Source organism: Tyto alba, unplaced genomic scaffold (genome assembly GCF_018691265.1).
Source record: "Tyto alba isolate M040663 unplaced genomic scaffold, T.alba_DEE_v4.0 Super-Scaffold_200000146, whole genome shotgun sequence".
NCBI lineage: Eukaryota > Metazoa > Chordata > Aves > Strigiformes > Tytonidae > Tyto > Tyto alba.
In genome coordinates, this window is record NW_024881288.1 from 345,233 (window position 1) to 487,942 (window position 142,710).

The 142,710-nt window shown below is 52.8% G+C and overlaps 4 protein-coding genes across 4 annotated transcripts; 1 reads left to right on the top strand and 3 right to left on the bottom strand.

The window, feature by feature from the left end:
* Nucleotides 1-8,413: 8,413 nt before the first annotated feature.
* LOC122153572 (antigen WC1.1-like) lies at nt 8,414-13,556 on the bottom strand. The gene is given in 10 exon segments (XM_042793984.1): nt 8,414-8,688; nt 9,395-9,532; nt 10,232-10,400; nt 10,402-10,544; nt 11,160-11,474; nt 11,828-12,142; nt 12,228-12,320; nt 12,355-12,549; nt 13,129-13,312; nt 13,314-13,556. Coding segments are annotated over 10 exon segments (2,070 nt in total).
* Nucleotides 13,557-46,815: 33,259 nt separating this feature from the next.
* On the bottom strand, nt 46,816-72,607 carry LOC122153573 (the record flags this gene model as incomplete). Its single annotated transcript, XM_042793985.1, has 2 exons — nt 46,816-47,817; nt 71,735-72,607. Coding segments are annotated over 2 exons (1,875 nt in total), but the record flags the coding sequence as incomplete, so codon positions are not given.
* A 27,271-nt stretch (nt 72,608-99,878) lies between these two features.
* Nucleotides 99,879-100,436, top strand: LOC122153574 (olfactory receptor 14J1-like; the record flags this gene model as incomplete). Its single annotated transcript, XM_042793986.1, has 1 exon — nt 99,879-100,436. A coding segment is annotated over one exon (558 nt), but the record flags the coding sequence as incomplete, so codon positions are not given.
* A 15,988-nt stretch (nt 100,437-116,424) lies between these two features.
* On the bottom strand, nt 116,425-126,478 carry LOC122153575 (antigen WC1.1-like). The gene is given in 12 exon segments (XM_042793987.1): nt 116,425-116,699; nt 117,406-117,543; nt 118,244-118,558; nt 118,635-118,697; nt 119,170-119,484; nt 119,839-120,153; nt 120,239-120,428; nt 120,430-120,560; nt 121,141-121,411; nt 121,413-121,456; nt 123,651-123,678; nt 126,419-126,478. Coding segments are annotated over 12 exon segments (2,145 nt in total).
* Between the last annotated feature and the right edge of the window lie 16,232 nt (nt 126,479-142,710).

Sequence of the window (142,710 nt, forward strand, 5' to 3'; positions counted from 1 at the left end):
TTCCCCTTCTTGGGGATGACCACTTGGCATGATAAAATATATCAAGTTTTACTCAGCATCAGCTCACCTTGCACAGTGCCATTGCCTACCTGTACTCACAGCCTCCAATTTTCTTCTCTAACTAATCCATGGGGACACCTGGTCTGTAATGGGCCTCAGAGGGGCCAATTAACACTCCAAGACACTTTGGATTTTGCTTCTGACTTTAACCCCTTCAGAGGTTGGTTCAGCTCCTCTCAGTATCTGTGGTTCAAGCACCAAATACACCCCCGGTCTCATCAAAGTGCAGAAAACCCAAAGGAGCCACATCTCTTCCATCAATTATTTCAGGACTTCCAGGCTTGCACAGCTAATGGGAGAGGCTTCAGGAGTCTAATTAAAGTGGAAGATTTTAATGACAACTTCATAAAAATACTTTTTTTTTTTTTCATTTTGAAGGGGTTTTAATCCTTTTTTAATTTTACAGAAGTGATAGAAGCTTTCTCCAATTCAGAGGGTCTTCTAAGGAGGACAGGAAATGTAGCAACAGCGGTCTCCTCATGGTACCCCACTGTATGGGCAACTTTCCTCCCCACCTCCCCTGCCCCACCATTTCCCTCAGGGGCTGCCTGGGACTTGCATTCTTCTACATCAGGCTTCCTCACTGATGTTCACAGCTGAATGTTACAGCTCCTTTGCACCAATTCCCACCTGATTTACCCTGAGACTTGACTGTAAATAGTCACAGGAATCTTATTAATTTGAAGAAAGAGAAGTAAAACATGATACAAATTATTAAAAAAAAAAATCAACAATAAACTCCTCAACTGTATGCCAAGTCCAAGCCTCCACTAAGGTCTATCTTCCTCAAGCGATGACCATAAAAGGAATACTCTAGACAAATAGATAGGAAATTATAAATATACACACAATTAGCAAGTTGACTAAAAAAAGAGTTTGGCAGTTTAAATCAACTTTTCCACCTTTTTGGCCAAATTTCAAGCCCAGAGCCTTCTCACCAACTCACGCCTCTAGTGATCTCCCTGCCCATCTTCCTGTGCCTCCTTAGCCCATGCCCACCTCTATCAAGTGAAGTTGGGGTGTTGTGGGGAACTTCTTACAGCCAACTGAAAAATCATTTGTCAATGTTCAAAGCATTTCTGAGGTATAGCTGAGAAAGAAATTAACTTGTGTTACATCATGTGCTTGTTAACATCATTATATTTAGCAAAACCCATCCTCGAAGACAGTCTGTTCTAAAAGCCCCCCTGCAACCGGACAGAAATTAAGATGCAAGAATAAACTAATTAGAGTTGCTGCACTCTAACAAGCTCCCAGGGGAAAGTTACTGAGTCTGGAGAGCTATGGGAGGAATAAAGAGTCTTTGGGGTTTAGTGGGGCATGCTGAGGGGTTTGGGTGAGGAAGCTCCCTCAGGAGATTGACGTGAGCCTCTCTGGGGGCTGATTAGAGCAGAAGAACAGAGGCAAGTGACTTCAGGGTGACAAAGAAAGGAGACAGAGACATCCTGTGTCATGTAGCCCCTTGGATGTGCCCTGCCAAGGGGCTCAGTGCTAATTCCCAGCCCATTTGAATGGTGATTCCTTTGGTCATCAGCAGCTGAGGTTTTCCCCCGGTCACTCTGAGGACAAATACAGGCAGAGTGCCACATCCTTGCCCCTCAGGCCTGGCACTGCCCAGCTCACCCTAAACCTTTGCCTATACCCTAACACCTAACCCTGAAAGGTGAGCTCTCATCCTTAGCCCTGCCCTGATCACTGAAGCTGAAACCCTCACCAGATGCCTGAAATCTAAGCCCTACCTACCTCCCTAATCCTTTCCCTCAACACCCCTCATCTTCAACCAAGTCCTTCCCTGGGCTGGCCTAACCCTGGGCAACAGCCCTGGGTGGGGTGCAGCTCAGCAGAAAAGGCCCTGGGGTTCATGGTGGCCAACAAGCTGCACATGAGTCAGCAGTGACGGCTGGCAACCCAGAAGGCCAACAGCATCCTGGCTGGCTGAAGAGGAGCATGGCCAGGAGATGAGGGGGAGGGATTCTCCCCTTCCATTCAGTGCTTGCTAGACCACATGCCCAGTACTGCACTGAGTTTGGGGCCTCCTGCCCCCAGTACAGGAAGGACATCAATCAACTGGAGCAAACTCAGTGAAGAGGCACCAATTCAGTTGGGCATGTGTAGACGTGCAGGGGGCTGGAGAGCTTCCCACCTGAGGAAAGGCTGAGGGAACACTCTCAAGTATGGAGACGAGAAGGCTTCGGGAAACCTTGTAGGAGCATTTCAGTACCTGTCAGGCAGTTAAAATAGAGCCAGGCTCTTCAGCGTGGTGCATGGTGGGAAAAGGAGAGGCAAGGGACAAAAATGGAAAGAACATTCAGGCAGGAGATGAGGACCATGAGGTCATAACCATGAGGTCACTTACACACTGGAAGAGGTTATCTTGAGAGGCTCTGCAACCCAGACCCTTGGAGGTTTCCAAGCCTCCTTTCCCCCTACATGTGGTCTCCCAACATTGAACAAAAAGCTCTGGCTCAGGCAAGAATGAAGCAAAAGCCTATGGCACCAGCACAAGCTCTTCCTCCCCTGGGCCTTCTCTTCCCTGTGAGAGGGGTCTGCCACTAACCCCACACTTCTTTCTCCCTCAGCCTTTGCAGCTGCATGTGCCTGGCCTTCTCACTTGACTTTGCAACCATGACCTTTGTTTTCAAGGCCCAACACATATCTTGTCACTCCTGCTGTAAACTGGCACCCACCCCGCAACTGGAGCCCACCTGACCACAGGGGCAGGGAGAGGCCAGGCCCACTCTGCTTGCACTGGGAACAGCTTTTTCCTGGGAACGTCCCCAAGGAGCTCTCCTCACGTGTGTCAGGCTGTGGCCTGGCACAGGTGGCACAGGGACAAGGGCTGCTGGGGCAGGGCTGAAATAGCTCAGCTGGGAGAGCGTTAGACTGAAGATCTAAAGGTCCCTGGCTCAACCCCAGGTTTCAGTAATGTTTTTCTCCCTTAGGGTCTTGCAGATCCCGTCTGCCTTTGTCCATCCTGCCCTGTCCCTCCTTGCTCCTTCCCCTCTTGCCAGAGCACTGCCCGTGCGCTGTAGCTGCACATCTACAGGTTAGAAGGATCCTTCCTCTTGCGCCACAAGCCCCCAGGCTTCCCCTGGGCAGGACTCTCCACTCAGTGTGTCTTTGGGGTGTTCTCCAGCTGGGTCTCCTTCCCTGCTCCACAGGGATCGGGATCTCTCCACTCAGGGGTCTCTGCAAAGACTCTGTCTCTCTCCTCATGGTCATTCTCACTGGTGCACAGACTGCTCCCCTCCTCACACACATCCTTCACCTCAACCTCAGTTCCCAGACCAGGGCACACTGCCCACAGGGAGGCCACTGTCCCCCCACTCCCAGGGAGAGGCACTCATTGCAGCTGAGCAGCACAATTGCCCCATGTTTACCACCACGAAGACACCACCCCTGCATGTGGTCAGGCTTTCAGCCTTGGAGTTAACAGCTGCCCGTGCTCAGCCACCCTGCCACAGAGACCCCAGCCAGGGCTGTCCCAGGGCACTGCTTTGCTGTCAGGACAGGCCTCAGCACTGGAGGAGTGGGGAGGTCCCTGAGCCCACCCCACACCCGCAGCCCCAGGGAGATGGAAGCCTGCTGTCCACCTCACCTCCTGGGATGCTGCTGGGAGGAGTGGTGCAGGGCAAGTCCCAGTGACTGGAGGAGGGGTTATAGGATTTCTGCCCCTGTGTGCCCCCCACACACACACCCTGGGGTGCCATCAGAGCCTGGGGGGCACCTCACCCCAGGGAGGGAATTTCCCTCACCCTGTTGCACTGCTCCTGCTGTGGAGTTGGGGACAGACGTGGCAGAATGGGGTGCTGTCCTGGAGGGCAGAGGAGGCTCAGGGGTTTTCTCTTCTCCATCGACCTAGCTCAGAATGGGCCAGAGCATGGGAGAAGAGCCTGCAGCAAGAGCCTCCTCCTGCCCCATTTCCCTGCAGAGACGGTAAAGGGGCAGCACTCTGCAGTGCAGCCCTAGGGCAGGATCAGGCCCCAGTGGAGAGCCAGTCCTGACTTCCCCCATCTCAGGAGGCTTCAGGTTCTGTTTTCTGCAGAGGGTCCCAGGGCACCTGGGGGACAACGGCACTGTGATTGGCACAGACACATCATGGGAGGAGAGTGTCTCTCTTGCTGGCAGGTCTCAGGGGGCTGTAGCTCAGTGGCTGAGCAGCTGCTTTGCATGGGGGAGATCCTGGGTTCCATCCCCTGCACCTCCAGGGGTGCTGCTGCCCTGACTCCCCAGCCACAGGCAGGTGTGGGCTGGAGTTTAGGCTCTGGTCATCTCCAGGCCCTGTGGGCCTGTCCTGCCCAGCCAGGGTTTGGCTTTGAGGGCAGGAGGGCGGTGGCAGGGCTGGGTGTGCTGCCTCAGGGAGGGCACAGATTTCAGCAGCACGCTCGGAATCGTTTCTGGCTGCACTGAGGGATGTGCTGTGAGAGTGCTGGTCCAGCGCAGGTGTCCTTTGGGACCAGGGCCACACTGCCCTAGTGGCTTTCCCGAGGCAAGGCTCTAAGATTGTCCTTTCTCCAGGGGGAGATCCCAAACCACATGGGAAGCACTCCTCTGTGCCAGCAGGTAGGGGTGTCTGAGCTGGATGAGCCTGGACAGGGCTGTGGGACTCCCAGCCGGAGGAATGACATTTCCTACCCTGACCCTGTCTCCAGGTGTTTCTCCTTCCACTGGCACCACTGACTGGAGCAGAGCCCCAGTTCAGGGAACGCGGAGCTGCTGAGGTCAGGCACAGCTCGGCAGAGGTGCGACTGGTGGGGCCGGTGCCCACCTCTTATTCATGGGGTGTCTGGTGTCTCCGTGCACCCTGTGCTGGTGGGATCGGGGAGTCACAAGCCTGTCCACACATATGCCCAGGCAGCGAGGGCCAGGACATGGTGCCTCGGCTGCTCCCCCAGCAAAAAAACTGGCAACCAAAATGGGGGGAGAGACACGGACTTTCACCGCAGGGTGCCCAGCCCTTGGCAACAGGGAGCCCAAACTCAGAGAAATAAGGCTGCTCTCCCATGGGCTTTCCACATCCGAGCTCTTCCCAGTGTGGGGCAGCGGTGCTGAGGGTTGGGGTGTCACTGCGACCCCCCTCAGGTAGATCCTCAGGAGCTGCAGGAGCAGCCACAGATCTGGGGCACAGTGGCAATCCTGCTTTGCTGCAGAGGAGGGACCCAGCTGGCAGGGCCAACCTGTTAAGTCCCAAAATGCATGAAACAGGTTCTTTCTGCTCAGGTTGCTGCCCCTTCAAGCACACCCACGCCTGGGGCTTATTTCCACAAGGAGGAAGAGGCAAACCTCTAGCAGGTGCCAGATTATGGGAGAAATATTACACCTGCGGGAGGGCAGAGCTGGTGGGGCAGTCACACCAGACAGGCACTGGGCTCTTTTCCCCAGTTCCCACTTGGGGCACCTTGAGTGTGCAGATCAGTGTCCATACTGCCCAGAGGCCCCCACCATCCCGTGTTCAGAAGATAACACTCCCCTCTTCTTCACTTCATTTGTACACCTTATTTCTCTAGGATGCAGGGCTGGAGCTTATCCCAGTGGGAGTTGTCCAGGCTGTGTTTGCAATGCCCATGGATGTCACGCATCATTGTGGGGGTCTTGCCCTGGGAACACTGCTCTCCCATGGGGGCTGCCAGCAGGAAGGCTCTCAGGTGTGGGGCAGAGGGATGTGTGAACCTCGGCTCCCCCCAGGTGCCCCCAGGGTCAGCCAAGGGGTGGAGGAGCTCCCAGCAGGGAATGGGGCAACACTGCTATAGCAGAAGATGTTGGCAACGTCTGCCTCCTCTCCACTTCTGCTCCAGGGCCAGATCCTGCTGTTTGCAGCACTATGGAGCTGCAGCTACTCCCCACAGGCAATCCTGCCACAGACACCCAACACACCTTCCAGCCTGCAGCAGAGAAGCCCATTGGTGAAGAGCCGGTGGAGTGCGGAGACCCACCAGCGGGAACAGGGAGGGCAGTTGGGCAGTTTGGGCGCCAGGTCCTGCCCAGGTGCCAAACTCTTCTCCCAGCCTGGCTTCTGCACAAGGTTTCTGTGCCGTGGGTGCTGGGGCAGGTGAAACCCCAGCTGAGGGAGAGGGACCGGGACCCTGGCTCAGCTCCCAGCAGCACCTGTTTTAGTGGAGGGACACAAAATCTCCACTGCCATGGAAATGTGCCCACATGAGCATCCTCCCAGATGGGTCCTTCTCCAGGCCAGGGGCTGGACCACGGCTTTTGGCTGCCGCACGCGTCTTGTGGGGAAGCTTTCTCCAACCCCCTGGCCCTCTAACAGCGCTGAGGGAACGGTGCCCTCATCCTCGGTGCTCCCAGCCCTCACGTACCTGCCCACAAGTACTGCCCCGCACACAACCCAAACTGACATACCTGGCAAGGCAGCAGGGGGGCAGGGGTGGGAGCTGCAGGGGAGCAGGAGGAGGGTTTCCCAGGGCTGCTCTGGGTCTGCAAGGCAGGAGGAACAGCCCATGGAGACTGGGGTCCTGGCAGAGCATGAGGAGAGAGAATCCCAGCCACGTGTTTCCCAGGAGGTGGCTCTGCACCCTGTCCCACGGCAGTGGGGAGCAGAGCTGCCTCCCAAGCATTGTGGGAAGTAATCCGCGGGCCATGATCCCACCTGGGGCTGGCTGGGGTTTTCAGGGACCTGCGGTCACCTTAGTGCTCGCTTCTGTGAGACAAAAGCCCAGGGCTCACCCTGACATGGCAGCTCTGTCGTGGCCTCTGCATGGTGGGATCAGTGTGGCCCAGGCAGGGCCTGTGGGAAAGAGCAGCTGGAACCCTTGGGGGAAGAAATGGGTGCTCCCACTGGGGTGCATCATGGGACCTATCAGAGAGTCACTTTGATTAGAAACTGCCTGTGGGCAGCAGGATGGATGTCTCTCTCACCAAGATTATTCCCCAGGGACCATGGCCTCACGCAGCCCCACAGGCTGACCCTGAGCCTGCTGTCCCTGAGACGTGTCCCTTCCTTGCCATGGTGTCTCTGTTCTCTGCTCCCCCTGACCAGCCTCAGGGAGATGCCCTGACACCTGGTAGGGAAGCACCAGCTCTGGGTCAAAGCCCCCAGAGGCTTTTAATAAGCAAATATAAGAATGCACAGCATAAAAATGGGAATAAAAACGGAGGAAACTCCCAGCAGTTTCTGCTGCCCATGGCTCAAGGGAGACAGTCCCCTGGTGCTCGCGGCTCTCCCAGCTGCACAGACCTCTCCTCCCTCCCGGCTGCACCCAGCTGTGCAGCAGGGATGGGCTCTCCTGGCCTGGGGCTCAGGGACTGCTGTGCACCAAGCTCGGGTGTCACAGCCTTTGCGTCCTCACAGGGAAGTGCCACAGGCACCTCTTCAGCATCATCATAGCCCATGCTCCCCGGGGACAGGGACAAGGTGTCTCCTTCAGCTCCAGGGACGTCGGCACTTCTCCAGGAGCGCAGGCTGCCCCCTGCAAGCAGCAAGGTCGGACGTTTCAGTTCACCCCATGGGGTCTGTACACCACCACCCTCCCTGGTCCTCACCACATTCAGCTCCTTCTCCCACCCCCGGGCCTTTCAAAGAAAACTCCCATGCCAGGTTTCCTCTTCCCTGCAGGTTTGGGTGTCAGTAGGGTAGTGACTTGAGGGGCACCAGGGATGGCACCCTAGGAACAGGCAGCGCTCTCTTTCCCTCTCACCTCCAGGTGCAGCCCTGGGCCCTGCTCCCTCCTCTGGCATCCTGGGCATTTCCCACTCTCCCTGCCCAGGCACAGCATCCTCCCCCGCATCAGGAACCTCCCTGGCATCATCGTAGCCATCTGCTGGGTCACCTCCGGGCAGGACAAGGACGTCTGAAAGGAGAGGGGAGTTGGTGACAGTGAGAAGATCCGTCCTGCAGAGCAGAGGATGGGAGGATGTGCAGGGACACAGAGCGCAGACACTGGGCTTGGCAGAACCACAAGAGATGCCCATGTCTTCCCCTTCTCCGATGGTGACACTCAGGGACACCTCTGTCCACCCCATGTCTGCAGGGAGATCAACCCCTTCCTGCCTCCGTTACCTGGTGCTGATCCCAGACCTTTCTCCTCCTCACTGACCCCAGGGTGGGGCTGCAGCTGGGTCAGGGACTCCTCTGAATAGGAGCCTGGAGAGATGCACAGCGGGTGTTATGGAGCAAGCCCCACTGACGTGGTTCACGGTCAGCGCTGCTGGGGAAGGGGGACCCACAGAGCTGGGGCTATGTGGGGAGGAGGTCTGGGAATTCACCCTGCTCCCCCGGGACAAACCCTGTCTCAAAGGAGCTTCCAGAGCTGGCCCAGGACAGTCCCTTCCCTCGCTCCTCGGGTGTCTCATGGGGTGCAGGGGCAGGAAGAGAGGGGCTGTCCAGCTGGGACAGTCAAAGCTGACTGGGAGAAAGCTTCTCTCCTGGGATCAGGACCTGGATGCTCTCCCCACAGCTCCCACAGCCCCAGCGCCACAGGGACCACAGGCTGGGGGTCTTCAGGGGGTCAGCTCTCGGTTGGGGCCAGAGGAAAGGGTCCTGCGGATGTGCCTCCAGGGAAGACCCACACCCACCTGAGCGATCAAACTTGGCCCGTTTCTCCCACGCTGGGCTGTACCCGATCTCCTCGTACACAGCCTCGGGGAAGGGCTCCTGGGCTCTGCTGGAGCCTGTGGACAGAGACAGGGCTGGCACAGGGACAGGCAGAGGGGCAAAGGGACCCCACTGTGCTCCCCCAAAACGGTTCCATGTGCCACCTCAGGACTGGTCCAACAGCACAGCCCCACTGCACTGTCCAGGCACAGCTGCCACATCCCCAGTGAGGGCAGCATTGGTGTGAAGATTATCTGGGGCAGCATCACCCTCACATCATCCCTTTGGAGACAGCGCTCATGCCCCTCTGGCCTGTGCACAATGTCCCCCTTGTCTCACCCTGGATATGTTCCCACATTTCCTCGTCACCTGGAGCTTGCCCCTACCTGCCCCTGTCCCACCAGGGGGTGGGCAGGGCTGGGCAGGGGGACAGCCTGGGGGCCTGACACCACGGTGATGGACCCTGCTGCCCCACACTCCTCCTAGCACCTCTCTTGCCCCAGAGCCCCCTCCAGCACTACCGAGAGCACTGCCAGCCTTGGCCATCCCCTCTCTGCCATTTCTCTCCTCACCCCATGGCTAACTGCCCCCACCTCAGGGCTCTCTCCACCCCTTGCTTCTGGTGCCCCACAGCCAGGCACTGAACGGGGAAGCACATGAGGCAGGTAGCAGCACACAGTCTCACCCTCCCGCTCTGCCTGTGCCCCTTGCTGACACCCCCTGCAGCACCCCACAGCCCTGCCAGGAGGTATCTCCCCCCAGCACCTCTGGGCAAGGACCCACCTCTGCGTCCAGCCCTGGCGCTCAGCACTTGTCCAGCCAGGAGGGCCAGGAGCAGGCAGACAAGGGTCCCCAGGATGATGCACATGATGACGGGCACTGAGACTCTCCCGCTGCTGCTCTGATGGCCTCGGGTGGGATCTGCATGGGAGACAACTTCGAAGGGGCAGCACCCAGGGGTGAGTGACAGGGAAGCTTCCACCCTCCTGGGTAAATTACAGCTCTCCCCAGCCCCCTGCCACCACTCCAGTATCTCCTCCAGGCAGTTTCACACCCCAGCTAGGAGCCCCTTCCATCCAGCTGTGGGTCACAGCCTGGCCCCGGGGGTATCCAGCCTGGGGGGAGGACAAGTTACCTGCTCGGGGTGGGGGTGTTGTCGTCCTAGGGTGTAGCTGCAGAGGAGGAAAAGGAGAGCTGGGCTTAGACACTGGGTGTGTGGGTATCAGGAAACCTCCTCCCCAACACACCGTGTGTGTGTGTGTGTGTGTGTGTGTGTGTGTGTGTGTGTCTAGATGTCCCTGACACATCCAACCCAAATTGCCCCTCCTGTAGTGCCAGAAAGGGAGGCCGGGGCAGAGCCCAGCACCTCTGCTCTGGGAGGCAGACAGGATGGCAGAGGCAGCCCAGGGGATAGCCCTGGCGCTGCAGGGCCCCACGGGCAGTGGCCAGAGCACGGCCAGTTACACCGAGGCTGCTCCCTGCCTGGCACCGGGCTCCTGCACTCCACAGGAACGTTCTTTCTCTCGGGAGGTCGGGGTCCATGCCAGGACTGTGTGGACAAAAGGCCTTCCCTAGTTCCCTGCCAATACCCGAGCAAGGGCTCCCAGCCCTGCCACTCACCTGAGCAGCGCACGGCAGCATCTTCCTTGTGCCGGCAAGCCCCGCTGTCCCCGGGCCGGGCCCAGCAGTCCTGTAGGGATGGCTCCGTCCCCCGGCACTCCACCTGCTCCAGCCAGATGGGGCCCGTCCCCATCCCAAATGCAGCCTCATGCAGGGCAGACACCACAGGGACCACAGCCCAGCTGCCTGCACGCCACCTCGGCATCCTGCATGTCCCACGAGTCGTCGCACACCGTCCCCCAGGAGCCACGGTGCCAGACCTCCACTCTGCCCGAGCACCCGTCCTTGCCTCCCCACGGCACGAATCTTCTCCCTGGCTGGAGAAGAGTAAGACCTCCCATGGCACCGGGAGAGCAGGCAGAGCCCTGCCAGACACAGAGGGGAGCTCCCTACCTGTGCAGCTCGTGGAGTTGGGGCACGGCGCCAGCGAGGTTGGAGGCATTTCTGTCTGTCCCCCTGAAGAAGGAAACACTGTGGTGAAGGGGCTGGTTTGGGGGATCATGCAGAAGAGAGCGGGGCTGAGCTCTGCTCGGGCGTCCCTGCACCATCTGGGGCACGGCAGCAACTGAACCCCAGTCATCCATGGGACACGTGCAGGACTGTGGGGGGACCCTGATTGCTCAGCCCCAGAAGGTCCCTGGCTCACAGAGCAGCAGTAGCTTGTCTATGGAGGGGAGGCTCTTCTGAAGCCTGTCGGGTCTCTTCTGAGACCTCACCTGGAGATGCCTCTGCTTCCCCAGGCACTGGTGGCAACCTGGGTGGCAACTGCTGCTGGATGTGTGTGGCCGCGGTCACGTTTGTGCCACTGGCAGCGGAAGGGTCTGGCATGGAAAGTAAAAGCCTCTCCAAGCTCTTTCTCTGTGTTTGGCCATGCCCCGTGGGGAGCAGGATCTGGGGTGACACTGGTGCATGGGTGCCTCAGAGTTACCATTGCAGGTGATGTGGATCTCCTCTTCCAGGTATTCACATGACTGTGGATTCCAGGGCGTGGAGGGACACTGCCAGAAAGAGCTGTTTGTCTCCCCACACTGCACGCGATCCAGCCAGGCAGGGCCAGACACCCTGCCAGAGGGCAGGCGTGTTTCCAGGGATCCTCCATCCCCGCAGCCCAGCTCCTTGCACGCCAGTGTCACCGTGTTGTCAGTGATGGAGTTAGAGCAAATGCTCCCCCATGTCCCGTTGTAGAAAACCTGCAGGCGCCCGGAGCAGCCGTCGCTGTTCTCCAGCCTCAGGGCCACGAACTCTGGGAAGAAAAGGCCCCAAAGCGGGAACAGGCTGATCTGGGGCTGTGGGAGCCAGGACACCTCTGCACCCCCCCAGGCCCTCAGCCGGCAGGGGCAAGGCCACCACATCCCCCTTGCACCCAGGGGCAGAGAGAAGTCCCGGATTTACAGCCAACCCTGCCCTTCCCGCGAACCCTTGGGGACAGCTGAGCTCCCCAGGGACCCCCCGTGGGACTGAGGGTGTCCGTGCATGGGTGGGCCTTGGGCAGGAGCTCAGAGGCAGCCAGGGGCAGCCTTGGCCATGGCCGGCTCTCCCCGCGTCCTGCCCTCCCCGGGACCAGGCTCCCACCACAGCTCCTGAGGTGGCACAGACCTGAGCAGATGACTCCCGCATCCTCTTTGTGCCCGCAGTCGTGCTGCCCCCAGGGCCCAGCCGGGCAGTCCCAGAGAGCAGCTTCGGCCCCGGAGCAGTTCACACCATCCAGCCAGATCTGCCCGGAGCCTTCCCCGAAGCGAGCGGAGCCGGCTGCCTCCACTGCCTCTCCGCAGCCCAGCTGGTGGCAAACGACGGCGGCATCAGACAGGTCCCAGCCGTCGTCGCAGACAGTCCCCCAGATGCCCTGGGAGTAGATCTCCACTCTCCCCGCGCAGCGCCCGGCCCCGTTCACCAGCCGGACCCGCCGGCTCCCTGCAGCGGGTGGAAACCCCAGTCGCTGTCAGGGCCTGCCCGCCTGCGCAGACCATCACCTGGGCGCCTGGGCAGTGCCACTCACCCCAGCAAATGACTCCCACGTCCTCCGCAAGCCCTGCTGCCAGCGCAGTGCCGGGCAGGGAGGTGTTGCAGAGGGTCAGCTTGGCCTCGTGCCCTGCAGCACCGGACCCCTCGCAGCCCCACGGGGCCCGTCCCTCGCTCAGGCTTTGGGGGGTTGTAGGCTGTCCCTGCCTCTCCGCACCGCAGCTGCCGGCACACCACGCTGGCCTCCTGCACGTCCCACTGCTCATCCAGGACTCTGCCCCACGCCCCATCCTGGAAGATCTCCACTCGTCCGTCGCACCGGCTCCCTCCGCCCACCAGCCGCAGGGATCCAAAGCCGGCTGGGCCTGGGGAGAGCAGAGATGCCACGGCCATCGGCGGCACCGGGAGCATGGCACCCTGCAGGGAGCAGGGCGAGGGGGGATTTTCAACCAAACGGGACAAGGTGGAGCCTTGTGCTGACGAGAAGCAAGGGCAAAGCCTGGGCCCTCCCTGCAGCTCACAGCCAGGTCAGCTGCTGCTGGGGGCACCAGCTCCTGCCTGGGTGGGGGGATGAGGCTCTGCAGGGCTCTCTGTGGGGACGGGATGCGGTCGGCTGCAGCCAGAGGGATGGAGCAGAGCCCTGCAGCCCTGTCCTGGGCTCGCTGCACAGTACGAGGACAGAGGAGCCCGGGCCTGGAGGTGGTGCTGGGGCCTAAGCCACTGCCCTGGGGGCAGATGCCTGCCTCCGTTCAGTCCTCAGCTCTTCCAAAGTCGAGCGGTCAGTCTGAGCAGGGAAAGCCCTCCAGACGGTTCCTGGGGAAGCCAGGGTTTCCCCAAGGAGAAATTCAGCCTGATACGGCCATGGAACCCCTACTTTTAGTGGCTATGTTGCACACAAGTGACAAATGGAGTTCATGCAGCATTTTTCCAGCACTAACCTGAGCAAATGACAGCAGCAGCGTTCCCTTGGGAGCACGGCGAGGCCCCCAGGGTGGTCACTGGGCACTGTTGCAGGAGGGCTTCAGTCCCGTCACAGTGGAATGAGTCTCTCCAGACAGGGCCAGTCTCTCTCCCAAAATGTTCTCCTCCAGGAATGGACTCAGCAAACCCGCAGTTGAGTTGACTGACAGAGAACGTGGGCATCCGAGAGATCCCAGCGGGAGGCACAGAGGGTCCCCCAGGTCCCCAGCACCTGGACCTCCACCCTCCCCGCACACACTGTGCTGCCGTTCACCAGTCTGATCCCTGTGTACTCTGGGGACAGATGTGGAGAAAAGAGAGTGGATTCGTGCTCCTGTACCCTCAGTAGCTGGTGGAGAGGCCAGAGGGACAACAGTGCCTTGTTCTCCTTCTGCAGTATTGTCATGCTGCAAACAAACCCATCAACCCCTCCTGTCCTCACACCCGGCCCAGCACGGTCCCTGCTCTGTTCCCCAACCCCTACCACAGCCCCGGTGTTCAACAGCCCACCCTGAGTCCTTACCTGTGCAGTTCACAACAGCGCTGTTTGCGTGGGTGCAGGGCTGGTCCCGAGGGGACCCCCTGGGGCAGGAGGTGAGGAGGGATTCATTCCCCACACACCGCAGCTCTCCATCCCACATGGGACCCACCCCTTCTCCAACGTGACTTCCTCCAGCGACAGGCAGGGCTGCGCCGCACTGCAACTCCCTGCAGAGCACGTCAGCAGCCTTGGGACCAAAGTGGGAATCACAGACACTTTTCCACAGGTCCCCGTCACGGATCTCCACACGTCCTGAGCAGCGGTTCTTCCCTTCCACCAGACGGAAAAATCCTGGAAATAAATCAACTGGGAGTTCCCAGATCTTGGTGGCATTCCCATGCCCACATCCCAGACCATCTCCACGCAAACTGTGACCAAAATCGCTCACTGCACATCTCAGAAGAAGCTATTTAAGGAGTGATGGTGTCACAAAGGCATCCATGTCTAAGTTACACACTTTCTCTACACCATCAGAGCACTCAGGGGGGTGTGTCTATTGCAGACCCACAGCAGACTCTGCAAACCACGTTGGCACTGTTGGGACCAAAGTGTGAGTCACACACCGCTGTCCAAAGATCCTCCTCATGGATCACTATACGTCCTCAGGAGGACCTGTGCCCTTAGAGCAGCCGAACAGATTCTGGACCAACCAATGACCCCTGAGAGTTCCCACAGCCATCTGGCAATACCATGACTACATGCCAGCTGATCTCCAAGGTGGCCACAGGCAAAAAAACTCTACGACATCCCCAGCTGCTCTCAGGGGGTGCTGGTGGCACAAACACATCAGCCAATGGTCCTGTGTCTGCTAAGGGGGACAACTGCAAAGTAGCTCCCCATCTCACGCCCTTCCACAGGACGGTGGGTGGCCACAGGAGTCACTTCTGGTGCCTCTGGCATGGGGGCAGCTGGCCCTCAGCACTGCCAGGCAGCTCCTGGGTGAACAGGAGGAGAAAGATGGCAATCAACAGACCATGCAGGGCAGGGATGGAGGCTTCATCTGCTCCAGCTCAGGGACCAGGCACGGTAAGGCACCCTTGGGCAGGTTCTCACTGGCTTTCCCCAGGCACTGGGGTCACCAGTAATGACAGTTCCAGCTCAGCAGTGTGACTGGCCACACTGGGCAATGCTCCGATGCCTGACTGTTGCTCCCTGAGGGCACAGCCAGGTTCCTTCCACAATCTGAGCCCCAGAGGTATGGAATAGGTTGTCATCTTACCTGAACACACCACTCCAGCATCATCAAAATGACCACAGTCATGTTCACCCCATCCTCCGTGTGTGCAGTCAGACAGGGCAGATTCGGTGCCATTACAGCCAACATCATCCATCCAAATGGGGCCAGATCCTGGCCCAAACTCTCCGTACTGAGGAGCTTCAACAGCAGACCCACAGTCCAGCTGTTTACAAACCACTGCTGCATTCCTTCATGCTCCAGTAGTGACCACACACGGTCCCCCACTTGCCCTGTTGTTTCACCTCCACTCTCCCAGCACAGCGCCTGCCGCCGTCCTCCAGCCTCACCTCCACAGCACCTTCAAACACTGACACAGGACCAGTCAGGACAGCGCTCAGCCCCAGCACTGCGGGTCTGGGGAAGCCCTGTGCAGGTGGAGTCAGAGGCACCAGGGTGGGAGCCCACTCCCCTCCAGGCTGTCCCCAGGGCAGTTCAGGGGTCCCTTCTCTCCTCATGGGCTGTGCAAGACTGGGGGTGCCCAGCTCCAGCCCTGCTGGGTCATTTGTGGCATCACACACTCTGACACTTCCATCCACTCCAACAGCCCCTTGCCCCTGACCTGTGCCCACCCAGGGCTCCTGCTCCTCCCCAGACAGCACCCTGAAAAGGGAACTGTCCCCACCAGGGCTCCCCCAGGCTCACACGGCTATTCCTCCCCAGAGCCCCCAGCTCCCCTAACCACAGCCTGCCCTGGGCCCCTCCCAACTCACCGTCTTCCCTCAGGACTTTACGTGTCCCCTGTGGAGCAACATGATGGTCCCAGTGAGGCCTCCCAACCCATGCTCCCTCCTTGTCCTTGGGCATCAGCCCAGACCTGACCTTGTCAGGGATCCCCGCAGGAAGCTCACCCCTTTGCGAGCCTCTGGGAACAGATACCCCAGTTCCTTTGTCTCCACAAGCACATCCCACCCCTGCTGAGGCCGGGGATCACCCTGACTCCGGGACAAGAGTGAAGAGCCCACACCCCTTCCTGGGTACCCCGGAGGCTGGCTGTGCCTCTGGGATGACAGAACAAAGAGCCACCAGTTAAGGCACCACCAGCTCACAGGGAACAGAGCTGGCAGAGCCAGGGCCCCAGGGAAGGTGCCCAAGGATGGCAAATCCACACCCGGGTACCAACGGCCAGAAACGTGGGAGCCCTGGAAGCAGAAAAGCCCTTCTGCCACGCAGAGAAGCACAGGCTCAGTGAACCTGTTCACTTTCTACCCCTTGTCACATCGACACATGGGAAGAAGCCCCGTATCCAGAGGGATCCCTGTGCTGCTCCTTGGCCCCAGGGCTTTGTGGCAGGGCAGCAGGCATTTCCCCCTGCACAACTGCACCCAGAGGAGCAGCTACAGTAACTAGGGGGACAGAGGGACTCTGTCCCCATCCAGAACCTTTCGGCAGCCGTGCACCAAATGCAGGAGGACAGAACAGATGCGAGACATTGGCTTCTGCATCTTTTCCTGCATAACTGCAGACTGCAGGAGACAACATCACCCCTCCTGTTCTCAGGCCAAGGCCAGCACAGTCCCTGCCCTCCTCCTCTGCCCCCGGCACAGCCCCGGTGTTCAACAGCCCACCCTGAGTCCTTACCTGTGCAGTTCACAGCAGCGCTGTTTGCGTGGGTGCAGGGCTGGTCCCGGGGGGACCCCCTGGGGCAGGAGGCGAGGAGGGATTCATTCCCCACACACCGCAGCTCTCCATCCCACATGGGACCCACCCCTTCTCCAACGTGACTTCCTCCAGCGACAGGCAGGGCTGCACCGCACTGCAACTCCCTGCAGAGCACGTCAGCAGCCTTGGGACCAAAGTGGGAATCACAGACACTTTTCCACACGTCCCCATCACGGATCTCCACGCGTCCTGAGCAGCGGCTCTTCCCTTCCAGTAGCCGGAAAAATTCTAGAAAAAAATCTAATCAACTGGGAGTTCCCAGAGCCTTGTGGCATTCCCATGCCCACGTCCCACACAACCTCTAAGCAATCTGTGACCACATCACCCATTGCATATCCCAGTGATAGCTTTAAGTTTCCTTGTAATATTTGCTTGAAAGGACAGATTGCGTAGAAGGTAGGTCCTTGAAACAAGCTGTTATTGTTAACAATAGGCCTATGAAGGTAGTAGTTGCTTTATTGCATAACCTTTGAAGATAGTGGTTGCTTAATTGGATAGCTTTGCACTGTAGCTACTGACCATCTAAGGTCAGCTTAGATTAAGCAGTATACGTGCTGAATGCCCAAAGATAATAACAAGAAGAGTTGCAGAAAGACCAGAATGGACTGATTTTGTCATGTGTGAACTTAATGAAAACAACGATGAGTATCAAGATAGAAAATTTTAAGAAAAGGAGAAGGTAAAGAAGATGAGCAAGGTGGAAGTAACGGCCACTGACATACTGAAATGACCACCAGGATGCACAACCACGCATGTGTAAAGGGCATTATAATATTAAAAGGAGTACCAGGGAAGTCTTGTATTTATGTATATACTCACCATAAAGCTAATGAATATGTATGACTTTTTCCTATATTGACAGGATACTAACAAGTTCAGGGGGTCAGTGCTAGGTGGAATTAAGCCTCACTGGCCCGGCATGAGTGAAGGAATGCTTCTTTCAGAAACCGTAGACCTTGGTCTCTGAGATTTTCCTTACAGACTGACTTTTACATTAACGAAAAAGGAAGCTGGTGGGGGAGTGTTAATTTCAAAAAAGCATCCAGGCTAAGTTACACATCTTCCCTACACCATCAGAGCACTCAGGGGGGTGTGTCTATTGCAGACCCACAGCAGACTCTGCAAACTACGTTGGCACTGTTGGGACCAAAGTGTGAGTCACACACCGCTGTCCAAAGATCCTCCTCATGGATCACTATACGTCCTCAGGAGGACCTGTGCCCTTAGAGCAGCCGAACAGATTCTGGACCAACCAATGACCCCTGAGAGTTCCCACAGCCATCTGGCAATACCATGACTACATGCCAGCTGATCTCCAAGGTGGCCACAGGCAAAAAAACTCTACGACATCCCCAGCTGCTCTCAGGGGGTGCTGGTGGCACAAATACATCAGCCAAGGGACCTGTGTCTGCTGAGGGGGGACAATCTAAAAGTAGATCCCCATCTCACACCCTTCCACAGGACGGTGGGTGGCCACAGGAGTCACTTTTGCCTCTGGCATGGGGGCAGCTGGCCCTCAGCACTGCCAGGACAGCTCCTGGGTGAACAGGAGGAGAAAGATGGCAATCAACAGATCATGCAGGGCAGGGATGGAGGCTTCATCTGCACCAGCTCAGGGACCAGGCATGGTAAGGCACCCTTGGGCAGGTTCCCACTGGCTTTCCCCAGGGACTGGGGACACCAGTAATGACAGTTCCAGCTCAGCAGTGTGACTGGCCACACTGGGCAATGCTCCGGTGCCTGACTGTTGCTCCCTGAGGGCACAGTCCAGTTCCTTCCACAATCTGAGCCCCAGAGGTATGGAATAAGGTTGTCATCTTACCTGAACACACCACTCCAGCATCAAGGTGATGACCACAGTTATGTTCACCCCATCCTCCAGTGTGTGCAGTCAGACAGGGCAGATTCGGTGCCATTACAGCCAACATCATCCATCCAAATGGGGCCAGATCCTGGCCCAAACTCTCCGTACTGAGGAGCTTCAACAGCAGACCCACAGTCCAGCTGTTTACAAACCACTGCTGCATCCTTCATGCTCCAGTAGTGACCACACACGGTCCCCCACTTGCCCTGTTGTTTCACCTCCACTCTCCCAGCACAGCGCCTGCCGCCGTCCTCCAGCCTCACCTCCACAGCACCTTCAAACACTGACACAGGACCAGTCAGGACAGTGCTCAGCCCCCGCACTGCGGGTCTGGGGAAGCCCTGTGCAGGTGGAGTCAGAGGCACCAGGGTGGGAGCCCACTCCCCTCCAGGCTGTCCCCAGGGCAGTTCAGGGGTCCCTTCTATCCTCATGGGCTGTGCAAGGCTGGGGGTGCCCAGCTCCAGCTCTGCTGGGTCATTTGTGGCACCACACACTTTGGCACTTCCATCCACGCCAACAGACCCTCGCCCCTTACCTGTGCCCACCCAGGGCTCCTGCTCCTCCCCAGACAGCACCCTGAAAAGGGACCTATCCCCACCAGGGCTCCCCCAGGCTCACACGGCTACTCCTCCCCAGAGCCCCCAGCTCCCTTGTACCACAGCCTGCCCTGGGCCCCTCCCAACTCACCCTCCTCCCTCAGGACTTTCCGTGTCCCCTGTGGAGCAACATGATGGTCCCAGTGAGGCCTCCCAACCCATGCCCCCTCCTTGTCCTTGGGCATCAGCCCAGACCTGACCTTGTCTGGGATCCCTCCAGGAAGGTCACCCCTTTGCGAGCCTCTGGGAACAGATTACCCCAGTTCCCTTGTCTCCACAAGCACAACCCACCCCCGGTCAGGCCGGGGATCACCCTGACTCCGGGACAAGAGTGAAGAGCCCACAACCCTTCCTGGGTACCCCGGAGGCTGGCTGTGCCTCTGGGATGACAGAACAAAGAGCCACCAGTTAAGGCACCACCAGCTCACAGGGAACAGAGCTGGCAGAGCCAGGGCCCCAGGGACGGTGCCCAAGGATGGCAAATCCACACCCGGGTACCAACGGCCAGAAACGTGGGAGCCCTGGAAGCAGAAAAGCCCTTCTGCCACGCAGAGAAGCACAGGCTCAGTGAACCTGTTCACTTTCTACCCCTTGTCACATAGACACATGGGAAGAAGCCCCATTATCCAGAGGGATCCCTGTGCTGCTCCTTGGCCCCAGGGCTTTGTGGCAGGGCAGCAGGCATTTCCCCCTGCACAACTGCACCCAGAGGAGCAGCTACAGTAACTAAGGGGACAGAGGGACTCTGTCCCCATCCTGAACCTTTCGGCAGCCGTGCACCAAATGCAGGAGGATGGAACAGAAGCGAGACATTGGCTTCTGCATCTTTTCCTGCGTAACTGCAGACTGCAGGAGACAACATCACCCCTCCTGTTCTCAGGCCAAGGCCAGCACAGTCCCTGCCCTCCTCCCCTGCCCCCGGCACAGCCCCGGTGTTCAACAGCCCACCCTGAGTCCTTACCTGTGCAGTTCACAAGCAGCGCTGTTTGCTTGGGTGCAGGGCTGGTCCCGGGGGGACCCCCTGGGGCAGGAGGCGAGGAGGGATTCATTCCCCACACACCGCAGCTCTCCATCCCACATGGGACCCACCCCTTCTCCAATGTGACTTCCTCCAGCGACAGGCAGGGCTGCACCGCACTGCAACTCCCTGCAGAGCACATCAGCAGCCTTGGGACCAAAGTGGGAATCACAGACACTTTTCCACAGGTTCCCATCATGGATCTCCACACGTCCTGAGCAGCGGTTCTTCCCTTCCACCAGACGGACAAATTCTGGAAAAAAAAAAAAGAAAATCAATAAATCAACTGGGAGTTCCCAGAGTCTTGTGGCATTCCCATTCCCACATCCCAGACCACCTCCATGCAAGCTGTGACCAAAGTCACACACTACATATCTTAGAAGAAGTTGTTGGTGGAGAGTTGGTGGCACAAGCATATCCAAGCCCCTCTGCTCCCCTTCTCTATACCATTACAAGATCCAAACGTATGTGTCTGACAGACAGCACCAGGCACTGCTCAGACAAGCTGCTGCTGCACAAGGTGCCCTGTGCTGCCTTGCATGGTCCCCCCAGCACTGCAGTGGTGTGCACATTTTGGGTCCAGAGGAAGTGGCCCAGGTGTTAATGACTGCTGCAGCCTGCTCAGTCCCTACAGAGCTTGGCACCAGGCAGGGCCATCACCTTGATGCAGCCATAAATGGCACCCGCTCCCAGGGGTGTGCCGGGGTGCTGGGAGGACCCTGTTAGCAGGGAGATGTCACAGAGCTCAGAAACGGTGCAGCTGTTACCATGGCTGGTGCCTGTCCAGACCCCTCTGATGCCTGCTGGGAGCGGGTCTCCTCAGCCAGGGACACAGTGCTCTGACCAGAGTGCACAGGTCCCAAGCTAACGGTCAGGCAAAGGGGCAGGAGACCCACATGTGGCCCTGGGCTCACGCTGGCTCTGGAGGTGACAGCAGGCACAGCTAAGAGTCAGTAAGTGCTGCCCAAGCCCCTGTTTCATGGTGCAGTGTGGGTTGCTGTGGGCAGGCGGGAGGGGCTGGGCAGCAGATCAGTGCTGTCTGCATGGGGCTGTGTCCCTGCTGGGCTGTCACAGTCCCAGGGATTTCCGAGTGCCAGCCTGTGCAGGGGTGATGCAGTCGGGAACAGCCAGAGTCCAGCAGCTGCCGAGCTCCAAGGCCTCGCAGTGCTGGACCACAAAGCGCAGCCCTGGGGACAGGCGGCCAAGGGCTGTGTGCCACCCTGCTCCTCTGCCCACGGACAGCATTGTGCTCCATGAAAAGCCGGTCTGATTCAGCTGAGGTACTCATGCCTGTGAGGGGGAATGACCCACGGGAACCAGCCACCTCATGCCATTCCTCCAAGGTGTGATGTTCTGAGAAAGTCCCGCCCTGGTTTCTCCAGCACAGGGCCCTCACCACTGTTGGCTGGGAATGGGCAGACTGGGTGGAGTCCAGTGGATACCAGTGAACACACGGGGGAAGGGACAGAGTGTTCATTTGCAGCCTAAGACACTGGCTGAAGAGGGGATGAGACACTGTGGCAGGGTTAGTTCACCCTAGGTTAAGCTCACTCTAGGCTTTCCCCAGGGACTAGGGTCACCAGCAATGACAGTCCCAGCTCGGCAGTGTGACTGGCCACACTGAGCAGTGCTCCAGTGTCCGCGCGTTGCTCCCTGAGGGCACAGCCAGATCCTTTCCACTATCCCAGCCCCAGAGGTATGGAATAGGTTGTCTCTTTACCTGAACACATCACTCCAGCATCCTCAGAATGTTCACAGTCATTTTCACCCCATCCTCTGCGTGTGCAGTCAGACAGGGCAGATTCGGTGCCATTACAGCCAACATCATCCATCCAAATGGGGCCAGATCCTGGCCCAAAGTGTCTGTACAGAGGAGCTCCAACAGCAGACCCACAGTCCAGCTGTTTACAAACCACTGCTGCATTCTTCATGCTCCAGTAGTCATCACACACGGTCCCCCACTTGCCCTGATGTTTTACCTCCACTCTCCCAGCACAGCGCCTGTCTCCGTCTGCCAGCCTCACCTCCACAGCACCTTCAAACACCAAGATGGGATGGGTCAGGGGAGCACCGAGACCCAGACTGTGGGTCTCGGGGAGCCCACTGCCAAGGTAGAGTCAGAGGCACCAGGGTGGGAGCCCACTCCTCTCCAGGCTGTCCCCAGGGCAGTTCAGGGGTCCCTTCTATCGTCATGGGCTGTGCAAGACTGGGGGTGCCCAGCTCCAGACCTGCTGGGTCATTCACCATCCCACCACACAAAGCACCTTTTCCCACCCCAATGGCCACCTGCCTCCTGCCCATGCCCACCTGTACACTGCCCAGCCCTGCACTGGGCACCTGCTCCTCCCCAGTACCCCCTGAACAGCCCCATGTACCCAGGCCTGCCGCTTCCCATGCAACTGCCTGCTGCAGAGCCAGCCAAACCCACCCCCATGCCCAGGGCTTTCTGTGTTCCCACTGAGGTGATCCAGAGGATCCCCCCACCCACTTCCCCTTCTCATCCCTGGTGTCAGCCCAGTCCCTGCACTGGGCTGGGTCCCCCAGGAAGGGTGTCTCTCTGCTGTAGATGCCCTGGTCTCCATCTCTACGTGGGGTACAAACTGTCTTCATGGGGTCAGGGCTCCCCTGGAACAAGGGGGCAGTGAACAGCACAAAATCCCTTCGGGACACCCGAGACATTAGCAGTGTCCCAGGGAGGATCTCTGGGTGCTGCCATCACCAGCGAGTCCACCACCGGCTACAGAGGCACAGTGCGAGGGGACAGGGGGTCCCAAAAGGTACCCCAGGACAGGGTGTCTATGAACCCAGCCAGGCACAGGCTGCCCTAGACACTGAAACCCTGCAAAAGGAGATACTGTCTCCCACCCAGATGAGCCCAGGGAAGGGCACAGGGTCCACGGACTTGAGCACGTTGTGTCCATCATCTCTGTAGCAACTGCAAAGAATCCCCATTCCCAGACAGATCCCGATGACCACGCTAGTACCCGCTATTCCTGGGCTGTGGGACAATGGAGCCAGCACTTACCCCTGCACAGCTGTACCCAGAGGAGCAGCCCCAGCACCTGAGGGGACAGCAGTCCCTCTGTGCCCATCCTGAGCCTCCTGCCCTGCCAGCACATCCCTGCCGTGCCACACTGCTGTCACAGCTCCTGGGGACTCTCGAGGACAATGATGACAGGAGGGCAATATAGCTCTGCAGATGCCAGGCCAGCTACGGGAGGAGCCAATCAAAGCAGCAGCACCATTTTAGACATTATCGGGAGTTATCTCCCCTCCGACACAGCCCAGCCCTCCAATGAACGTCTCCAGTGCCATTCATGACCATATATGAGGGATGGCTCTGCTGCAGGTGTCACATCACTGTGGTGGTGCGGCGTCACAGGACAGGGCTGGCTGTAGTGGGGGAAATGGGTTTTTCATGCCTTGAACCCTGCTGTGTGGGCCGGGAGCACTGAGCATCTCCTATACTGGGCACATCCAAGAGCCCAAGGTGTGAGTGCCCAGCCATCCCCATGCCACGGGAACCACGGGGCTGGGAGGGCACCGGGGGCTGTGTCAGGGGGGAAGGAAAGAGCCCCTGCCCCTGCTTCAGACCCCTCTGTGCTGGGAGCAGCAGCGGGGAAAGGGCCTCAGCCCAGGCCAGAGCCCCATCCCAGGAGCGCTGGCTCACCCGTCCCTCCCTGGAGAGCCCCATGGAAGGTCCCTTCAAACGAGCTGGGGCTGGGCCATGTCCCTGTCCTGGCAGCAGACAAGCAGCTCAGACGGATCCCTGACTCTCAGCATGTCACCGAGGGGCCGTTATTCCCCGCGGGGGGCTCGGGAGCTGCAGCCTGCAGGTGCACAAACCACAGCCCACGTGGCCTCACAGAGCTCCTCGCGCTCCCCCCCACAAGCGCCCGGGCAGGAAGTCTGTGGTTTCCTCCTGGAGCTGAGCCCGGGCACATCCCCGCGGTGCCCCCGAGCCACCCCCACCCCGACTGCTCCAGCCAGGGCCGCAGGGGCTGCTCCTTCTGACACAGAAATTCACTCAACACTTAGAATCCAGTAGAACTGCTGAGCAGGTATTCTTTATTAGCAGCGCTGGGCAGCACTGGGGATCGCTCCACCACGAGTGCTCCCACAGACAGGTACAATCACAGAGAATATGTGCTGTGAGCTTGTACATATTCAGTAGATTTCTGAGAACTAATCTACATATACATAAGATTTCCTAGAATTTATCTACATAGTCCGAGCATGTGTGATAAAATTAGGGTTAGGGTCTTTTCCCCCTCTGGTGGTCACTCATAGTCTTCCTCACAGTGTCCGGTGATTGAACTTTGGGATTCCTTTGCCCACATATGGTCATGCAGTTAGCTCATCCATTCTTGGGCCCTGGGATGCTCCAAGAAGGTCAGTTGAAACTAATTCCCAGGTGATTATCTTGACAGTGGCGTCTTAGGCCCTTGTTATCAGGGGTACTCAGGAAACTTAAGGAACCATCTCAAGGCCTACTTAAATTTCCTGAGGGAGACGTTGCATATTTCAAAACATCTTGATATTAATTCTGCCTAGCAGCTGACTAAACTATGTGAGTGAAAGGAAGAAAATAATATGAGTAGAACATGCTGACCAACAACGATTCTACCATAAACAATTTCTTTGCTCTAAACAAGAGAAATAGTTTTGGCCTTCTCTCACTTCCTTCTCAAACTTTCAGTCCTTCACTGGGCTCCATCTCCACCACTGTTCCCACATCCGTAGTCAATTCCCTGCAGGACACTAGGGACATCTCCTGCCAAGGGTGTGTGGCTCAGCTCTTTTTCGTTTTTTATGTCAGCTGAGTATTCTCCACTCACCATCATGGCCTACGACCGCTACGTTGCCATCTGCCAACCCCTGCACTACGGGACCCTCCTGGGCAGCAGAGCTTGTGTCCACATGGCAGCAGCTGCCTGGGGCGGTGGGTTTCTCTATGCTGTGCTGTACACAGCCAATACATTGTCAATACTGCTCCACTAAGGCAATGCTGTTGACCAGTTCTTCTGGGAAATCCCCCAAATCCTCAAGCTTGCCTGCTCAGACTCCTACCTCAGGGAAGTTCAGCTTATCGTGGTTAGTGTCTTTGTTGCATTTGGCTGCCTTGTTTTCATTGCACTGTGCTAGGCACAAAGCTTGAGGGCCGTGCTGAGGATACCCTCTGAGCAGGGACGGCACAAAGCCTTCTCCACATCCCTCCCTCACCTGGCCATAATCTCCCTGGTTCTCAGCACTGCCATGTTGCCTCCCTCAAGCCCCCCTCCATCTCCTCCCCAACCCTGGACCTGGTACTGTCCGTTCTGTACTCCGTGGTGCCTCCTGCAGTGAACCCCCTCACCTACACCATGAGGAACCAGCAGCTCAAGGATGCCCTATGGAAACTGACCCAAGGGATGTAGTTTCACTGACAACAACCTGTCTCAAGTCACTTCACATTTCCCAGAGTTTATCTTAGGCCAGGAGTCTGCTATTTTCCCTGTAATAATCCTACATATAGATAATTTTCTGGACTTACCCTACCTCTCTTGAGGATTTTTCCTGTTGTGTCTTACTCTTGCACCACACTGTGTCAGGTGTGACGTATCCAATAGCAGCTCTTGAATAAAATGGGATCTCCTGGGTGCAGTGCCTGAAGGCTGGGTTCTTCCTCCAAAGTGGCTGCCAATAAAATGTCTAAGGAATTGGTCTTTTAAAATTCTTTTCTCCTTATGTTCTCCCTGTATTTGGAGTTAAGATCACAATATCATTGGGTTCCACTGGACAAAAAGTTCTGCTTTTAAAGGCTCTCTTCTTGGTGTAAGATGGTGCATGAGCTCCCCACTACCTCCTCAGGCTGCTTCATATATGCCAGGACTCATGGCATATAGCTGTCTTTATGGAAAATAATTTGGTCAGGAGAGGAGTAGGGGTCACCACATGCCCTGGGGTGGGAACGAATGGACACGCATAAAGTGAAACACCCTTGAAGTTGATGTCCCCCAAAAGCAAAGCACTAAATCAAGGTATATGCAAGCAAGGACTCCGCAGTGCCCTGGGGGTCAGTGTGAACGCAGTGGGCATGGGAAAGGGAGACTGGAGAGGTGCAGGAGCTGCCTGAGGAGGCCCAGGGCCAGGACTCTTGTGCTGTGCTGGGGAGCAGGGCTGGTGGGGGAAGGGAAGGGTGTAAATGCAGGTGAGGTTAGGGACAACCTACCAGATGAATGCTGCAGAGCTAGAGACTGACTGGCTTCTGTTTCCTCCTGTCCCTTTTGGCCAGCATCAGCCCTGGTGCTTGTGGGAAGGCTGACCCCCCTGTCTGACCTCCAGGAGCTGCTGTGCCCTTCCGAGGAGCTGGAGCTGTGGTTGAGTGCCCAGAGGGCTGCAGCATCCTGTGGTGGGCACTGCCCTGGGGCCAGGGCAGGTGGGGAGAGCTGGGCTGGGGCTGGGCTGGGCTGGAAAAGTCCTGGAAGAGGAAACACCAGTGATACCCAACTTTACCACCATTATTAGTAAAAAGGAAACTGGTTTCCTACTGACACTTATGACGCACCAAGTTCCAGAGCTCTTGCCACAGCCGGTCTCTCAGCCAAGAAGCCCCATGTCAGACAGCTCCAGCTAGATCAGGTGCTCATGGGCTTGTCTTGACAAATACTGAAAATATCCATTGAGTGAGATCCCACCAACTGGCCTGGGTCCTTGCTGCAGTGTTTGGCTCTGAGGGATTTCTCAGAACCCCAGCTCTCTCAGCCACTCCTTGTCCATAATGTGCTCCAGGCCCCAACCATCCTTCTGGCCTCCGCAGGACTCGCTCCAGTCTGTCAGGATCTTTCTTGTGCTGGGGAACCCCGTACTGGACACAGCAGTCCTGATGTAGTCCTGTGGTGGGTTAACTTTGTCCAGCAGCCAGACAGCCACCCAGCTGCTCACTCACTCAGCCCACTCAACAGGACAAGAGGAAAAAATAAACCAGAGAAGCTCATGGATTGAGATGTGTGTGGGTCAAAGGAGAAACCAGAAACGATGACACTGTGGTAGGTGTTCAGTTTGGTTTACCCCAGGCAGCAGCTAAGCACCCACAGAGTCATTTGCTCACTTCCCCTTTGCCTCTTACCACCCCAGCAGGGCATGGGAGGGAATTGGAAGTGCAAAAGCAGGAAAACTCATGGGTCAAGACAAAGAGAGTTTAATAGGTGAAGCAATATCTGCGTGTGCAAGCAAAGCAAAATGGGAAATTCATGCATTACATCCAATCAGCAGGCAGATGTTTAGTCATTCCTAGGAAAACAGGGTTTGGGAAAACAAATGCCATCACCATGAATATCTCCCCTTTTTCCTTCTTCCATTGAGTTTTGTTTTGTTTTGTTGGGGGTTTTTTGTTTTGTTTTGTTTTGTTTTGTTTTGTTTTGTTTTGTTTTAATTATTTCTGAGCCTGACATCATATGGAATGGAAAATCTCTTTGGTCCTTTGGGGTCAGCTGTCCCAGCTGTGCCCCTGCCAACTTCTTGTGTACCCCCAGCCTACTTGCTGCAGGGGCAGAGTGGGAAAAATAGAAAGCCTTCATGCTCTGCAAGGACTGTTCAGCAACAGCCAAAACTCTGATGTGTTATCAGTGCTGGTTTAGTAACAAATCCAAAGCACATCACCCTATGGGCTGCTATGAAGAAAATCAACTCCATCCCAGCCGTTTACAGGTCATACAGCCAGGGTGAGGAGTCAACAATGTCTTCATTGAATGGTCGCAGGAAATCAGTGGATCACACAACCTGGCTCTTCTGGAGGACACAGTTTCCTTGGTATTCACTGCTCATGTGGGACAGCAGCATGCAAACCACCCAGGACGTTTCTTGTGGAGTTTGTGGAAATATTCTTAGCACAGATGGCAAATAGTCCTTTCAGTCTGCTCACCTGGACCTGGTATTCCCAAAAGAGCTGGTGAGGGATGTGAATACCATTGTCAGGGCGTGACCATGAAATCCTGGTCTCCCAGATCCCCAGGGACGTGGGGAAGGAGAGGAGCAGAGCACAGGCCCTGGACTTCAGGGAAGGAGAACTTGGCCTCTCGAGGGCACTGCCAGGGGGGATCCCGTGGGCGCAGTGTCAGGGCACTGAGAGCATCCATAGGCCTCCATCGGCCCTGGCCAGCCCAACCTCGGGTCTGGGCCCACACCTCTGTCCCTGGGCCCAGGAGACCATTGAAGCCCAAGCCAGAGTTTCAACACCAGCTTGATCTATGCAGTAGGTGTACTGGTTTCCAGACCAGCCACGGACACAGCCTTGCCTGTCAATGAACCCTGTGGATTTGGGCTTTCAGTCTCACTTCCCAGCTTAGTTCTTTATGGGGTGTACAATGAAATGACACTGTGGCCTCCAAGTGCCAGACCCCCGCTAATTCACAGAGGCCTAGGGCCTTTCTGCTTCCTTTCTTCCCATCACTTGGTCAGGTTTGGGGAGGAGAAGAAGGAAAAGCAGGGCAGGTTTCTGGGTACCAGTGACTGAATGTGGGGAGCAGAGCCTTCACAACTGAAATGATCAAAAAGCTATGTTAGCTCAAAACTTTCATTCTGACCTCCTTTCTCAGAGGCTTAGTGCGGAGCTGCGGACGAACAACACGCCGAGACGGGTTCAATGTGGGTGATAGAGCACCAGTCTACTTGTGTCTTTATTGGTCCAGGGTACATATATTTATACAGACAATGATAATTATTATGCCTACTAGTCACTAGCTGATTGGTTTAAGCTCTAAAGTCGTATTCACACGGTCCATCTACTTGCAGTTAGCTAACAGCACAAGCTTCTCATAACACTAAGTTTCTCATGCCACTATTTCTAATTCCTCTTGACTTGTTTTCAATACACAACAGTACCATAACACAATGTTTCTCAGACCACCGTTACCCTAACACTGGTTTTCTCAGACCACTATTCCCAATTCCTCTCAACCTGTTTTCGACACACCACGGTACACAAGGCTGAAGCATCCTTGACATTCTTCATTTATCAGCAGCTGCGAGCAGCTGCAGGCAAACCCTAGTGAGGCCCAGCATCAGCGAGGCAGCATCAGCCCTTAGAACAGGCTCTGATCGTACCATTACTCGTTGGGCTCATGACCCTTGTCTCTGAGCCATTCTCCAACAGCTTAGATCTTCAGCATCAACATGGAAGCTCTGAGATCCCTCTATCTCCCTCTCTTTTAGTAATTAAGTTGATAGTACCCAAATCAGACTTTCTTTCTTTTTTACAGCCTAGAGCACCCCCTGGTCTGGAGATGTGCCAGGAACCTTACAGAAGAATCTTCTGCAAAAGAAGGTGGATGTTCCCAGGAATCTCAGGAGGGATGGCATACTGATAGCTGTGTTCAGGGAGCTGGTCAAATGTCTCATCTTCGTTTCTGTAATGGTGGCTTAGATGCCTGGCTCATGTGTAAACTCTCTATGTGAATGTTGACATTTACTGAGCTACCTGGTCTGACCTCAGAGCTGACCCTGCTTTGAGCTGGGCATTGGACTCGAGGCTTCCTGAGCTCCCTTTTACTCCTGAATTGTCCTATGACATAGAGGCCCTCACCTCCATCTTAGTTTCTTCTTGTAGGGCATGTTGCAAGGCACAGGCTCATGGAAGGATTGGTGGGGAAGAGATTTCTAGGGGTCTCTAGTCCAGCCTCCAGGCTGGCTGCGACTTTGTAGAGCTGAAACCTGAAGTGCTCCAAAGGTGGAGATCACAGCAAGTGCTCCTCCTAGTCCATTCTATTTCTCCTGAGGCTCAGTCTAGAGCTCCCAAAAGGTAGTTTGTGACTGGTGCCCCTGTCATATCATTGGCCACTGCAGGAAGAGAGCTTGGCTCCACCATCTCTGCAGGTAGCTGTTGGCTTTTATTAGGTTGCCCTGTTGTGGGAATAGAATGGAAAATTGCCGAGGAGGATTGTAAATATGCTCAAGTGACTTGCAGCTGAGGTGCCAAAAAACACATATATCACACTAATTGTGGTTTACCTCTGTGTGCTTGACAGGTAGAATGTCTGTGCTTAGATAACAGAGGCCTGTGAGAAACACAGAGGCACCTTATTGAACATCCTTGAGCTTCCTGCCCTGCTGTGGGAAAGATCAAAGCACAATGGAAAAGTAGACCTGTGAAAATCCCAGATATATACAGGCAAAAGCAGTAGGCCAGAGATCTTTTCTTTTTTGATGTAACCATTCTCCCAATAGATACCATGTGGGGTCTAAAGAATTTTTCATGTCTATTTTCCTAATTTTTGTCAATTCATCCACTTTTTGGTTCCAGTTTGTGGCTGGTTTATTGTCACATGCATGTGCGGAGCGACGGAGGAATGACACGCCGAGACAGGACTCAATGTGGGTGATAGAGCATCATATATCTTTATTGGACCAGGGTACATATATTTATACAGACAATGATAATTATTATGCCTACTAGTCACTAGCTGATTGGCTTAAGCTCTAAAGGTCGTATTCGCACGGTCCACCTACTTAGCTAACAGCACAAGCTTCTCATAACACTAAGTTTCTCATGCCACTATTTCTAATTCCTCTTAACTTGTTTTCAATACACAACGGTACCATAACACAAAGTTTCTCAGACCACCGTTACCATAACAATAAGTTTCTCGAGGCCACTATTTCTAATTCCTCTTAACTTGTTTTTGACACACCACGGATACACAAGACCTGAAGTGTCCTTGACATTCTTCATGTATCAGCAGCTGCGAGCAGCTGCAGGCAAACCCTAGTGAGGCCCAGCATCAGCGAGGCAGCATCAGCCCTTAGAACAGGCTCTGATCGTACAACTGCTCGGTGGGCTCATGACCCTTGTCTCTGTGCCATTCTCCAATAGTTCCCTCTTTTTCTTTTTGTACGAGCAGAGCCTGCCCCAACGTTTGTTCAAAGATTTTCTTAATACATGATAAAGCACAACTTAAACATGCAAGCCCAATAATGACAAAGATCAGAATAAGAAGCAAACTTTGGAAAGGCCTTTTAACCATCCACCTAATCCCATCCAGTTAGTGAGTCCGTCTAGTCCAAAGAACCCCACATCTTGTTTTATCTTTTGGGTATGTTCTACAAGCTGTTTAAGTTCCGTATGAATTGACCTCGATTTGTCTTCCAAATCCATACAACACATACCCTCAAAATCCTCACAGCCATGACCATGCGCCAAGAGTAGGAAATCAATGGCCATTCGATTTGTAATATGGCATGCTGGAGTTCGTTCATACCCTCGGCTAGGCCTGAAAGTACAGTGCTGGTAAGATTTGCCTGTTTTACCACCCAACAAGATAATTTCTCTAACTGTCGGTGCGCTTGGGCAGCAGAAGCACCTGGGACAAAGAAAGAAGAGAATATTGCTTCCCATTTGTTCCATAAGCTGACATTGTCATCACAGGCATTAGTGAGGGTCTTTAGTGCGCATCTATATCGTCGGAACTGGATGGTTTTTATTAGGGTGATGATGGGGTAAGGCCAAACTGAGACGCCCAATGGTGCAGGGCCCTCCAGTGGGTCGGAAGGGGATCCCCTGCCATGCCCGATCACCACAAATGAGAAATAGGCCAGGAGGTAACCTCCTGGGCGTGGTAGTACCAGGGGCTGGATGCAGCCTATTTCGGCTCATTGGCTTACACCAATTTCCCCAACAGGCGCTACTGCCTTGTGAGGATACCTCAGTTCCTACTGTGACCTTGCAAGGGTACCGGTTCCCTTCACTGCAGGGGTATTTAGACGCATCTAGGAAAACACAGTAAGAGGCATTCAGTGAGTCTACTAGTTCAAGTTCCTGGGGACGTGGGCCAATGGGCAGGCGGTTAGCCCAAGAATCATATTTGTCAAACCAGCTACTCATGTTTGATGCAAAAGCCCTATACCAGTTCCTGGACTGGTTCCAGCGTTGGGCATATTCCGCAAGTGTTTGGTTTAGAGAACTCCAGTTGGCACCGTTCAGGGGGATGCCTACCAAGCATGTTAGAAAGGGTGCACTTGGGGTGGCGAGACTAGTGCAAAAGGTGGTAGTGTTTGCGGCTCAGCCTAATGTTACCCATACATTTTCTCTTGGATCGAACACGGTTCTCTTTATCCCAACCCCAATCGAATTCGCGCCCCCCAAAACCAGTAACAGAAACCACCACATTGCTTCAGTTATCCCAAGGAAATTTAACAGTCTGGAACTTCGGAGTGTCCAACGTCCAAAGCGGCCTTAGTCCACCTGGCAGGAATCCACTGGGAGCCTGAGGGAGTAAGAATGCACATATAGCTCTTACCAAGGAACTGGACCTCAGCAGGTCCCTCCCACTTCCCTGTGGATAGGTCTCTATAATAGACTTTCATGCCCTGTGGTTTGTTGTTCCCAGAGGTGTCAGAATGTTTCTTAACCGGCGCTACATCTGAATCTCCAAAAATGCAAAGGTAATTCATCACAAACAGTGCCTTAGCTACTCTCTCTTGGATATTTTTGACGTCGTGGAATTTTTGCAAATATATTTTAATTGTCTGATGTGATCTTTCAGTTATAGCCTGCCCAGTTGGAGAATGGGGAATAACTGTGTCCTGAGTGAGTGGTGGAGTCTTTTGGTGGCAGGGGAGGGGGCTATCGAGGCAGCCCCCTGTGAGAAGCTTCTCGTAGCTCCCCCAGCTCCACGTCAGCTCCACTTCTGTTTGGGAAATTGAGCCAATTGGCTGCGCCTCTGCGATAACGTATTTAAGAAGGGACGTGGTGATGTGCATTCGGACTTGTGAGGAGGAGTTGCTGCAGCTGCATGAACACCAAGGTCAGTGGAGGAACGGAGGAAGAAAGGAGGGGGGAGGTGTGCCGGAGCAGAGACCCCCCTGTATCCTGTGGTGAGATGGCAGGGCGGCCCCCCCCTGCCACCCATGAAGATCTACAGTGGAGCAGACATTGATTTATGGCCTGTTGCTCCTGCTCGGAATAATCAAGGTTCTGTGCCCGAAGAAGGCCGGGGTCTCATGGGAAAAGGTAGCCCCGCTGCTGTAATTCAGTGCTGGGAGGATTGCAGCATGCGGGGGAGTCCCACGCCAGAGCAGCTCGGGAAGGGCTGCAGCCGTGGGAGGGAATCCAGTCGGAGGAAGTTAGTGACCCATGACGGAGCAGTGTGCGGAACACTGCGGCCCGTGGGAGGAATTCAAGTCGGAGAAAGTTTGTGGAGGACTGTCTCCTGTGAGAGGGGGACCACGATGGAGCAGGGGGAACAAGTTTCAGACACTCCCCTCACCGAAGATGAAGGAAGTGGCAGCGCTGACTGCACCCCCCATTCCCTGCCCCTGCACCACTAGGGGAGGAGGTAGAGATATCGGGAGCAGAGCTGAGCCCGGGAAGAAGGGAGGGGTGGGGGGAAGGTGTTCTCAAGATGTGGCAATGCTTCTCACTGTCTTACTCTGTTATGTGTTGTTAGTGTCTGTAATAAATGTATGGGGTTTTTTTCTTCCCCTAACGAGTCTGCCTTTTGCTCGTGATCATAAAAGGGGGATTTTTCCCCATCCCAGTCCTATCTTGAACCCCAAGCCTGGCTCTCTGTCCCTTCTCATTGCCGGAGGGGAAGGGAGAGAGAGCTGCTGCATTGTGGTTGGCTGACAATCAGGCCTAAACCACGACAACCTGTCATGTGTACAACCCCCCAGCTCTGACAGAACTTTCTCATTTTTTCAGTAATATAAGCCCGACCATTGTCCGTTTTTATCTTCTGTGGAACCCCCATGACAGCGAAGCAGCTCGTCAAATGGCGTACTACGTGCAATACCTTTTCGCCTGTCTGGGGCGTGGCCCATACAAATGGGCTGTATGTGTCAATTGTGACGTGCAGATATCTTAACCGACCAAACTCTGGGACATGCGTCACATCCATCTGCCAGAGGTCACAAGGGCCCAATCCTCGGGGGTTAACTCCGACTCCCAGGCCAGGACCATGATGGCTGCACTCTGGGCAGGCTCTTACAATCCCTTTGCTTCTTCAGTGGTTATATTAAACTGTTTTTTCAGGCCTTTTGCATTCTGATGGAAAGTAGCATGAGCCTCGTGGGCCTTGACAAAGTCGCTGAGTGGCACTGTTAGGGTGACGAGTCGGTCTGCTCTTTGATTCCCTTCCCCTAGTCCTTGGGACCACATATGACTTCTTATATGAATGACTGCATACAGATTCTGGCGCTGTTGCAAAGCAGATTGAAGTCGGCAAAATAGTTCATTTAATCTGGGATTTTTTGAGTCCCTGAGTGGTGCATCTTCTATACGGTGTAGGACTCCTGCAACATATAAAGAATCAGTTACTACATTGAGACGTTGATCATGCCATCAAAGGATGACCCAAACCACTGCTGACAGTTCAAGCGTTTGCAATGAGTCCCCTGGAATAGCTGACAAAACATGGTGGTGCCATACTTTATCCTTCAACCAGGTGACGGCGGCACGCTTAGATTTTTTTCCAGCATCAGTGAAAGCAGTAATGGTGTTTGATAGAGGCGTCTCACTGCATTTGGAAGGCATGATCCAGTCGTGTTGGCTTACCCATTGCAGTACTGGCGATTTGATTGGAGTCACTGCTATATCCTGAGCTGCAGTTAGCAGGCTGGCTTACAACTCTTCCGATTGTCTGATGCACCATTCAAGCAACTCCCTCTTGATGGGTAGATGTATGCTGCCTGGTTCAGATCCCGTAATCGGTAGGATGCGAGTTCGGTCCTTTCTAATTAATTCTGCTAGGTTCTCCAGTTTTTGTTGAATGGATTTTTGAGGCTGTAGCCTTGTGTATACCCATTCCAGTACCTTGACCTTCTCCCCCTTTTTCTTTTGGTGTTGAGTTAATGCGCCGATGAGCTGGGATGGGCTGTTTAAGATGGTGGGGTCTACCAGTAGCCGGGGATCTCGGCGGTCAACTCATCACTGGGTAACGTAGTCTGCATTTCGGGACAGGGTTGATCGTTGTTCCTCTGATAAGTGCACCGGGTAAGCAGGATCAACCCCCTGGAGTAAGGGTTGGAGGACATCCAATTCATCATTGGCAATTCCTACCACAGGGCGAAGCCATTGTAGGACTCCAAGCAATTTCTGTGCGTCATGTAAGGTACAGACATCAAGCTGTATCTGTAATTTCTGTGGTTGTGTTTGTGAGTCTGTTATCAGCCACCCAAGGTATTTCCACAGTGCCGAAGATTGAACCTTTTCAGGAGCAATAACAAGGCCTTCCTTTTGAAGAGCGTGAGTCAAAAAGGAACATTGCTGGTCAGAGAAAGGGCATTCTTGAGCAATCAGAATGTCATCCATATAATGATATATAATGCAGTAGGCCAGGCAATTCTGACGGGTAGTAAGGCATTGCTTACAAACAGTTGACAGAGTGTTGGACTGTTCTTCATTCCTTGTGGCAATACTGTCCACTCGAATCGCTGAGCCGGTGCTTCACGATTAATCTATGGGAGGGTGAAGGCAAAACGCTGTGTATCCTCTGGATGCAGTTGGATGGTAAAGAAGCAGTCTTTCAGATCAACAATGAGTAGATGCCAGTGTTCAGGCAGCATAGATGGATTGGGCAGCCCGGGCTGGAGGGCTCCCATGGGCTGCATCTGCACATTTACCGCACGCAGATCATGGAGGAGGCGAAATTTCCCTGACTTTTTCCGGACAACGAATATGGGTGTATTCCACGGGCTAATGGACAATCGTAAATATCCCTGAGACAGCTGTTCCTCAATTAGTTGATGCGCTGCTGAAAGGCTTTCTTTTTTCAACGGCCACTGCTCGATCCAAACCGGGGTGTCTGATAACCACTTCAACAGGATTGGGAAAGCTCTAGAAGCAGTGACTGTCGCTAAAAAGGATCACTGGTTGTCAGGATGACACTAATCTGGTCCAGCACATCACGGCCAATTAGGCCATAAACTCCTTGAGGCAGAGGCATAACTGTTACATACGTATTCGCGACTCTCCCATCTATGATCACTCGAATATGCTCTCTGCTGCGCATCACTGATGAGTGTCCCCCCAACTCCTTTGACTCCGCGAGCCATAGGTTCCAAAGGCTAGTTGGGTGGCCAATGGTTATTGTCCACAATGGTGAGGTCGGCTCCAGTATCCAATAATACAGTAAGGCAAATCTGTGTCCCATTCGAGCAGAAGGTAACGTCAATCACCGGATGGCGATTCATTGCCATAGTTAACAGAGCCAAATCTCCTGTGGATCCAAAGCCAGCGGCTCACCTGGTAGCCGCGGAGATGGCTTCCATCTCTTTGGTCAGTTGGGGCAGAGGCACTAATTGAGCAATTTTACTGTTCACTGGAATATGAATTGGGGGAAACAAAGTCTGCACCATTATGCATATAGTCCCGGTAAAATCAGCATCAATAATTCCTGGCAGAATAAACAGTCCTTTAATGCTTCTTGATGATCGCCCAACTAGTAAAGGACCTTGTGGCTGTCCATTAATTAATATTGGGCCCTTAACCTTAGTCGCAATCCTTTGCGGCCGTTGATCGATCAGTGTAACACCTATTGCTGTCGCCAGGTCCAAGCCGAGGCTCCCTCTTGTGGCTGGCTGGAGAGCACTCGCAGGAACGGATTGTTGTTGGCGGGGGCTGGGACTTGTTGTTGAGGCAGTTTTGGGCTGTTGCCTAGCTGTGCAGGGGCCACCACTGTTGTCGTTGCACGGTGGCCCATCGCGCTCGTTCGGGCGTTTCCCGATCACCCACATGCAGCGGCACTGTGGTTGTGTGAGTGGCAGTTCTCGCACCAGACTTGTCAAACACGGCATTCTCGCCGTAAGTGTCCTTCTTGCCCGCATCGAAAACACTTGGGACGGCGCCGCGTCGGTGGTCGCTGTTGCTTCTCAGATGGACGTAATGGGGCTAGGGCTGCAAAGGCTTGGTGCTGGGCCTGGATCAGGTCCCTCCCTAACTCCCTAACTGCCTCTACCAACATAGCCTGGGGGCCTACAGGCACCCTGCTCATACACTCCAGCATCTGCTCTATCGTAGCATCCCCAGGCAGTGTTGGTATAATAGACTTTGTTTCTGGATTAGTATTTTCTAAAATGCATCGCCTGAGAAGCGCAGGTTTCATCCACTCTTGAACCTCTGCCTGTTCTATAGCTGCAGTTACCCGATCAATGAATTGCGCAAAGGTTTCATCCCGTCCCTGTTTTATTGCCATATAAGACGGAGATGAGGGGGCTGTTTTAACTGCGGCTATGGCTAGCCTTTCTGTCCGCATGGCCTCCAGGCAGACATCTGGGCCTTGCCGCATTTGAGCGTCTATGGTAATATATTGCCCAGCTCCCATAAGCTGTTCCACGGTTACCCCAAATAGTGGGTCATCCTGATGTCTGGGCTGTTGAGCTGCTATTTCACAGAATCGTTGTCAGTGGGCCTGCCATAGCAACAACTGAGATTGGGTCATAATCATTTTCATAACAACCTTAATATCTTCCTGACACAAAAGGGTGCCCCCCATATGTAATTTAATAACTGCTTCGTGGGTTCACCATGTAACCCAGACTCATTAACAGTACTACGCAACTGCGACAGCATCTTCCAATTCAATGGACTATGGCTGCCATAAACGGCTCCATCTTCAGCCGACTCGAATCGAACTGGAAATCCCAGATTCTCAGACAGGGTACCAACAACGTCATATTGCTTATCCTCTGCCGCCTGGCGCATGATCTCCTGCCAGTCAACATGGCATACCTGCCCCTGTACTTTCGTTATACCTGACTGCATTGAGCGGCCATCATCCCTCTTGGGGCGGCCATCTTCCCTCTCCCCCCCTGCCTCCGAGGTCGGAGGGAATGGGGGGGGGCATGACTGTGGGGGCACTGGGGGGGAACTGGCTTCCAGACTTCCCCTACTCATGTTAACTGGAACCGGTACTCCTGTTGATGGTACAGGAATACGATCACTGTCAAAAAGCATAGATCCGGATGTGCCACTTTCTGGGGTAACGGTGGAACTTTCCCCCCCCCAACTTTGTTGTTGCCATGGCTGCAAGGTTCTTTTCAAGCTCATACCGCTTAACATTATTCACCACCTCCCACCACAGTTTCATCAATTTCCTTGCAGCTTTATCCTCATCAATTACCATATCCCATAAAACATCGCCTAATCTTCTCCACTCCTCGACATCAAAAAGAGAATTAGGATCTTGAAAGCATCCTTTGACCCATCCTAATGCTACTAAACCCACGAGTGATTTTACACAATCTACTCCCCGCTTTTCTAAAAAGCAGCTGTAATAAATCTAGGGCTACCTCCTGTTCCATATTGCTGGCCCTGTGCCCCCTGATTCAGGCACAGTACCTGTTCCTGCCGACCCTGTTCCCCCTAATTCAGGCATCGTGTGCCCCCTAATTCAGGCACAGTACCTGTTCCTGCCAACCCTGTTCCCCCTAATTCAGGCATCAGTGTGCCCCCTAATTCAGGCACAGTACCTGTTCCTGCCGACCCTGTGCCCCCTAATTCAGGCACAGTACCTGTTCTTTTCGATGCCCCCTCATTAAGGCACGAGTTGCAGCTTTTGCCAGTAGCCCTTGCAGACGGCGAACACCTATGTTGGTTCAGGTCCTCGGAACGACACATCGGAGATCCAATGTTCGATCGTTCTTGACCCCCCGGACGCTGCTGTATCCGGTGCTTATCTGTGTCCACTGCTCTGTCCTTTTATCCTTCTATTCTGGTCCCTGTTCTGGCACCATCTTGCGAGCAGCGGAGGAACAATGCCGAGACAAACTCAATATGAGTGATAAAGCATCATTCCACTTTATTGGTCCAGGATACATATATTTATACAGACAACGATAATTATTATGCCTACTAGTCACTAGCTGATTGGCTTAAGCTCTAAAAGTCGTATTTGCATGGTCCACTTACTTGAGGTTAGCTAACAGCACAAGCTTCTCAGAACACTAAGTTTCTCAGGTCACTATTTCTAATTCCTCTTGACTTGTTTTCGATACACAGCGATACACAAGGCCGAAGTGTCCTTGAAATTCTTCATGTATCAGCAGCTGTGAGCAGCTGCAGGCAAACCCTAGTGAGGCCCAGGATCAGCCCCTAGAACAGGCTCTGATCATACAAATGCTCGGTGGACTCATGACCCTTGTCTCTGTGCCATTCTCCAACAGTTGCTAGCACCTCACTAGTATATATCTGGTCAGGAACACTTCGGTGTTCACATCTGTACTTTCTGGTCTTGATACGGGACATTGTATTTTTCGTATTCTTTAATTTGTTTCTGTGCTTCTGAATCTTGTAACTTTGTAACTCTGGTAACACGGGAAACAATGAAACACTGTTGAAATACTGTTGAGGTTTTATGCATAAATGAGTGAATGAGACGTGTAGTTATGCACGAAGCGAGTGTGGAGCTTTGATCCGCGGTTCTGTTATCCCGCGAGGGGTGCAGCTGGAGATAAGCGAAGAGAAAGAATGGAACAAAAAAAAAAGGCAAAAAAAGAAATGTATACGGTCGGTTTACTATGGCATTTAAATTTTCAAACCTGTTTAAAGAAGGGAGATCGAGTAAGAGTTCTATACCAAGAAACACTCCCTTCGGTTGGCTTTTAGCTCATTGGAAAGAGATGTATGATGAATTAAGCAAAAGTCAACTTACTGAATTTTGTAATCATGAATGTTCATTTAATAAATTAGAAGACGGAGAAATGTGGCCCCTGAATGGGACCGTAAGTTATAATACTATATTGCAATTAATGTTATTTTGTAAAAGGGAAGAAAAATGGGATGAGGTTCCATATGTAGATGTTCTTTTATCTGCGAGAAAAAACGGAGTGGCAAAAAGAATGTGGACTGATTAATCAAGTGATGTCTCTTATGGTAAAGGATAAAAAGGTTCAGGAACGTTGCCCGTCATGTACTTCCACGAAAATGTGCTTTAAACATTTGGCACTGAAGGGAAGGGGACATACAGAAACAGGTCCTGAATTAGATATTGCTCCTACTGCCCCAATAATTCTTGCAGTTCCCATATACCCCCCCCCCCCCCCATTCCACTGCCTTTCTCTGAATGTGGACCTGACTCCGGACCTAGGCATCCGACTGGGAAATCAGCCCCGGGTGCTGATTTAAGAGAAGGGCACACACTACAATTTTGCAATTGTTTTTACAGATCTCAAGAGGTCCTTTAAGGGGAGGAATACAAGGGGGAAGAGGAGGATTGACTGACAGAACCCTTCTCGGAATAAATCAGTGTGCCTTTTGTAAGAAGGAGGGGCACTGGAAAAAGGATTGTCCAAGGAAATTAAATGGTCAGCAAACAGCAGCTAATGTGATGATTCTAGGAGAGTATGCAGATTTACGGGGACAGGAGGTGAACCCAGCTGAGCCTCTGGTTACAGTTAAGCTGGGAGAGAAGGAGGTTACATTTTTGGTGGACACTGGAGCAACGTTCTCAGTTCTGAACAAACAGAAGGGGATGATAGGATCTAAAACGGTAAATATTGTGGGAGCCACAGGAAAGGAGGAAAACCAGCCATTCTTACAACCGTTGAATTTAAAATTTGGAACTAAAATCATAACACATGAATTTCTTTACGTTCCAGAATGTCCGGTACCCTTAATGGGAAGAGATTTGCTATCCAAATTAAATGCCCAGATAGTTTTTGAAAATGGAGAATTATTGTTAAAAATACCAGAATCAAAAACAGGGGAAATTTTGATGATACAGGAAAAAACAAAGATACAAGAAATCCCCCCAGAAGTGAGTTATGCAGTAGTCCCCATGGTATGGGAAACTGATGTCCCTGGAAAATCAAAATTGGCACAACCAGTGAAAATTGAATTATAGGAAGGAGCAAATCCAGTTAGGATCAAACAATACCCAATTAAACCTGAGGCAAAACAGGGAATTAAAAAGCTGATTGACAAATACTTGAAATATAAGATTTTAGAAGAATGTGAGTCAGAATATAATACCCCTATTTTACCAGTCCGAAAGCCCACAAGTGAGTACAGATTAGTACAGGATTTGAGAGCTATAAATCAAATTGTAAAAGACATTCACCCAGTAGTGGCAAATCCATATACCTTACTGACAGCTCTTAAAGAAAAATATCAGTGGTTTACAGTGCTTGATTTGAAAGATGCTTTCTTTTGCATACCCCTGGAACAGGAAAGTTGTAAGCTGTTTGCTTTTGAGTGGGAAAACCCACAAACAGGGTGCAAAGTACAGTTAACCTGGACATGACTACCCCAAGGATTTAAGAACAGCCTAACAATCTTCAGCAGCCATCTAGCCAAAGAACTAGAGGTATGGACAAATGAAAAGACAGTGACTCCGTGACCAGAACATCTACACTTACAATATGTGGATGGCATCTTAATAGGTACAGAAGAAAAGACAGGCCTGTATATAGGTAAACATTGAACTTTTAAATTTTTGGGGAGACTTAATGGGTATAAGGTGTCTAAGAAGAAAGCCCAAATAGCAAGCCAAACAGTGATATATTTAGGCTTTGAGATTTCAAAGGGGCAAAGAAGATTGGGGACTGATCGAAAGGAAGCAATCTGTGCTATTCCAGAACCTTGGACAGTACATGAATTAAGAGCTTTCTTGGGAATTGCCGGGTGGTGTCATCTTTGGATTATGGATTATGGTCTCTTGGCCAAGACATTATATGAGGCCCAAAAATCCACTCCTTTTATGTGGGGCAAACAACAACAGGAGGCCTTTTGAAAGCTTAAGCGAGCTTTAATGACAGCAGCAGCTCTAGGATTACCTGATTTAACTAAAGATTTCCAGTTGTTTCTCCATGAATGACAGCACCTTGCCCTGGGAGTCCTGACCCGGAGGATGGGAAGCTGGAAGAGACCTGTGGGGTACTTTTCTAAACAATCTGGACACGGTGAGCAAAGGATGGCCTTCCTGCTGGCGGGCAGTAGCAGCAACAGGAATACTGATACAAGAAGCCAGAAAGCTCACCTTGGGAAGAATCCTCACTTTTTGTGTTCCACATATGGCTGTTACAGTGCTGGAACAAAAAAGGGGGTATTGGCTGTCCCCTAGCAGAATGATGAAATATCAGGTAATCCTTACAGAGCAAGATGACGTGATTCTGAAAACAACTAATCTTGTAAACCCTGCAGTTTTTCCGAGTGCTTCACAGGAGGAAGAACAACCTGAACATGATTGTATAATGACTATTGAACATATATACTCTCGTTGAGAAGATTTGAAGAATGTCCCTCTCAAAGGTCCTGAATGGGAGCTGTTTACAGATGGCAGCAGCTTTGTACAGAATGGAACTCGCTACGCAGGATATGCGGTAACAACTGAAAGTACTGTGGTAGAGGCAGATGCACTGCCCAACACTGCATCAGCACAGAAAGCAGAATTAATTGCCTTAACACCAGCATTGGAATTAAGTAAGGGAAAGAAAGTGAACATCTGGACAGATTCAAAATATGCTTTTGGAGTGGTTCATGTCCATGGAGCTTTATGGAAAGAACGAGGACTATTGTCCTCCCAGGGGGAAAATAGTAAACATCAGAAGGAAATTTTACAGTTGTTATTGGCGGTTCAGGAACCAGCCCAAATAGTGATCATGCACTGTAAAGCACATCAATCTGGAAATACAAAAATAGCAGGAGGGAATAGGTTAGCAGATCAAGCTGCCAAGGAAGCAGCTCAACAACGAATGTTACAAATGGCAGTAATTCCTACTAGAACCTAAACTCTCCCAAAGGAACCACCAGAATACTGAAAGGAAGGTGAGAAATTAGCTCAATTTTTAAATGCAAAGAAAAATTTAGAAGGATGGTGGACAACCTCTGAAGGCCAGGTGGTTGTGCCCCCATTAATTATGAGGGAAATACTACAAGTAAAACATCAGGAATGCCTTTGGGGTGTAGAGGCCCTGGTGACATTCCTGAAGAGGCACATAGTATCAGTAAGGATGTCAGAGATGGCTAAATCGGTTGCTGCAGAATGCAATGCATGTTTAAAGAATAATCCTGGTGGTACAGAAGAGAGTACAAATGGGCAAACTGAAAGTAGGAGTAGAACCTGGTGACTATTGGTAAATTGATTTTACAGAATTACCCAAATGTAAAGGATATCGGTATGTTCTGGTTGGGGTTGATACCTTTTCTGGATGACCGGAAATGTTAAAATTGACTCTGAAGCATGATTAAGTATCTGAATTTTGGTATTCTGTAAATTTTATAGTCTATGATGGTAGAAACATGGATGAGGGGAAAAATAATCATTATCAGGCCTAGCAGAGGTGACCAATGGTGTTCATAGTGTTTGGTCTGACATACAATTATTTGAAACAGGAATTGACCCTTAAAGCAGAGTTTAATCAAATTATTATACAAGCAGAGGTGAAGCAACAAGATAAGTCATTAAAAGATCCACCATCATATGACAATTTGGCATTCAGTGAGACCACAATTTAAATATGTGAAAGTATTGAGTATGATTATCAATACATTCAAAGTGGGGAAATGTTGCAGTTACCTTAGTAAAACAGTTTGAATCCTAGAATATTATTTTGATTTTAGTTTAAAATTATGATTTTGATTTAACATGAAGCTACAATAGCATTGAGAATATAAAGTACACTGAGGCCCTTAGGATTAAGCAACTAGTATGGTGTGTGCCTTGAACACTATAACAATCGTTACTGACTCTGAATTAACGCAATAGGTACTGGTTATGGATCTTGACTTGAAACAATAGGTACCAGAGGAAAACTGGTTTGGTTGGGAAGATCGGCCAAGGGAGAGGTGAACATTAACCAAAGATGGAGTGAGCATGCGCAAGGATGGAGTTCAATCAGCCGACACAGTGATGAAGACTATCGATGACTGCCAGAGGACCCCCGTCCAGTATAACCACGCATGCGTTAGAGACATTTGCATATGATAATAATTCCCAGGAAATAACATGAATATGCTAATCATTGCCCTCCCCCCATTCTATTTAAATCAATCAGTAAAGATGACCAATTATTTCTCTAGTGTAGGAATATAGGTAAGGTGAGGTAACTGACAGCCAATCATTATTAAGGTCAACTTAAACTTTATGAATTTTGTTGATCTTATGTAACTATGACTCTGCTGAAAAAGTGTATAAATATGTTGTGCTTTGTACCTGTCGGGGAACACGTCTTTGGCGGAGTTATCCCCCGTGTTCCCCAGCGCTGGAATAAAGAAGTGCCTGCTTATCTGCTGTGTGTAGATAAGTTCTTTCGCAATTGCGACCGCTAGCAATACGACTGCTGCTGGTCTTGCAGCTTGTTGGATGGATGGGAGCAAGCCATGTGCGTGCTGCTGTCCCATCCTGTGCTCATGTGGAACAGACATGAGAACCCATGTCCAAGCCCTTTTCCTGGGTAGGGCCTGTGGGGTTACTTTGGCAGAGGAACTTTCCCAGCCGTGTTCCTGCTGCTGGCCTGTCACCTCCAGAGACAGAAATGACCTCATGGTCCCCTTCACAGTCATATGTTTCTTGTTGGAGTTTGAGTTTCTGAGACACAATTGACCTCATAATACCATAGTCATCCATCACCCCCCTTATGGCCCAGGACCCAACCAGATAAAAGTATGTTTGTTTTATCAAAGTTATAAAATATATTTCCTACTAATGATCTGAGTGGAGAAGCATGCTTTGCAGGAACTGCTTTATTTAAGTTGTCAGCTTTTATATCTCCTTTTCCATACCTCCTGCTTCTTTTTGTTTCTTCTTCCTCAGCCTCTTCTGTCCTCAGGGGTCTCTCCAAGGGAAAGATTCATTGAATCGTAGAGTAACTCAGATTAGAAGAGATCCCTGAACTTCATCTTGTCTGACATGCCTGCTCAAGGACCAGTGAACTAGATGAGGTTGCTTAAGGCCTGTTCCAGCTTTACATCATCCACAAATGAGCTGAAAGAGTGCTACCTCACATCATACAGGGGGATAATAAACACCTGCAACAGTGACTGGCTGCATGGAGGACTTTGTACCACTGATGACATTTGGGCCTGATTACGGGGCCAACTTCCCACCCACAGTAACACCCACCTCTTTAGCACAGAGAGCATCATTCCAGCTATAAGGACACCATGAGAGACCATATCAAGGGTCTTGCAAAATTCCATGTACACACCACGCCCTTCTTTCCCCTGCCCATTCTGGTTCAGTGATGCCTTTATTGTGTCCTTTAAGTGCCTGCAAATGGCAGCAGGAGGAAGTGTACCATGACCTTCCCAGAGATGCTGGTAAGCTGACCAGCCTGTAATTCTCCCAATACTCCTTCCTGACCTTCTTGAAAATGGGTTTGACATTTTCCTTTTCCATGGACTCCAGAACCTATCTGATTGCTCTGGCACTTTTGAGGGCACAGTCCAGAAAGACAGAGGGGTGTGACAGAGCAGACAGGAGCACTTGCAATGAGCCTGTCCAAGGCAGCTGAGGTGAATCTCACTGGGAAGGTGGGGTTGTTCCTGCAGTCACACACAGAAGTGTCAGGGCTCTGTCAGGTGCCCACAGCTGAGCTGGCCTCAGGCACTCCTCTTACACACAGGGCTGTTCAGAGACACGAGTCCTTCCCTTGCACACGCAGAGGCAGTGCCCTGCAGGAGCCATAGTGTCTCTCTGAACTCCTGCTGCCACCCCCAGAGGCTGAGAGGCACCTCAGCCCTGCGGTGCTCGCCCTGCTCTGCACCCGTGGGAGATGCCCCGAGGCACGAGGAATGGACACAGGGACCGTGGTTCAGGGAAGCACAACCCAGTGCTGCATTCAGGGGGTTTCCCAGGGGATGTGACTCTCTACATGAAGTGACCTCAAGACACAGTCAGTGTCACAGGCCTTCATGGCACCCCCTGGAATAGCTGATGGCATTTGTGCTCACCAGGGTTAATCTCATCTCACATATATGATGTCCATGCTTACATCTCCTTCCTTCAATGTAAAGATGGACTTCTGACCTACTCCTTCAGTGTCCCTCTGTGGAAGGACAAAATACCTCTCCGATCTGAGATGAGAGGCCAGTGGTGGCTGTGAGGGGCCAGTCCGTTCTGATTGCCCTGGGGCAGCTTCCCCGGGGTGCCCAGCACACATGGGCACAGCCCAGCCCCTGCTCTTCTGGGCCTTCAGGTCCCTGGCCGGAGTCCTGGCTGTGCGAGGACACTGCTGTGTGCCCACACCCTTCACACTCACACACACTTCCACTCCTCACTGGTGGTTTCTCTCCTGGGAAATTCCCTGGGAATGGTCTTGAGAGCAACTCTGGAAGAAGACCTGAGCCTTCCTGCACTGCCCTGAGGAGATCTCTTTGTCTGATGGAAATGCTGTCATGAAGGCCAGCTCTGTCACAGAAGTGCCCACTGCCTGTCCCTGCCTGCGGTCACAGGACTGTCACACCATGGGACAGTGACCAAGGCACAAAAGCACTCAGACCTTAGACCAATACAAGGGCTGACCTGGCGGGTCCAGAGAACAACTTGGAGGAAGGATCTCAAAGAAAAATGTATCTACAGTGTCCTTTCTTTTGTTTAAACATAAAGAGAGCATGGGTCCTCATTTACATAGTCTCTGGGTCAAACAAAAGCTTGATAGATAAATAATTAGAAAAGGGAAAAATAATGACACCTCGTAGCAGAGAACATCATGTAAATTACAACAAAGAAAAAAAAATCATAACCATAAAACGCAACAAAACCTACAGAGTATGACCCTGTATGTAGTGAGTTACATTTTGAGTTATTTACAGAAAGCAGATATTTTATTGTTTCTGAAAATCATCCTGTTACAAGTTTCCTCAGGGCATCCTTGATCTCCTTGTTCCTCATACTGTAGATGAGGGGGTTCACTTCTGGAGGCACCACCGAGTACAGAAATGACACCACCAGGTCCAGGGATGGGGAAGAGATGGAGGGGGGCTTCAGGTAGGCAAAGATGGCAGTGCTGATAAACAGGGAGACCACGGCCAGGTGAGGGAGGCATGTGGAGAAGGCTTTTTGCCGTCCCTGCTCAGAGGGGATCCTCAGCACAGCCCTGAAGATCTGCACATAGGAAAAAAGAATGAAAACAAAGCACCCAAATCCTAAGCAGGCACTAGCCGCAAGAACCCCAACTTCCCTCAGGTAAGAGTGTGAGCAGGAGAGCTTGAGGATCTTGGGGATTTCACAGAAGAACTGGTCTATGGAATTGCCTTGGCAGAGTGGTAGGGAAAATGTGTTGGCCATGTGCAGGAGAGAATAGAGCAGCCCAGTGCCCCAGGCAGCTGCTGCCATGTGGACACAAGCTCTGCTGCCCAGGAGGGTCCCGTAGTGCAGGGGTTGGCAGATGGCAACATAGCGGTCATAGGCCATGATGGTGAGAAGGAAGTACTCTGATGATATAAAAAATAGAAACAGAAATATTTGTGCAGCACATCCTGCATAGGAGATGTCCCTGATGTCCCAGATACAATTGCTCATGGCTTTGGGGAGAGTGGTGGAGATGGAGCCCAGGTCGAGGAGGGAGAGGTTGAGGAGGAAGAAGTACATGGGGGTGTGGAGGTGGTGGTCGCAGGCGATGGCGGTGATGATGAGGCCGTTTCCCAGGAGGGCAGCCAGGTAGATGCCCAGGAAGAGCCAGAAGTGCAGGAGCTGCAGCTCCCGTCTGTCTGCAAATGCCAGGAGGAGAAATTCAGTTACTGAGCTGCTGTTGGACATTTGCTTCATCTTTGAGTAATGAGGGCCTGCCCAAGGAGAAGAAGGCAATGAATGGTTAGCACTGCCTTCTCTGATGAAAACTTGCTTCATTTCTCACTGAACACCCACCTACTCAGATCTGTCATTCCAGAAGTGCCTTCCTGCCACTCCCTGGCTATATCTCTGCTGTTTGCTGGCTGAGGGTGCAGTGGGGACCAAGGGATTCTGCTGTGGGATCTGCAGGAGTCAGTCCTGCTGTGCCCCAACAGGCAGAGAGGAACCCGCAGTGATTTCTCCTTAAATCCCCTCATGAAATCACAGAGATTTCAGCACTGTCCCTGCCAGGGCACCCGGCTGCAGAGCAGAGTTGTGGGGCTCTGCTTTTCTTGATTTTTCACCTCTTGCCCTGTCTTACCTGAGCAGTGAGGTTTGAAGGCAGACAGCCTTGATATTTCTGCTACACTCAGGAGTTCTGTGGAGATCCCAGGGATGCAAATGGACAGAACCTCAGTGCAGAGTGAGGAGAGCCACTCTGTCCATCAGACTTGCTCTCAGCTGCCCTGGGCTTGTAACTCTTGAATCTGGAGGAGGGTCACCCCCAGCTCTGCCCTTGAAAGGAAACTCCATGCTGCTGAGAGCAGAGGAATCCACATTAAAAATCCCCTCCCCATGGAAGATCTCTGAGCTTTTAGATTGCTAGCAGATGGGGTGTTTGGCAAAATGGTCATCTTTCTCTGCAGCCCATGGAGAGCTTTTCCCCAAGAGCCTCAGGCTAGAAGGGGCTGGGGCACCTTGCTCCCCTGGACACATCTGCATGGTAGGACCTGCAGGGCCAGTGGCTGAGCTGCAGCTGAAAGCCCCATCCCCAGAGAGCCTGCAAACCAGAGCAGCAGCAGCAGGGGCAGGTGGAGAAACAAGGAGAAATGCCCCAATGCTTCTGCCAAGGAAGGCAAGGCCAGGGAGGGACAGACGGACACTCGGGGGAGTCTCCTCTGCTGCAGCTCTGGCTGCAGAGGAGGCAGCTCCTGCCCTGGAGCCCGGGGCCTGGAGGGCAGAGGCTGTGCTGGCTGGGGGAGGAGACCAGGGGGGCTTCTTAGGGAAAATCTCCTTCACTGAAGGGCTAATAGGGCAGTGCCCAAATACCATCCCTGAGCCATTGCTGACAGCCTGTTTCTGTCCCTCCCTGCCAAAGCGTCTGGTGCCTGGAGCTGTCCCTGCCTGGAGCTGATTCTGTGTCCCCTTATCTCCTCCCTGTCAGTGCTGCCAGCCCACATCCCATCCACCCTGTGTTCAGCTCTGCCCTGTGGACCCCTCCTGGCAGCAGGACACTGCCCAGGGATAGCCATGTGTTGTCAAGCTGTAAGAGGACACCACAGCAGTGATGGGGCTTTCAGTAGGCAAAGCAACAGGTGAAGGGACTTAAGCAGTTTCCTCACAGAACTTCACAGCTCTCACTCTAATGCTGTAGGAGTCTGGGTCAAACATAGCTCCACTACTATTCACACCCTCCCAAATACATCAGAAAACTGTAGGCACAGATCCTAGAAAGCCCCTTTCCTTCCACGTAGACCCTGCCTTGATGTGCTTCTTGAAAACCTGCCTCTGGCTTTGTGGTGGGGCTAATCTGCATCCCTGATCCACGCAGCAGCAGCCTCTGGAGAGCAGAAGGAGCCTGCCCTGGTGGGGGTCTCTCCTTCCCCCCACAGCTTCTCCCCACAGCGCCGTGGGGAGCTCCCCGGGCAGGCTGAGTGCTGACCCTGGCAGGCGGCAGAGTCCCTGCCCCAGCACACAGCACCTGGGGTGCAGGGACCCTGCTGGGAAGGACAGCCCTGGGCACCCCTGCCTGCACACGCGGCTGCACACCCCTGCAGCCAGCCCCGCCAGAAGGCAGCCCTCATGCCCTGGCCCTCGCAGGGGGCACCAGGGAAGCCCTGCTCGGGAGCACCTCTTCCTCCTCCTCCTCCTCCTTCTCCTCCTCCTCCTCTAGGCAGGAGGCAGATTCCTGGCGGCTCTGCCGCCTTCCCCAGATCCCTCCCCGAGCTGCAGCTGCATTGCCCTGCACCCCCAGACTTACTGTGGCCAGGGCCCTGACGCTTTCTCCTCCTCCGAGCTCTCAGCAGCCTCCCAGCCCAGGCTGCCTTGAAGCTGTGTGTGCCTCGCTGCTCTGCCCTGGGTGCCTGCAGGCAGTGCCCCCAGCCCTGCTGCGCTTTGCAGAGGAGCTGCTCCTGGGCAGAGCTGTCTCTCTGCAGCGCTGCCCACTTGCCAGGAGCTCCCTCTGGCCCAGGAGCCCGGCCCAGCTCAGCACCACAGCAACAGCCCAAGGTGCCACTTGCTGTGGCCCCTCTGGGCTCCCTCCAGCTGTCCCTGGGGCTCCAGGGAACCTGCTGTGACACAGCCTCATGCAGTCAGTGGTTTTCCTTTCGTCATCTCTGGAGAGACTCTTAGTTTCAGTACTAGCATTTCCCCTATCAGGGAAAGAGTTGGCTCGAATAATCACCTTTTCTTGACTCATCTTTAGGCTGGACAGCCAGACAGGGACAGATAGGGTTCTCCTTTACCCCTGCTGAAGGAAGGGATTCAGCTGAGTCCAGTCGAGGCATCTCTTCCTGTGTTTGTTGTCCTGAGACTCAAAGTAGACTCAGCTCACTGCCATTACTGCCACAATGATTTCAAGAGGTGGGATTCCTCTTACCTGTCTTCACATTATCATTAAACGTGCTCCTGCAGGTGAGCTCCTTGGCTCAGCTCCCATGGTAATTAATGAAGGGGGAGACCAGGAGTGAGCTGTTCAAATACAAATGCCTGGTGACAGCTGAGGTGTCAGGGGTGGCTGAAGTCATGGGCAGGAACCTGCAAACTCAGATGGAGCAGTTCACAGAGACAGCAGGGCAGCATCTGTGGGCATCCTCTTGGAGGCTGCTGGGAATTGTCTTTGGCCAACTGAAATGACAGCTGATGCCAAAAATAAGGGCAACTGAACCTGTCCCTTCTCATTAAGTTCAAGGCATTTTGCAAAGTTATTCCTCTGAGCAGCTGGAGTCATGTGTTATAGGGACAGCTCAGTCTCTCTCTTCTCCTTCTGCTGTATTTACTAGATGGCCACTGATGACGTTGGCAGTGGTTTCATGTTCATCCCCACATTGCCTTACTGAATCCAGGGAATCTACTCAATCTCATGTCCAAATCCAGGCCCACAGAGCTTCATTAGAGGTCAGGGCTGGCAGGGACAGCACAGGAACTACAGGAAAGCAATTCCCATTCAGGGTTGGTGTAAGACAGACACCCCTGACACCATCACAGAGTGATTTGAGGCATCAGCCATCAGATGCCACCAGAGAAGCAAGATCTATCTCTCCTCTACCCAACAGCTGCAGGCATTGCATGAACACAAATGCCCCCACACGAGGTCTTCACCCACTCTCTTGATGATTCAATCAAGGAACAGACCAATCATTTTCACAGTGTGCTTGGGTAAATCTTGTCATCAGGGATAACTTCACTTCCAACAAAGGCCCTCACAGGCAAAAGGGATATCACTGAAGTAAAATTATTTCTTTCCAGGGATGCACTTCTCTGGCATTGGGGACATCACGGTTTGCTCACTCTCTTGGCATCCAATTTCAGCTTTATGTTTCCATCACCACAAACTCTGGCCTGTATCTGCTCTGAAGCAAAGCCTCTGAACACATGGGGACTGGGACACTTGGTACCAGGTTTCTCTAAGACAAGTCAGAGCTTGGCCTGGTGCTACCCCTGAGGTGCTACGACCCAAATGTGCACTGATGACCTCAGCCAGGAGAAGAGGGAGCCTGTGGGTTTTGACATGAATGGAGAAACTGCCGTAATCTTTTCGAAGCACCCCAAGGAAGTCTCTGGCTGGAGAAGCCTGGGCCTCACTGGGGACTTTAATGGCCCCGGCATTTTCTGGCAGAGGAACACAGCAGCATGCAAACAGTCCGGGCGGTTTGGGGACAGCTTGTTTTCACAGCTGCCAGATGGGCCAACAAGGGCAATGCAAACCTGGAGCTGACACTGGCAAGCAAGGAAGAGCTGGTCAAGGGTGTGAAGACTGGCTGTTGGGACAGTGATAGCGGAGTCTGAGCTCCTGAGGACAGTGAGGAAGGGGAATAGAAGACTGCAGATGCCGATACTCAGTGGAGCAGATTTAGTCTAATCTGGGGAGTTTTATTGGGGATCCCACTGTCAGTAGCACTGATGGGCAGCAAAGCCAAGTGTACGTGATCTTCAAGGACAGCATCCTCCAAGCACCGCAATCTTCTGTATCAAAAAATCATCTGAAACTTGAAAGAGAATTCAAGGGCAACAAAAAAAGATTTTACAATTTTAGGAACAGTCCAAAAAGAAATAAGGGTAATATGTGGTCACAGTTGAATATAGTATGAGTAGGTGGCAATAGAGCTGAGATACTTCATGTCCTCTTTGCCTCATATTTCACCAAGAGGTTCTCCTATGGCATTGTGCCTCAAGGCAGGACTCTAGAGGAAAACAGCCAATAGTGGAGGGGAATCAAATCAGGGGCTACTTGACCAAACTCAAATGTTACCCATCAAATGGAACCAGATGTATCACTCTGTCTTTACATTGGGGGAGAGAAAGTGTCATCAGCTTGCTGATCCTTGTCCATGGCCCATGAAAAAATGTATGAGAATGTACAGAATGGTTTAAAAATTCTAAAAATGAAATCTTCTTTACACACTGATTACAACGATGACTCTTCTGCATATGTTTCAGATTTTACCAAACATCCTCATTCATGGGTTGATTCAGTTGCCCACGAAGTGGTGGCTATGGCCTCCAAGTTACACTGGGGTAGCTGAAGCCCTCACATTTGACTGGAAAATGTGACCCCGGGATGATGGGAGACTTTCCTGAGCAGGAGTTGGTTACAGACACGGTGAGCCAAAGCAACTCAGTTGAGACAAGTCATTTCTCTCACTTGAGTAGAAGAGGAGGCCTGGAAAATTGCACCCAAGGTGTCCCCTGTTGGAAGTGAATGAGAAATGAGTGGGTCTAGATGCTGCAGAGCCTACTTGCAGACCCACCTGTAGCCCAGGTATACTGGGATGGGTGCAGATTTGGAAATCCAGAAGACAGCATATTTTATCTTCTGTCTCTTTGATTCCCTCTGTGAACTGATGGAGCTCATCACTTGGGTTTGTGAGTGACTATGAATGAATATGGACTGAGTCTGGGCCAGGGCATGCCCTGGGGTTTCTTGGTATCTCTGCTTGACAGAAAATATATTTTCCATTGCTCTAAAGCCGCCTGCAGTGTGGAAAGTGGACTTCAGAAGACGTAAGGTAGAATTAATATAGAGCAAAGGACTGTATTTTGTTTTTTACTGAACCGTGCCTTCATTTGGTTTTGGTTTTTGGCAATTAAGAATCATCCTTCTGTGTCTGTGTGCACCTCGATTCCCAAGTACAGCAGGTGGGAGTTGGTGTGAATGGGCTGAAACGTGCAGCTACAGACCTGCGTGGAGAAAACTCAGATTGAAACAAAGGTGCTGTAAGTCCCATGAGAGAAATGTGGGATTGGACATAGGGACAAACACTGTCCAGAGGGTGTCTGACATACAGGGTCTAGACTTCCCTCCATATTCAGACTTAATCAGGAGATGCTCTAGAAACAGTATCAATTGCAGTTGGGTCATATCCCTTAGTGTGTAAGCAGAAAAATAAAGATTAGTGGAAAAAGAAGAGGTTTTTTTCTTATTGACATTTAGTACTGAAAAATTATCACTGTGATTACAATCCTCAAACCTCAGAAGAATTCAACCCAGAAGAATTGAGGAATTCAGTTCTGCTAAGAGACTTGACTTGTTCAGGCTTTTTGCATGTTAATGAGCCCTCTGGTGCCAAATTGCTGAACTGCAGATCCTGGAAAGGGATTGAACTGGCCTTTAGAGAAGTCGGAGTCAGCAGGAACCCTCCAAGTTCCTGAGGGTGTCAGTGATCACCACCGAGGGCCATCACTGGAGAGCCCATGGAGGGAATGAGGAGACAAGGTCCCTGTCCCTGGGGGTGGTGAAGCAGGAAGGCAGAGGCACTGCTGCCAGGCTGAAAATCAAATGTTCAGGCAACTGTGAAAGCCTTTGATGCGTTTCCTCACACAGGATGTTCAAGCCCTGACCCCCATAGCCTGGGAATGGGGGATCCTTCCCCTCAGGGGATGCTGAGGGTTCTCCCTGGGGGCAGTGAGATGTAGGGGGGTGTGATGCTGAGTGCAGGACAGAGGGAGGACTCCTCCAGGCTGTGAGGAGGGTAGAGGAGGAGGCAGAAAAGTGCTGTGGCTGTAATGAACTGGTGTGCTCTCAGGGACCTCAGTGGAAGAGACAGCAGCCATCGTCAGAAGGACAAGGCTTTCAGTTGTGTTGGGGGGTCCCAGTCACATCGGAGGGGCCATTCCCACCACAGGCTGCCCTACACTTGCCTATGCCTGTGCCTGTTTCTCTGAAGATTTTAACCCACACCCCTGCTTCCCCACCTCACTCTGATCCCATGGCATCCCAAGATTTACTGGTGACACTCTGTCCTCAGTCACTATTTGTTCAAACACAAAACTGTCGTTTTCTCTTTTATTTTGCAAATTGCTGTGAGTTCCCCATAACCTGTGGAACTTCTTCCAAAGTCCTGCTATTGCTCCTCAATTGTCAAAGTTATCCCTGAACCCAGCCTCACTTCAATCTTCTATATAGCTCCATGTCTCAGCACTGAACTGCACACCCCCCTTCTTCTGATGCCTCCAAATCAAAACTCTACCTCTTTCACTTCTCTATGATACACACCCACACCTCCCTCTGCCACACACCTCGCATCTTCCTTTCTGTTACACACACACTGCCACCCCCCCCCCCCCCCCCCACTCTCTCCCTGCACTCCCATCTGTCTCACACACCCTTCCTCTTCCCCTGCAGCGATGGGACCTCAGCCCAGGAGGTCTGTGCATCCTCCAGGCTCCTGGATGTTTCCTGAGGCCCATCCACATGTGGGGAGTGAAGGAAGGAAAGAGAGGTGTCTCAGCCTCCCCATCAGCCCCAGGGCTGAGGGCCAGCCATGGCATGAGGAGACGGAGGCCAGTGTCTCCCTGTGTCCCTTGCTCTGGTCTCCCAGGCATCCTTATTGTCCCCTGCCAGCAAGCCCCTCTGGGCCAGCCCCTCTCCCAGGAAAAGACTCCTGGCCCAGGGGCTCCTCAGGCTTCTCCCATTGCCCCAGCAATAGAGAATCTTGCTCCAATCTGGTGCATTCAGAAATAGGTCTGTCCTGAGTGGAACAGGTGAGAAGGTAAAGAAAATACAAAAAGACATCCAGAAATTGAAGTAGGGGATATTTCCCAAATTAAGTGAACTGTCTTAATCAAAACAACATAAGATCTTAGGGTCCACAGACACAGACTCTGGTTACAAATTAAATAACTGCAGCTAGATATTGGCCAACCACAAGATTTAGAAAGAGAACTAAAGATTTTTGAAAATGAGCTAGAGAAAGATGGAACAGCATCTCAGTTTCTAGCAGAGGAACATATTTTCACTAACATAAGTGGCAATAAATGCAATGCCTTCACTGGAGTCTGGGAATTCAAGCATAAGTCTTCTTCAAGTGTCACAGGTTCTTCCAGGAAGGCCTAGGTTCCTGTGGGCTGCCACCATGGATCCTGGTACCCTTGCCAGCACATTCTTGGGGATGACCCATAGGTAAAGTAACTCAGAATGTTCAGGTAGAATCTAATTAAGCTCATCCATGAGCTAAGGCAAACCCTCTGAGCAGAGGGAAGGACAGTGAGTGCTGGCCTAACAGGAAGAAAGATGTAGATCTCTGGTGTAGGAACTGTCTTTCTCCTGCCATGACCAGTGCAGATTACGCTGGAGTTAAAGCCCCAGTCCAGCACCAACGGAGTGAAGACCCAAGGGCACAACTGCAGATTGATTTCATGGGTCTTCTGCCAGTGACAGCTTGAAACACCAAATGCATCTTGGTAGTAGCACATCCTATTAGTAATTGGACAGAAGCCCCTCTTGCATGGTTGCCACCACTGCAAATCTACTGTTTAACAGCGTCATTTCTTGATGGGGTGTGTTGCACAGCACAAACTCTGATCTCGGCTTTGTCACAGTCATTATGCACGAGCACTGCAAAGCCTGAAGGCACCATGTCCCAGGCTGGTTCTGTCCAGCTGTGGGGCAGGGGAGAGGGAAAGGCCAGGAAAGGGGCTGGGTTTGGCTGTTGAACGTGGGCTGCAGGAGAGAGGAGGAGTCAAGGGAGTGGGTGGGGAGAGATGGGCAAAGGCAACATCAATGGTGGTGGTGATTGTGAGGCCATGACTGTTACAGGAGCCTGATTGGCCAGCAGCTGGCCCCAGCAATTTGGGGCCAACATGTGCATCACAAAACCACTCATCCCAGCAGAGACAAGCTAGGGACAGAGAGGACAGGGAGAGACAGGTCAAGGGCAGGTGGCAGGAATGGTGATGATGATGAGGTGGCTTCCACTGCAGCAGCCTGACTGGCCCTCAGGAGACATGCTGGCCAGCAGGCATTCTGAGGTCATCCAGTGCATCTAAGGCACCCAACAGAAACGACCTCCTTGGGGAGGGGAGGGCTGAGGCAGGTGGAAAAGGCCCACCTGCATTCTGATTCTGGGGGCACCTCTGTTCTTGTGACCTGAGCAGCCATGGCAGACAGGAGGGCAGGCAGGGCTCATGGGCACCCTGCTCAGGACTAGCCCTGAGACTGCTGGAAAATCTTTTCGTTATCTCCAGGGTGAACATCCCCTGTTTCACCAAAACTTCCTCTTTCAGCCTCTTAACATGCTCCGTGGTGGAGAACCCCATTCTGTGTTCTTCAAGACCTCCTCATAGGTGTGGAGAGGCTGCAGGGAGGTTCCCCTCAGCCTTCCCTTCTCCAGGCTGCACAAGCCCAGCTCCCTCAGCCTCTCCTCACAGGCAAAGTGTTCCAGCCCCGGCCTGTCTTGGGGGCCATTCACTGAACCCCCTCCAGCTTGCCAACATCCTTCCTGTACTGGGGATCTGCAATCCGGACACAGTAACCAGGACAAGCCCCTCTCATGATCTCCTGGCCGTCCTGCTGGCCACAAAGTCCTGGGTGCAGCTGGCCTCCCTTGCTGCCAGGGCACACGGCTGCCTCCTCTCCAACCCACCCAGACCTTTCCCACAGGGCTTCTCCCAGCCAGGCAGCTCCCAGCCTGTGCCATTGCCAGGGGGATGTCCTGCAGGGTCACACACGGGCACTTGGCCTTGCTGGGTTGCCTGAGGTTCCTGCCAATGCATGCTCTCCTGCTCGTTGAGCCCTTTCCCTCAGCACACAGGCCAGGAGACCTTTTCAGTACAGAATTAAACTAAGATGGCATTGAGTGCCCCTTCCCCACCTGTCTCTGCTGTTATTAAATCGCCCTCACCCTTCATCAGCAGCCCTGTATTTTCCTTCTTAACCTTGGCCTCTAATGTGTAATTGAAACTCTTCCTTTTACTCTTGACTTTTCCTTTCAACCACCAGCTCCAGGCAAGCGTTGCCTTCCTAAAAACAATGAGGTCCATACATATAAATTTGTCTTTTGTAAACTGTCCTTGCTGTCACCTCCTGGCAGCTGCTTCATGGTCCCTGTCAGAGCCAGACCTGTCCGTGCACTGACGCAACCTCCCTGCCCCATAAATGCATTATTGTCAAGGGAAGACCCGTGGTGGAAGGAAGGTGTCTAGGCCAATCCAAGCCATGGGCAGTGGAGAAAGGGAACAAGGGTGGGCTGTTGTTATGCTAGGCTACTGTACTGCAGCATCTGTACCTAAATAGATAGACAAAATGGATCCCTCCAAGAGTTGGACTTGAACCTTCCATTTATCCAGAACCTGGCCCTGGGATCCTCTCATTCCCCTGCTCCACCATGCACAAATGCTGGGCCAATGCAAACCTCCTGAATTCCAACAAGGCCAGGTTCAAGGTCCTGGCCATGCATCGGAGCAATCCTAAGCACAGGTACAGGCTGGGCAAAGAGTGGATTGAGAGCAGCCCTGCAGAAAAAGACTTGGGGGTAGGAGTGGATGTAAAACTGACTATGAGCCAGCAACGTAAGCTCGCAGCCCAGAAAGCCAACCGTGTCCTGGGCTGCATGAAGAGAAGAGTGGCCAGCAGGTTGAGAGAAGTTTTTCTCCCCCTCTACTCTGCTCTTATGAGACTCTACCTGCAGTGCGGTGTCCAGATCTGGGACCACCAGCATAAGAAGGACACGGACCTGCTTGAGCTGGGCCAGAGGAAGCCGTGAAGATGATCAGGGGGCTGGAGCACCTCCCCTGTGAGGACAAGCTGAGAGAGCTAGGGGTGTTCAGCCTCAAGAAGAGAAGGCTCCAGGGAGACCATCTTGATGTTTTCCAGTAATTAAAGGGATCCTGCAGGAAACGTGGCAGGAGATTCTTGATCAGAGATTGTAGGGAGAGGTCAAACGTTAAGGTTTAATATTAGAAGAGGTTAGATTGAGATCTAAGGAAGATATTCTTTACTGTGAGGGTGATGAGACACTGGAACAGGTTGCCCAAATTGGTGATGGTTGTGTCCTCCCTCGAACTTCTCTAGGCAACCTGTTCCACTGTCTCCACAGTCTCATGGTAAAACATTTCTTCTCTAAATCAAATCTAAATCTAAAATCATTGTCCCTTTTCCTGCCAATACAGGCCCTGATAAAAACCCTCACTTGGTCTTTCTTGGCCTATGACCACTCTATTTTAATACAAACAACTTGGCAAGTGCCTAGACATCTCCCAAGATGGGGTTCAGATGCCTCAAGCGCATGAGCAGTATAGGGAGGTTGAATGTCGTAGGAGAGTGAAGACTTGGGACAGTCTAGGAGTAGACTGACAGTGCTTGAAGAGAGGTTTCAGAGATGTTGATTTCCTTCATAGTAGAAAACAGCATGAGAAAGAAATAATGCCACAAAGTGCAGCTGGGGAAGGCCAGAGTGGAGACAAGCAACAAAGCAAAGCATCACTCAGAAGGATTCTGGATCAGCCCAAGGCTTTGTGTTTCAATCAAGAGCCAGGGAGGATGGTGAGAGATCAGGAAAGGAAGGAAGAGGCTCAGGTGCAAGCGAGGTGAGACAGCTGGGGGGATGAGGACAGCCTGCAGGGAAAGAGCACAGGGGATACAACCCCATAGGACAGCCTGTGGTGGAGATGACAGAGGGCTGTGGGAAAGGTGAAAGCCCCCAGTAAAGTCAACCCCATCACGATTTTGGCTATGGCTGTTGTCTCTGCCACTGATGCCTGTGAGGAGGCACAGTCCCTTGCAGCACAGGGGCCTCATGGCCTCCTTGTGCATCCTCAGGAGCCTGGGAGGTGCACATCTCCATAGCCCCTACCCCAGGAAGAGCCCTGAGGAATGTGGGAGGGACAGGATCTCCCTTCCCAGGGGCTGGGGGTCACGTCATGGATATGTGTTTAATGGGCACAGGGCCTGGCCCTTTGCCTTAATGCAACACGTTCAGGTTTACATAGCTTCAGAGCCACCTTTCCCTTGATTTTCTGAAACTGTCATCACTGCCTCCAGATTTCTGCTCTAACAAGACCCTGGGGAGGCTTTATCAACAGTGGCCCTCAGTGGAAACAATTAAAGCCACAAGAAACTTTGGAGTTTGAATCCAACTTTTTCAGAGGTTTCTTCAGGTTCTTCTCACTGCCTGAGGTTCATGGACTTGTCACCAACCCCTCTTGAGGGGTCATTAAACTACCTTGGGCTGTTGCTGTGGTGCTGAGCTGGGCCGGGCTCCTGGGCCGGAGGGAGCTCCTGGCAAGTGGGCAGCGCTGCAGAGAGACAGCTCTGCCCAGGAGCAGCTCCTCTGCAAAGCGCAGCAGGGCTGGGGGCACTGCCTGCAGGCACCCAGGGCAGAGCAGCGAGGCACACACAGCTTCAAGGCAGCCTGGGCTGGGAGGCTGCTGAGAGCTCCGAGGAGGAGAAAGCGTCAGGGCCCTGGCCACAGTAAGTCTGGGGGTGCAGGGCAATGCAGCTGCAGCTCAGGGAGGGATCTGGGGAAGGCGGCAGAGCCGCCAGGCATCTGCCTCCTGCCTGGAGGAGGAGGAGGAGGAGGAGGAGGAGGAGGAGGATCTGCTCCCGAGCAGGGCTTCCCTGGTGCCCCCTGCGAGGGCCAGGGCATGAGGGCTGCCTTCTGGCGGGGCCGGCTGCAGGGGTGTGCAGCCGGGTGTGCAGGCAGGGGTGCCCAGGGCTGTCCTTCCCAGCAGGGTCCCTGCACCCCAGGGGGCTGTGTGCTGGGGCAGGGACTCTGCTGCCTGCCAGGGTCAGCACTCAGCCTGCCCGGGGAGCTCCCCATGGCGCTGTGGGGAGAAGCTGTGGGGGGAAGGAGAGACCCCCACCAGGGCAGGCTCCTTCTGCTCTCCAGAGGCTGCTGCTGTATGGATCGGGGATGCTCACAGCTCCAGCTCATGCCCAGCTCATTTCACAGGGAACTTGTCACAAATATTTTCAGCTCAGAGATATTCTGTTTGTTTCTGTTCTTTCTGGACTCTCTGCTTCCAATTTTCCCTAGCTCCTCATGGTGGGAAAGGAAACTCAGCTGTGCAGATGAGAGCAGGGGCTGACACACTTAAGCTTTCACAAAGATATTTAATATGAACCTCAGTAAGTGCCTTCAGCCCCCACCAGCCTACTGAACACACCATCATCACCTTTCCATTTTCATCAGGTTTGCGTGGGCTGTGCTTTAAGCCCTGCACACACAGAGAGGCTGCAGGGCAGACCTGTGCTCACAGGGGCTGGGATGGGGACTGTGAGCACTGGCAGGGAGGAAACATGGGCTCAAAGACAGAACTGCCAGCCTGGACAGCTGGAGGCAGTGGAGACCTGGGCAGGGAGGGAGGGAAATGCTAAGGGAAACCCTGCTGCAGGGCAGACTCCTTCCCTGAGCAACACTCCTCTTGTCTCCTCTGCCACCCAGCACAGCCCTTAGCCCGTGGCTCCTGGCCGTTAGTCACCTCCTGGCCCAGCAGCCCAGCAGAAGGGATGAAGTGCATCTCTGCTGCCAGGGGCCCAGTTCCCGCTGAGCAGGGCCTGAGGGCGACTGTCCTGCATTGCTGCTGTCTGGGAGGTGCTGTGCAGAGCTGGAGAAGAGAAAGGCTTTCCTGAGTGCCCGTCTGTCCCTCTCCTTGCCTTGCTCAGATGCCCTTGGTGTTGCTGACAAGCTCTCTGGGAAGGGGGGTTTCAGCTGCAGAGTCAGGCACAGCTCTTGTGAGCCCTCCTCTGCAGATGTGCCCCCAGCAATGAGGTGTCCCAGCTTTCCTCTAAGCTGTGAAGTTCTGGGCAATGTAGTCTGTGAGGCTGGGCCAGGAGCTGGCTCTCCCTTAAGAATTTTCCATGGTTCAGACCCTTGGCTCTCTCCTTGGGGTGTCCATCCCAGCTGTCTGCTGCTTCCAGGGGACTCTGTGAGCCGTGGGTGTCATTGGCTAAAGTGGGGTGCTGAGACTTGGAGAAAGGGTGAGTCATCTGTTGCTCTGCAGTGGATCCCTCTGCTCTCAGCAGTGTCTGGTTGCTTTTCAGGGTAACAGGGGAGTATAATCACACTTGAACTCAGAAAGATGCAATTCAGGGCAGCTGGGAACAAGACAGAAAGACAGACCAGCTGCCCTCACTCTGCACTAAGGCACAGAAAATCCTCTTGCCTCACTCGACTCACTCTGATCTCCCTGAGTGCAGCAGAAAACCCTCTCAGCCTGTCTTCTGCTTTCCCCATTCCTCACCACTGGTAGAGCAAATGCTGACAAGCCCTTCTTGGATAGGGCAGGTTTTTTTGACAGTCACACAAAGAGCTGACTCCTTGGCAGACAGCATGCAAAAACCCTTCCCCACATGAAATACTTGTCCAGTACCTACCACAGCTCCAGCTACAGAGCTGAAGAAAGATCTCAAAAAAGGGGGTGCCATGTAGTGACAGGGATGGGATAAGGACAGAGGGTGTTGATATTTATGAGAGAAATATACCCTAATGTGTTGTCATCTTTCCTCCTTGAACAGGCTCATATGTCCAGACAAAGCAAATGTTAAATAACAGATCCATCACCCACTTCCTCCTCCTGGCATTTGCAGACACACGGGAGCTGCAGCTCTTGTACTTCTGGCTCTTCCTGGGCATCTACCTGGCTGCCCTCCTGGGCAACGGCCTCATCATCACCGCCATCGCCTGCGACCACCACCTCCACACCCCCATGTACTTCTTCCTCCTCAACCTCTCCCTCCTCGACCTGGGCTCCATCTCCACCACTCTCCCCAAAGCCATGTTAAATTTACTAACAGACACCAGGGATATCTCTTACTTGGGATGTGCTGCACAAGTATTTCTGTTTCTATTTTTGTTAACATCAGAGTTTTCTCTTCTCACCATCATGGCCTATGACCGTTACGTTGCCATCTGCCAACCCCTGCACTACGGGACCCTCCTGGGCAGCAGAGCTTGTGTCCACATGGCAGCAGCTGCCTGGGGCACTGGGCTGTTCAATTCTCTCCTTCACACTGCCAACACATTTTCCCTACCAATCTGCCAGGGAATTGCTGTGGACCAATTCTTCTGTGAAATCCCCCATATCCTCAAGCTCTCCTGCTCAGATTCCTACCTCAGGGAAGTTGGACTTATCATGGTTAGTGCCTGTTTAGTATTTGGCTGTTTTCTTTTCATCGTGCTGTCCTATGTACAGATATTCCGGGCTGTGCTGAGGATCCCCTCTGAGCAGGGACAGCACAAAGCCTTTGCCACGTGCCTCCCTCACCTGGCCGTGGTCTCCCTGTTTGTCAGCACTGCCATCTTTGCCTACCTGAAGCCCCCCTCCATCTCCTCCCCATCTCTGGACCTGGTGGTGTCATTTCTGTACTCAGTGGTGCCTTCAGCAGTGAACCCCCTCATCTACAGCATGAGGAACCAGGAGATCAAGGATGCACTGAAGAAGCTGATTCAGTTAGCTTCCTCTCAGAGGCAATAAAGTGCCTTTGTTTTTTTCAGAAGTGTTTCAAATTCATCTCTGAAACCTACCGTACATTGATCATTTTATTTGTCTAAATCTTTTTTTTTCTAGAAATATCTGCAGTAACTCTTCTTCCTCAGAAACATGAACCAGCCTCTCTGACCCAGAGACCTTTGTGCGTGTGTCTGGTAGGACAGTACAGCTGGCCTCCTGTGCAACATAACCATAATAAAAGGGATTTTCTTAGTACTGATTCTGGAGGTTGGTTTCTTCTTCCAAAGCTGAGGTCAGGAACAGGCTGAAGGAAATTGCCCCTCTGAGTGTGCTGCTGTGCTTGGGTTCTCCAGGGGTTCAGGGCAGGAGGGCATGGGGGGATGTGTTAGGGAATAGGCCTGTGCTGCCCCTTCACGTGGGGGTGCCCAGTGCAATGGCAATGATGGCTGATCCATGGGGATCTCCCTGGGACCATCTCCCTGTGGTTTTCAGCCACCACTGCCCTGCAGAGCAGCACCGCCAGCTCAGGGCCGTGCCTGAGGTGACATCCCGTGACAAGAGCAGACCTATTTCTGGAGGCACCAGTTTGGGCAGCTTTTCTCTGGCTGGCACAACAGGAGCTGCCTGGGGAGCCCCCAGTGCAGGAGTCTTGTGCTGGGGAGAGGGACGGGCACAGAGGGGCTGCCAGCACTGGGCAATCTTGGAGAGAAGAGCAGCAGAGAGAGGGAGACGCTGGCCTGTGTCTGCTCATGCCATGGCTGGCCCCAGCCCTGGGGCTGATGGGGAGGCTGAGAGCCCTCTGTGCCCCAGGAGCTGCTGTGACCTTCCGAGGGGCTGGGGCTGTGGGGTGAGTGCCCAGAGCTCTGCAGCACCCCCCAGCCTATCTCGCTGGTCATTTCCAGCACTGGCTGCTCACCCAGGTTTATGGGTGAGCGTTGCTGCTAAACCATCTCCATCCTCCTGCTGGTCTCAGTGCCTGTATGGGGGGACCAGCCATCCCTTCCCAGCCTCTCTCCTGGCCCAGACCCTGGCAGACCCCAGAGAAGGGCTGTCTGTGAATCCCCACATGGGACTCAGCTGGGGCTGGGAAAGTGTTGGATACTGGGGGAGCCTGCAAATTGTATATTATGAGATTATGTCTTGCTGGGGCTATGGGGGGGACAATGAACTGATTGCTCTCACTGGCATCATAATGGGGGGAACTTGCCGTGCCAACAAGCAGGCTGGGGGTGTACAAGAAGCTGGGAGCGGACACAACTGGGACACCTGACCTCAGCTGACCAAAGGGACAGTCCATATTCTATGACATTGTGCTCAGCAATCAAAACTACAGGGAAGCAGGAAGGGGAGATGTTTGTAGTGACAGCGCTGGTCTTCCCAAATAACCACTGTGTATGATGAAGCCCTGCTTTCCTGGAGATGCCTGAACACCTGCATGCCTGTGAGAAGTAGTGAATGAATTTCTTTATTGTGTTTGTCACTTGCACACAGCTTTGTTTTATGTATTAAACTGTCTTTACCTCAACCCATTATTTTTCTCACTTTCACCCTTCCGATTTTCTCCCCCATCCCACTGGGGAGGAGTGAGTGAGTGGCTGTGTGAGCCTAAGCAGTCTATTGTGATTAATCCACAACATCTCAGCCTCTCTAGATCTCCCTGGATGGCAACTCTGCCCTCCAGTGTATTGGCCCTTACTTCCACAATTCAGTGGCATCTTCAAACTTAGTGAAAGTGCACTCTTTCAGTTCTTCCATGTCCTTGGTAAAGATGTTTGCCGGGACAGATTCCAGGGTGAACACTTGCAGTATTCCATGTGTTACTGATCTGCCTGCAGAGAAAAATTCATTCACCATGAACTTCTGAACCCCTCCATCAAACCAGCCATCCACAATGTAATGTCCTTACTTGGGCATCTGGCCAGGACCAACGAGTGGTGGTGAATGGCGTTCAATCCAGATGGTGGCCGGTCACAAGTGCTGTTTCCCAGGGATCAGTATTGGGGCCAGTTCTCATTAATATCTTTATCAGTGATCTGGATGAGGGGATTAAGTCCACCATCAGTAAGTTTGCATGCAACACCAAGTTGTTCTGGAGTGTTGATGTGCTGGAGGCTAGGAAGGCTCTACAGAGGGGTCTGGACAGGCTGGAGTGATGGACAAAGGCCGATTGTATGATGTTCAAGAAGACTCAGTGTCGGGGCCAGCACTTCGGGCACAACAACCCGATGCAAATCTACAGGCTGGCGGAAGAGTGGCTGGAAAGCTGCACAGCAGAAAAGAACCTGGGTGTGTTGGTCAACAGCTGGTTGAAAATGAGCGAACAGAGTGCCCAGGTGGTCAAGAAAGCCAATAGCACCCTGCCTTGTATCAGAAATGCTGTGGCCAGCAGGATTAGGGCAGTGATCATCCCTCTGTACTCGGCACTGTGAGGCTGCACCTTGAATACTGGGATCAGTTTTGGGCCCCTCATTACAAGAAAGACATTGAGGTGCTGCAGTGTGACCAAAGAAGCATAATGAATCTGGTGAAGGGTCTAGAGCACAGGTCTTATCAGGAGCAACTGTGAGAATTGGGGTGTTTAGAGTAGAGAAATGCAAGCTCAGGAGCACCCTTATCGGTCTGTACAACTACCTGAAAGGAGGTTGCAGTGAGGTCTGGGCCAGTTTCTTTTCTTATGTAACAAGTGAAAGGACAGGAGGAAATGACTTCAAGTTGCGCCAGGGGAGGTTTAGATTGAATACGAGGAAACATTTCTTTACTGGAAGGGTTATAAAGCATTGGAAAAGGCTGCCCAGGAAAGTGGTTGTGTCACCATTGTTGGAGGTGCTTAAAAGACATGTAGATATGGCACATAGGGCCAGCGTTTAGTGGTGGGCTTGGCAGTGTTAGTTTAATGGCTGGATTTGATGACCTTAAGAATATGTTCCAACCTAAATGATTCTATGATTCTGTGACTGACTGGGAAAATGGGGAGTGAGGCATGGCCTGTTTAATGTGCCTCACATTTATGGAGCTCCTCTATGGGACAGGCAACAGTTTAGGTTGGTGCTTGTCATAAAATCACAGAATGGTTTGGATTGGAAGGGACCTTTGCAGGTCATCTGGTTCCAGCCTCCCTGTCTTGATGATTAACTTCTATTAGTTCTTTTTCTTTTTTTTTTTTTCTTTTTTTTTTTTTTTTTTCTGATTATTCAGTGTTTTTAAGACTTGTCAAAGAAAAACAGCAAGTGCACCAAAAGAGATATTGAGTGAATTGCCAGTGAAAACCAGGTGAGCTACCCCCATGCCTGTGTGTTCCTGGCAAGGAGTCTGTCCTGAGAAGGGGATCCAGCCTCTGCCACTCTCTGGAGAGGGAAATCAGCAGTGCCCATGCCTCCTGGGGACACAAAAGGAGACTTTTACAAGAGCAGCCTTCATGTGAACTGCTTTGGAAGGGCTACTTGAGGATCGCTTACATTGCAAATACTGATTGAATTGACATTGCCCAGCATGTCTACAAAGCAAGCAGAGTGCTACATTGCAGTAATTTACACTTAATTAATTCACTTTGCTTTGTTTCTTTCTTTCTTTCAGGTACTGCTACTCTTAGGGAAATCATGCTAACATCTGAAGGATTCTTGACAGAAGCCTCATGGTGTTTACATCTCAGGGAATGAGATGGCAGAGGCCAAGGGAAGGAAAGGTTGGACACTCATCAGGGATTTAGCAAACCAAAATGTGCTCCCCTCTTCCCAGCACCATACCCTCCTTATCGAGAGAGGTGAGAAACTCTGCAAACTAGATCTGGACTCACAGTTGTGTAACTTATGCCTAGTTGAAAAAGGTGTTTTCATGCAAGATCACATTTTGAGATTTCATCTGAGCCCAAAGCATTTAAATTCACACTACCTCCATCTTCATTCAGATGCTGCGTGATGTGTGAAAGAGCTGTTCTGTATCTCCAGGCAGGATGGGCAAAAATATGATGCCTTAACTGGAAATTATACCCTTGCCAGCAATGTGAATGCAGCAGGCTGGAGCCAAGAGGCCCAAGAAACAAATTTCCCTAGGACCAGCTAATGAAACATCCCGTAGGCTATGGGACTTCCTTTCTGCTGATAAAGAATTTGTAAATCCAGATGATACAGCTTCAAATATTTTTTGTTTCTCTTTGAAACTTGTCTCTCAGCACTGAGGTATTTAGACTGTATTGTTACTTTAAAAGTCTGGTTTTGAAAAACTAGCCCAGTGTGTGGAGATTTTTAGTGTCTAATTCAAGGAGGTGATGGGGGTTATACTCTGGGTATCTCCTATAGGGTTCTGTCATGAGTTTTGCTGAATCCTGATGATTTCCTTGCCTGAGTCTACTTTCTAGAGAAGCCTCACCTGGAGTTGAAAGTACTCAGGGTTGTCAGGAAAGGCAGGCCTTGCCACAACAGATTCCAGCCTTTCCAGCAGTTCAGAAGTTGCAGCCTGATTTGAGAACTAGCTTAGCAATGCTTCCTCCCTGCAGTGCCTGGGGAGAGCTGAGCTGTGCCTGGGTCTCTGAAGGAATTATTGGTGCTATAAGCTCCAGGTCACAGTGCAGAACAGGGGACATATTTTGCTGCTGGCATGTCAATCTCAAGATGTGGTGAGAAAAAGGCAAGGGCAGAGCAGGGCATTAGATCTGAGTCAGGGTTTGCAGAGAGATCACGGAAGGGAAGATGTGGTGGGGTAGAGGCAGAGAGTGAGGCCCCAGGTCTTTGTTCCCAGGCACCGTCAACACAGGGGCCAACCCTTCATGCTGAGCATTGCAGATGGGTGCTGGATGTCCCGAGTCAGGGAACTGCTGATTTTGCTGTGGGTATTTGTGCAGGGAAAGTGTCTGAGTGAGAGCTGAGTCTCAGCCCTGTCTTGTGCTGCACAGGTCCCCAACCCATCTCCCTCCTTCCCCAGATACCCTGAGACCCAGTAACTTCCAGCAGAGATGCTGGGGAGGGGCTGGTGGTGCTGAGTTCCAGCTGGGCTGGGCTGTGTTGGAGCCAGCCCTGGCACTCACCCACCTCAGCTGGGATGGGGGAAAAGTCAGACCAGGGTCTGTGGGTCCATATCACCTGAGCCCTTCTCCTCCCACAGGGCTCTGTCCTTTCTCAGCTTTCTCCTTTTTCTCTCCCTTCCTCACCATTCCACAAGCTCAGACCCTCAGCTTTCTGACATGGACTCTCACTCATCCAGTGGGGAGGGCTGGGGGCTTTACTCATCCTTGTCAGCTCTGATAAAGCTGTTTGTCTTCCTCTCTTCCAGAAGACAAACATTCTCTGCTGGGAGGTGGGTTTGACAACACTGAGAGCACCATGTATTTCAAGGAGCACAGCTGGTGAGGCTGCTTCTCAGGCAGGCACTTTCCCTGGCTGTGCCCTCAGGCATGTCCCGGGCATCGCCCATGGCCCTGAGCCTGCTACTCTCCCACCTCAGCCCCAGGCACCCCCGGGACACCCCTCCCAGTGCCCGGCAGTGCTGAGCAGGGAGCCCTGCGAGCACAGCTGGCTGTGCCAGGTCCTGCTGCTGGGCTGGATGTACAGGGGGGCAGCCCCAAATCCCTGGGGACCCTGTGCCGAGGAGGTGAGCATGGGGAGTGAGTGGTCCTCACTGGCATTTTCCTTCCTCCCTGCACAAAGTCTCTCATGAGATTTCTGGTTGATACACATTTATAATTTTCTTTAATTTCTTTTTTTTTTCTCTTTGTTTCTCACCTTTTCTTTTACTGTCTCACACACAGTGTGGTATCAAGCATCCTTTGTCATGATCCCATTGAACACTCCCTTTGTCTGAGCTGGAAGCTCCTGACCTGCTCCTTGTCAATGCAAGAACTTGGCCTGCTCAGGGCAGGAATGCTCTCCTCAGAAGGGCAGCATTTCTGAGAGCTGAGACCACTCACCCAGCACTGTGCTCAGCCTTCTCCCAGTTTGAGAAAGGACATCTGCCTTGATCTTTTCACAGAAACAATTTATTTCATATCATGGCACTGGTTTTCCTTGGAAGAGCACAGAGGATCTCAGTTCTAAACAGCTATTCTGGTCATGTTGAGAATCCCCCGAGCACAGGAAAGCAGGATCTCAAAATGTGAGCAAATGCACATGATGTTTGCATTCCAGCATGAGGAAGAGGCAGCTCCATGGGGCAAGTCAGCCCTGTGGTCAGAGGGACTGCTCTTGGGACAAGTGGGTCTGTTGTCTTGCAGAACCCAGGTCCCTTAATTTAGTTTAAGGAGAGAGAAAAATAGACTATGAACAAAGGAAAATAGATGAGATTTGTTTGTTTTTTTTTTTTTTTGTAACCTTTTTAATCAGTAATGTCCATCACAGTTCTTTTACTTAGTGTGGAAATGCAGTTGTTCTGTCACAGGCCTCCTTCCTGGCAAGTCGGGGAAGAAAGAGAAACAAAGCTGTATGGAAAAATGGGAAGAGGAGAATCAGACATCACCCACGAAGTTCCTGCTGAGGGCAATGGGGAATGTGCCCTCACTCCAGACTCCACTCTTCCTCCTGTCACTCATCATGACTGTGATTGGGCACATCCTCATCGCTGTTTTGGTGGTGTCAGAGCAGCATCTGCACACCCCCACGTACTTCTTCTGGGGCAATCTGCCCTCCTTGGAGACCTGCTACAGCTCCACCCTCCTGCCCCGGCTGCTGGCCAGCTTGCTGAATGGGGACGGGACCATTTCTGCTCACAGCTGTATGGCTCAGCTCCACTGCTCTGGCTGCTTTGCAACTGCCGAGTGTTACCTGCGGGCCATGATGGCCTATGATTGGTATCTGGGCACGTGCCAGCCCCTGCTCTATGCAGGCTTCATGACCTGGAAGGTCTGCCTTCAGCTGGTGGTTGCACCTTGGCTATGTTGGTGTGTGCAACAGTCCCAGTCTTCTTATCCCAAATGAAGTTCTGTGGCCTCAGGGCAACTGATCACTTGTTCTGTGACCTCTCTGCTGGAGATTGCCTGCAGTGGCACCAGCGTGGTCACACTCACATCCTTCATCTTGTCTTTCCTGAGCGTTGTCTTCCCCTTCCTGTTTGCTTTTGCGTCCCATGTGTGCATCATAGCTGCCATCCTGAGGATCCCATCCAGCATGGGCAGCAGAAGACCTTCTCTTCCCACTCCTCTCCCCTCATTGTCATCTCTCTTTTCTCCTGCACCGTCCTCACTGTCTACCTGCTGCCCAGAACAGCCCCGCTGAGGCAGCTCAACAAAGTGCTCTCCCTCTTCTGCCACTGTCCTCACGCCCCTGGTCAATCCCCTCGTCTACAGCCTGCAGAACAGGGAGGTCAGGGAGGACCTGAGGAAAGCTCTCAGGAAAGACAAGGCCTGCACTCAGGGTGCACAATAATGTTCCACCTGCAGGGATGAATGCTTTGTGCTTCTGTTTTATCTCAGTAGGGAGGCCTTGGGCAGGCCTATGGTGTCCAATGCCGCAAACATTGTTTTAGTAGGGTGTGATATTGAGCACGTTTGTGGGATGGGAAAGGTCGAGAGGAAGACATTTCCTTTTAGAGAGTTCATAGGATCAGAATCAGAATGGTTTGGGTTCGAGGGGACCTTTAGAGGTCACCTGGTCCAATCCCCCTGCAATGAGCAGGGACATCTTCAACTAGAGCTGGTTCATCAGAGCCCTGTCCAACCTGACCTCGAATTATTCCAGGCATGGGGCATCTATCATCATTCTGGACAATGTGTTCCAGGGTTTCACCAATCTCATTGTAAAAACTTTCTGCCTTATATCTAGTCTGAATCTGTTCTCTTTTAGTTCAATACACCTACACACAGGGCTGTTCAGAGACACGAGTCCTTCCCTTGCACACGCAGAGGCAGTGCACTGCAGGAGCCATAGTGTCTCTCTGAACTCCTGCTGCCACCCCCAGAGGCTGGGAGGCACCTCAGCCCTGCGGTGCTTGCCCTGCTCTGCACCCGTGGGAGATGCCCCGAGGCACGAGGAATGGACACAGGGACCGTGGTTCAGGGAAGCACAACCCAGTCCTGCATTCAGGGGGTTCCCCAGGGGATGTGACTCTCTACATGAAGTGACTTCAATTTACAGTCAGTGTCACAGGCCTTCATGGCACCCCCAGGAATAGCTGATGGATTTTGTGCTCACTCAGATTTATTTCACCACACACACATGATGTGCAGGTTTATGGTTTGTAAAATGCAAAGTTGAACTTCTGACATAATCATTTGGTGTCACTCTGTGGAAGGATAAACAACCTCTCTGTTCTGCAGTGAGAGACCTGTGCTGTAAATGGTGGTTGTTATTGTATGATCTGTGACAATTGTCCTGGGGCAACTTCCCCAGGGTGCCCAGCGCACATGGGCACAGGTTAGTCCCCACTTTGCTGTTCCTTCAGGTCTCTCACAGGAGCCTGGCTGTACAAGAACACTGCTGTGTGCCCCTACCCTGCACACACAGACACACGCTTCCACTCCTCACTGGTGATTTCTCTCCTGGGTTATTTCCTGGGCATGGTCTTGAAAGCAACTCTGGAAGAAGACCTAAGCCTTCATGCACTGCCCAGAGAAGATCCCCTTGTCTGATGGAAATGCTGTCATGAAGGCCAGCTCTGTCACAGAAGTGCCCACTGCCTGTCCCTACCTGCAGTTAAAGGACTTCCACACCGTGGGACGCTGACCACAGCACAAAACCACTCACATCTTAGACCAATACAAGGGCTGACCTGGCAGGTCCAGAGAACGACTTGGAGGAAGGATCTCAAAGCATGTCTCTACAGTGTCCTTTATTTTGTTTAACCACAATGAGAGCATGGATCCTCATTTACACAGACTCTGGTTCACACAAAAGATTGATAGATACTTAATGAGAACAGGAAAAAATAATGACACACTTTTTAGCAGAGAACATAATGTGAAGTAAAACAAAGAAAACAAAAAAAATCAATCCCAAAAGACCCAACTAGAAACTACAGACTGAGATCCTGTATGTAATCAGTTACATTTAGAGTTATCTACAGAAGACACATATTTTATTGTTTCTGAAATTCATCCTGTTACCAGTTTCCTCAGGGCATCCTTGATTTCCTGGTTCCTCATGCTGTAGATGAGGGGATTCATTGCTGGAGACACCACCGAGTACAGAAACGACACCACCAGGTCCAGGGATGGGGAAGAGATGGAGAGGGGCTTCAGGTAGGCAAAAAATGAAGTGCTGATAAAGAGGGAGACCACGGCCAGGTGAGGGAGGCACGTGGAAAAGGCTTTGTGCCGTCCCTGCTCAGAGGGGATCCTCAGCACGGCCCTGAAGATCTGCACATAGGAGAAAAGAATGAAAACAAAACACCCAAAAGCTAAACAGACACTAAGCACAATAATCACAACTTCCCTGAGGTGGGATCCTGAGCAGGAGAGCTTGAGGATATGGGGGATTTCACAGAAGAACTGGTCCACAGCATTGCCTCCGCAGAGGGGTAGGGAAAATGTGTTGGCAGTGTGTAGGAGAGAATAAAGCAATGCAGTCCCCCAGGCAGCTGCTGCCATGTGGACACAAGCTCTGCTGCCCAGGAGGGTCCCGTAGTGCAGGGGTTGGCAGATGGCAACATAGCGGTCATAGGCCATGATAGTGAGAAGAGAAAACTCTACTGTTATCAAGAAGACAAAGAAAAAGAGCTGTGCAGCACATCCCAAGTAAGAGATGTCCCTGGTGTCCCAGAGGGAATTTACCATGGCTTTGGGGAGAGTGGTGGAGATGGATCCCAGGTCGAGGAGGGAGAGGTTGAGGAGGAAGAAGTACATGGGGGTGTGGAGGTGGTGGTCGCAGGCGATGGCGGTGATGATGAGGCCGTTTCCCAGGAGGGCAGCCAGGTAGATGCCCAGGAAGAGCCAGAAGTGCAGGAGCTGCAGCTCCCGTCTGTCTGCAAATGCCAGGAGGAGGAACTGGGTGATGGAGCTACTGTTGAAAAATTGCTTCCACTGGTCATTGGGCACTGTCCATGGAGGAAAAGACATTGAAATGTTAGTGTAGACTTATCTGAGATAAAACCTACTTCATATCTCTCAGTGACTGACTCTCCCTTTTAACCAAGTCCTCCAGTTCTGCTGTGAGCTCTGGACGAGTCAGTCCTGCCAGACAGCCATAGATAAATCGGAACATGTGTGATCACAGATTAAATCCACTCATGTTCAACATTCTGCTCCCAATTCACCTTACTGCAAGGCATAGCTGTGGGGATATTGGGTTTTTTAAACTGTTTTTGTTGCACCACTATACATGAGGAGTGGTTTTAAGGCAGAAATTTATGGTATTTCTGCTGAACTCCTACTGAAACATTGTGTTTCTTGAGAGACCAAGGGGCTGTCCTAAAATTCAGAGTGAGGAGAGTTGCTCTATCCATCAGCCCTGGTCTCATCTGACCTGTGCTGGCACCGCTTTGAGCTGGATGATGGAAACAGGGCACTGCTGGGACTAGAGGAATCCAGTCTCCAAGCCCAGCTCTCCAAAGCCCTCAGCCCCTCTCATCGCACCTGAGGAGGATCTCTGCTCTCCCCTCCCAGCCAGGGACACTGAGGGCTCATTGCAGCTGCCTGTGTGCAGACGCCCAGCAGCATTTCCATGGCCTTAGCACTGAGGTGTTTCCTCCCTGGGGCTGCTGGATAACACAGAGATGCCCCAGGAAAGCTGTGCCCACCTGGAGAGAAACTTGCAGCCCAGCACGAGCCCATCACAGGAAGAGTTGAGTGTCCTAAAATGGAGGTGTCCTGAAGAGAGAATTGGGTCCTTTGTTTTGCCCTGAGCACACAGATTGTGAGGAAACTTTACTCCCATGGACACATCTGCACGGCAGGACCCACAGGGTTGGGCTCAAAACTGTAGCTTAACCCCACCACCCCCCATCCCAGCAAGTCCAGGGATGACAGTAAGGGGAGCAGATACAGGAGGGGGAAAATGGAGAAATACCACACTGCTTGTGTTCTTGGAGGCAGAAAGGGACAGGCATTTGGTATTGGGTAGTTTCCTCCTCTTCAAGGGTGAGGCCGCTGGGAAGGTGCCCCATGACCTTGAGGGCAGAGGCTGTGTTGGACAGGGGGGAGATCAGGGGGTTGTTCCATGGAAGGCATCTGCACTTGAATGGCAGGGAGGTGTCAGAATCCCCCCTCCCACAGCGTTCCTGGCAGCAACTCCCTCTCCCTTCATGTCCATAATCTCTGGTACCTGGAGCTGTCCCTGCCTGGAGCCGCTTCTCTGTCCCTTATCTCCTGTCTGTCAGTACTGCCAGCCCCCATCCCACCCACCCTGTGCTCAGCTCTGCCCTGCGGACCCCTCCTGGCAGCAGGACACTGCCCAGGGACATCTCTCTAGGTGAAGGGGTTCAGGAGCGACTGAGAATGCTAAAGACAACTGATATCTGAGTTATTCCACTAAAGTGGAGAAAAAAATCTAGCAATGCCCACCTGGCCAACCAAGAAAATAAATCTCAAAGAAAGGTTCCTTCCATTTCAAGTAAAAGCAGCCTTGATATCCTTCTTCAGAAGGAACCTCTGCAAAAGTCCTCAGAGTGATCTGCAGCTGTGAGCATCCCTGATCCGTGCAGCAGCAGCCTCTGGAGAGCAGAAGGAGCCTGCCCTGGCGGGGGTCTCTCCTTCCCCCCACAGCTTCTCCCCACAGCGCCGTGGGGAGCTCCCCAGGCAGGCTGAGTGCTGACCCTGGCAGGCAGCAGAGTCCCTGCCCCAGCACACAGCCCCCTGGGGTGCAGGGACCCTGCTGGGAAGGACAGCCCTGGGCACCCCTGCCTGCACACCCGGCTGCACACCCCTGCAGCCGGCCCCGCCAGAAGGCAGCCCTCATGCCCTGGCCCTCACAGGGGGCACCAGGGAAGCCCTGCTCGGGAGCAGATCCTCCTCCTCCTCCTCCTCCTCCTCCTCCTCTAGGCAGGAGGCAGATTCCTGGCCGCTCTGCCGCCTTCCCCAGATCCTTCCCCAAGCTGCAGCTGCATTGCCCTGCACCCCCAGACTTACTGTGGCCAGGGCCCTGATGCTTTCTCCTCCTCGGAGCTCTCAGCAGCCTCCCAGCCCAGGCTGCCTTGAAGCTGTGTGTGCCTCGCTGCTCTACCCTGGGTGCCTGCAGGCAGTGCCCCCAGCCCTGCTGCGCTTTGCAGAGGAGCTGCTCCTGGGCAGAGCTGTCTCTCTGCAGCGCTGCCCACTTGCCAGGAGCTCCCTCTGGCCCAGGAGCCCGGCCCAGCTCAGCACCACAGCAACAGCCCAAGGCAGCTTAATGACCCCTCACGAGGGTTTGGTGCCAACTCCATGGAAAACAGGAACAGAGAAGCTGAAGAAACCTTTGAAGAATTCAAAGTTTTATTCAAACTCCAAAGTTTCCTGCACTGTTAATGGCTCCCACTGAGGACACCATTGACAAAAGCTCCCCAGGGGCTGGTTAGAGCAGAAAACTAGAGAAAATCATGACCGGTAGACAAATGCCATTGTACAGAAGAGATTCTGTGTCAACATGGATGTGTTATGTTAAGAGAAAGGGCAAATTGCTGACCTCCAGCCCCTGGGATGGGAGATCCTGTCCCTCACACATTGCTCAGGACTCTTCCTGGGGTAGTATTCTATGGGGATGAGCAATGCCAAGAGCATGACTACTGTACAATACCTCCCAAGCTCCCAGGGTGGGAAGGGCTGGCAATGATACTCGACTGCTGTACGGATCAGGTGGGATGTCAGCAGAGAGGAGGTGTCTGAAGAAGGCCCCATCTACTTCCTCTTCCTGATCAGGAGATCTGTAGCAGTTATCCACCCACCGCAGTGGTGTCCATGATGTTCTCCCCTCTCATATTGACCCCTCAGCTCCCAGATGACTCATTGTCCATCCCCAGGCAGAGCTAAATGCGTTCCTGCAGCTCCCTCCCAAAGGGCTGCTTCCCCTCTGGGTCCAGACCTACGGCTTTATCAGTACCAGACCCCCAAGAAACCACAGTTCCTCCAGGAGGGGTATTGGCAGTGCCCTGCAACTCCTCGTACTGTTCTCTTGTGAGAGACGCCCCAGTCAAGATGAACCAGCTGCATGCAAGCATTAAAAGCAATATAGTGAGGTGCAAGCCATGCAGGCGGGTTTTGGAGCGCATTGGGAACATCTGCCTGATAAGGGTGACTGAGAAACCCTGTGAGGTGAAGTGCCCTGTGGGACTTCATCTTTACAAAGAAGAGCTGGCCAGGGATGTAACAGTCAGGGATGAGAAGGTAAAGTTGAGGCTCCTGAAAAAAGGGAACCCTTAGATTTTTCCTCTTGTTTCCTCTCCTGTTTTGCTTTTTAATTCTTATTTTTCCCTCTGACAGCGAGAATGTTTTATCAAACTGGTTTTAGCAACGAAGTTGTCACTGACTGAGGAGGAATCTGTTTATAATTTTTCTGTTCTACCTGGCAAAGGTCAACCGTGGATGGAAAGACAGTCTTAAAAACAGAACAATTTTGAACACAGCATGTTTTTCTTTTCTCTGTTGGGCTTTGATTTTCCTTGAAAACCAAACCCTTTCCAGGGAATAAAACTTCCCTCTTCTCTAACTCTCCTGCTTGCCTTTACTTCCCACACACCTCTGCGTTTGTCACCATCTTCATGCCGCCTTCTCCCTGTTTCTGACCTAATCAAAAGGCTAAAGCCACTTCACTGACGTGTTTTCCCTTTCACTACAATACATTTTTGATCAGCCTAAAATACATGTTTAAATAAACTACAGTAAAAACAAGTGAGAAATCCCTATTTTTTCTCCATTGACTGTGAAGTGACTCTTGGAGAAAGAGCTCAAATACAAGATCTTACATACAGTTTACAGTGGATTCCTACTCTAACCCCCATACTAAGTTTGCTCTTAGTGCATAAAATGATGCCTTCTTGTGCAAGTCTAAACAAAATGCACGGGAGATATCTGATAGATTGACGTGCCTCACTCAGGTCTGTCCGGATCTGGCCAGGATCCGGGCATGTCTTAGGAGTTTCAGTTTTATTTTACATTTGGGATTTATAGTTACTTCTTGTTTACTTATAGTTTTCAGGGATTGTTCCCAGGGTTGCATTTCATGCTGATAAGATGCTGTTTGCTTCATGATACTGATAAGATGCTGGTTGCTGGTCGGGGAATTCACTCAGAAGTCAACTTTGGTTTGAGGCCTATTGTTTGGGCCTTTTTTTGTTTCATAAGTGAACAAAGAACTATGGTGATCCACTCCAAACCAAGTCTTATGTTGTGTATCCAGGAGGCTGGTACAAGTTCTGTGGGCTGCCAGGGAACTGAAAACAAAACCAGTTTCAGTCAGCTCAAAGAAATTCTACATTGAAAGTATCTCCTGCTTTTGATTCAGGAGACTGACTCACTGCAAATGGCTTCTGTGGAGACATTTACAACTACCTGAGATGAACTTTTGACCCCCTGAGTTACCAGTGTCACTTTGGTCTGAAGGCCTGGAGAAAGAGTATCTCTGACCCTTCCAGTCCTCAGAAATCCTTGTATCCAACGTAGGCATTTATGGTCTGGATGGTGTACAAGACGGGATGAAAAACTGTCTGGATTAGTGGTCCCAAAGGGTACTGGGGAATGGTCCATACTCTGCCCAAAGTCCAGCTAAACCCAGAACTCTTTGGAAGTCTGCTCTGAGACCTCTCCTCCCCAGTAGCTTTACCAATGACCTGAGAAGTACACAGGATGGACCTCAACAAGTTTCTGGATGACCCAAAACTGGAGGGATGAAGTCAATTTGTTCAAGGGACAGACTGCCATTTCAAGGGAGCTAGACAGCAATGCTCTGGTGTTGGAGGAGTAGGCCAGAAAGAAATGACCTGATCTGTCCTGACAGAAGGAAACATGGGACACACTAACCCTCTACAATGGTGACAGACAGAGGACACTGACTGACTGGGTAGCAACTCTGCTGAAGAGGATCTGCAGACCATGGTGAGCAGTAGGTCCGACTTGATTCAGCAGTGAGTCCTGACGGCACGGACAGCTAACAGCACTTGGGGTTGTACCAACAGGACAGCGGGCAATAGGCAGACTCATTAGAGCCGCACTCATTAGATCGCATCCAGAATAGTGCATCTGGCACCCCAGCACTCCTGCACAAGAAAGATACTTGGAAACTGTCATGAACTCAGCAGAGACACTAAGATGGTCAGGGGGATAGATCACATGAGCCGTGAGGAGAAGCTGAGGAAAGGGGCTCTTGTTTAGCCTGGTGAAGAGACAGCTTAAAAAGAATGTACCAGCGGCCTTCCAGAACCTAAGAGGAGCTTCCTGAAAAGACAGAGCTGGGCTGTTTACAGAGGTGCACGTCACAAAGACAAAAGACATGATCATAACCTGAAACAGGGAAGATTCTGGTCTGGACCAGGAAGAACACTGACCGTGAGGACAGACAGACATTGGACCAAGTTGCCCAGGCAGTTCATGGAATGTCCATCCTTGGAGGTTTTCAAGACTCCCCTGGACACAGCCCTGACCACCAAGTCTGACTTCACTGGAGACCATGCTCTCTGCAGTTGCTTACCCTAAATGACATCCCAGGGTCTCTTTCTCCCTTCGCTTTCAGTGGAGAGACAGAGGAGTTCACTTGTCATGAGGTGCAAGTCAACAGAGCTGAGAGGTATCACGCCCTCTTGTTCCACTTGACCTAAAGCCTGTGACGGATGCACTCGACCCCTTGAGCAGACTAGCAGTAGTTTGGTATGGGTTCCAAAGGAAGTAAAGGCCTAAGCTGTGAGTGGGCCAAGAACTCCTCTACATTCAGTCTGTGCTCTGAAAACCCCCAAAGGAGCAGAGGGACACAGTGAGCATGGCTGCAGATGAGCTTGGAACACTGATCACGTGATTACCACATGAATAGTGAGCGGCTTTTCCAAGACTCATTGATCAGGGAACAACAACACTTTTTGGTAGCAAAAGGCCATGCACACCTTTCCCATTGCAGGTAATTTGGCTCCAAGCCAACCACTACCCCATAAACATGGCAGCCTAAGTGAGCCTTCTTTGAGCTCTCCCTGCCAGGCAGCCTGGTTCCCCCGGAGCTGGGACACTTCTCCTTTGACAGTGGTTCTTGAAGCGATCTAAAGCACCCACTGGTGACAAGTTGGAGCAAAGGAGAACCAAGCTCAAAGGAGAACCGAGCACAGAGAGAGCTAAACCCAGGAGGCACTTCAGAGCTGGTGATGTTCAGGCGCTGCTGAAGACTCCCAGAAGGAGATGCTGAGAGAAGAGCGCAAGGGCCGAACACTGACTGAGGGATGGGTCAGGGTCTGCAGGCACAACTGGAAAGGGGCTGACGGAGTGGGAAGAGGCAGAGGGTGGCACCCAGGCCTTGCCTTTCATTCTCCATTACCCTCAGAGCAAAGGGTGTCCCATCCCGCTGGGGATTACAGGGAGGTGCCAGATCTGCGAGGCAGGTGTGGTTAATGTGCCAGTGGCTCTCTGCAGAGTGGCCACTAGGAAGTGAGACCATGTGTCTGGGTGCAGCCCTAACCTGCCTGTCTTCTTATTGCAGCTCACTCTTTCCTCTGGATGCCTTCTCTGCGTCCTTGGCACTGCTGAGCAGAGACAGAGGCAGCGTGACCGTCAGTGCAGAGCCAGAGCTGTGGGGCATCAGCTCATGGGCACCCTCACACCTCAGTGGGCATGAAGGGCTTTGGGCCGAGCGTACGGGGTCAGTGTGCCAATACACGCCCCTTATTTTCTCAACCCTCTTTGTCTCTTTCTGCATCTCGCTTGTATCTTAGGGATCGATCTCCATCGCTCAGCTCTCTCCCAGCTGTCTCTCAGCCATCCACTCGGGATGTGCTTTACAGAGAGCAGTGAATGTGGGGCAGCCTCCCCCTGGCAGCACCTTCAGGAACAGTGCATCCCAGTGCAGGTGGGCTGAATCACTGGGGAAAAGGGCTCCTCCACCCCGGGAACTCTCTGGGCTCTCTGGGTTCCTGCCTTGGTGTCCTGGGCTCGCCTAGGCTCAGGTTAATTTTCAGCAGGAGCTGAGAGGGGGCACAGCCAGGACAAGTGACCCCAACCAGCCCAGGAGATATTCGATGCCATGCTGACGTCATGCTCAGTGTATAACTAGAGGAGCTGGCTGGGGGTTGGGGGGTGATCACCACTCGGAGAGGGGCTGAGCGCGGGCTGCTGGGTGGTGAGCAATTGTGTTGTGCATCACTCATTTCATATATTATTTTTATCATTATTGTTAGCATTGTTTTTTTCCCTTGTGTTTTCTATTAAACCATCCTTACCTCCACTCATGGAATTTTACAATTTTTTTCCAATTCTCGTCCCCATCCCACTGCAGGTGAGGGAGCGGCCACGCAATGTTTTGTTGCCAGCTGGGCCTAAACCAGGACAACATCTTTGTTTTTTCTTTGTTTTTTTTTTGATTAGTTATCGTTCTTTTTACCTACATTCAGATCTTCAGTGCCGTGCTGATGATCCCCTCTGAGCAGGGATGGCACAAAGCCTTTTCCGGGTGCTCTCCCTGTTTATCAGCACTGCCATCTTTGCCTACTTGAAGCCCCTCTCCATCTCCTTCCCATTCCTGGACCTGGTGGTGTCACTTCTGTACTCAGTGGTGCCTCCAGCAGTGAACCCCCTCATCTACAACATGAGGAACCAGGAGATCAAGAGTACCCTGAGGAAACTCTTGGAATCTGGGCTACTTCAGATGAATAAGGTGCCCATTAGCCCATTTGGATTCCACTGTACCTCAGGAAAGGCCAGGACTAACCTTTCTTTATTTGTCTTTTTTACCTTTTGTGGGTTTTTTTTGACATTTCGTTTTTTGTTTGGTGATGTCATCAGGGAGACATGTTGGCTGGGGGTGTCCGAGTCTCAGTTGTGATGTCAGAGGGCACCCAAGTGGAGCGGGGGGTTCTCAGCAGGGCAGGGATGTCATTGGAAAATTTCTAGGGTGGGAGTTCCTGTGGAATCATGATGTCATCAGAGGGGACACATGGGCGTCCCACCACTGTTGTGACATCAGGGGGTTTCCACCATGGTGGTGACATCATAGGGAACCCTTGAAGGTAGGAGTGGTTCCCTGTGGGTTTGTGACATCACTGGAGTGGGAGGGTCCCTTCCTGGGCAGTAACGTCACGGGGAATTCTGTGAGATGGGGGTTCCCTTTGGGGCTGTGACATCACTGAGGACCACGTGGGGTGTGGGGTGTCCTCACCAGGGTGTTGGCATCACACAACACCCACGTAGGGTGGGGAGTGTCCTACTGGGTTGTGATGTCGTCAGGGAGCCACGTGGGGTGGGGTTTTCTCTGACGGTTGTGATGTCACAGAAAACTCAGTGGGTTTGCTCACCAGGTGCTGATATCATAGGGCACCCTTGGGTTTCTCCTCCATGGTAGTGATGTCATAGAGGACCCTGTGGAGTTTCCAGGCACAATTGTGACATCATAACGGATGATTGTTGTTCTGCGTCAGGATTATGATGTCATAGCAAGCTCTTGGGGCTCCCTAACAATGTTGTGACATCATAGTGGAGCCTTGTGAGGTGAGAGCGGTCTTATGACATCACAGGGGAGCCCATGGAGTTGGGAGGAGGGTTCGGCAGTGGAGTTGCAGTTCAGAGTCTCACTTAGTTGTGATGGGGATTCCCCAACCCTGGGTTGTGACATCACTGGTGGGTTATGACATCCCTAAGGCCGTGGCACCACTGCCCTATGATGTCACTCGTGTCTCCGCGCCCCCAGTCATGGTGGCCGAGGAGGGGAAGCTCTTTGACATGGATGAGCATTTTGCGGGGCTCCGAGTCCTCTGAATCCTCATTTTGGAAGGGGCTACAGGGTCCCATGACCGTCCTCCCCTATATAATTTGAGGGGGGGTTTCTGATGTTTGAACCACAAGCCCCCCTTTGTGGTGGTCTACAGTGTTTCCTGCCACCCCAATTATTTTGGAGAGGACCCTAGAGCCCCTCCAAACCCCCATTTTGTAAGGGCTGGAGGTGGCACTTAATGCTTCCCCTAAATAATTTTTTGGTTCCCCTCAATCTGTCTTCCATTCTGTCGGGTTGTTGAGATATCTGAGCCATCCTCAACCTCCCATTTTGGGTTCCATGTCTCCCCCCAGTTATTTTGAGGGTGGTTTTGGGTTTCTCCCCCCATATCCTACATTATGGGGGTGGTGGTGAGAATATGAGTCCCTGAAAACCCCCATTTTGGGGGGTCTAAAGCATGCCCTGGTCCCCCTGAAATTTAGGCGTAGTTTCTGCTTTCCCCCTTTGCCGCAACTGAGAGGCGGGACGCAGCTTGATGCAAGCAGAGTGTCCATTTTATTATGATTCTTCACATACTTTTATTCTAGTTCATAGATAGTGTGTTACAAACTAATTGGTTTCTTTGAAGCATGCCAAAGATTTCTTGGCTTACATTCTACATTAGGCATTCACAAATTGGCTAATGCTAAAGGCTTTTTTCTAAACATTTACTTACTAATTGCAACAATCCTTCCTACAAAAACGATAACTCCCAGTTACAGGACATCTGCTCCACAGCACCTAATCTTAACACAAACACCAAGTCAGCACCCCCTGTTCCTCCTATATGAAATTCTTATCTTATTCTTTCCAAGGCCTGTGGCTGACAAGTTCCAGCACGTCTCCTTCTATCAATTGTGCAGTGCTGGGGGTTTTGCTGAGAGCAACCAAGCCCTGCCCCACAGAATCTTTTCGTTCTTACTCCAAGTTCTCGTTGTCCTCCGGACAGTTCATATCCCAGGTAGGTCACTTGCTGCTGTACCATCTGAGCTTTCTGTTGACACACTCAATATCCATTTAATCCAAGAAAATTCCGTGAGTTTACAGTCCACTGAATGCATTCAGATTTAGTCTCTGTTGATATTAGAAGGTCATCAACATACTGCAGGAGGGTTCCATTGTTTGAAGGGACTTGTCACTTTTTGAGATCTCGTCCCAACTGCTTCCCAAATATCGCTGGGCTAATTTTAAAGCCCTGAGGTAACACTGTCCAGGTAAGATGAGTTTTTCTACCAGTGGTGGGGCTCTCCCATTCAAATGCAAACAATTTCTGACTTTCTTTGTCTAAGGACAGACAGAAGAAAGCATTCTCTAAATCCAGAATGGTAAACCATGTCTGGCTATCCCTAAACTTTTTAAGTAAGGTATATATGGATTAGCAACTACGGGACGTAAGTCTTTAGCAATTTTGTTAATTTCCCTTAAGTCTCGTACTACCCGGTATGAACCATCTACTTTCTGTACTGGGAGTACAGGGGTATTGTATTCTGACTCGTATTCTATCAGCCACCCATAGTTTAGAAATTTATTAATTGGACCCTCAATTCCTTTGCAGTTGTCGTGGTTTAGGCCTGGTTGGCAGCCAACCACAATGCAGCAGCTCTCTCTCCCTTCCCCTCCGGCAATGAGAAGGGACAGAGAGCCAGGCTTGGGGTTCAAGATAGGACTGGGATGGGGAAAAATCACCCTTTATGATCATGAGCAAAAGGCAGACTCGTTAGGGGAAGAAAAAAAAGAACATACATTTATTACAGACACTAACAACACATAACAGAGTAAGACAGTGAGAAGCATTGCCACATCTTGAGAACACCTTCCCCCCACCCCTCCCTTCTTCCTGGGCTCAGCTCTGCTCCCAATATCTCTACCTCCTCCCCCAGTGGCGCAGGGGCAGGGAATGGGGGGTGCAGGCAGCGCTGCCACTTCCTTCATCATTGGTGAGGGGAGTGTCCAAAACTTGTTACCCCCTGCTCCATCGTGGTCCCCCTCTCACAGGAGACAGTCCTCCACAAACTTTCTCCGACTTGAATTCCTCCTACGGGCCGCAGCGTTCCCCACACTGCTCCGTCATGGGTCACTAACTTCCTCTGACTGGATTCCCTCCCACGGCTGCAGCCCTTCCTGAGCTGCTCCGGTGTGGGACTCCCCTGCATGCTGCAATCCTCCCAGCACTGAATTACAGCAGCGGGGCTACCTTTTCCCACGAGACCCCGGACTTCTTCGGGCACAGCACCTTGACTATGCCAAACAGAAGCCACAGGCCATAAATCAATGTCTGCTCCACCGTAGATCTTCATGGGTGGCAGGGGGGGGCCGCCCTGCCGTCTCCCCACAGGATACAGGGGGGTCTCTGCTCCGGCACACCTCCCCCCTCCTTTCTTCCTCCGTTCCTCCACTGACCTTGGTGTTCATGCAGCTGCAGCAACTCCTCCTCACAAGTCCAACTGCACGTCACCACGTCCCTTCTTAAATACGTTATCGCAGAGGCGCAGCTCATTGGCTCAATTTCCCAAACAGAAGTGGAGCTGGCTTGGAGCTGGGGGAGCTTCGAGAAGCTTCTCACAGGGGGCCACCCCGATAGCCCCCTCCCCTGCCACCAAAAAACTCCACCACTCACTCAACCCAGGACAACACTCCTTCAGTCTCAAAGGGTATCGCCTCCTCCCTACCGGTCCCTTTCCTTCTTTAAGTTCTATTACTCTAGGGGGTGCATTCTTGGCTTTCCCTGGAATCCCAGTAACCCACACTCCTGGACAGGCCTAATCAATAATTTCTTGAACTGCCGGTGTCAATTTCTGTGTCTTTTCTGGATTCATCAGATCTAGACTAAGTACCTCTATTAACCTTTGATCCCCTACTTTAAACTCCATTTTCCCTTTCCGCTTAAAAGTAATTTCTGCTCCCAATTGCTCTAATAAATCTTTCCCTAATAAGGACTCAGGGGAATTTGGCAAATAGAGAAATCGATGTATTCTGATCTGCTTTGCCATTGTATACATACGGGCTCTTGAAAAGAATGCCTTTTCCTGTTGGCCACTGACTCCCACTACATTTACAAAAATGTTGCTTATGGGTGCTAATTCTTGATTAAGGACAGAAAAGGAGGCACCTGTGTCAATTAAAAATTCTACCTCCTTTTCCTGCCCCCCTGGCTTAATGTTAACCGGGGGACCTGCTAAGGTCGATGCCCCAGGTCCCCACCAATCCTATGTCCCCATTCCTGCTACTAGAACTGGTGGGGCAGAGGGGCATTTCAGCTGCTGCCACCCCACATTGCACGAAGGGTCCAGAGTGGTGTATTTTCTCATGGCCGCCCTTAACTGGTCCAAAAATTCTGTCAGAGTTTCTTTTGACCCTTGTTTGACAGTGTAAAGCGTTGATCAATTAACAGCTTTCAGGATTGCATTGTCTATCCCCAATTTAATCCAATTTCTATATCTCCATTACATTCTATAGTCATTTGCATCGTTTGGATCCTAGTGCGGGTCAGTTCATGGGACATGATCATCTACATTCCCTTGCAAAGTTCCACCAGTCACCTGGGCTTGCACATGGATTTGAGCTGGTTTTGAAGCTAGCTGTCTCTCTGTCTCAGCCATTTCCTCTGACATCAAATCCACATCTGACCAATCAGGGTCTTGATTCTTGATTATTAATTTGTATCTCCTTCCTATTCTTGCAGGATCATCTCAGTACCCTTTAACTATTTCTCTCCAGTTTTCTAAATCGTTAGTGGAGAATGGGACCTTTACCTTTGCTGACCCATTTTCACCCATTACTTCCCTTAAGGGAGCAAGGAGTTGTGCCTCCTTTTGGGTTTTACTCCGAGTGCACGTCATAACCGGAGTGGGGGCAGAGGCACTAGCTCCCCCTTTTTCCTCCTCTCCACTCCTTCTAACCCCGCCATTCTCGGTTAACAGGGCTGATACAGGGGATAGTGGAGATACAGCAGGCGGAGGCAGGAAAGGCTGTACTGAATCCTCCAGTCGATCTTCCACCTCCTCCTGCCCTTGCCTGACAACTTTCAGCCATCGCTGCCCAATACTACACGCCGAACAACAGCTCCTTAGCTTTGATTTTCTTCCTTTTTTTTTTTTTTTTTTTTTTTTTTTTGTGTATGTCCTAGGTTTTTGTGCCTTTTCCAAGGATAAAACAAGAGGGTTCTGAGGTGCAATACTAATTCCATATTCCTTCTGCCACTCTGGGTGGCTTCACAGAGTGAAAAACATACCAGCATACATCACTTCATACCATTTCTTGTCCCTTTGTAAAATCAACATTAATGGTAGGAGGGTATTATAATTTAAAGACCCATTAAGGGGCCATTTTTCCTGATCTTCCAGTTTATGTGGGGGCCACCACTGATTACAATATTTAATTAGAATTTTCTTATTTACATTGCTTCCTGATGGCCTCCCTATTTCATTCCAATGTGCCAGAATATGTCTTAAGGGAATTTTCTTTAGAATGCCTCCACTCTGATTTGCGCCCATTTTATGACGCTAATGACTGATATAAATCAACTAGAAAGAATATTGGGGGGGGGTGGGGGGGGGGTGGGGTGGAGGGGGCATGAAGGAGTGGGAAAGAGTCATTTTCTCAACGGGTTGAGCAGCTGGTCAGAGACTGTCCCATCTGGGGTGACAAAATGAAGCTGAGAATACAGTCTCAATAGCCGTAGTAGCCATTAAGTAGTATTCTTTATTCGACACGTTGGACGCAGAGGGGATCATTCCTCCTAATATGCATGTCACTGAACTGGAGTTTATGATATTTATACACAATTACCTTACATAGTCATGTAATTTCCAATAATTAATTATCATATTCATTACTCTTCCGAGAAATCGTTATAATACGTTCCTGCCCACTTCCGCATGCACACTACAGTCTCTAGGTGGTCTTCTAGGACCCCTGGTGGTCGTTTACTTCATTCTCATCTTCATCACAGTGTCCTTTCTGTGAACTTGGTTCTGTCTTCCCCTTTCCCTTACAGCTGAGACCACAAAACCAGTTGCATCTGGTAGTTCTGCAAGCCTCAGCGTCCTTCTACCATTACCTTGTTTTTCCTAGATAGGAGTGCAACTAAATCGTGTAAGCAGACAGGCTGCATCTGTGGAGATCCTCAGAATGCAACCTGAAATGGTTCTCAGCAACCTGCTGTAGCTGCCCCTTCTTTGAGCAGTATTTGGACTAGGTGATGTCCAAAGGTCCCTTCCAACTCCAACTGTTTTGTGATCCTGTGATTCCATAATGTCTGGCAGTGTTTCTGAGAACTTTTCTGTAGTATCCCCAAACCAGTTTGAGTCCTGGTGTCCATGGAGCGGAGCAGAGCATCCTTCTGAGGATGAACCCGTTCACCATGTAACCCTGAGGATTTACTGAACCAGGGATTACAAATGCCAGCAAAGCCTCAGCATGCAGCAGTGTCTGTTGGCCTCAACTCCACTGCCCAGTCCCTCCCTCTACAGAAGTTTGGGTCAGAAGAGACCTCTGGACATCTCTAGCCCCATGGGCTGCTCTGATCAGGGATAAGTTTATAGTTAGATCAGATTGGCCAGTCTTTCTCCTGTCCCAACTCTAATCATGATGAATATTTTCCCGGATTAACCTCTTTAGAAATGAGAGTTTTGAAAGTCACAGTCCTCTGGCCCAGTGCTGGCCCACTGTCATTGTGGTCTTGGTTTTTTTTTATTTCCTTAACCTCTTCTGAAATTTCCCCTACTGCTTCTTGTCCTTGTGATCTCATGCCATTTCCTCCCCCTCATGATGCCCACCCAGATCATCCATCATACCGACTCAGAGCAATGCTAATCACAACCTACTCTCCAAGCATGACCTGAGTCGTGCATCTTCTATACGGTGTAGCACCCCTGCCACATATAAGGAGTCAGTTACTACATTGAGGCGCTGATCATGCCATCGAAAGACAACCCAAACCACTGCTGACAGTTCAAGCGTTTGCAATGAGTCCCCTGGGACAGTGGACAAAACCTGGTGATGCCATATGTCATCCTCCAACCAGGTGACAGCGGCACGCTTAGATTTCCTTCCAGCAACAGTGAAAGCAGTAATGGCATTTGATAGAGGCATGTCACTGCGTTTGGAAGGCATGATCCAGTCGTGTTGGCTCACCCATTGCAGTACTGGCGACTTGATTTGAGACACTGCTATATTTTGAGCTGTGGTTAGCAGGCTGGCTTGCAACTCTTCCGATTGTCTGATGCACCATTCAAGCATCTCCCTCTTGATGGGTAGATGTATGCTGCCCGGTTCAGATCCCGTAATCTGCAGGATACGAGTTCGGCCCTTTCTAATTAATTCTGCTAGATTCTCCAGTTTTTGTTGAATGGATTTCTGAGGCTGTAACTTTGTGTATACCCATTCCAGTACCTTGATGTTTTCCCCCTTTTTCTTTTGGTATTGGGTTAACGCACCGATGAGTTGGGATGGGCCGTTTAAAATGGTGAGGTCTATCGGTAGCCGGGGATCTCAGCGGTCAACCCATCACTGGGTAACGTAGTCTGCAATTCGGGACAGGGTTGATCGTTGTTCCTCTGATAAGTGCACCGGGCGAGCGGGATTGACCTCCTGGAGTAAGGGTCAGAGGACATCCAATTCATCATTGGCAATTCCTACCACAGGGCGAAGCCATTGTAGGTCTCCAAGCAACTTCTGTGCGTCATGTAAGGTACGGACGTCAAGCTGTATTTGTAACTTTTGTGGTCGTATTTGTGAGTCCGTTATCAGCCACCCAAGGTATTTCCATGGTGTCGAAAACTGAACTTTTTCCGCGGCAATTTCCAGGCATTCCTTTTGAAGAGCATGTGTCAACAAGGAACGCTGCTGGTCAGAAAAAGGGCATTCCTGAGCAATCAGAATGTCATCCATATAATGATATATAATTGCAGTATGCCAGGCAATTCTGACAGGTAATAAGGCATTGCTTACAAACAGTTGACAGAGTGTTGGACTATTTTTCATTCCTTGTGGCAATACTGTCCACTCAAATCGTTGAGCTGGTGCTTCACGATTAATCAATGGGAGGGTGAAGGCAAAGTGCTGTGTATCCTCTGGATGCAGTTGGATGGTAAAGAAGCAGTCTTTCAGATCAACAATGAGTAGATGCCAGTGTTCAGGCAGCATAGATGGATTGGGCAGCCCGGGCTGGAGGGCTCCAATGGGCTGCATCTGCGCATTTACCGCTCACAGATCATGGAGGAGGCGAAATTTCCCTGACTTTTTCCGGATAACGAATATGGGTGTACTCCACGGACTAGTGGACAATCGTAAATGTCCTTGAGACAGTTGCTCTTGAATTAGTTGATGCGCTGCTGTAAGGCTTTCCTTTTTCAACGGCCACTGCTCGATCCAAACCGGGGTGTCAGATAACCATTTCAATGGGATCGGGAAAGCTCTAGAAGCAGTGACCGTTACTAAAAAGGATCGCTGGTAGTCAGGATGATACCCATCTGGTCCAGTACATCACGACCAATGAGGCCATAAACTCCTTGAGGTAAAGGCATAACTGTTACATATGTGTTTGCAACTCTCCTATCTATGATGACTTGTATGTGTTCTTTGCTGCGCATCACTGATGAGTGTCTCCCAACCCCTTCGACCCCACAAGTCATAGGTACCAAAGGCCAGTTGGGTGGCCAATGGTTATTGTCCATAATGGTGAGGTCGGCTCCAGTATCCAATAATACATTAAGGGAAATCTGTGTCCCATTAGAAGAAAAGGTGGCGTCAGTCACCGGACGACGATTCATTGGCATAGTTAGCAGAACCAACTCCCCTGTTGATCCAAATCCAGCAGTTCCCCTAGTAACTGCGGGGGAGGCTTCCATATCTCTGGTCAGTTGGGGCAGAGGGACTAATTGAGCAATTTTACTGTTTGCTGGAATGTGAATTGGAGGAAATAAAGTCTGTACCATTATACATATAGTCCCAGTAAAGTCAGCATCAATAATTCCTGGTAAAATAAATAGTCCTTTAATGCTGCTTGATGATCGCCCAATTAGTAAAGCGCCTTGTGGTTGTCCATTAATTAGTATTGGGCCCTTAACCTTAGTTGCAATCCGATGTGGGTGTTGATCAATTAACGTAACATCTAGTGCTGTCGCCAACCCTCGTCCCCATAGAGTGCCTTTCTGCGTCAGCTTCCGTCGCCCCTCTGCGTCAGTTCCGGCGCCCCCCCCCCCGCTTCCACTGCCGGGGCCACCCTGCTCTCGCCTCCAGTGCCCCCTCGCGTCCGCCCCCGGGGCCGCTCAGCGTTCGCCTGTGGCGTCCCTTCGCGTCCACCCACGGGGCTGCCGCAGTCGCCTCCTTACCACGTCAGCTCCGGTGCCTTTCTGCTTCCACTCGTGGGGTCACTCACTTCCGGTCTCGGGGCCGGTCCGCTTCCGCTCTCCGGGGCTGATCCACCTCCGCTCTGCAGGGCCGGTCACTTCCGTTCTTCGGGGCGGCTCCGCCTCCGCTCCCGGGCCGGTCCAGCCGGCTTCTCTCCGCGTGCTCTCCCAGGGCTGCCGGGGCCGGCACCTCTCCGTCTCAGCTCATGGACCCTGCACGCTGCTGTATTTGGTGTTTCTCCGGGTCCGTTCTCGAATTCCTCGGTCGTTGCTGTTTCTCCGTCCGTGTTATTCTTCTATGCAGGTCCCTGTTCGGGCGCCATCTTGTGGAGCCGCGGACGAACGACATGCCGAGACTGGTTCAATGTGGGTGATAGAGCATCAATCAACGTGTGTCTTTATTGGTCCAGGGTACATATATTTATACAGACAATGATAATTATTATGCCTACTAGTCACTAGCTGATTGACTTAAGCTCTAAAGGTCGTATTCGCACGGTCCACCTACTTGCAGTTAGCTAACAGCACAAGCTGCTCATAACACTAAGTTTCTCATGTTACTATTTCTAATTCCTCTTGACTTGTTTTCGACACACAACAGTACCATAACACAATGTTTCTCAGACCACCGTTACCATAACACTGGGTTTCTCAGACCACTATTCCCAATTCCTCTCAACCTGTTTTCGACACACCACGGTACACAAGGCCGAAGCGTCCTTGACATTCTTCATGTATCAGCAGCTGCGAGTAGCTGCAGGCAAACCCTAGTGAGGCCCAGCATCAGCGAGGCAGCATCAGCCCCTAGAACAGGCTCTGATAGTACAATTGCTCGGTGGGCTCCTGACCCTTGTCTCTGTGCCATTCTCCAATAGATGTCCACATCTGAGCTGGCCTCATGTTCTCTTCATGCCCACAGGGGTGTTCAGAGGCACGAGTCCTTCCCTTGCACACGCAGAGGCAGTGCACTGTCACAACTGTAGTGTCTCTCTGGCCTCCAGTTGCCGCTCCCAGAGGCTGGCGGGCACCTCAGCCTCGCAGTGTACCACCCTGCTCTGCACTCCTCTGAGGTGCCCCGAGGCATGAGGAATGGACATGGGGACCTCAGCTCAAGGAAGCACATCCCAGTGCTGCATTCTGGTGGGTTCTCAGGGGACAGTACGCTCAAAGTGAAGTGACTGTGAGACACTGTCTGTCCCACAGATGTTCATGGGATACCCAGGAATAGCTGAGGGCATCTGTGCTCATTCAGGTTCATCTCCCCACGTGCACACAATTTGCATACTCACGACTCATCTGTACAATGCAAACATGGACTCCTGACCTGGTCACTCAGTGTCCCTCCATGGAGGGATAAACAACCTCTCTGAGCTGGGGTGAGAGGCCCATGCTGGAAATGGTGGTTGTTACTGGCTGGTATGTGATGATTGCCCTGGGGCAGCTTCCCCCGGGTGTCCAGCACACACCAGCAGAGAGCAGGTCCTGCTCTGATGGTCCTTAATGTGTCTCCCAGGAGAGGCCTGGCTGTGGGAGGACACAGCTGTGTGCTCTGACCTTGCACACTCACACATGTTAGGGGTACAGCAGTGTTTTACTTTGCCCAGCACTTCCAAGCCCAGACATCCCAGCCTTTCCAGCTCTCCCCACTCCCCAGCCTTCTCCCCAGCCGAGCAGAGCAGCCCAGTCTGGTCTGGCCCCACAGCAAGGAGGAGATGGAGGTCAGTGGCAGTGTCTCTCCTGCTGTCGTGGACTGGAGATCCCCTCCCAGGAGCCTGCAGCCCCCGGGCCAGCCCCACTCCCCAGGACAGCGCAGAGTCCTGGCCCTGGGATTCCTCAGGTAGCTCCCACTGCCCCAGCCACAGGGCACCCTGCCCTCAGCTGGCACCCACAGCAAAGAATTTCTCTTTCCACGTCTCCCCTCCATGCACACGGTTTCCTGCTCTTCTCCCAGGACATTCCGCCTCTCCACAGGACCTTTCCTCAAGGTGGGCACATCTGTGCTGGCCTGGACAGCCAGTTCTGCACCCGCTTTCCATGCTCTCCACAGCCCCTGAGCTGCTGGTGCTGCTCTGCAGAGCAAGTGGGCTTGCCTGGGGTCACAGGGTGACTTTGTAGGGCTATTCTGGTCATGCTGGGAGGCAGACCCAGCTCAGGGACATCACTGCCACCGACTGCCTCCCACAGAAGCTCTTATGTGGCCATGGAGGGTGCTCAGAGGTACCCTGCCTTATTGCCAACACCACAAGATGTATTTGGGTGCTGCACTGGATTCAGGCTACAAGAGTCCACTGATGGTGGAACAAATCACTCACCAGGCTCCTTTCCCTGTGCCTGCTGTGTCCCTTGGGGGTGCAGAGCCCTCATTCAGCACTTCACACCTAGATTTAGCACTTTAGTCCTGGGCCCCCCCACCTTGAACACGTTTATGCTCAGTCACTGCTGACCTCCTGGCACATGCTGATCCTGCAGGTCCCCTGCACTCTACTGGCAGCTCCTGATTCCTTCCAGAAAAAAAACCCCTCATCTGCCATCAGCCCTATTACATGCTGTAAAGCCCCAGGCAAGTTAACTGGAGATTGTTCATCATCTATGTGGGTACTGTCCACCAACAGGTAGCACCTGAGCAAAGAAACAGTCTATTCCTTGGGCATGTTCTTCAGAACAACTTTGGAAGAAGACTCATAATCATAGCTCTCAGCATCCTCCTACTCCACGCTGCCTGGAACCTCTCCCTGCCTTGCTGCTCTGCCCTGGGTGCCTGCAGGCAGTGCCCCCAGCCCTGCTGCGCTTTGCAGAGGAGCTGCTCCTGGGCAGAGCTGTCTCTCTGCAGCGCTGCCCACTTGCCAGGAGCTCCCTCCAGCCCAGGAGCCCGGCCCAGCTCAGCAGCAGGGGACCAGCCCAAGGTGGCACTTTCTCTGTCCCCTCTGGGTTCCCTCCGGGTGTCCCTGGGGCTCCAGGGGAATCTACTTTGAAGCAGACTGAAGTAAACTCTGATGTTCCCCTTAGATGGGGAGAGAAACTTATTTTCAGCGGTGTCATTTCTTTTATCAGGAAAAGACTTAAGTATAAAAACCATCTTTTATTGTCTTAGTAACAGACAGGGCTTCCAGACAGTGACAGGGAGGGATATCTTTTACCTGTGTTGAGGAAGTTATTGAAGGCTCAGAGCTCTTCTCAGGGCAGTGTTTTGTGGGGATGTGCAATGCCAAGGGCAGGATTATGGTTGTATACCTGCCAGGCTCTTGGGTGGAGACAAGGGGGCCATGAGGCCCCAGTGCTGTAAGGATTAGGTGTCTCCTGGTAGGCCTTGGTGACACAGCCAACAGCCAGAGCCAACAGGAGGAAGAGCTCAGCTCTTCTGGGGGCTTTCAACCTTGTCAGCTCCCTTGGCCATCTCCACCACAGGCTCTCCTATGGTGGCCTACGCCTGCACTTGTTTTCTTGAAGTCTGGGGACATCCACCATGCTTACCAGCCTTGCTCTCACTTGACCATCTTCCTACCCTTACTGATATCTCTCCATCCTCACGGGCTGTTGGTTGGAATGCAAAGCTTTGGCTAATCCAGACTCTTTCTGGGTGGCCTATTGTACTGCACTTGGAGAGACTCTTGATGTAACTCAACATAACACAAAATCCTCACGTCCAGTCTCAACTTCCAAAGCTTCACTTTGTGCCATTCTTCCTTTCTCATGTTGTTTCTCAATTTTGGGAAAAACCTCCACCATCTCTGAAACCACACTTCATCCAGTCTCAGGATAGTCTGGGTGGCCATGCTCATCCTGGTGCAGACCTGTATGCAGGTGGCCTTGTTTGTGGCCAGCATGCACTGCTATCTTGTATGGTGTCCTCGTAGTGCCCAGGCTCTTCTCCTCAGGGTCCCTGCTCAGCTACTCAGGTACAAGCCTGCCCTGAGAAATGAGGAGATTATTCTTCCTCCTAATGCAGGACTGGACACTTCTCCTTGTAAACTTCAAGAGGTTTCTGTTGGCCAGAATCCCAGAGTTTCTCAGGTTTCCCTGGGCTGAAGCTCCATTTGGTCAGCTGTTAGTGCCTCTGTGCAGATAGCTCACCTTGATGGTGGTGGTGTCTCTCATGTAATAACAGCCTGAGGAGTTGCAGTTGTATAGAGATTGAAACAATAAGGATCTCTCCAGAAGCTGGTTTTAGGTTCTCCAGCTGTCTGGGACCTGGATCCCCCCAGTTCCTCCACGCACAGACAAGCACATGCACACGCAAATGTCTCTCTCCAGCACAACATCACAGAACCGCTGAGCCTGAAATGCAGTCAGCTTCCACCTCCTCTGTCCTTCTTCTTCATGCTTGGTTTCTGTTAGGAGCTCCTTTTTCATCCATGCCATCCTCCTGACACCTTTTCTTGACTTCCAGCATGTCTGTGTGGACTGTTCTGGAGTGCAAAGAGGAGATCATTAACCATCAAACAGTTCTCTGCGCCCTTTCCTCTTCAGAGCTGTATCCCATGGGATTCTTCCAAGCAGGTCCTTCAGCAGGTCAAAGCCTGCTCTCCTGACGTCCTGCCCCTTGCTTTCTTCCCTTCTCTCAGCATCCTACACTCCACTTTCTCACCCTTGATTGTTACAGCCCTGAGAAGCTCTTCCTTGTTTGCAAGTATCAAGTCCTGCTGCAGGGCACCTCACCTCACTGGCTCCTCAGTCACCCTTGTCAGGAAGATGTCACCAGTGAGCTCCAAATCCTCCTGGGTGGCTTGCACCTCTTCAGCAGAGGCAGCTTGGGACAGTTTCAGTCTGCCATGAGGTCCAGGGCCTGCAGGACATGAAGCTCCTTCCAATTGTCTGAAGAAGGCCTCATCTACCTGATCAAGAGGTCTGGAGCAGAAATCCACCCATCCTCCCACAATGCTGCCCATGTTGTTCTGCCCTCTGATCCTGGCCTATCAGCTCTCATCTAACTCACTGTTAGTCCCCAGGAAGAGCTCCATGCATTCCTGCTGCTCTCTCACACCAAGGGCAACCTCCCCTCCAGGTCCAGACCTGTGGCCTTATCAGTACCTGACTGCAAGACCCCACATTTTCTCCAGGTGCTGCTTTGGGCCACTTTCTCCCTTGAGCAACCAACTCACAGATCCTCTGGGCTCACCAGGGTCTAGTCCAGACATAGGGTCTCAAAATACCTGGCTCCCAGGACTCTCCTACTTGCTGGTTAAGCTGGTTTGATGTACACTAGTGGTTCCACCCACTGACATACCCACCAACATGACACATGCACACAGCCTGATCTCTCCAGTTGCTGGCCCTGAAGGTGCCTGAGCCCCTTTGACTCGTGCTTCCCACTCCAGGGATGGGCCCTTGGACCTCTATCTGTACCAAGAGCAGACATCTCCTCACCCCAGAAAGTTGTGGTGGATGGAATTTCATAAGAAGACAGGACAGACTGGAGTCATCAGTTCCATGGTACGCCTAAACCAGTATACTGACCAGCCACATGTGACCAGCTCCTTTCATCTCCATTTCCCCCTGTTTTCCGATGCTTCTTTCTCCCCAAACCACCTTGGTCCTTCCCTTTCCCTGCCTTTGGTTCTTTCCTAGGCATGCCACAGCAAGCCTGGCACAATCCCCAGTGCTCTCTCTGGCATCCCATAAAGACTCTCAGACCCCCAGAGGCAGAAACCCCCACCCTCAGTCGGCAAGGTCACCCTGGGAGGCTCCTCCGATTGACCCACTTGTTAAATGTCACACCCAGATATTTTGGACCTCTCTGTGAACAAGTATTTTTCACTTTGGGTTTTAAATTGTTTCTCTGAAAACAGGGTGATTCTGGTCCTAAGAAATGGAAATTATTTTCGTTTGTGGAATTGTTGGAGATTAGGTCAGATAAACATGTCCATGTGGGGTATATGTGAAAAGGAGCACAGTTTGTCTGACCATGACCCAGTCCTGATGACATCAACTCCACGAGGCATTTACTGGCACTGATGACACATGATAAGGACCGTAACACGCATCTACCCTGATCACCTGGTAAGTCCTCTTCCATCCCGTCCACCTCCGTTTCTGTTATCCCTTCCTCAAAGGCTGTGTCACGTACACAAGACCTAATGAAAAAGATTTTAAAGAGTCGGAAGTGCAAGCCAGGCCGACAATAACCATTTTTCAGTGGTTAAAACACACTCAATATGTCAAGCAGCAGTCATACCCTGAGATTAAAGACACCCTGGAGTATTTGAGGGCACATCATAGGAAGGATGACCAGGCACCTGTATTTGGTTTACATGGCAAGGTTTTTTGTTAGCAGCAGGGAGAGGGGCATGCAGGGGTGACTTCTGTGAGAAGATGCCAGAAGCTGCCCCATCCTGTCAGATGTGGGGTGCATGGGGTGAGCTGAGTCCTGCTTGAGCCCAAGGGCTTCCAGCTCTGGATGAGATGCCCACATTGCCTCAACCAAATTCCTGCCCTGCACAGGGGAAACAAATTCCTTCTTTATCCCTCCCTATGCATCCTTTTTTTGGTTTCGGACAGGAAAATTCCATTTTCCAGACAGACTGCATTGACAGCTTTATCAGGCCAGACCATGTTGGAATCAGTCTCTCTCCACTGTTGGGAGAGGTACATTGGTGATTACTTCAGCTGACTTCAGAGAACATTCCCCAGGGGTAGCCCCGCTGCCTTTCGGGAGCTGTCAGCCCTCGAGCACCAGGGATCTTGCGAGGGACAGCAGCGGGGTAGAGAAAGTGGTGCCTTGGGCTGGGCCGGGCTCCAGGGGCAGGAGGAGCTGATGGCAAGCGGGAAGCACTGGAGAGAGACAGCTCTGCCCGGGAGCAGCATCTCTGCAGAGCACGGCAGGGCTGAGGGCACTGCCCACAGGGTGACAAGGGGAGAGGAGAGAAGTGAGAGGGATGTAAGACAGTGTGGAGTGGGAGGATACTGAGAGTTCACTGGGGGACAAATCATCACAGCTCCTAACACGGTAAGTCTCTGGCTGCAGGTGGGTACTGGTAGAGTCTCTGGGAGGGTCCTTCTAGAGCTGGCACATGCCAGGGCTGATGCTCTCTGGAGCAGTGATTATCTGCCGAATGGTCGGGGGGACGGGGCATGTCATCTCCCTTTTCCTGGGGACGGCTGCAGGAGCGTGAAGCTGGGTGTGCAGCCAGGGGCACCCCGGGCTGTCCTTCATCACAATCACCCCTGGTAGGGCAGGGTCATTGTGCTGTTGAGGAGGTGAGGTGTGGGTCAGGGCTGCCCACAGCTCCTGCTGACAGCCTGGACAGCTCTTGGGGGGAAACTTGCAAGAGAGAAAAAAGGGAGGCTTCAGCTGCAAGGGAAGGAGCCTGTGCTTTCAGTTTTCTACTCTGGGTTGCCTGGGTGAGCAGTGAGAGATGGGAATGACTCTCACTGGTTTGGAGAAGGTACTGACAATGCAGATCTGTTTCACTGAGAGGTGAATGAGTCTGGGAGCATCAGAGCAATCTCCCACAGCTTACAGATCACCAGCATCACCAGCAGCAGGCTTGGCAGGTTTTTCTCTGCCATTCCTACCTGAATTTTGAAGCAGAGAGAAGGTCCTGGGCAGTGCCCTGCCCCATTAGGTGTCTGCAGGGCAGGGCAGAGCTGAGCACGCAGCAGCTGGGATGGGGTCTGTGCGTGCAGGAGATGGGAACCAAGAAACCAGGCTGCCAGCAGGCACAGCTCCAGGCAGCAGAGACGTGGGCAGGGAGTGAGATTTTTATCAGAAATCCCGTTTCAGGGGATCTACTAGCACCTCCTGCCATGCCCTGCAGTGCAGGTCCCTTGCCCTGATGTTTGAAAATGGGTGAAAAAAACCCCAATTGTTTAGGGTAGCATAAGAACTTAAGCAATCAGTCAAACACCTGTAACACGTTGTCTGTTGCACTGAAGTCCTTCAGCTAGGCAACTGTGATAAACACCTCGTGGGGAATGCCTAAATGGAGAGGCTCTGTGTGTAAATTGGGAGACTCCTAATGAGAAGCCCTTGTCCTTGGAGATTAAGGTGCTCTGAAAAAGAATGAACTAGCTGAATCTAGTTTGGAGATAAGAAGTGCATACATAAACCAATGAAGTCCAATTCTAATATGTAGGAAATGTTCAAGAAGGGCTCCTCTCCAAACACCACCAGAGACTGCTAGAGACCACCAATGACCCCCATGGAAGCCCCTCGGGGACCTAAACTGCATGCCTAATAACTATGTATATATGATAATGAGTTTTAGGAATTTTGATGAATATGTATGTAAGAGAGTGATATAAGCTTTGGCTACTTTAATGTACGGTGGACATGTCAGGTGGAATGATTCCCTCATGTCCCCAGCCACATAAAGTAATGCCTGCTCGTTAATGCTAAACCCAGCATTAAGGACTTTTCATTCCCGATTTCTGTGACACTGACATTTCTCCCCTTCTCTCTCCCACCCAGCAGAGCCTCTGCCCTCACAGCCATGGAGTCCAGGCCACCAGCAGCCTCCTCTCCCCCCTGAGCGCCAAGAAGAGGTGAAGGGCATCTCTCCTGCCCCGTGCCCGTGCAGCACAGGGGCTGAGGGTGACTGCCCTGCGGTGTCACCGGCTGGGAGGTGGCGGGCAGAGCTGGGACAGGGGAAGGCTGTCCCAATTGCCTGGCTGTCTCTCTGCTGGCCTCTCCCAGCTGGGCCATTACGGTGCATCTCGTGGGTCCTCCCACGCAGACGTGTCCATGGGAACCCGGTGTCCCAGCTCTCCTTGAAGCTGTGGGGCTCTGTGCTGTGCAGCCCATGCGGGTGGGGACTGAGCTGACTTCAGGAGATGCCACCATGAGGACACTTGGTGACTCCTTGGGGTGTCCTCCCAAGCTGGGAGCCGCTCTGCAGACTGGAAATCTCTCCCCCAGCATTTGTGTGTAAAACGCATTGGAGAATCCCTGAGATGCTACAAGAAGGAAAATGTTAATTTGTTGGAAAAATGAACTCTGTGTCTTTGGCAAGGAGTGGGGTGGTAAGACTTTGCTAAAGTACTGGGAGACAGAGTGAAATATTTAGTGATCTGCAGTGGATCCCTCTGCTCTCAGCGGGGTCTGATTGCTTCTCCAGGTACCGCAAGAGATCAATCCCCCTCCATTTCAAGGGGCAGACACAGGGCACTCGGGAACAAGACAAACGGACAGACCAGCTCGCCTGCCCCTGTGCTAAGCCCCAGCAAATCCTTTTTCCTCCCAGGACTTGTGGCTGCTCAGACTGAGCACAACAGAGATGCTGAGCATTTCTGATTTCACAGAAGAGGCCCCAGAGGAGATGGGGCTGGGGTGGGGGTGGTGGGGTGGTAGGGAAGAGCTTTCTGAAAGAAAAAACAGAAACAAAAGCCTGAAACTCCTTGATGCAGTCAAGTTTCCTTGGAATTGGGGCTGTAGATTTTGTCAAGCCCTTTAATGTTCAGAGGGAATTCACCTGAGAAAGTCTGTGAGACCTGGCCCCTACGTGCCCCCTGCTCCCAGGCAGAGCCTGGCCTAGAGCATGTCCAAAACATCTGGGAGCCCACAGGCCCTGCTCTTCACAGCAGCCCCAGCCAGCCCAAACCAGAGTAAGTCATAAGAAGCAGGAAAAAGTGAGGGGTAGTGTGTCTAAGGGGCATGACTATTTCAGGGATTTCTTTGGTTTTTCACAGAGAAGTCTGTCCTCACTCATTACTGTCTTTTCCCTCTAGTACAGGCACCCAGGTTCATAGGGAGACCATGTCCAACAGCAGCTCCATCACCCAGTTCCTCCTCCTGGCATTTGCAGACAGACGGGATCTGCAGCTCCTGCACTTCTGGCTCTTCCTGGGCATCTACCTGGCTGCCCTCCTGGGCAACGGCCTCATCATCACTGCCATCGCCTGCGACCACCACCTCCACACCCCCATGTACTTCTTCCTCCTCAACCTCTCCCTCCTCGACCTGGGCTCCATCTCCACCACTGTCCCCAATTTCATGGCCAATTTGCTCCAGCATACCAGGGTCATCTCCTTCTTGGCATGTGCTGCCCAGGTCTTTCTCTTTGTATTTTTCTTTGGAGCAGAATATTCCCTTCTCACCATCATGGCCTATGACCGCTACGTTGCCATCTGCCAACCCCTGCACTACGGGACCCTCCTGGGCAGCAGAGCTTGTGTCCACATGGCAGCAGCTGCCTGGGGCAGTGGATTCCTCAATGCTCTGCTGCACACTGCCAACACATTTTCCCTACCACTCTGCCATGGAAATGTGGTGGACCAGTTCTTCTGTGAAATCCCCCAGATCCTCAAGCTCTCCTGCTCTGACTCCAGCTATCTCAGGGAAGTTGGACTCCTTGTGTTTACTGCATTTTTATCCTTTGCTTGTTTTGTTTTCATTGTGCTGTCCTATGTGCAGATCTTCAGGGACGTGCTGAGGATCTCCTCTGAGCAGGGACGGCACAAAGCCTTCTCCACATGCCTCCCTCACCTGGCCGTGGTCGGTCTGTTCATCAGCACTTCATTTTTTGCCTACCTGAAGCCCCCCGCCATCTCTTCCCCATCTCTGGATCTGGTGGTGGCTGTTCTGTACTCAGTGGTACCTCCAGTTTTGAACTCCTTTATATACAGCATGAAGAACAGGGAGCTCAAGGATGCGGTGAAGGAATTGATCCAACGCACCTTGTTCCACCAGCAGTAACCTGCCTCACCTATTCTGCAGATTACTTGCAACTTGGATTAGGTCAGACTTCTGATTTATTTTTCCCTTGTTATACTTGTCATAAGAGGTAACTGCTTGGCTTCATTCCACTTCTCTAGAGGCTTCATCTGTTGTGTCTGACCCTTTCACAAATGCCTTGAACACTCTACCAGATCCGGCCTCCCTGAGAGCATCTCAGCAATAAAAGGGTCTCCTGCATGCAGTGCCTGAAGGCTGGGCTGTCCTAACTAAGCTGCTGCCACGAATAAACCCAAGGAATTGGACTTTTAAAAATGTCTTTTCTCAATATTTACTTCCTGCTTTGGGGTGATAAATTTGTGGCAACTGTGTGATCTATTGGACACCAGGTGGTGCTTTCAAAGACTATTCCTGGTTTCCAGGGGTTGTGTACATGCTGCAGGAGCTCTCCATTACCTCTTAGGTAGACACATGTATAGCAGGGCTGATGGCATGTAGTGTTCCCTGTGGAAAGGAGTCTGGAGGGGTCAGGAAAGAATGGAAACTCTCTGTGTGCCCTGGGGTGGGCAGTGAATGGACAATCAGGAGATGAGACACCCCTCAAAGGTGAGGATCACCCAGAGTAAAGCACTAAATCCAGACACCCATAAGCCATGACCCTGCATTTTGGTGGGAGCCAGTGAAAATGCAGCAGGCACGGGGAAAGGAGACTGGAGAAATGTGGAAGCTGCCTGAGGAGCCCCAGGGCAGGGGGTCTCCTGCTGTCCTGGGCAGCAGGTCTGGTGGGGAGGCAGAAGGGGAAGAAAGGCAGCCACGGCTGAGGGTTACTTGCAGCATAAATGCAGGACAGACAGAGAGTGCCTGGCCTCTGTTTCCTTACGCCCTTTGGACCAGCTCAAATAGTGGGAACACTGAGGAGGCTGCTGTCCCTCTCTGGGATGCTCCCTGGGGGTGCTGTGCCCTTCAGAAGGGTTGGAGCTGTGGGGTGAGTGCCCAAGTCCCAGCCCACTCCTGACCTCTCCCCTGGCTCAGTCAGACAGAGCTTTTTGATCAGGTCGTCACCCGAAGGACAAGGCAAAACATGTAGCACTGACCTGCCCGCCACAATGGTTTTACAGGTAGCTGTGAGATCCCTCACAAGCATGGGGAATTGGATGTGTCGTGTCCCCCCCCCGAATTTTTGGTGTCACACCTCAAAAAGCAGTTTGCATTTCACAGGCCCATTGTCTGTTTCTCCTCCTTCAGGTGGTTCTTCCTGGGGATCCCCTTTAGGTCTTTTCCTCTTTGTTCCGACGCACATGGCCTTCCCAAGTTGGCATTTTGCCCTGGTTTTCCATTTTCGTAGCCCACATGGACTGTGTCTTCCTGCACAGTTCAAAGCCCAGACTTGGCCCCAGTAACCCTGCATGGCCGGTCTGGGATGTGGGGGCCTCCCAGTCTGGCTCACTGGGCTGGACCCCTCTTTACACGTGACAGGATTTGTTATGGGGGCCCCTTGGAGTGTGACACAGTGGCAGTGTCCTCCTCTCTCCTTGCATCTCTGGTCTCTATGTGAAACATTCTAACTCAATTCTAACTCTATTTTCCTTTGTGGTTTTCCTCCATGCAGTAATTAGTAGGGTGAACATCACCATCAATCTTACTGAACCTTATCAAGCCCCTGTCAAAACTTTGTTCAGTTCCATCGCACTTATGGAACTCTGTCTATTTAGTACTTTACCTCAATAAAACATATTGCTGCTTCCCTCTTTTGAATGAGGTGCATTCTGCTCTTCTCCAACACCATGGAGGGCCAAGGTCCTTCTTTTCCACTCTCTCCTAGTAGGACCCCTAGGAGGAAGAACATTTCTCTGTGTTCATTGCTTAAAAGAATGGTGAAGGAAGTTCATCGAGGTGAACCACGGAGGTGTGTGTTTCTGAGTGTATTAATATTGCCTAAATGTGCTCTGTGCCTTCTGGCAGTTGAGAAATGCCTTCTTCCCGAGGGCAACATTGCTGGTGCTTACAGAACCCCTTCTGACTGTGCAGATGAGGTGCTCCACAGGTGTGCTTCTCTCATAGCGTGCATTTGAAGGCAGAGGCCAGGTAGCCAAAAATGAATATCATACTGGCAATGAGCCTTTCCAAGGTTGTTATGAGCCAGACTGGGAATGCAGGGAATCATAAAGGTTCTGTGGTCCCCTTGGGTTAAATTAAAGTGAAATGACACCAAATGACTGGTTAAAATGTTTTACTTGCAGTAGAAACAACTTAAACTTGGAAAAGGATAGCAAGCAATGTGGCCTCTTATTAATAAACCTGTAAGAAAGAAAAGAAAGGAAGAAAAGGAAAAGGGAGAGAGAGAAAGAGAGTCGAAGTTTGTGGATCACCTACCCCAAGTTCCAGCATTGTCTCAGGTCCGGTAATCTTGAGTGGTAGGTGCACCCCCAGCAAAGTTTCCTGTTGCCTTTTAAGTTCATTTTCTCTGCTGATATTCATACTAGACAAGGAGAGGCAGGTTCTCCTCCAACTCATTTCCATGAGAGATGAGGAAAAGGTGGAATGTGGGTTCTGTGTGTGCGTGGAAGGGGGATCGGGTGCCCCTACCCCCTTGTCAATTGAGTCAGTGGTTGTGCTCACCCCAACACCATTGATTTTTTCCTCAGTTTTTGCTTAGGTCCTTCTGGTGCTGGTTCTTTCTCTCTCTTATCACTCCTTTAACCTGAACATATCGTTTCACTCAGTTGTTTCCTTTCATTGAGGTTTATCTAAGGAATTTGGCAATACAACCATGAGGGAGTGGAGCCGTGCACCCTTCGATACACTCCGTGTTTCCTTGGGTGGCGTTCCTTAGACTGATCACAATGGTCAAAGCCTGTCAAATTTTTCTGTGTTTATGACTGTTTGAGGCAACAATTCTTTTAGTTTCTTACACATGGCTGACTGCAAAACCCTACGTGGGTCTCACCAAGGGTCGAGTGGTGGTGAGAGGCTGCCACTGCTGGAGGAAGAACCATGGGCGGCTGCCATGGGGTCTGTGCTGGGCAGACATTTCCCCACCCTGAACAACCACCCTGGTCCACACAGTGCCTGCACCATGGGGCTGTGGGGCCATGTGGGGCAGCAGGACTTGGCCAGCCCAGCTGAGGAGGTCCTCCCTGCTCTGCCCACTGCCACCCATCGGCACTGCCACAGCCCCTCTGTGCTGGGCAATGAGGTTTCTGTGGGTGCCCTTCTGTGAGCTGTGTGGGCACCCACAGGGTGTGTCTCTGCTTGGAGCTGGTCGCCTTGGCCTGCCTGCACGGTCCTGGCAAGGCTTGGCCTTGGAGATGGGCTGTGATAGTCCTCAGCCCATGGCATGAGTGCCAGCCTAGGAATGACTCCTGCAGAAGAGCTCACACTGTGCTGGGGGCATGGGTGAGCCCTTCAAGATGTCCTCACACCAGGATTCTTATTGGTACAAAGGGGAACCATGACAGCCTGAAGTGATTTCTGCTGGATGGAAGCTGTGAGGGTTGCACAAGCACTCACAGGTAGAAGGAAAATCTTTTAAAAGGAAAAATTTATTGGGCTCTAATGCCTTCAGTGCAGTGGGGGTGCATACAGGCACAACTCTGATACCCAACTCCACCACCATTATGACCAAAGAAGAAAACAGCTTCATACTGACCCTCAGACCTGATGTGCCATAGCTCCTGCCTAAGTTGATCTCCAAGCCCATACTCAGACAACTTGTGCTAGATCAAGTGCACCAGGCCTTGTCTCCATGAGTTTGGAACATCTCTATTGACCAAGGTCCCACCATCTCCCCTGAGCCCTTGCTCCGCTGTTTGGCTCTGAGGGATTTCTCCAAAAAACCCAACCCTCAAAACCAAACAGCCCACATAGCCTCTCCTAGTACACAATGTGCTCCAGGCCCCAACCATCTTTCCAGCCTCTGCAGGACTGTTCACAGCCTGTCAAGGTCTTTCTTGTGCTGGGGAGACCCACACTGGACACAGCAACCTTACTGGGGCCCATGAATAGAGAAGAAGAGTCAATTCTCTTAAGCTGCTGGCTGTGATTTTGTTAATCCTGCCTGGGATGAGGTTGGCCTGCCTCTTCCCAAGGGCACACTGCTGCTTCCTGTCCCACTTCTGCACCCAGACTCCCAGGTCCTTTTCTGCAGATCTGCTGTCCCCAGCCTGGCCTCTTGTCTGGAGTTGTCCCAGCACAGTGGCAGGATGAACACTGGCATTTGTCTTCAACTTTGTGTGGGTCCCAGGCAGCCCTTTTCACTGAGGGCTGCTGCATCCACCTCTCTCCTCATCCAAAGGGCCCATCATCTCATTGTAAACGGTATTCACGTTGGTCAGGCAGAATTTGCCTTTATTCAGTTTTTACTGGAAGTTCCAAATCCCCTTCTTGTCCTTCAGGTGCTTGGAAATGGCTTCCAGGAGGATTTGCTCCATCACTTTCCCAGGGACAGACGTGAGGCTGAGCAGCCTGTAGCTCCCTCATCTTCCTTTTTGCTCTTCATGAAGACGGGTGGCATGTTTGCCTTTTCCCAGACATCAGGAACCTCCCTGACTGCCATGGCCTTTCCAGGGTGACAAAAGAAGCCACAAATTACTTTGGCCAGCACCCTCAGCACCCTTGGCTGAAACTCACCCCATAGAGGACCCACAGAATCATGTATGGCCAACCAGCTTGCTGAAAGTCTCTCCACATGTTCTTGGTCACTAGGCCCACTCCCTCACTGAGTTTTGGGCCCGCTTTTCTTTTTTTTTTTTTTAGCCTTGCTGTGGCTGCCAACACCGTTACCGAAGCCCCTTTTGCTACCTTCTGCATCCCTTGCCAGTTTGAGCACCAGTTGAGCTCTGCCTTTCCTAGCTCCATCCCTGCATGTACAGACAAGGTCTCTGTGCTCCCCCAGGGCAGCCTGATCCCCTTCATTCCTCTGTGCAATTCCACCCCATCCCACAGACAGGCTGGTGGCAAGAGGTTGGCATCTGGGGACAGCACAGAGGTGCTGGGAGGAGGGGCACCAACAAGGAAAGGGGGGGTGTGAGCCATGCCCTGGGCTGCACACAGGGGCACAGGGTGGCTGGTGCCTCGGTGGTTGGCCAGGCTGTATGGGCTTGGGGTGGATGCCAGATTGAGAGTAGGAGCTCTGGGATTTCCATGGAATTCCAGTGAAAATGTGGCTGCAGCGAAAGCAAGTGGGCAGGCTCAGGCACAGGCAACTGCAGTGGCAAGGCTGCAAAAGAAAGTGTGCTGGCCTCCTGCCATGGTTGATCAACTTCATCCATAAAAAGCCCACATAGTTTTTGCATTTCAACAGGGTCGTCCTTGAAGATGAAACAGTTGTCCAAGGCCCCTTTGTTCTACAGGGCAGTTTCCCAAGAAATCCAGCCCAGGAACTTCCTGAACAAGCCAAAAATTTCTCCCTTGTACTCCAAGGCTCTGATTCCTGGGTTTGTCCTGCACACCTCTCTTGGGAGTTTAAACCCCACCATCTCCTGGTCACTGCAACCATGTGACACCAACCCTCAGTAGAAAAGCTCACGTGCCCATGGTTACAATTTCCTGGTGCTCTGTCTCAAATATTTGCTCCAGAATGACACGACAGGCCACATCAAGCCTCTCATCTTGCTGCACCCATTTCTGGAGGAACAGAGAAGTGACAGGGTTTGACTGTCCCCTTTTCAGTGCTGAGGCAGGATTTGGGGAAGTGCGGTGCTTCCCCCTGCATCAGCTCCTTCATCTCACTGAGAGGTGGGGCTACAACATCTGCTGGGCAACCAGCCCAGGTTCTGGATGCCACCAGTCTTCTCTGGGGACATGCTTCTTTTAGCCACCAGCCGTTGCTGGGTCCTGCTCCACCTGCTGCCAACCCAAGGGCAGCTTCATCGCCCTTCTGGCCTTTGGCAACTTCTGCTCCACGTGGCTTCCTGCTCCTCCGGGCAGCTCTTCTTGCCTGGCTGAGAGCCACTCACAGGTGACCAACAGCCTCCAGAACAGTGGCTGTAGGGGAGAGGGAAGGTGGGCACGAAGGGTTGCACTGGCCTTTCGCCACCAGGAATTGTCTCCTTTGTATCAGCCCTTAGGAAGTCCTGCCAAAGCATCTCCCAAATTCAGTGCTGGCAGGAGCATCTCCTATAGACACCTCTGGTCTGAGCCTCCTCCAGACGTCTGCACCCCTGAGCTGGATGCTCTGCCTGGCACGGGAGGATCAGGCCACTCTCCTTGTACCCACACCATCTCCACCTTGGGAAAGAAACACCTCTAAGATTTGAAGACACGCTTCAGGCCTGCCCATTGCTCCCACCCCCCACTTCTCTGGATATCCAGAACGACCTGAGGGGTGCTTGGGCTACTCTTTAATAGGACTTAACCAGAGTCTTCACAATTGTCTCAGGACAACAAATGGCACCATCCAGACCCCAAACTCACCTGCTGCAGGTCCTGTACTGCATGGTGGTGACTGGTGTCAGGACCAACGGCCACTCCCAGCTGTACTGCTCAGGGCTGTGGTCACACCATCAGATGACATTTGGGGCACCAAAAAGGAATATTGTGGTTTGCCCCCAGCTGACAGCTAAGCACCATGCAGCCACTCACTCACTGTCCCCACATCTCCCCTGGTGGGATGTGGAGGAGAATCAGAAAAAAAAAAAATAAAAACAACAAAAAACCCTCATAGTTTGAGATAAGAAGAATTTAATAATTGAAACAAGATGTAGTAATAATAATAATATTAATGATAATAATAGAAATAATTGCAATAATTGTAATGAAAAGGAAGATAACAAAAAGAGAGAGGAATAAAACCAAAGAAGAAGACAAGGGGTGCCCAGTGCAATTGCTCTGTACCCACTGATCCATGCCCAGCTGGTCCCCCCAAGCAGTGATCCACATCTCCCGGCCAACCCACTGCCTTCCTCCCTCCTCTTTATACACAGGTCCTGATGTCCTGTGGTATCAAATAGCACTCTGGCTAGTTTGGGTCAGATGTCCTGGACATGCTCCCTCTCAGATTCTTGTGCCCCCCCTCACTGGCAGCATGGGAAACTGAACAATCCTCGACTTAGGATAAGCCCTGCTCAACAACAACTAAAACATCCGTCTGTTCTCAACATTGTTCTCATCCTAAACCCAAAGCACAGCACTGTACCAGCTGCTAGGAAGAAAATTAACTCTGTCCCAGCTGAAATCAGGACTTTGCAGATTGCCTTTCTTAGTAAGCCTGGCTCCTTGTAACCCTTTTTGTCAAATAGGCAAGTTCTTATGGGCCCCACTGCCCTCTGCATCTGACATGCACACCAGCTGGTTGGATCATTTGTCCTCTGTGACCAAAGGCCATGGCTCATGCTCATTATCCAGGCTGTTTGCAAGCAACAAATTCCTTCCTCTTGTTCTTTGCAGTCACATGAACTAGGATCGGAAATGTCAGGCTGTGCTCTGCCTGTTGTGACAAACTGCTCAGCCCTCATCACCACTTGCCTTCAACCAAAAAGAATTTTCAGCGTGCACAACATTCTTGTCAGGGTGGCTTCTGCATCTGTGCCTCCACTGCCTGCTGGCAGGAGTTTGCTGCAAGTTTTGGAAAGCAGCAAATGCTGCTTTTTGTCACTCCTATCCCTGAAATTGACCTTATTGTTGCCCAATAAGGTGTGGTACTGACCTTCTGAGGCACATAGATTTAGGTCAACCTCACTGCTCAGTGTCTTCCTCTGAAGTTCATTGTGACTGAGGATGAGCTACCTCATCGTTACAGTGGTGCTTTCCACCTTCGTCATCACTTCCATTAAATGAGCATTTCTTTTTCTTACCCACACTGCCATACATCCACTCAAGCTATTGTCTTCTCAGAGGAACCATCTGCACACATGCCTTAAATGCTGATGTGCTGGAGCTTCAGTGCACAGGGACCTTGAGATACTTGGGGCTTTGGCCAGCAGAAACCTCAAGTTGTACAAGGAGAAGGGGCAAAGTGGGACTGGACCAGCAGAGGAGTGAGTCTGAGGAGAAGGCCCTGGGCACTGTGAGTGATGCCATATGTGCTGCTGGTAAAGACTCACCATGAATAGAGCCGGCTCCTGCATACGGAGCTGCATTGTAGCATGACCATCGAGACACGGGGAGTTATCATCCCCCTCGACTCAGCACTGGTGTGGCCACACCTGTAACATTCTTTGGGGCTTTCCATTCTGAGGAGCAGGAAGGAATGGGAGAGTGCCCAGAGGATGTCTGCAAAGGTGGGTTTAGAGGGCATGAAGCACATGAAGTGTGTGGAGTAGCTGAGGGACCTGGGCTTCCTTGTCCTGATGGTGTGGAAGGTCGTGCAGGAGTAAAAGAGTAGCTTGAAATTAGGAGTTTTGGGTGTTTTCAGAGATTTTGGACCTTTTCTTTGTAGTGGGAAACCACCTGAGAAAGGAAAAGCATCACAAAGTGCACCTTGGGAGGTTGAGACTGGACAGGAGGAGAAAGAAATGTCCCTTGAAGTGTAGTGCTGTGGTGCCAGAGGTCAGCCAGAGTCTGGATCAGTGCAATGCTTTGTGTTCCAAGGAACAGGCAGGGAGGAAGGAGAGATCTCAGGAACGGCAGGGAGATGTCGTAGGTTGGGTGTCCACAGCCTGGGGGTCTCCGTCCCCTTGGCTATGGCAGTTGTCTCTGCTACCAAGGCCTGAAAGGAGACATGATAATCGCATGGAACAGGGGCCTCGTGGCTTCCTTGCAGCCCCCCAGGGAGGCTGGGAGCTGTGGTACCACTGTCCTCCACTCAGCATTGCCCACCCCACCCCACAGTGCCCCACGAAGAGCCCTGAGCCAGTGTGAGGGACAGGATCCCCCTTCTTGGGGCTGACCTCTTGCTATGATAAAATATATCAAGTTTTACTCAGCATCAGCTCCCCTTGCACAGTGCCTTTGCCTACCTGTACTCACAGCCTCCAATTTTCTTCTCTAACTAATCCATGGAGACACCTGGTCTGTAATGGGCCTCAGAGGGGCCAATTAACACTCCAAGACACTTTGGCTTTTGCTTCTGACTGTAACCCCTTCAGAGGTTGGTTCAGCTCCTCTCAGTATCTGAGGTTCAAGCACCAAATACACCCCGGGTCTCATTAAAGTGCAGAAAACCCAAAGGAGCCACATCTCTTCCATCAATTATTTCAGGACTTCCAGGCTTCACAGCTAATTGGAGAGGCTTCAGGAGTCTACTTAAAGTGGAAGATTTTAATGACAACTTCGTACATTTTTTTTTTTTTTTCATTTTGAAGGGGTTTTTAATCCTTTTTTAATTTTACAGAAGTGATAGAAGCTTTCTCCAATTCAGAGGGTCTTCTAAGGAGGACAGGAAATGTAGCAACAGCGGTCTCCTCATGGTCCCCCACTGTATGGGCAACTTTCCTCCCCACCTCCCCAGCCCCACCATTTCCCTCAGGGGCTGCCTGGGACTTGCATTCTTCTACTTCAGGCTTCCTCACTGATGTTCACAGCTGAATGTTACAGCTCCTTTGCACCAATTCCCACCTGATTTACCCTGAGACTTGACTGTGAATAGTCACAGGAATCTTATTTACTTGAAGAAAGAGAAGTAAAACATGATACAAATTATTTTAAAAAAATCAACAATAAACTCCTCAACTGTATGCCAAGTCCAAGCCTCCACTAAGGTCTACCTTCCTCAAGCGATGACCATAAAAGAAATAAGCTAGACAAATAGATAGGAAATTATAAATATACGCACAATTAGCAAGTTGGCTAAAGAGAGAGTTTGGCAGTTTAAATCAACTTTTCCACCTTCTTGGCCAAATTTCTATCCCAGAGCCTTGTTACGACCTCATGCCTCTAGTGATCTCCCTGCCTATCTCCCTGTGCCTCCTTAGCCCATGCCCACCTCTAGCAAATGAAGTTGGGGTGTTGTGGGCAACATTCTACAGTCAACTGAAAAATCATTTGTCAATGTTCAAAGCATTTCTGAGGTGTAACTGAGAAAGAAATGAACTTGTGTTACATCATGTGGTTGTTAACATCATTATATTTAGCAAAACCCATCCTCGAAACAGCCTGTTCTAAAAGCCCTCCTGAAACTGGACAGAAATTAAGATGCAAGAATAAACTAATTAGCGTTGCTGCACTCTAACAAGCTCCCAGGGGAAAGTTACTGAGTCTGGAGAGCTATGGGAGGAATAAAGAGTCTTTGGAGTTTAGTGGGGCGTGCTGAGGGGTTTGGGTGAGGAAGCTCCCTCAGGAGATTGACGTGAGCCTCTCTGGGGGCTGATTAGAGCAGAAGAACAGAGGCAAGTGACTTCAGGGTGACAAAGAAAGGAGACAGAGACATCCTGTGTCGTGCACCCCCTTGGATGTGCCTTGCCAAGGGGCTCAGTGCTAATTCCCAGCCCATCTGAATGGTGATGCCTTTGGTCATCAGCAGCTGAGGCTTTCCCCCGGTCACTCTGAGGACAAATACACGCAGAGTGCCACATCCTTGCCCCTCAGGCCTGGCACTTCGCAGCTCCCCCTAAACCTTTGCCTATACCCTAACACCTAACCCTGAAAGGTGAGCTCTCATCCTTAGCCCTGCCCTGATCACTGAAGCTGAAACCCTCACCAGATGCCAGAAATCTAAGCCCTACCTACCTTCCTAATCCTTTCCCTCAACACCCCTCATCTTCAACCAAGTCCTTCCCTGGGCTGGCCTAACCCTGGGCAACAGCCCCGGGTGGGGTGCAGCTCAGCAGAAATGGCCCTGGGGGTCATGGTGGACAACAAGCTGCACGTGAGTCAGCGGTGACGGCTGGCAACCCAGAAGGCCAACAGCATCCTGGCTGTCTGAAGAGGAGCATGGCCAGGAGATGAGGGGGAGGGATTCTCCCCTTCCATTCAGTGCTTGCTAGACCACATGCCCAGTACTGCACTGAGTTTGGGGCCTCCTGCCCCCAGTACAGGAAGGACATTGATCAACTGGAGCAAGATCAGTGAAGAGGCACCAATACAGTCGGGCATGTGTAGACGTGCAGGGGGCTGGAGAGCTTCCCACCTGAGGAAAGGCTGAGGGAACACTGTCCAGTATGGAGACGAGAAGGCTTTGGGAAACCCTGTAGGAGCATTTCAGTACCTGTCAGGCAGCTAAGAAAATAGAGCCAGGCTCTTCATTGTGGTGGATGGTGGGAAAAGGAGAGGCAAGGGATAAAAGTGGAACGAACGTTCAGGCAGGAGATGAGGACCATGAGGTCATAACCATGAGGTCACCTACACACTGGAAGAGATTATCTTGAGAGGCTCTGCAACCCAGACCCTTGGAGGTTTCCAAGCCTCCTTTCCCCCTACATATGGTCTCCCAACATTGAACAAAACGCTCTGGCTCAGGCAAGAATGAAGCAAAAGCCTATGGCACCAACACGAGCTCTTCCTCCCCTGGCCCTTCACTTCTCTGTGAGAGGTGTCTGCCACCAATCCCACACTTCTTTCTTCCTCAGCCTTTGCAGCTGCATGTGCCTGGCCTGCTCACTTGACTTTGCAACCATCACCTTTGTATTTAAGGCCCAACACATATCTTGTCACGCCCACTGTAAGCTGGCACCCACCCCGCAACTGGAGCCCACCTGGCCACAGGGGCAGGGAGAGGCCAGGCCCACTCTGCTTGAACTGGGCACAGCTTTTTCCTGGGAACGTCCCCAAGGAGCTCTCCTCACGTGTGTCAGGCTGTGACCTGGCACGGGTGGCACAGGGTCAAGGGCTGCTGGGTCAGGGCTGAAGTAGCTCAGCTGGGAGAGCGTTAGACTGAAGATCTAAAGGTCCCTGGTTCAACCATGGGTTTCAGCAATGCTTTTCTCCCTTAGGGTCTTGCAGAGCCCAGTCTGCCTTTGTCCATCCTGCCCTGGCCCTCCTCGCTCCTTCCCCTCTTGCCAGAGCACTGCCCGTGTGCTGTAGCTGCACATCTACAGGTTAGAAGGAGCCTTCCTCTTGCACCACAAGCCCCCAGCCTTCCGCTGGGCAGGACTCTCCACTCAGTGTGTCTTTGGGGTGTTCTCCAGCTGGGTCTCCTTCCCTGCTCCACAGGGATCGGGATCTCTCCACTCAGGGGTCTCTGCAAAGACTGTCTCTCTCCTCATGGTCATTCTCACTGGTGCACAGACTGCTCCCCTCCTCACACACATCCTTCACCTCAACCTCAGTTCCCAGACCAGGGCACACTGCCCACAGGGAGGCCATCGTCTCCGCAGTCCCAGGGAGAGGCACTCCTTGCAGCTGAGCAGCACAATTGTCCCATGTTTACTACCACGAAGATACCACCCCTGCATGTGGTCAGGCTCTCAGCCTTGGAGTTAACAGCTGCCCGTGCTCAGGCACCCTGCCACGGAGACCCCAGCCAGTGCTGTCCCAGGGCACTGCTTTGCTGTCAGGACAGGCCTCAGCACTGGAGGAGTGGGGAGGTCCCTGAGCCCAACCCACACCCGCAGCCCCAGGGAGATGGAAGCCTGCTGTCCACCTCACCTCCTGGGATGCTGGTGGGAGGAGTGGTGCAGGGCAAGGCCCAGTGACTAGAGGAGGGGTTATGGGATTTCTGCCCCTGTGTGCCCCCACCACACACCCTGGGATGTCATCAGAGCCTGGGGGCACCTCGCCCTGTTGCACTGCTCCTCCTTGGGAACAGGGAGCCCAAACTCAGAGAAATAAGGCTGCTCTCCCATGGGCTTTCCACATCTGAGCTCTGCCCAGTGTGGGGCAGCGGTGCTGAGGGCTGGGGTCTCACTGCGACCCCCCTCAGGTAGATCATCAGGAGCTGCAGGAGCAGACACAGATCTGGGGCACAGTGGCAATCCTGCTTTGATGCAGAGAAGGGACCCATCTGGGAGGGCCATCCTATTAGGTCCCAAAATGCATGAAACAGGTTCTTTCTGCTCAGGGGTGCTGCCCCCTCAAGCACACCCACGCCTGGGGCTTATTTCCTCAAGGAGAAAGAGGCAAACCTCTACCAGGTGCCAGATTATGGGAAAAATATTACACCTGTGGGAGGGCAGAGCTGGTGGGGCAGTCACACCGGACAGGCACTGGGCTCTTCTCCCCAGTTCCCACTTGGGGCACCTGGAGTGTGCAGATCAGTGTCCATACTGTCCAGAGGCCCCCACCATCCCGTGTTCAGAAGATAACACTCCCCTCTTCTTTACTTCACCTTTATACCTTATTTCTCTGAGATGCAGGGCTGGAGCTTATCCCAGTGGGAGTTGTCCAGGCTGTGTTTGCAATGCCCATGGATGTCACGCATCATTGTGGGGGTCTTGCCCTGGGAACACTGCTCTCCCATGGGGGCTGCCAGCAGGAAGGCTCTCAGGTGTGGGGCAGAGGGATGTGTGAACCTCGGCTCCCCCCAGGTGCCCCCAGGGTCAGCCAAGGGGTGGAGGAGCTCCCAGCAGGGAATGGGGCAACACTGCTATAGCAGAAGATGTTGGCAACGTCTGCCTCCTCTCCACTTCTGCTCCAGGGCCAGATCCTGCTGTTTGCAGCACTATGGAGCTGCAGCTACTCCCCACAGGCAATCCTGCCACAGACACCCAACACACCTTCCAGCCTGCAGCAGAGAAGCCCATTGGTGAAGAGCCGGTGGAGTGCGGAGACCCACCAGCGGGAACAGGGAGGGCAGTTGGGCAGTTTGGGCGCCAGGTCCTGCCCAGGTGCCAAACTCTTCTCCCAGCCTGGCTTCTGCACAAAGTTTCTGTGCCGTGGGTGCTGGGGCAGGTGAAACCCCAGCTGAGGGAGAGGGACCGGGACCCTGGCTCAGCTCCCAGCAGCACCTGTTTTAGTGGAGGGACACAAAATCTCCACTGCCATGGAAATGTGCCCACATGAGCATCCTCCCAGATGGGTCCTTCTCCAGGCCAGGGGCTGGAGCACAGCTTTTGGCTGCCGCACGCGTCTTGTGGGGAAGCTTTCTCCAACCCCCTGGCCCTCTAACAGCGCTGAGGGAACGGTGCCCTCATCCTCGGTGCTCCCAGCCCTCACTGTACCTGCCCACAAGTACTGCCCCGCACACAACCCAAACTGACATCCCTGGCAAGGCAGCAGGGGGGCAGGGGTGGGAGCTGCAGGGGAGCAGGAGGAGGGTTTCCCAGGGCTGCTCTGGGTCTGCAAGGCAGGAGGAACAGCCCATGGAGACTGGGGTCCTGGCAGAGCATGAGGAGAGAGAATCCCAGCCACGTGTTTCCCAGGAGGTGGCTCTGCACCCTGTCCCACGGCAGTGGGGAGCAGAGCTGCCTCCCAAGCATTGTGGGAAGTAATCCGCGGGCCATGATCCCACCTGGGGCTGGCTGGGGTTTTCAGGGACCTGCGGTCACCTTAGTGCTCGCTTCTGTGAGACAAAAGTCCAGGGCTCACCCTGACATGGCAGCTCTGTCGTGGCCTCTGCATGGTGGGATCAGTGTGGCCCAGGCAGGGCCTGGGGGAAAGAGCAGCTGGAACCCTTGGGGGAAGAAATGGGTGCTCCCACTGGGGTGCATCATGGGACCTATCAGAGAGTCACTTTGATTAGAAACTGCCTGTGGGCAGCAGGATGGATGTCTCTCTCACCAAGATTATTCCCCAGGGACCATGGCCTCACGCAGCCCCACAGGCTGACCCTGAGCCTGCTGTCCCTGAGACGTGTCCCTTCCTTGCCATGGTGTCTCTGTTCTCTGCTCCCCCTGACCAGCCTCAGGGAGATGCCCTGACACCTGGTAGGGAAGCATCAGCTCTGGGTCAAAGCCCCCAGAGGCTTTTAATAAGCAAATATAAGAATGCACAGCATAAAAATGGGAATAAAAACGGAGGAAACTCCCAGCAGTTTCTGCTGCCCATGGCTCAAGGGAGACAGTCCCCTGGTGCTCGCGGCTCTCCCAGCTGCACAGACCTCTCCTCCCTCCCGGCTGCACCCAGCTGTGCAGCAGGGATGGGCTCTCCTGGCCTGGGGCTCAGGGACTGCTGTGCACCAAGCTCGGGTGTCACAGCCTTTGCGTCCTCACAGGGAAGTGCCACAGGCACCTCTTCAGCATCATCATAGCCCATGCTCCCCGGGGACAGGGACGAGGTGTCTCCTTCAGCTCCAGGGACGTCGGCACTTCTCCAGGAGCGCAGGCTGCCCCCTGCAAGCAGCAAGGTCGGACGTTTCAGTTCACTCCATGGGGTCTGTACACCACCACCCTCCCTGCTCCTCACCACATTCAGCTCCTTCTCCCACCCCCGGGCCTTTCAAGGAAAACTCCCATGCCAGGTTTCCTCTTCCCTGCAGGTTTGGGTGTCAGTAGGGTAGTGACTTGAGGGGCACCAGGGATGGCACCCTAGGAACAGGCAGCGCTCTCTTTCCCTCTCACCTCCAGGTGCAGCCCTGGGCCCTGCTCCCTCCTCTGGCATCCTGGGCATTTCCCACTCTCCCTGCCCAGGCACATCATCCTCCCCCGCATCAGGAACCTCCCTGGCATCATCGTAGCCATCTGCTGGGTCACCTCCGGGCAGGACAAGGACGTCTGAAAGGAGAGGGGAGTTGGTGACAGTGAGAAGATCCGTCCTGCAGAGCAGAGGATGGGAGGATGTGCAGGGACACAGAGCGCAGACACTGGGCTTGGCAGAACCACAAGAGATGCCCATGTCTTCCCCTTCTCCGATGGTGACACTCAGGGACACCTCTGTCCACCCCATGTCTGCAGGGAGATCAACCCCTTCCTGCCTCCGTTACCTGGTGCTGATCCCAGACCTTTCTCCTCCTCACTGACCCCAGGGTGGGGCTGCAGCTGGGTCAGGGACTCCTCTGAATAGGAGCCTGGAGAGATGCACAGCGGGTGTTATGGAGCAAGCCCCACTGACGTGGTTCACGGTCAGCGCTGCTGGGGAAGGGGGACCCACAGAGCTGGGGCTATGTGGGGAGGAGGTCTGGGAATTCACCCTGCTCCCCCGGGACAAACCCTGTCTCAAAGGAGCTTCCAGAGCTGGCCCAGGACAGCCCCTTCCCTCGCTCCTCGGGTGTCTCATGGGGTGCAGGGGCAGGAAGAGAGGGGCTGTCCAGCTGGGACAGTCAAAGCTGACTGGGAGAAAGCTTCTCTCCTGGGATCAGGACCTGGATGCTCTCCCCACAGCTCCCACAGCCCCAGCGCCACAGGGACCACAGGCTGGGGGTCTTCAGGGGGTCAGCTCTCGGTTGGGGCCAGAGGAAAGGGTCCTGCGGATGTGCCTCCAGGGAAGACCCACACCCACCTGAGCGATCAAACTTGGCCCGTTTCTCCCACGCTGGGCTGTACCCGATCTCCTCGTACACAGCCTCGGGGAAGGGCTCCTGGGCTCTGCTGGAGCCTGGGGACAGAGGCAGGGCTGGCACAGGGACAGGCAGAGGGGCAAAGGGACCCCACTGTGCTCCCCCAAAACGGTTCCATGTGCCACCTCAGGACTGGTCCAACAGCACAGCCCCACTGCACTGTCCAGGCACAGCTGCCACATCCCCAGTGAGGGCAGCATTGGTGTGAAGATTATCTGGGGCAGCATCACCCTCACATCATCCCTTTGGAGACAGTGCTCATGCCCCTCTGGCCTGTGCACAATGTCCCCCTTGTCTCACCCTGGATATGTTCCCACATTTCCTCTCCACCTGGAGCTTGCCCCTACCTGCCCCTGTCCCACCAGGGGGTGGGCAGGGCTGGGCAGGGGGACAGCCTGGGGGCCTGACACCACGGTGATGGACCCTGCTGCCCCACACTCCTCCTAGCACCTCTCTTGCCCCAGAGCCCCCTCCAGCACTACCGAGAGCACTGCCAGCCTTGGCCATCCCCTCTCTGCCATTTCTCTCCTCACCCCATGGCTAACTGCCCCCACCTCAGGGCTCTCTCCACCCCTTGCTTCTGGTGCCCCACAGCCAGGCACTGAACGGGGAAGCACATGAGGCAGGTAGCAGCACACAGTCTCACCCTCCCGCTCTGCCTGTGCCCCTTGCTGACACCCCCTGCAGCACCCCACAGCCCTGCCAGGAGGTATCTCCCCCCAGCACCTCTGGGCAAGGACCCACCTCTGCGTCCAGCCCTGGCGCTCAGCACTTGTCCAGCCAGGAGGGCCAGGAGCAGGCAGACAAGGGTCCCCAGGATGATGCACATGATGACGGGCACTGAGACTCTCCCGCTGCTGCTCTGATGGCTTTGGGTGGGATCTGCATGGGAGACAACTTCGAAGGGGCAGCACCCAGGGGTGAGTGACAGGGAAGCTTCCACCCTCCTGGGTAAATTACAGCTCTCCCCAGCCCCCTGCCACCACTCCAGTATCTCCTCCAGGCAGTTTCACACCCCAGCTAGGAGCCCCTTCCATCCAGCTGTGGGTCACAGCCTGGCCCCGGGGGTATCCAGCCTGGGGGGAGGACAAGTTACCTGCTCGGGGTGGGGGTGTTGTCGTCCTGGGTGTAGCTGCAGAGGAGGAAAAGGAGAGCTGGGCTTAGACACTGGGTGTGTGGGTATCAGGAAACCTCCTCCCCAACACACCGTGTGTGTGTGTGTGTGTGTGTGTGTGTGTGTGTGTGTGTATCTAGATGTCCCTGACACATCCAACCCAAATTGCCCCTCCTGTAGTGCCAGAAAGGGAGGCTGGGGCAGAGCCCAGCACCTCTGCTCTGGGAGGCAGGCAGGATGGCAGAGGCAGCCCAGGGGATAGCCCTGGCGCTGCAGGGCCCCACGGGCAGTGGCCAGAGCACGGCCAGTTACACCGAGGCTGCTCCCTGCCTGGCACCGGGCTCCTGCACTCCACAGGAACGTTCTTTCTCTCGGGAGGTCGGGGTCCATGCCAGGACTGTGTGGACAAAAGGCCTTCCCTAGCTCCCTGCCAATACCCGAGCAAGGGCTCCCAGCCCTGCCACTCACCTGAGCAGCGCACGGCAGCATCTTCCTTGTGCCGGCAAGCCCCGCTGTCCCCGGGCCGGGCCCAGCAGTCCTGTAGGGATGGCTCCGTCCCCCGGCACTCCACCTGCTCCAGCCAGATGGGGCCCGTCCCCATCCCAAATGCAGCCTCATGCAGGGCAGACACCACAGGACCACAGCCCAGCTGCCTGCACGCCACCTCGGCATCCTGCATGTCCCACGAGTCGTCGCACACCGTCCCCCAGGAGCCACGGTGCCAGACCTCCACTCTGCCCGAGCACCCGTCCTTGCCCCCCACGGCACGAATCTTCTCCCTGGCTGGAGAAGAGTAAGACCTCCCATGGCACCGGGAGAGCAGGCAGAGCCCTGCCAGACACAGAGGGGAGCTCCCTACCTGTGCAGCTCGTGGAGTTGGGGCACGGCGCCAGCGAGGTTGGAGGCATTTCTGTCTGTCCCCCTGAAGAAGGAAACACTGTGGTGAAGGGGCTGGTTTGGGGGATCATGCAGAAGAGAGCGGGGCTGAGCTCTGCTCGGGCGTCCCTGCACCATCTGGGGCACGGCAGCAACTGAACCCCAGTCATCCATGGGACACATGCAGGACTGTGGGGGGACCCTGATTGCTCAGCCCCAGAAGGTCCCTGGCTCACAGAGCAGCAGTAGCTTGTCTATGGAGGGGAGGCTCTTCTGAAGCCTGTCGGGTCTCTTCTGAGACCTCACCTGGAGATGCCTCTGCTTCCCCAGGCACTGGTGGCAACCTGGGTGGCAACTGCTGCTGGATGTGTGTGGCCGCGGTCACGTTTGTGCCACTGGCAGCGGAAGGGTCTGGCATGGAAAGTAAAAGCCTCTCCAAGCTCTTTCTTTGTGTTTGGCCATGCCCCGTGGGGAGCAGGATCTGGGGTGACACTGGTGCATGGGTGCCTCAGAGTTACCATTGCAGGTGATGTGGATCTCCTCTTCCAGGTATTCACATGACTGTGGATTCCAGGGCGTGGAGGGACACTGCCAGAAAGAGCTGTTTGTCTCCCCACACTGCACGCGATCCAGCCAGGCAGGGCCAGACACCCTGCCAGAGGGCAGGCGTGTTTCCAGGGATCCTCCATCCCCGCAGCCCAGCTCCTTGCACGCCAGTGTCACCGTGTTGTCAGTGATGGAGTTAGAGCAAATGCTCCCCCATGTCCCGTTGTAGAAAACCTGCAGGCGCCCAGAGCAGCCGTCGCTGTTCTCCAGCCTCAGGGCCACGAACTCTGGGAAGAAAAGGCCCCAAAGCGGGAACAGGCTGATCTGGGGCTGTGGGAGCCAGGACACCTCTGCACCCCCCCAGGCCCTCAGCCGGGCAGGGGCAAGGCCACCACATCCCCCTTGCACCCAGGGGCAGAGAGAAGTCCCGGATTTACAGCCAACCCTGCCCTTCCCACGAACCCTTGGGGACAGCTGAGCTCCCCAGGGACCCCCCGTGGGACTGAGGGTGTCCGTGCATGGGTGGGCCTTGGGCAGGAGCTCAGAGGCAGCCAGGGGCAGCCTTGGCCATGGCCGGCTCTCCCCGCGTCCTGCCCTCCCCGGGACCAGGCTCCCACCACAGCTCCTGAGGTGGCACAGACCTGAGCAGACGACTCCCGCATCCTCTTTGTGCCCGCAGTCGTGCTGCCCCCAGGGCCCAGCCGGGCAGTCCCAGAGAGCAGCTTCTGCCCCGGAGCAGTTCACACCATCCAGCCAGATCTGCCCGGAGCCTTCCCCGAAACGAGCGGAGCCGGCTGCCTCCACTGCCTCTCCGCAGCCCAGCTGGTGGCAAACGACGGCGGCATCAGACAGGTCCCAGCCGTCGTCGCAGACAGTCCCCCAAATGCCCTGGGAGTAGATCTCCACTCTCCCTGCACAGCGCCCGGCCCCGTTCACCAGCCGGACCCGCCGGCTCCCTGCAGTGGGTGGAAACCCCAGTCGCTGTCAGGGCCTGCCCGCCTGCGCAGACCATCACCTGGGTGCCTGGGCAGTGCCACTCACCCCAGCAAATGACTCCCACGTCCTCCGCAAGCCCTGCCGCCAGCGCACTGCTGGGCAGGGAGGTGTTGCAGAGGGTCAGCTTGGCCTCGTGCCCTGCGCACCAGACCCCTAGCAGCCCCACGGGGCCCGTCCCTCGCTCAGGCTTTGGGGGGTTGTAGGCTGTCCCTGCCTCTCCGCACTGCAGCTGCCTGGCACACCACGCTGGCCTCCTGCACGTCCCACTTCTCATCCAGGACTCTGCCCCACTCCCCATCCTGGAAGATCTCCACTCGTCCGTCGCACCGGCTCCCTCCGCCCACCAGCCGCAGGGATCCAAAGCCGGCTGGGCCTGGGGAGAGCAGAAATGCCACGGCCATCGGCGGCACCGGGAGCATGGACACCCTGCAGGGAGCAGGGCGAGGGGGGATTTTCAACTAAACGGGACAAGATGGAGCCTTGTGCTGACGAGAAACAAGGGCAAAGCCTGGGCCCTCTCTGCAGCTCACAGCCAGGTCAGCTGCTGCTGGGGGCACCAGCTCCTGCCTGGGTGTGGGGATGAGGCTCTGCAGGGCTCTTTGTGTGGACGGGATGCAGTTGGCTGCAGCCAGAGGGATGGAGCAGAGCCCTACAGCCCTGTTCTGGGCTCGCTGCACAGTACAAGGACAGAGGAGCCCGGGCCTGGCGGTGGTGCTGGGGCCTAAGCCACTGCCCTGGGGGCAGATGCCTGCCTCCGTTCAGTCCTCAGCTCTCCCAAAGTCGAGCGGTCAATCTGAGCAGTGAAAGCCCTCCAGACGGTTCCTGGGGAAGCCAGGGTTTCCCCAAGGAGAAATTCAGCCTGATAGAGCCATGGAACCCCTGCTTTTAGTGGCTATGTTGCACACAAGTTAGAAATGGAGCTCATGCAGCATTTTTCCAGCACTCACCTGAGCAAATGACAGCAGCAGCGTTCCCTTGGGAGCACGGCGAGGCCCCCAGGGTGGTCACTGGGCACTGTTGCAGGAGAGCTTCAGTCCCATCACAGTGGAATGAGTGTCTCCAGACAGGGCCAGTCTCTCTCCCAAAATGTTCTCCTCCAGGAATGGATTCAGCAAACCCGCAGTTGAGTTGCTGACAGAGAACGTGGGCATCCGAGAGGTCCCAGCGGGAGGCACAGAGGGTCCCCCAGGTCCCCAGCACCTGGACCTCCACCCTCCCCTGCACACACTGTGCTGCCATTCACCAGTCTGATCCCTGTGTACTCTGGGGACAGAGGCGGAGAAAAGAGAGTGGATTAGTGCTCCTGTACCCTCAGTAGCTGGTGGAGAGGCCAGAGGGACAACGTGCCCTTGTTCTCCTTCTGCAGTATTGTCATGCTGCAAACAAACCCATCAATGCCCTCCTGTCCTCACACCCGGCCCAGCACGGTCCCTGCTCTGTTCCCCAACCCCTACCACAGCCCCGGTGTTCAACAGCCCACCCTGAGTCCTTACCTGTGCAGTTCACAACAGCGCTGTTTGCGTGGGTGCAGGGCTGGTCCCGAGGGGACCCCCTGGGGCAGGAGGCGAGGAGGGATTCATTCCCCACACACCGCAGCTCTCCATCCCACATGGGACCCACCCCTTCTCCAACGTGACTTGCTCCAGCGACAGGCAGGGCTGCGCCACACTGCAACTCCCTGCAGAGCACGTCAGCAGCCTTGGGACCAAAGTGGGAATCACAGACACTTTTCCACAGGTTCCCATCATGGATCTCCACGCGTCCTGAGCAGCGGTTCTTCCCTTCCACCAGACGGAAAAATCCTGGAAATAAATCAACTGGGAGTTCCCAGATCTTGGTGGCATTCCCATGCCCACATCCCAGACCATCTCCACGCAAACTGTGACCAAAATTGCTCACTGCACATCTCAGAAGAAGCTATTTAAGGAGTGATGGTGTCACAAAGGCATCCAGGCTAAATTACACATCTTCCCTACACCATCAGAGCACTCAGGGGGGTGTGTCTATTGCAGACCCACAGCAGACTCTGCAAACCACGTTGGCACTGTTGGGACCAAAGTGTGAGTCACACACCGCTGTCCAAAGATCCTCCTCATGGATCACTATACGTCCTCAGGAGGACCTGTGCCCTTAGAGCAGCCGAACAGATTCTGGACCAACCAATGACCCCTGAGAGTTCCCACAGCCATCTGGCAATACCATGACTACATGCCAGCTGATCTCCAAGGTGGCCACAGGCAAAAAAACTCTACGACATCCCCAGCTGCTCTCAGGGGGTGCTGGTGGCACAAACACATCAGCCAATGGTCCTGTGTCTGCTAAGGGGGACAACTGCAAAGTAGCTCCCCATCTCACGCCCTTCCACAGGACGGTGGGTGGCCACAGGAGTCACTTCTGGTGCCTCTGGCATGGGGGCAGCTGGCCCTCAGCACTGCCAGGCAGCTCCTGGGTGAACAGGAGGAGAAAGATGGCAATCAACAGACCATGCAGGGCAGGGATGGAGGCTTCATCTGCTCCAGCTCAGGGACCAGGCACGGTAAGGCACCCTTGGGCAGGTTCTCACTGGCTTTCCCCAGGCACTGGGGTCACCAGTAATGACAGTTCCAGCTCAGCAGTGTGACTGGCCACACTGGGCAATGCTCCGATGCCTGACTGTTGCTCCCTGAGGGCACAGCCAGGTTCCTTCCACAATCTGAGCCCCAGAGGTATGGAATAGGTTGTCATCTTACCTGAACACACCACTCCAGCATCATCAAAATGACCACAGTCATGTTCACCCCATCCTCCGTGTGTGCAGTCAGACAGGGCAGATTCGGTGCCATTACAGCCAACATCATCCATCCAAATGGGGCCAGATCCTGGCCCAAACTCTCCGTACTGAGGAGCTTCAACAGCAGACCCACAGTCCAGCTGTTTACAAACCACTGCTGCATCCTTCATGCTCCAGTAGTGACCACACACGGTCCCCCACTTGCCCTGTTGTTTCACCTCCACTCTCCCAGCACAGCGCCTGCCACCGTCCGCCAGCCTCACCTCCACAGCACCTTCAAACACTGACACAGGACCAGTAAGGACAGCGCTCAGCACCAGCACTGCGGGTCTGGGGAAGCCCTGTGCAGGTGGAGTCAGAGGCACCAGGGTGGGAGCCCACTCCCCTCCAGGCTGTCCCCAGGGCAGTTCAGGGGTCCCTTCTATCCTCATGGGCTGTGCAAGACTGGGGGTGCCCAGCTCCAGCTCTGCTGGGTCATTTGTGGCATCACACACTCTGACACTTCCATCCACTCCAACAGCCCCTTGCCCCTGACCTGTGCCCACCCAGGGCTCCTGCTCCTCCCCAGACAGCACCCTGAAAAGGGAACTGTCCCCACCAGGGCTCCCCCAGGCTCACACGGCTATTCCTCCCCAGAGCCCCCAGCTCCCCTAAACCACAGCCTGCCCTGGGCCCCTCCCAACTCACCGTCTTCCCTCAGGACTTTACGTGTCCCCTGTGGAGCAACATGATGGTCCCAGTGAGGCCTCCCAACCCATGCTCCCTCCTTGTCCTTGGGCATCAGCCCAGACCTGACCTTGTCAGGGATCCCCGCAGGAAGCTCACCCCTTTGCGAGCCTCTGGGAACAGATACCCCAGTTCCTTTGTCTCCACAAGCACATCCCACCCCTGCTGAGGCCGGGGATCACCCTGACTCCGGGACAAGAGTGAAGAGCCCACATCCCTTCCTGGGTACCCCGGAGGCTGGCTGTGCCTCTGGGATGACAGAACAAAGAGCCACCAGTTAAGGCACCACCAGCTCACAGGGAACAGAGCTGGCAGAGCCAGGGCCCCAGGGAAGGTGCCCAAGGATGGCAAATCCACACCCGGGTACCAACGGCCAGAAACGTGGGAGCCCTGGAAGCAGAAAAGCCCTTCTGCCACGCAGAGAAGCACAGGCTCAGTGAACCTGTTCACTTTCTAGCCCTTGTCACATCGACACATGGGAAGAAGCCCCGTATCCAGAGGGATCCCTGTGCTGCTCCTTGGCCCCAGGGCTTTGTGGCAGGGCAGCAGGCATTTCCCCCTGCACAACTGCACCCAGAGGAGCAGCTACAGTAACTAGGGGGACAGAGGGACTCTGTCCCCATCCAGAACCTTTCGGCAGCCGTGCACCAAATGCAGGAGGACAGAACAGATGCGAGACATTGGCTTCTGCATCTTTTCCTGCATAACTGCAGACTGCAGGAGACAACATCACCCCTCCTGTTCTCAGGCCAAGGCCAGCACAGTCCCTGCCCTCCTCCCCTGCCCCCGGCACAGCCCAGGTGTTCAACAGCCCACCCTGAGTCCTTACCTGTGCAGTTCACAGCAGCGCTGTTTGCGTGGGTGCAGGGCTGGTCCCGGGGGGACCCCCTGGGGCAGGAGGCGAGGAGGGATTCATTCCCCACACACCGCAGCTCTCCATCCCACATGGGACCCACCCCTTCTCCAACGTGACTTCCTCCAGCGACAGGCAGGGCTGCACCGCACTGCAACTCCCTGCAGAGCACGTCAGCAGCCTTGGGACCAAAGTGGGAATCACAGACACTTTTCCACACGTCCCCATCACGGATCTCCACGCGTCCTGAGCAGCGGCTCTTCCCTTCCAGTAGCCGGAAAAATTCTAGAAAAAAATCTAATCAACTGGGAGTTCCCAGAGCCTTGTGGCATTCCCATGCCCACGTCCCACACAACCTCTAAGCAATCTGTGACCACATCACCCATTGCATATCCCAGTGATAGCTTTAAGTTTCCTTGTAATATTTGCTTGAAAGGACAGATTGCGTAGAAGGTAGGTCCTTGAAACAAGCTGTTATTGTTAACAATAGGCCTATGAAGGTAGTAGTTGCTTTATTGCATAACCTTTGAAGATAGTGGTTGCTTAATTGGATAGCTTTGCACGTAGCTACTGACCATCTAAGGTCAGCTTAGATTAAGCAGTATACGTGCTGAATGCCCAAAGATAATAACAAGAAGAGTTGCAGAAAGACCAGAATGGACTGATTTTGTCATGTGTGAACTTAATGAAAACAACGATGAGTATCAAGATAGAAAATTTTAAGAAAAGGAGAAGGTAAAGAAGATGAGCAAGGTGGAAGTAACGGCCACTGACATACTGAAATGACCACCAGGATGCACAACCACGCATGTGTAAAGGGCATTATAGTATTAAAAGGAGTACCAGGGAAGTCTTGTATTTATGTATATACTCACCATAAAGCTAATGAATATGTATGACTTTTTCCTATATTGACAGGATACTAACAAGTTCAGGGGGTCAGTGCTAGGTGGAATTAAGCCTCACTGGCCCGGCATGAGTGAAGGAATGCTTCTTTCAGAAACCGTAGACCTTGGTCTCTGAGATTTTCCTTACAGACTGACTTTTACATTAACGAAAAAGGAAGCTGGTGGGGGAGTGTTAATTTCAAAAAAGCATCCAGGCTAAGTTACACATCTTCCCTACACCATCAGAGCACTCAGGGGGGTGTGTCTATTGCAGACCCACAGCAGACTCTGCAAACTACGTTGGCACTGTTGGGACCAAAGTGTGAGTCACACACCGCTGTCCAAAGATCCTCCTCATGGATCACTATACGTCCTCAGGAGGACCTGTGCCCTTAGAGCAGCCGGACAGATTCTGGACCAACCAATGACCCCTGGGAGTTCCCACAGCCCTCTGGCAATACCCTGACTACATGCCAGCTGATCTCCAAGGTGGCCACAGGCAAAAAAACTCTACGACATCCCCAGCTGCTCTCAGGGGGTGCTGGTGGCACAAATACATCAGCCAAGGGACCTGTGTCTGCTGAGGGGGGACAATCTAAAAGTAGATCCCCATCTCACACCCTTCCACAGGACGGTGGGTGGCCACAGGAGTCACTTTTGCCTCTGGCATGGGGGCAGCTGGCCCTCAGCACTGCCAGGCAGCTCCTGGGTGAACAGGAGGAGAAAGATGGCAATCAACAGATCATGCAGGGCAGGGATGGAGGCTTCATCTGCACCAGCTCAGGGACCAGGCATGGTAAGGCACCCTTGGGCAGGTTCCCACTGGCTTTCCCCAGGGACTGGGGACACCAGTAATGACAGTTCCAGCTCAGCAGTGTAACGGGCCACACGGGGCAATGCTCCGGTGCCTGTCTGTTGCTCCCTGAGGGCACAGTCAGTTTCCTTCCACAATCTGAGCCCCAGAGGTATGGAATAAATTGTCATCTTACCTGAACACACCACTCCAGCATCAAGGTGATGACCACAGTTATGTTCACCCCATCCTCCATGTGTGCAGTCAGACAGGGCAGATTCGGTGCCATTACAGCCAACATCATCCATCCAAATGGGGCCAGATCCTGGCCCAAACTCTCCGTACTGAGGAGCTTCAACAGCAGACCCACAGTCCAGCTGTTTACAAACCACTGCTGCATCCTTCATGCTCCAGTAGTGACCACACACGGTCCCCCACTTGCCCTGTTGTTTCACCTCCACTCTCCCAGCACAGCGCCTGCCGCCGTCCTCCAGCCTCACCTCCACAGCACCTTCAAACACTGACACAGGACCAGTCAGGACAGCGCTCACCCCCCGCACTGCGGGTCTCGGGGAAGCCCTGTGCAGGTGGAGTAAGAGGCACCAGGGTGGGAGCCCACTCCCCTCCAGGCTGTCCCCAGGGCAGTTCAGGGGTCCCTTCTATCCTCATGGGCTGTGCAAGGCTGGGGGTGCCCAGCTCCAGCTCTGCTGGATCATTTGTGGCACCACACACTTTGGCACTTCCATCCACGCCAACAGACCCTCGCCCCTTACCTGTGCCCACCCAGGGCTCCTGCTCCTCCCTAGACAGCACCCTGAAAAGGGACCTATCCCCACCAGGGCTCCCCCAGGCTCACACGGCTACTCCTCCCCAGAGCCCCCAGCTCCCTTGTACCACAGCCTGCCCTGGGCCACTCCCAACTCACCCTCCTCCCTCAGGACTTTCCGTGTCCCCTGTGGAGCAACATGATGGTCCCAGTGAGGCCTTCCAACCCATGCTCCCTCCTTGTCCTTGGGCATCAGCCCAGACCTGACCTTGTCAGGGATCCCCGCAGGAAGCTCACCCCTTTGCGAGCCTCTGGGAACAGATACCCCAGTTCCCTTGTCTCCACAAGCACAACCCACCCCTGGTCAGGCCGGGGATCACCCTGACTCCGGGACAAGAGTGAAGAGCCCACACCCCTTCCTGGGTACCCCGGAGGCTGGCTGTGCCTCTGGGATGACAGAACAAAGAGCCACCAGTTAAGGCACCACCAGCTCACAGGGAACAGAGCTGGCAGAGCCAGGGCCCCAGGGAAGGTGCCCAAGGATGGCAAATCCACACCCGGGTACCAACGGCCAGAAACGTGGGAGCCCTGGAAGCAGAAAAGCCCTTCTGCCACGCAGAGAAGCACAGGCTCAGTGAACCTGTTCACTTTCTAGCCCTTGTCACATCGACACATGGGAAGAAGCCCCGTATCCAGAGGGATCCCTGTGCTGCTCCTTGGCCCCAGGGCTTTGTGGCAGGGCAGCAGGCATTTCCCCCTGCACAACTGCACCCAGAGGAGCAGCTACAGTAACTAGGGGGACAGAGGGACTCTGTCCCCATCCAGAACCTTTCGGCAGCCGTGCACCAAATGCAGGAGGACAGAACAGATGCGAGACATTGGCTTCTGCATCTTTTCCTGCATAACTGCAGACTGCAGGAGACAACATCACCCCTCCTGTTCTCAGGCCAAGGCCAGCACAGTCCCTGCCCTCCTCCCCTGCCCCCGGCACAGCCCCGGTGTTCAACAGCCCACCCTGAGTCCTTACCTGTGCAGTTCACAGCAGCGCTGTTTGCGTGGGTGCAGGGCTGTTCCCGAGGGGACCCCCTGGGGCAGGAGGCAAGGAGGGATTCATTCCCCACACACCGCAGCTCTCCATCCCACATGGGACCCACCCCTTCTCCAACGTGACTTCCTCCAGCGACAGGCAGGGCTGCACCGCACTGCAACTCCCTGCAGAGCACATCAGCAGCCTTGGGACCAAAGTGGGAATCACAGACACTTTTCCACAGGTTCCCATCATGGATCTCCACACGTCCTGAGCAGCGGTTCTTCCCTTCCACCAGACGGACAAATTCTGGAAAAAAAAAAAAGAAAATCAATAAATCAACTGGGAGTTCCCAGAGTCTTGTGGCATTCCCATTCCCACATCCCAGACCACCTCCATGCAAGCTGTGACCAAAGTCACACACTACATATCTTAGAAGAAGTTGTTGGTGGAGAGTTGGTGGCACAAGCATATCCAAGCCCCTCTGCTCCCCTTCTCTATACCATTACAAGATCCAAACGTATGTGTCTGACAGACAGCACCAGGCACTGCTCAGACAAGCTGCTGCTGCACATGGTGCCCTGTGCTGCCTTGCATGGTCCCCCCAGCACTGCAGTGGTGTGCACATTTTGGGTCCAGAGGAAGTGGCCCAGGTGTTAATGACTGCTGCAGCCTGCTCAGTCCCTACAGAGCTTGGCACCAGGCAGGGCCATCACCTTGATGCAGCCATAAATGGCACCCGCTCCCAGGGGTGTGCCGGGGTGCTGGGAGGACCCTGTTAGCAGGGAGATGTCACAGAGCTCAGAAACGGTGCAGCTGTTACCATGGCTGGTGCCTGTCCAGACCCCTCTGATGCCTGCTGGGAGCGGGTCTCCTCAGCCAGGGACACAGTGCTCTGACCAGAGTGCACAGGTCCCAAGCTGACGGTCAGGCAAAGGGGCAGGAGACCCACATGTGGCCCTGGGCTCACGCTGGCTCTGGAGGTGACAGCAGGCACAGCTAAGAGTCAGTAAGTGCTGCCCAAGCCCCTGTTTCATGGGGCAGTGTGGGTTGCTGTGGGCAGGCGGGAGGGGCTGGGCAGCAGATCAGTGCTGTCTGCATGGGGCTGTGTCCCTGCTGGGCTGTCACAGTCCCAGGGATTTCCGAGTGCCAGCCTGTGCAGGGGTGATGCAGTCGGGAACAGCCAGAGTCCAGCAGCTGCCGAGCTCCAAGGCCTCGCAGTGCTGGACCACAAAGCGCAGCCCTGGGGACAGGCGGCCAAGGGCTGTGTGCCACCCTGCTCCTCTGCCCACGGACAGCATTGTGCTCCATGAAAAGCCGGTCTGATTCAGCTGAGGTACTCATGCCTGTGAGGGGGAATGACCCACGGGAACCAGCCACCTCATGCCATTCCTCCAAGGTGTGATGTTCTGAGAAAGTCCCGCCCTGGTTTCTCCAGCACAGGGCCCTCACCACTGTTGGCTGGGAATGGGCAGACTGGGTGGAGTCCAGTGGATACCAGTGAACACACGGGGGAAGGGACAGAGTGTTCATTTGCAGCCTAAGACACTGGCTGAAGAGGGGATGAGACACTGTGGCAGGGTTAGTTCACCCTAGGTTAAGCTCACTCTAGGCTTTCCCCAGGGACTAGGGTCACCAGCAATGACAGTCCCAGCTCGGCAGTGTGACTGGCCACACTGAGCAGTGCTCCAGTGTCCGCGCGTTGCTCCCTGAGGGCACAGCCAGATCCTTTCCACTATCCCAGCCCCAGAGGTATGGAATAGGTTGTCTCTTTACCTGAACACACCACTCCAGCATCCTCAGAATGTTCACAGTCATTTTCACCCCATCCTCTGCGTGTGCAGTCAGACAGGGCAGATTCGGTGCCATTACAGCCAACATCATCCATCCAAATGGGGCCAGATCCTGGCCCAAAGTGTCTGTACAGAGGAGCTCCAACAGCAGACCCACAGTCCAGCTGTTTACAAACCACTGCTGCATTCTTCATGCTCCAGTAGTCATCACACACGGTCCCCCACTTGCCCTGATGTTTTACCTCCACTCTCCCAGCACAGCGCCTGTCTCCGTCTGCCAGCCTCACCTCCACAGCACCTTCAAACACCAAGATGGGATGGGTCAGGGGAGCACCGAGACCCAGACTGTGGGTCTCGGGGAGCCCACTGCCAAGGTAGAGTCAGAGGCACCAGGGTGGGAGCCCACTCCTCTCCAGGCTGTCCCCAGGGCAGTTCAGGGGTCCCTTCTATCGTCATGGGCTGTGCAAGACTGGGGGTGCCCAGCTCCAGACCTGCTGGGTCATTCACCATCCCACCACACAAAGCACCTTTTCCCACCCCAATGGCCACCTGCCTCCTGCCCATGCCCACCTGTACACTGCCCAGCCCTGCACTGGGCACCTGCTCCTCCCCAGTACCCCCTGAACAGCCCCATGTACCCAAGCCTGCAGCTTCCCATGCAACTGCCTGCCCCAGCACCAGCCAAACCCACCCCCATGCCCAGGGCTTTCTGTGTTCCCACTGAGGTGATCCAGAGGATCCCCCCACCCACTTCCCCTTCTCATCCCTGGTGTCAGCCCAGTCCCTGCACTGGGCTGGGTCCCCCAGGAAGGGTGTCTCTCTGCTGTAGATGCCCTGGTCTCCATCTCTACGTGGGGTACAAACTGTCTTCATGGGGTCAGGGCTCCCCTGGAACAAGGGGGCAGTGAACAGCACAAAATCCCTTCGGGACACCCGAGACATTAGCAGTGTCCCAGGGAGGATCTCTGGGTGCTGCCATCACCAGCGAGTCCACCACCGGCTACAGAGGCACAGTGCGAGGGGACAGGGGGTCCCAAAAGGTACCCCAGGACAGGGTGTCTATGAACCCAGCCAGGCACAGGCTGCCCTAGACACTGAAACCCTGCAAAAGGAGATACTGTCTCCCACCCAGATGAGCCCAGGGAAGGGCACAGGGTCCACGGACTTGAGCACGTTGTGTCCATCATCTCTGTAGCAACTGCAAAGAATCCCCATTCCCAGACAGATCCCGATGACCACGCTAGTACCCGCTATTCCTGGGCTGTGGTACAATGGAGCCAGCACTTACCCCTGCACAGCTGTACCCAGAGGAGCAGCCCCAGCACCTGAGGGGACAGCAGTCCCTCTGTGCCCATCCTGAGCCTCCTGCCCTGCCAGCACATCCCTGCCGTGCCACACTGCTGTCACAGCTCCTGGGGACTCTCGAGGACAATGATGACAGGAGGGCAATATAGCTCTGCAGATGCCAGGCCAGCTACGGGAGGAGCCAATCAAAGCAGCAGCACCATTTTAGACATTATCGGGAGTTATCTCCCCTCCGACACAGCCCAGCCCTCCAATGAACGTCTCCAGTGCCATTCATGACCATATATGAGAGATGGCTCTGCTGCAGGTGTCACATCACTGTGGTGGTGCGGCGTCACAGGACAGGGCTGGCTGTAGTGGGGGAAATGGGTTTTTCATGCCTTGAACCCTGCTGTGTGGGCCGGGAGCACTGAGCATCTCCTATAGCCGGCACATCCAAGAGCCCAAGGTGTGAGTGCCCAGCCATCCCCATGCCACGGGAACCACGGGGCTGGGAGGGCACCGGGGGCTGTGTCAGGGGGGAAGGAAAGAGCCCCTGCACCTGCTTCAGACCCCTCTGTGCTGGGAGCAGCAGCGGGGAAAGGGCCTCAGCCCAGGCCAGAGCCCCATCCCAGGAGCGCTGGCTCACCCGTCCCTCCCTGGAGAGCCCCATGGAAGGTCCCTTCAAACGAGCTGGGGCTGGGCCATGTCCCTGTCCTGGCAGCAGACAAGCAGCTCAGACGGATCCCTGACTCTCAGCATGTCACCGAGGGGCCGTTATTCCCCGCGGGGGGCTCGGGAGCTGCAGCCTGCAGGTGCACAAACCACAGCCCACGTGGCCTCGCAGAGCTCCTCGCGCTCCCCCCCACAAGCGCCCGGGCAGGAAGTCTGTGGTTTCCTCCTGGAGCTGAGCCCGGGCACATCCCCGCGGTGCCCCCGAGCCACCCCCACCCCGACTGCTCCAGCCAGGGCCGCAGGGGCTGCTCCTTCTGACACAGAAATTCACTCAACACTTAGAATCCAGTAGAACTGCTGAGCAGGTATTCTTTATTAGCAGCACTGGGCAGCACTGGGGATCGCTCCACCACGAGTGCTCCCACAGACAGGTACAATCACAGAGAATATGTGCTGTGAGCTTGTACATATTCAGTGGATTTCTGAGAACTAATCTACATATACATAAGATTTCCTAGAATTTATCTACATAGTCCGAGCATGTGTGATAAAATTAGGGTTAGGTTCTTTTCCCCCTCTGTTGGTCATTCATAGTCTGCCTCACAGTGTCCGGTGATTGAACTTTGGGATTCCTTTGCCCACATATGGTCATGCAGTTAGCTCATCCATTCTTGGGCCCTGGGATGCTCCAAGAAGGTCAGTTGAAACTAATTCCCAGGTGATTATCTTGACAGTGGCGTCTTAGGCCCTTGTTATCAGGGGTACTCAGGAAACTTAAGGAACCATCTCAAGGCCTACTTAAATTTCCTGAGGGAGACGTTGCATATTTCAAAACATCTTGATATTAATTCTGCCTAGCAGCTGACTAAACTATGTGAGTGAAAGGAAGAAAATAATATGAGTAGAACATGCTGACCAACAACGATTCTACCATAAACAATTTCTTTGCTCTAAACAAGAGAAATAGTTTTGGTCTTCTCTCACTTCCTTCTCAAACTTTCAGTCCTTCACTGGGCTCCATCTCCACCACTGTTCCGACATCCGTAGTCAATTCCCTGCAGGACACTAGGGACATCTCCTGCCAAGGGTGTGTGGCTCACCTATTTTTCTTTTTTATGTCAGCTGAGAATTCTCACAATCATGGCCTACCACCGCTATGTTGCCATCTGCCAACCCCTGCACTACGGGACCCTCCTGGGCAGCAGAGCTTGTGTCCACATGGCAGCAGCTGCCTGGGGCGGTGGGTTTCTCTATGCTGTGCTGTACACAGCCAATACATTGTCACTACGGCTCCACTAAGGCAATGCTGTTGACCAGTTCTTCTGGGAAATCCCCCAAATCCTCAAGCTTGCCTGCTCAGACTCCTACCTCAGGGAAGTTGGGCTTATCGTGGTTAGTGTCTTTGTTGCATTTGGCTGCCTTGTTTTCATTGCACTGTGCTAGGCACAAAGCTTGAGGGCCATGCTGAGGATCCCCTCTGAGCAGGGATGGCAGAAAGCCTTCTCCACATCCCTCCCTCACCTGGCCATAATCTCCCTGGTTCTCAGCACTGCCATGTTGCCTCCCTCAAGCCCCCCTCCATCTCCTCCCCAGCCCTGGACCTGGTGCTGTCCGTTCTGTACTCGGTGGTGCCCCCTGCAGTGAACCCCCTCACCTACAGCACGAGGAACCAGCAGCTCAAGGATGCCCTATGGAAACTGCCCCAAGGGATGTAGTTTCACTGACAACAACCTGTCTCAAGTCACTTCACATTTCCCAGAGTTTATCTTAGGCCAGGAGTCTGCTATTTTCCCTGTAATAATCCTACATATAGATAATTTTCTGGACTTACCCTACCTCTCTTGAGGATTTTTCCTGTTGTGTCTTACTCTTGCACCACACTGTGTCAGGTGTGACGTATCCAATAGCAGCTCTTGAATAAAATGGGATCTCCTGGGTGCAGTGCCTGAAGGCTGGGTTCTTCCTCCAAAGTGGCTGCCAATAAAATGTCTAAGGAATTGGTCTTTTAAAATTCTTTTCTCCTTATGTTCTCCCTGTATTTGGAGTTAAGATCACAGTACCATTGGGTTCCACTGGACAAAAAGTTCTGCTTTTAAAGGCTCTCTTCTTGGTGTAAGATGGTGCATGAGCTCCCCACTACCTCCTCAGGCTGCTTCATATATGCCAGGACTCATGGCATATAGCTGTCTTTATGGAAAATAATTTAGTCAGGAGAGGAGTAGGGGTCACCACATGCCCTGGGGTGGGAACGAATGGACACGCATAAAGTGAAACACCCTCAAAGTTGATGTCCCCCAAAAGCAAAGCACTAAATCAAGGTATATGCAAGCAAGGACTCTGCAGTGACCTGGGGGTCAGTGTGAACCCAGTGGGCATGGGAAAGGGAGACTGGAGAGGTGCAGGAGCTGCCTGAGGAGGCCCAGGGCCAGGACTCTTGTGCTGTGCTGGGGAGCAGGGCTGGTGGGGGAAGGGAAGGGTGTAAATGCAGTTGAGGTTAGGGACAACCTACCAGATGAATGCAGCAGAGCTAGAGACTGACTGGCTTCTGTTTCCTCCTGCCCTTTTGGCCAGCATCAGCCCTGGTGCTTGTGGGAAGGCTGACCCCCCTGTCTGACCTCCAGGAGCTGCTGTGCCCTTCCGAGGAGCTGGAGCTGTGATTGAGTGCCCAGAGGGCTGCAGCACCCTGTGGTGGGCACTGCCCTGGGGCCAGGGCAGGTGGGGAGAGCTGGGCTGGGGCTGGGCTGGGCTGGAAAAGTCCTGGAAGAGGAAACACCAGTGATACCCAACTTTACCACCATTATTAGTAAAAAGGAAACTGGTTTCCTACTGACACTCATGACGCACCAAGTTCCAGAGCTCTTGCCACAGCCAGTCTCTCAGCCAAGAAGCCCCATGTCAGACAGCTCCAGCTAGATCAGGTGCTCATGGGCTTGTCTTGACAAATACTGAAAATATCCATTGAGTGAGATCCCACCAACTGGCCTGGGTCCTTGCTGCAGTGTTTGGCTCTGAGGGATTTCTCAGAACCCCAGCTCTCTCAGCCACTCCTTGTCCATAATGTGCTCCAGGCCCCAACCATCCTTCTGGCCTCCGCAGGACTCGCTCCAGTCTGTCAGGATCTTTCTTGTGCTGGGGAACCCCGTACTGAACACAGCAGTCCTGATGTGGTCCTGTGGTGGGTTAACTTTGTCCAGCAGCCAGGCAGCCACCCAGCTGCTCACTCACTCAGCCCACTCAACAGGACAAGAGGGAAAAATAAACCAGAGAAGCTCATGGATTGAGATGTGTGTGGGTCAAAGGAGAAACCAGAAACGATGACACTGTGGTAGGTGTTCAGTTTGGTTTACCCCAGGCAGCAGCTAAGCACCCACAGAGTCATTTGCTCACTCCCCTTTGCCTCTTACCACCCCAGCAGGGCATGGGAGGGAATTGGAAGTGCAAAAGCAGGAAAACTCATGGGTCAAGACAAAGAGAGTTTAATAGGTGAAGCAATATCTGCGTGTGCAAGCAAAGCAAAATGGGAAATTCATGCATTACATCCAATCAGCAGGCAGATGTTTAGTCATTCCTAGGAAAACAGGGTTTGGGAAAACAAATGCCATCACCATGAATATCTCCCCTTTTTCCTTCTTCCATTGAGTTTTGTTTTGTTTTGTTGGGGGTTTTTTGTTTTGTTTTGTTTTGTTTTGTTTTGTTTTGTTTTGTTTTGTTTTAATTATTTCTGAGCCTGACATCATATGGAATGGAAAATCTCTTTGGTCCTTTGGGGTCAGCTGTCCCAGCTGTGCCCCTGCCAACTTCTTGTGTACCCCCAGCCTACTTGCTGCAGGGGCAGAGTGGGAAAAATAGAAAGCCTTCATGCTCTGCAAGGACTGTTCAGCAACAGCCAAAACTCTGATGTGTTATCAGTGCTGGTTTAGTAACAAATCCAAAGCACATCACCCTATGGGCTGCTATGAAGAAAATCAACTCCATCCCAGCCGTTTACAGGTCATACAGCCAGGGTGAGGAGTCAACAATGTCTTCATTGAATGGTCGCAGGAAATCAGTGGATCACACAACCTGGCTCTTCTGGAGGACACAGTTTCCTTGGTATTCACTGCTCATGTGGGACAGCAGCATGCAAACCACCCAGGACGTTTCTTGTGGAGTTTGTGGAAATATTCTTAGCACAGATGGCAAATATTCCTTTCAGTCTGCTCACCTGGACCTGGTATTCCCAAAAGAGCTGGTCAGGGATGTGAATACCATTGTCAGGGCGTGACCATGAAATCCTGGTCTCCCAGATCCCCAGGGACGTGGGGAAGGAGAGGAGCAGAGCACAGGCCCTGGACTTCAGGGCAGGAGAACTTGGCCTCTCGAGGGCACTGCCAGGGGGGATCCCGTGGGCGCAGTGTCAGGGCACTGAGAGCATCCATAGGCCTCCATCGGCCCTGGCCAGCCCAACCTCGGGTCTGGGCCCACACCTCTGTCCCTGGGCCCAGGAGACCATTGAAGCCCAAGCCAGAGTTTCAACACCAGCTTGATCTATGCAGTAGGTGTACTGGTTTCCAGACCAGCCACGGACACAGCCTTGCCTGTCAATGAACCCTGTGGATTTGGGCTTTCAGTCTCACTTCCCAGCTTAGTTCTTTATGGGGTGTACAATGAAATGACACTGTGGCCTCCAAGTGCCAGACCCCCGCTAATTCACAGAGGCCTAGGGCCTTTCTGCTTCCTTTCTTCCCATCACTTGGTCAGGTTTGGGGAGGAGAAGAAGGAAAAGCAGGGCAGGTTTCTGGGTACCAGTGACTGAATGTGGGGAGCAGAGCCTTCACAACTGAAATGATCAAAAAGCTATGTTAGCTCAAAACTTTCATTCTGACCTCCTTTCTCAGAGGCTTAGTGCGGAGCTGCGGACGAACGACACGCCGAGACGGGTTCAATGTGGGTGATAGAGCACCAGTCTACTTGTGTCTTTATTGGTCCAGGGTACATATATTTATACAGACAATGATAATTATTATGCCTACTAGTCACTAGCTGATTGGTTTAAGCTCTAAAGTCGTATTCACACAGGTCCATCTACTTGCAGTTAGCTAACAGCACAAGCTTCTCATAACACTAAGTTTCTCATGCCACTATTTCTAATTCCTCTTGACTTGTTTTCAATACACAACAGTACCATAACACAATGTTTCTCAGACCACCGTTACCCTAACACTGGTTTTCTCAGACCACTATTCCCAATTCCTCTCAACCTGTTTTCGACACACCACGGTACACAAGGCTGAAGCATCCTTGACATTCTTCATTTATCAGCAGCTGCGAGCAGCTGCAGGCAAACCCTAGTGAGGCCCAGCATCAGCGAGGCAGCATCAGCCCTTAGAACAGGCTCTGATCGTACCATTACTCGTTGGGCTCATGACCCTTGTCTCTGAGCCATTCTCCAACAGCTTAGATCTTCAGCATCAACATGGAAGCTCTGAGATCCCTCTATCTCCCTCTCTTTTAGTAATTAAGTTGATAGTACCCAAGTCAGACTTTCTTTCTTTTTTACAGCCTAGAGCACCCCCTGGTCTGGAGATGTGCCAGGAACCTTACAGAAGAATCTTCTGCAAAAGAAGGTGGATGTTCCCAGGAATCTCAGGAGGGATGGCATACTGATAGCTGTGTTCAGGGAGCTGGTCAAATGTCTCATCTTCGTTTCTGTAATGGTGGCTTAGATGCCTGGCTCATGTGTAAACTCTCTATGTGAATGTTGACATTTACTGAGCTACCTGGTCTGACCTCAGAGCTGGCCCTGCTTTGAGCTGGGCATTGGACTCGAGGCTTCCTGAGCTCCCTTTTACCCTGAATTGTCCTATGACATAGAGGCCCTCACCTCCATCTTAGTTTCTTCTTGTAGGGCATGTTGCAAGGCACAGGCTCATGGAAGGATTGGTGGGGAAGAGATTTCTAGGGGTCTCTAGTCCAGCCTCCAGGCTGGCTGCGACTTTGTAGAGCTGAAACCCGAAGCGCTCCAAAGGTGGAGATCACAGCAATGTTCCTCCTAGTCCATTCTATTTCTCCTGAGGCTCAGTCTAGAGCTCCCAAAAGGTAGTTTGTGACTGGTGCCCCTGTCATATCATTGGCCACTGCAGAAGAGAGCTTGGCTCCACCATCTCTGCAGGTAGCTGTTGGCTTTTATTAGGTTGCCCTGTTGTGGGAATAGAATGGAAAATTGCCGAGGAGGATTGTAAATATGCTCAAGTGACTTGCAGCTGAGGTGCCAAAAAACACATATATCACACTAATTGTGGTTTACCTCTGTGTGCTTGACAGGTAGAATGTCTGTGCTTAGATAACAGAGGCCTGTGAGAAACACAGAGGCACCTTATTGAACATCCTTGAGATTCCTGCCCTGCTGTGGGAAAGATCAAAGCACAATGGAAAAGTAGACCTGTGAAAATCCCAGATATATACAGGCAAAAGCAGTAGGCCAGAGATCTTTTCTTTTTTGATGTAACCATTCTCCCAATAGATACCATGTGGGGTCTAAAGAATTTTTCATGTCTATTTTCCTAATTTTTGTCAATTCATCCACTTTTTGGTTCCAGTTTGTGGCTGGTTTATTGTCACATGCATGTGTGGAGCGACGGAGGAATGACACGCCGAGACGGACTCAATGTGGGTGATAGAGCATCATATATCTTTATTGGACCAGGGTACATATATTTATACAGACAATGATAATTATTATGCCTACTAGTCACTAGCTGATTGGCTTAAGCTCTAAAGGTCGTATTCGCACGGTCCACCTACTTAGCTAACAGCACAAGCTTCTCATAACACTAAGTTTCTCATGCCACTATTTCTAATTCCTCTTAACTTGTTTTCAATACACAACGGTACCATAACACAAAGTTTCTCAGACCACCGTTACCATAACAATAAGTTTCTCAGGCCACTATTTCTAATTCCTCTTAACTTGTTTTTGACACACCACGATACACAAGACCGAAGTGTCCTTGACATTCTTCATGTATCAGCAGCTGCGAGCAGCTGCAGGCAAACCCTAGTGAGGCCCAGCATCAGCGAGGCAGCATCAGCCCTTAGAACAGGCTCTGATCGTACAACTGCTCGGTGGGCTCATGACCCTTGTCTCTGTGCCATTCTCCAATAGTTCCCTCTTTTTCTTTTTGTACGAGCAGAGCCTGCCCCAACGTTTGTTCAAAGATTTTCTTAATACATGATAAAGCACAACTTAAACATGCAAGCCCAATAATGACAAAGATCAGAATAAGAAGCAAACTTTGGAAAGGCCTTTTAACCATCCACCTAATCCCATCCAGTTAGTGAGTCCGTCTAGTCCAAAGAACCCCACATCTTGTTTTATCTTTTGGGTATGTTCTACAAGCTGTTTAAGTTCCGTATGAATTGACCTCGATTTGTCTTCCAAATCCATACAACACATACCCTCAAAATCCTCACAGCCATGACCATGCGCCAAGAGTAGGAAATCAATGGCCATTCGATTTGTAATATGGCATGCTGGAGTTCGTTCATACCCTCGGCTAGGCCTGAAAGTACAGTGCTGGTAAGATTTGCCTGTTTTACCACCCAACAAGATAATTTCTCTAACTGTCGGTGCGCTTGGGCAGCAGAAGCACCTGGGACAAAGAAAGAAGAGAATATTACTTCCCATTTGTTCCATAAGCTGACATTGTCATCACAGGCATTAGTGGGGGTCTTTAGTGCGCATCTATATCGCCGAACTGGATGGTTTTTATTAGGGTGATGATGGGGTAAGGCCAAACTGAGACGCCCAAAGGTGCAGGGCCCTCCAGTGGGTCGGAAGGGGATCCCCTGCCATGCCCGATCACCACAAATGAGAAATAGGCCAGGAGGTAACCTCCTGGGCGTGGTAGTACCAGGGGCTGGATGCAGCCTATTTCGGCTCATTGGCTTACACCAATTTCCCCAACAGGCGCTACTGCCTTGTGAGGATACCTCAGTTCCTACTGTGACCTTGCAAGGGTACCGGTTCCCTTCACTGCAGGGGTATTTAGACGCATCTAGGAAAACACAGTAAGAGGCATTCAGTGAGTCTACTAGTTCAAGTTCCTGGGGGCGTGGGCCAATGGGCAGGTGGTTAGCCCAAGAATCATATTTGTCAAACCAGCTACTCATGTTTGATGCAAAAGCCCTATACCAGTTCCTGGACTGGTTCCAGCGTTGGGCATATTCCGCAAGTGTTTGGTTTAGAGAACCCCAGTTGGCACCGTTCAGGGGGATGCCTACCAAGCATGTTAGAAAGGGCGCACTTGGGGTGGCGAGACTAGTGCAAAAGGTGGTAGTGTTTGCGGCTCAGCCTAATGTTACCCATACATTTTCTCTTGGATCGAACACGGTTCTCTTTATCCCAACCCCAATCGAATTCGCGCCCCCCAAAACCAGTAACAGAAACCACCACATTGCTTCAGTTATCCCAAGGAAATTTAACAGTCTGGAACTTCGGAGTGTCCAACGTCCAAAGCGGCCTTAGTCCACCTGGCAGGAATCCACTGGGAGCCTGAGGGAGTAAGAACGCACATATAGCTCTTACCAAGGAACTGGACGTCAGCAGGCCCCTCCCACTTCCCTGTGGATAGGTCTCTATAATAGACTTTCATGCCCTGTGGTTTGTTGTTCCCGGAGGTGTCAGAATGTTTCTTAACCGGCGCTACATCTGAATCTCCAAAAATGCAAAGGTAATTCATCACAAACAGTGCCTTAGCTACTCTCTCTTGGATATTTTTGACGTCGTGGAATTTTTGCAAATATATTTTAATTGTCTGATGTGATCTTTCAGTTATAGCCTGCCCAGTTGGAGAATGGGGAATAACTGTGTCCTGAGTGAGTGGTGGAGTCTTTTGGTGGCAGGGGAGGGGGCTATCGAGGCAGCCCCCTGTGAGAAGCTTCTCATAGCTCCCCCAGCTCCACGTCAGCTCCACTTCTGTTTGGGAAATTGAGCCAATCGGCTGCGCCTCTGCGATAACGTATTTAAGAAGGGACGTGGTGATGTGCATTCAGACTTGTGAGGAGGAGTTGCTGCAGCTGCATGAACACCAAGGTCAGTGGAGGAACGGAGGAAGAAAGGAGGGGGGAGGTGTGCCAGAGCAGAGACCCCCCTGTATCCTGTGGTGAGATGGCAGGGCGGCCCCCCCCTGCCACCCATGAAGATCTACAGTGGAGCAGACATTGATTTATGGCCTGTTGCTCCTGCTCGGAATAATCAAGGTTCTGTGCCCGAAGAAGGCCGGGGTCTCATGGGAAAAGGTAGCCCCGCTGCTGTAATTCAGTGCTGGGAGGATTGCAGCATGCGGGGGAGTCCCACGCCAGAGCAGCTCGGGAAGGGCTGCAGCCGTGGGAGGGAATCCAGTCAGAGGAAGTTAGTGACCCATGACGGAGCAGTGTGCGGAACACTGCGGCCCATGGGAGGAATTCAAGTCGGAGAAAGTTTGTGGAGGACTGTGTCCTGTGAGAGGGGGACCACGATGGAGCAGGGGGAACAAGTTTCAGACACTCCCCTCACCGAAGATGAAGGAAGTGGCAGCGCTGACTGCACCCCCCTTCCCTGCCCCTGCACCACTAGGGGAGGAGGTAGAGATATCGGGAGCAGAGCTGAGCCTGGGAAGAAGGGAGGGGTGGGGGGAAGGTGTTCTCAAGATGTGGCAATGCTTCTCACTGTCTTACTCTGTTATGTGTTGTTAGTGTCTGTAATAAATGTATGGGGTTTTTTTCTTCCCCTAACGAGTCTGCCTTTTGCTCGTGATCATAAAAGGGGGATTTTTCCCCATCCCAGTCCTATCTTGTACCCCAAGCCTGGCTCTCTGTCCCTTCTCATTGCCGGAGGGGAAGGGAGAGAGAGCTGCTGCATTGTGGTTGGCTGACAATCAGGCCTAAACCACGACAACCTGTCATGTGTACAACCCCCCAGCTCTGACAGAACTTTCTAATTTTTTCAGTAATATAAGCCCGACCATTGTCCGTTTTTATCTTCTGTGGAACCCCCATGACAGCGAAGCAGCTCGTCAAATGGCGTACTACGTGCAATACCTTTTCGCCTGTCTGGGGCGTGGCCCATACAAATGGGCTGTATGTGTCAATTGTGACGTGCAGATATCTTAACCGACCAAACTCTGGGACATGTGTCACATCCATCTGCCAGAGGTCGCAGGGGCACAACCCTCGGGGTTAACCCTGACTCCCAGGCCGGGACCATGATGGCTGCACTCTGGGCAGGCTCTTACAATCCCTTTGCTTCTTCAGTGGTTATATTAAACTGTTTTTTCAGGCCTTTTGCATTCTGATGGAAAGTAGCATGAGCCTCGTGGGCCTTGACAAAGTCGCTGAGTGGCACTGTTAGGGTGACGAGTCGGTCTGCTCTTTGATTCCTTTCCCCTAGTCCTTGTGACCACATATGACTTCTTATATGAATGACTGCATACAGATTCTGGCGCTGTTGCAAAGCAGATTGAAGTCGGCAAAATAGTTCATTTAATCTGGGATTTTTTGAGTCCCTGAGTCGTGCATCTTCTATACAGTGTAGGACTCCTGCAACATATAAGGAATCAGTTACTACATTGAGACGTTGATCATGCCATCAAAGGATGACCCAAACCACTGCTGACAGTTCAAGCGTTTGCAATGAGTCCCCTGGAATAGCTGACAAAACATGGTGGTGCCATAATTTATCCTCCAACCAGGTGACTGCGGCACGCTTAGATTTCTTTCCAGCATCAGTGAAAGCAGTAATGGTGTTTGATAGAGGCGTCTCACTGCGTTTGGAAGGCATGATCCAGTCGTGCTGGCTCACCCATTGCAGTACTGGCGATTTGATTGGAGTCACTGCTATATCCTGAGCTGCAGTTAGCAGGCTGGCTTGTAACTCTTCCGATTGTCTGATTCACCATTCAAGCAACTCCCTCTTGATGGGTAGA